This window comes from Hyperolius riggenbachi, chromosome 8 (assembly GCF_040937935.1).
Source record: "Hyperolius riggenbachi isolate aHypRig1 chromosome 8, aHypRig1.pri, whole genome shotgun sequence".
Taxonomy (NCBI): domain Eukaryota; kingdom Metazoa; phylum Chordata; class Amphibia; order Anura; family Hyperoliidae; genus Hyperolius; species Hyperolius riggenbachi.
The window spans coordinates 57,193,484-57,337,662 of NC_090653.1; the positions used below are offsets into that span (position 1 = coordinate 57,193,484).

At 45.5% G+C, this 144,179-nt stretch overlaps 2 protein-coding genes across 2 annotated transcripts; both read left to right on the forward strand.

The window, feature by feature from the left end:
- The first annotated feature begins 21,550 nt into the window (after positions 1-21,550).
- LOC137527313 (uncharacterized) lies at positions 21,551-72,688 on the forward strand. Its single transcript, XM_068247821.1, has 5 exons — positions 21,551-21,641; positions 29,182-31,941; positions 32,025-32,099; positions 33,464-33,542; positions 72,544-72,688. Exons 1-5 carry the CDS (start codon positions 21,551-21,553, stop codon positions 72,686-72,688), a joined length of 3,150 nt encoding a protein of 1,049 aa, XP_068103922.1.
- A 10,451-nt stretch (positions 72,689-83,139) lies between these two features.
- Positions 83,140-87,510, forward strand: LOC137527314 (uncharacterized transmembrane protein DDB_G0289901-like). The gene has a single exon (XM_068247822.1). The coding sequence runs from the start codon at positions 83,140-83,142 to the stop codon at positions 87,508-87,510; it is 4,371 nt and encodes a 1,456-aa protein (XP_068103923.1).
- Positions 87,511-144,179: the final 56,669 nt, after the last annotated feature.

A 144,179-nucleotide genomic window follows, 5' to 3' on the forward strand; every position in this document is an offset into this window, starting at 1 on the left:
GGAGTTTGGGGGGTCATCATCCCAGCAGGACATGTTTCAGGAGGGGCATGATGATGATGACCCGGTGACAGACAGAGACTGGGTGCCACCACCTCCAGGGGATGTCGTCCTCAGCAGCTCTGAGGAGGAGGAGGAGGATGCGCTTGTGGGCCTTGCAAGGAGGCGCATCATTGCAAGCATTGGCAGCGTCCCACAGCCTGCTGGTGTCTCAGGCTCAGCAGCAGCAGCAGCATCAGCCAGTACCACCACCAGCCGCACCCAAGCCCCCCCCCCAACCACCACAGGGAGACAGGCAGCAGCGCTTCCATGCCGTAGGGGGAAGTTTCTGTCACCAATCTGGCGGTTTTTCACCATGCCCACTGTGTACAGCAAGTACGCCACTTGCAACCACTGTCAGCGGAAGTTGAGCAGAGGTGCAGACCCCTTAAAGTTCAGCACCAGCTCGCTCATCAACCACCTTGCGGCTAAACATTTCCACCAGCATGAGGAGTTCCAGAGGCTGAAGGCATCTGCTGCTGGCAGTGGCACCACACCCATCACTGCACAGCCTTCAGCAGCAGCAGCAGCAACAGCAGCCACCCGCCCTCCTGCTCCTCCAGCAGCACCAGCAGGAGTGCGGAAACGCACTGCTCCTCCCCCCTCTGCAACTCCTGCCGCCGACACTGAGGCCTGTTCTGGCAGCCAGTCCTCAGTGGCCTCCTCTGCTGTGTCTGCTGATTCCCGTGTCAGCAAAAGGCCACGCCAGAGCCTTTTGAGCGAGTCCTTCCAGGGGGTGGTTAGGGCTCTGCCTCCCAGCAGCCGTCGCGTGCGGCAGCTGAACGGCTTGCTGGCACGGGCCATGTGCTCCCAACTCCTGCCGTACACGCTCGTGCAGGAGGGGAGCGACATTCGTGCGCTGCTTGCTTGCGCAGCCCCAGACTGGCAGCTCCCCAGCAGACACTTCTTTGCCCGCAAGGCCATTCCTGCACTGCACCGCTTTGTGATGGCCAATGTGGAGCGAGGGCTGGAGCACGCGGTTGGTGAAAGCGTCCACGTCACCATGGACTCCTGGAGCAGCCGCTTCGGGACAGGCCACTACCTGTCCTTCACTGTCCACTGGGTCAGCTTGGTGGAAGGGGGTGAGGATGGGAGAGCAGCAGCGGGCACAGCAGCAGCAGCAACACAGTGGGTGGTGCCACCCCGCAGGGTCAGGGGAACTGCAGCAGGTTCCTCCGATCCTCTGCCATCCTCCGGCACACCTGGCCAAACCCCCCGCCTCAGCAGCAGCGTGAAGGCCCGCCACTGCCAAGCGCTGCTGCACTTGGTCATCCTTGGGAAGACCAAGCTGACGGCAACCCATGTGTTGGCCAAACTCCAGGAGCAGGAGAGGATTTGGCTGACCCCCAGAGGCCTCAGAGTCGGAGAGGTGGTGGCCGACAATGGGGCCAATCTGGTTGCCGCAATAGACAGGGGAAACCTGACCCACATCCCCTGTCTTGCCCACGTGCTGAACCTGGTGGTGCAGAAGTTCCTGCGCACCTACCAGGGGATGGGCGAACTGCTGGAAACGGCAAGGAATGTTGTGCGTCACTTCCGGCGCTCGGCTGCAGCCTGTGCGAGCCTGGAAGACGTGCAAAAGGAGCTGGATCTGCCACGCCATCGGCTGATCCTTGACGTTCCGACTCGCTGGAACTCCACCCTGGCGATGTTGGAGCGTCTGGTTGAACAGAGGCACGCTGTCAAACAGTACCTTGCCCTGGCCACTGTTTCCGCAGCTCAGAGAAGGGACAAGACCAGCAACATCCCGTCCATCGTCCCCGATGATGACTGGAGGCACATGCAGCAGGTGTGCTTAGTGCTGGCTCCCTTCCTGCAGGCCACAAACATGGTGAGCAGGGACCATGCTATGGTCTGCGAGTGGGTGCCCCTGGTTTCTCTGCTGAACAGGGCCCTCGATGCTTTGCTGGAACAGGGAGCGGCAGCCTTGGACCAGCAGGAGCGGCAACCAGCTGCGCAGTCCACCTCTGAGGGGGAGGAGGAGGAGGACTTGGTGGAGGTCCCTGACCTGGCTGCTGATGAGGGGGATCAGCACAGCGCAGCTGAGTTGGTGCGGGGGTGGAGAGAGGATGAGGCGGCAGAGGAGGAGGATGAGGACAGCACTGACGTCGATGTGCCAGCAGACGTGGCCCGCCTCTTCCCAATGGCAGCGCACATGCTGACGTGCCTGCGCAGGGACCCCAGGGTGATCCAGATGAAGCAGAGGGAGGACATCTGGATCAGCATGATGTTGGACCCACGCCTCAAGGGGAAGTTGAGCCAGTTCCTGCCGCCTGCAGGAGGAGACCCAGCGCAACAAATAAGGAGCTTGCAGCAGGCCCTTGTTGAGCGCTTGGAGGAAGCCTTCCCCCAGCCTTCCACCCCCACTGTCCAGCAGCCAGCACAGAGGCAGCAGCAGGTGCCTGCATCCAGCAGCAGCAAGCGCCCCACAGACCTGCTGTCTCTCAGCCACGAGCTCTACAGGACTGTAGAGGCTCCGGCAGCAGTGACTAGAGAGGAGATGCATGCAGCAGCATCCTCCTCCGGTCACAGCCAGCGCCTGACCCGCATGGTGGCTGACTACATGGGGTCGTACAGCGGGCTTGACAGCGATGCCCCTGTTGATCCCATGGAGTATTGGGTCAAGCGCATGGAGATCTGGAGCGAGCTGGCGCAGTACGCCCTGGAAGTGCTGTCCTGCCCCCCTTCCAGCGTGCTGTCCGAGCGCTGCTTCAGTGCAGCTGGTGGCGTGGTCACCGAGAAACGCTCACGTCTGTCTCACAAGTCTGTGGACAGACTGACGTTTCTCAAGATGAACCAGGCGTGGGTGGAAGGCGAGTTCCTGGCCCCTGTTGTCGGCGAGAGGGGGACATGAACTGGCTGCCGGAACCATCGTTAATGTGCCTTACCACCCTTTACCACCTCCTGGCTCCTGCTCACTAAGCCAGCCTGGTTCACTTTGACTATTACGTCGCCTGCAGCCACACATTTTACACCTACAGTGGGCTGCTGTGTACTGCCCTTCTGCTGTCTGTCTGTGTTTCCCACTGCCAGGGTACACAGAATTACCTTCTTCTGCTGCCACTCTGCCACCAGCTATTACGTCAAACAATAGCTATATTGGTTGCAAAACCAAAACCAAACAAACCATTAAAAAAAAAAAAGGTTTAATTTTTCTGAGGTGCCCGGGTTGAAAACTGTGTTGTTCCAGTTGTGTATTGGACACAATGTGGGCTGCACGACCGCTGTCTGGGACCTCCTGTTGTGTTTATTTACAGCCCTGGTATCACCGCTAGGTACCAGGGCTATTATGTCACGCTGCCTACCTGCTGCCACACTCACACTGCTCCTCCATACCTCCTCCTGCTGCTGCTGCTGCTGTCTGTCTGTGTTTCCCACTGCCAGGGTACACAGATGATTTACCTTCTGCTGCCACTCTGCCACCAGCTATTACGTCAAACAATAGCTGCTCGCCTACTCCTCCATTCCTCCTCCTGCTGCTGCTGTCTGTCTGTGTTTCCCACTGCCAGGGTACACAGATGATTTACCTTCTGCTGCCACTCTGCCACCAGCTATTACGTCAAACAATAGCTGCTCGCCTACTCCTCCATTCCTCCTCCTGCTGCTGCTGTCTGTCTGTGTTTCCCACTGCCAGGGTACACAGAATTACCTTCTTCTGCTGCCACTCTGCCACCAGCTATTACGTCAAACAATAGCTATATTGGTTGTAAAACCAAAAACCAAAAAACCATAAAAAAAAAAAAAAGGTTTAATTTTTCTGAGGTGCCCGGGTTGAAAACTGTGTTGTCCCAGTTGTGTATTGGACACAATGTGGGCTGCACGACCGCTGTCTGGGACCTCCTGTTGTGTTTATTTACAGCCCTGGTATCACCGCTAGGTACCAGGGCTATTATGTCACGCTGCCTACCTGCTGCCACACTCACACTGCTCCTCCATACCTCCTCCTGCTGCTGCTGCTGCTGTCTGTCTGTGTTTCCCACTGCCAGGGTACACAGATGATTTACCTTCTGCTGCCACTCTGCCACCAGCTATTACGTCAAACAATAGCTGCTCGCCTACTCCTCCATTCCTCCTCCTGCTGCTGCTGTCTGTCTGTGTTTCCCACTGCCAGGGTACACAGAATTACCTTCTTCTGCTGCCACTCTGCCACCAGCTATTACGTCAAACAATAGCTATATTGGTTGTAAAACCAAAAACCAAAAAACCATAAAAAAAAAAAGGTTTAATTTTTCTGAGGTGCCCAGGTTGAAAACTGTGTTGTCCCAGTTGTGTATTGGACACAATGTGGGCTGCACGACTGCTGTCTGGGACCTCCTGTTGTGTTTATTTACAGCCCTGTTATCACCGCTAGGTACCAGGGCTATTATGTCACGGCGAGCTGCCTGCCTCATTGACTGCCTGCTGCCACACACTCATCCTCCTCCTCCTGCTGCTGAATTTACCTCCTGCTGTCTTTGTGTTTCCACTGCCAGGGAGCACATACAATGGCGCTTCCAACATGCGTGCGCCCACCAGCTATTTGTTACGCTCAAAAATAGCTGCATTTCTTTAAAAAAAAAATTGAAAAGAGAAATACGTGAAGAAGAAGAAGACGATATTGAAAAAGAAGGAGAAGGAGAAGATGAAGATGAAGAAGATGATGAAGAAGAAGATGAAAAAGAAGAAGAAGATGAAGAAGATAAAGAAGATGAAGAAGAAGAAGATGAAGAAGAAGAAGATGAAGAAGAAGAAGAAGAAGAAGATGAAGAAGATGAAGATGAAGAAGAAGATGAAGATGAAGAAGAAGAAGAAGATGAAGAAGATGAAGAAGAAGAAGAAGAAGAAGATGATGATGAAGAAGAAGAAGAAGAAGATGATGAAGAAGAAGAAGAAGAAGAAGAAGAAGAAGAAGAAGAAGAAGACAATATAGAAGAAGAAGAAGAAGATATAGAAGAAGAAGATCTAGAAGAAGAAGAAGAAAGATAAAGAAGAAGAAGAACAAGTATATACAGTAACACTACTGAACAAAATTAAGGACACAACTTCTCTTTCCACATTTTTTTTTAAAGGAACATCCCCACATAATCACTTGCTGTTGTTACTTGGAAAAAAAGATGTTTCTTGCATCATTCACCCTCAAAACAAGTGTTGGAAGCTATTTAAGGCCAATTCGAATAGTCAGCTCGAATAGTGAGCTCGAATACCGACTCGAATAGTGAGCTCGAAGTCCGAGGTCGAATCGAATAGTAAAAATTATTCGACTCGAATATTCGACTGACCTCGAATAATTTACTATTCGAATTCGACCAAACTCGAATTTTAAAAAGGGGTATTTGAGCATCACTAGTGCTAAGTAGGTTAGCACCGGATTTTTCAATCAGATCGCGCACAAAGTATTGCGCGCAAAGGTTTACGTAAAGTTTTACGCACATAAAGTTTTGCGCGCGAAAAGCTGGTTTAGACGTGCTAATGGCGTTTTCACAGGCGTGCTAACAGTTAGCACCGCTTTGTGAATCAAGCCCTTAGTCTGTTAAACCCTTTCAAACACCAATAAAAGGTCACGGACAATTTTATCTAAACCTTGGTGTGTTTATGTATTAGATAAGGAATAGATAAGATATGTATATGTGTGTATGTATATATGTGTATATAGATAGATAGATAGATAGATATATATATATATATATATATATAGAGAGAGAGAGAGAGAGAGAGAGAGAGAGAGAGAGAGAGAGAGAGAGAGAGAGAGAGAGAGAGAGAGAGAGAGAGAGAGAGAGAGAGAATGGTGATGGCCTTTACAAAGTATGAAGCAACTTGTAATCAAAATTTAAATTGCGCTGCCCGCCGAGGGGGTTTAATTTACGTATGCCGCCTATAGCCGATGCCGACTCACAGTCCACGTAACACCACTACTTCCTCCTTCCGGGTTTTAAAAAGAGTCCGAAGCCTGCAAAAAATACCCGTTTTTACTTCACAGTCCTCTTCAGTATTAATGCTAGTACTGAAACGCTGCATCACTGAGGCTGAAAGCTCAATTAATACCCCCGAAATCCCCGGGGCAAATTTTGGGGCTTCTTCTGTGTAGAGGCAGAGCTTTGTGCAGTAGCTCTGCCTCTACTCGTGTTAATCTGCGCGGATCTTCGCCTCCTCACACCCCTCTCTTCTTCTTTCACTGAGAGGGCCAGGGAGAGGAGGCGATCAGTGCAGATTGACTGTATTGGAGGCAGAGTTACAGCGCTAAGTTTTGCCTCCCCCGGGCAGCAAAATCCACGACATGGAAAGTCGAGAATTTTTGCCCCAGGATTTTGGGGGTATTAATTGAGCTTTCAGCCGCAGGGATGCGGCGTTTCATCTATGGCAATAATGCTAAAGAAGACTGTAAAGTAAAAACAGGTTTTTTGGAGGCATCAGACTCTCTTTAAAGGAATACTTAAGGCAAAAAATAAATGACATTTACTCACCCGGGGCATCCCTCAGCCCCCTGAAGCTGGATGGTGCCCTCGCAGCCCCGCTCTGATCGTCCTGTCCCTGCTGGCAGCTACTTCCGGGTTCGGCGACAGCCGCCGACAGGCTGGGAACGCGGCTGATTTTCCGCGTTCCCACTCGCTATATGCTGCTATAGCGTATATAGCTACGCTATAGCAGCATATAGCGAGTGGGAACGCGGAAAATCAGCCGCGTTCCCGGCCTGTTGGCGGCTGTCGCCGAACCCGGAAGTAGCCGCCGGCGGGGACAGGACGATCGGAGCGGGGCTGCGAGGGCACCATCCAGCTTCAGGGGGCTGAGGGATGCCCCGGGTGAGTAAATGTCATTTTTTTTTTTTCGCTTAAGTATTCCTTTAAGGAGGATTCGGAATTAGTGGTGTTATGTGGACCGCAAGAGGAAAGCATCAGCTATAGACAGAGGCATAGATAAGTTACCCCCCCCCCCCCCATCACCACGGGTAGTGTTATCTAATTTAAATTTTGATTATGAGTAGCTACGTACAAGTTGCTCCTCAAAGCGACCATCAGAGAGAGAGAGGTTTAAAGTGGATCCGAGGTGAACTTTTACTCATTGCATAATTGTGTTCCTTTCCTATTGTTTATAGGGCATTCCTCAAGCAAAATACTTTTTTTGTTTTTGTTTTAATACTCTAATTCCCTATAAACTAAATAAACCACGCCCACAGGATTTCAGAGATCCTTGGCAGTAGCAAGGGCTCATGGGAGCTCAGTCTGGGCAGGAGGAGGTGTTACTAGCCATTGATTTCAGAGGCAGAGGGGAGGAGGGAGGAGGGGGATAAGGTTTTTTTCACAGGCTGAGTGCTCAAGATACAGATAAGCCTGTCTCTGTGTAATGTTTACAAACAACATGGCTGCTGTAATTGTATCACAGGAATAAATAATCATTTTCTATTCAGGCTGTTTTCAGCTAGATTTGCTGTGTAAACTATCTAAACTTTAGATAAGATATATAGACAAGTTACTTGTTATAGTTAGTTTTTCATCTCGGATCCGCTTATTACTTATATACTAGTTTGTAGCCCGCCCGTTAGATAACAGGTGTTAGGCTCTTTTCCATAAGCCATGCGCACACACAGCCACGCTCCCCGCTGTGCCCACGACCGCGCTCCCTGACATGCGTGCCCATGAACGCGCTCCCCACTGCATGCGTGCTCACGCACATGGCTGCGCTCCCCGCCGCACGCACCAAAGGCCGCCCGCCCCCTGTCCTCATCCTCCTCCTGTCGGCTACACATGCGCAGTAGCTGCCGGAAAACACGGACACACGGACAGGAGGAGGATGACGCAGGGACCAGGGATGGTCGTAGTCAGCCAACTTCGCTACGCTGGAACTACGCGTAGTTTTACGCAATTCCGCTTCACTAAAGTACGGCTTCCAAATCAAATATTCACTTCGTATGCATTTCGTAGAATACGCGTTAAAATACGCAATTACGCGTATGCAGATGCTTTTGGCTGTATGCAGAAAATTTTACGCATTAATTCCTCTGTAAATGCTTATACCAAGAACTCTTCTATGCGTACATTCCCCTTTCCAATGCGTAAATTTGTAAGCATACAATCGTACGCGGAAAATTAGACGCGAGTAACGCATTCACTACGCACTACACATGTTAACTACGCATAGTGGGCGTAAGCTAGGCGTATGGGTACTTCGCTACCCGTAAATTCGTAAGCGTAGTTTTGAAACTTCACCTACAAACTACGATGCGTAGATGCGAACTTCGATGCGTAAATTCGCACTGGCGTAGTTTCTGCTCATCCCTGGCAGGGACAGAGGGGTTTTATATATATAGGATAAGCTATTTTCATGCTTCCCCAATCCCCATGCTTTTTATCGTTAGCACTAACAACAGTATAAAACAAATGATGCAATCTCATACAATAAGCTTTACGGCATATTTGTGAGATGTGTACCCCAACGGGAAACGTTGATGAGTTTAGAGACTACTTCTACTTGTGATAATTAAGTAATTATACAGTGGCCTAGCTAAGGCGATGTGGGCCCCAGTTCAAGTTTTACATGGGGCCCCCCAAGCATTCTATACATAACAATTGGTACGGTATACCAAACCAATCAGGGACAACCACAGTGTCAAAGGTGCAAGAAGGGGATGGGGAATAGTGTGTTAATGATGATTAACCTCCTTGCCGGTTATCCCGAGCTCAGCTCGGGGTAACATGCGTAGTAGGGCGGAAGTAATTTTTTTTTTCTCACTCGCCGCCGCTCGCCGCCAATTCGCCGCGCCGCCCCCCCCTCCAGACCCGTTGCGCAGCCTGTCCAATCAGTGCCAGGCAGTGCTGAGGGGTGGATCGGGATTCCCTCTGACGTCCCGACGTCGGTGACGTCATCCCGCCCCGTCGCCATGGCGACCGGGGAAGCCCAGCAGGAAATCCCGTTCTGAACGGGATTTCCTGCTTACTCTGATCGCCGGAGGCGCCGGAGTGGGTGGGGGGATGCCACTGCTCAGCGGCTATCATGTAGCAAGCCCTGGGCTCGCTTCATGATTTAAAAATTATTTTTTTTTAAAAGTGCTGTGCTGCCCCCTTGCTGCGGGAATTTGACCGGCAAGGGGGTTAATACTATTAAAAGCATCTATAGAAGTGAATATTATCAGCACAGGATCAATAAAGAGAGAATACTGTGGTTGAGGCAGGGCCCCTCTGGCCCCGATGCGGTTGCTACCTCTGCAATCCATATTGCTACCCCACTGTAATTATAGTGAGCTTTGAGTTTAGAAAGTGACAGATCATATATAAACAAAATCAAATCAATATGATTAGCTCATTCAAAAATTAGGTTGTTTTTAGGTGTACATTCGCTTTGGGCACAGGGCTTTTTGGCGCAGGTTAAACAGAATGGCGGCTCACCCTGCTGCCGCACAAATTCGTGGTGGAGTTAAGTACTATTCCCCCTCACCCCCTCTTTTATAAAGAGGATACACACTGATAATTTGGATGACTAAGAATAAGCAAGCTTTCGGCTTTGCAGCCTACGATGGGCTTAAATCCTGTTGCCCGACGAAGGCTGCAAAGCCGAAAGCTTGCTTATTCTTATTATTTTTTGTTAGCCAATAAATAGTATCATCCTGATTTAAAACGTCTTGCTTTTACTGATGGCTAACACGGTACAATACGCTACTGATAATTTGGAGAAACACAATAAACATACAGTATAGCCACTGGCTTTCGTTTCTTCATGGTAGCTTGGAACCTTTACTCAAGTGCCCCTCCCTGAAGTCCTAGCTGCATATTTCACCTATAGGAAGGACACCATCCACACACAGAAACCATCAGGTATGATGTAACCGGTGTCACATGTCCCTTACACTCCTTGCTTACCATACCATATATATTTGCACAAAAGCAAAAACCACATTCTTACTACTGCAGAGGCTGTGAGATAAGCACTTGGACCTCTGATACACTGCGCTGTATAGAATGAATCTCCTGGGGATTACCAGAATGTGGATCTTGGGATCCTTACTGCTCCTGACTGCAGGTAAGTGGACACTCAGCAAGATGCTGTGCAGTCTCATAAGCTGGGATGAGGATTGTGTACTGTGTAGGGATGGATGTGCTGAGCCACATTGTACACATCTCAAAGCCAAGGAAGCGAGAAGTCCACAATGTTTTGAGAAAAGAGAAAAAGAAAGAAAGAGAGAAAGAAAGAGAGAAAGAAAGAGAGAAAGAAAGAAAGAGAGAAAGAAAGAAAGAAAGAAAGAGAGAAAGAAAGAAAGAAAGAAAGAAAGAAAGAAAGAAAGAAAGAAAGAAAGAAAGAAAAAAAGAAAGAAAGAAAGAAAGAAAGAAAGAAAGAAAGCTGAATGCACTGGATGTGATAGAGAAAGAGAAAGACCGGGCAAAGAGGAGGATGAATAGATAGGTAGATAATAACAGTATGTATAAGAATAAGAATAACAGCAAATTATACAGCACAATAACATTTCTGAAAGAACTTTGCAAAGTACATGATTATATGTATTTATTTAACACTGTGTTCAATTTAATCACTTGCGATATTAGTGTGCAACATGATATGCATAGAGTGACTGCACCCTAACTGTCCTGCAGTAGGACTTACAGTGTGATGTCGCTAATGCAGTTATACTCTCATGCGATGACTAGCTGATGGATGGATGGATGGATGGATGGATGGATAGATAGAGAGATAGATAGATAGATAGATAGATGGGGAGTGAAAGAGAGAGCGAGAGAGATAGGTGACATACATGAAAAAAAAGTGCTTGGAAAAAAAGGGCACAGGGGAATGCCGCTAGCAGCATATCGCTACAATTAGCAATATTCTACTGCTGGGTTCCGATAGTAAAATATTGATAATGTTTACCGATATTGCACTATGGCTATACACAAACCTACTCTCACACAACCCTCCCTCAGCTGATGCCTAACCCTAACCGCACTGGTGGTGCCTAGCCTTAAGACCCTCCCTGGTGGTGCCTAACCCCAAGACCCCTCTTTCCCATGGTGGTGACTAACCCTAAGGCCACCCCCTCCCATCGATGCTTAACCCTAAGACCCCCCCCCCCCCCCCCCCCCAGTGCCCAAACCTAAGACTCATCTAATGGCACCTAACCTTACTCACCTACCTTCCTAAACCTTATCCCCCTCCCCCCTCGCAATATGCAGCAAGAAAGGTAAATTTCAGCTCCCGGAGGTGCCTGATTAGCGACAGACATAGTACATTTCGGCACCTGATAGCATCGCTGGCGGCTTGTGGGCTTCTTTGCCACTTATCATGGCTTTGTGGTATGGGGGGGGGGGGGGGTTAAGGTTTAGGAGGGGGGTGGGTAGGGTTAGGTGCCACCAGGGTGGGGGGTCTTAGGGTTAGACACCGGGACCGTCTTAGGGTTAGGCACCACCAAGGGGGTCTTGGGTGCCATACTGTGGCTATTATAAAAGCCATGATTTGCAGCAAAGAAGGGCCTATGGCGGTGTTCTTTTTTTCTGTAAGGGCTCCTGCGCTCTTTTTTCCTGTTTCCACATATGAAAGCTATTAGTATTACAGCATGTTGTAACAGTGATTTATGTCAGAATTAATGGATTTATGCAACTCTGGACATAAATGCCACTGCAAAAAAATATCAGTTTCTCAGATTTTATTTTTTATAGGTGCAAGTATTGCACTGAGCGGTTTTACCTATGTTTCGGATCATAATTTTAAAGAGAATTACAATATATCAAAATAAGAGAAATTCTCTATTGTTTGCAGAACTTGAGTGACTTTAAGAGAACAATTCTCCTGTTCAAAAAATTGGCAATAATGTTTTGACTAAAGAACGTTCAGGAACCAGTGTTTGGTGGAATAGACCTGATTTTCAATCACCGCTTTCCTGAATTTTGGCATGATCTCCACCAGTTTTTCACATTCCTGTTGTGTACTTCATACCACTTTTTCTTTCTGCAAAAAAATAAAAACCAAACAGATCAGCATTGTTTAATAGTTTGTGACCATCTATCTTCCACTTGATATCATTTCTGAGGATTTTATTGGGGGACAAAACTGGAGATAGTGCTGTCCAAAGAGCCACTTGATTTGATGATCCTCTACCCATCTCTTTAATATCCTGGCCGTGTGGCATGGAGCATTGACCTGCTGCAAATTCTAATCTTCAGAGTTGGAGAACATAGTCTAATCACAAAGAGCAAATGTTTTGCTAGGATAACCTTGTGACTGGGAACACACTAGGCGGTGCGTGAAAAGTTGCGTTTTGCGTTTGTACATATTTTGTCATAATGAAGTGAATTTTGAGTGCATTTGTGTTTCACGTATGCATTTTGCTTGCATTTTACTTGCTTGACTTTAGAATAGGTAAAAATGCCCGCAGCATACTATGGGCGTGATTCACAAAGCGGTGCTAACAGTTAGCACGCTAGTGAAAAGCCCTTTATCATGCCCAAACTCTGTTTAGGCATGATAAGTTTAGGTGTGATAAGTTTAGGTGTGATAAGTTTAGGCATGATAAGTTTAGGCATGATAAGTTTAGGTGTGATAGGTTTAGGCGTGATAAGTTTAAGCACCAACTGGGTTAGCACCGCAGTGCACAGCTGATCAAAAGTTTTGCGCTAGCAAAGTCTAGTGCACTTTGCATAGAGTTTAATGGCGCTGCTTTGCGTGCGGGACTGTGCGTGCGATATAAACTTATCTAAACTTATCATGCCTAAACTTATCATGCCTAAACTTATCATGCCTAAACTGAGTTTAGGCATGATAAAAATGGTTATCACGCCTAAAGTCTTTAACTGGGTTATCACCGCTTTGTGAATCGAGCCCTATGTGAAGATAAAAATCTAGATTCCTTGAACAGCCTCGCAGCTATGCCATCTAGGTTGAATAAACTCATCATATACTTTAAGTGGTCTACTCTAGCGATACTAGCTCTGTATTCTCCGTTATTGACATACTCATGTTTAATTTTACCTTCAGTTGATCAGTTTAATAGCAGGACTAAGTTCTGACCTGCTATGTGTTATTATATATACGCTTCATGTAACTGCTTATATTACTATAAGAAATCGTTTGTTTTTTAAAGGGACTCAGAGCAGTGCCTGTGGGTATGCCTTTAAGCATACCCACAACTAATTAATTATATCCTCACACCTACCAGGCATGATTTTTGTAATAATATCCCCCTGGGTTCCTTGTATTTCATTGCATTGCTCTGAATGGAGCTGCCGACACTGGGGAAAGTGTGGTCCTGCATAATACAATGCTGAATAAGGAATCCAAGATGGCGGCCGCGATTTCGATCGCAAAAATAACGAAAACTGAAAGGCATAGGGTGGCAGTTTATAAATCATTGGAAAGAGGAGAAAGAGAGCTTCAAAATGGTATGCATCTTTACATAGTTGCTGCACTGCTCGGAGTCCCTTTAAAGGACAAACGAGGTGAGCAGGGACATGTATCTTTACTTACCCGGGGCTTTTCCCAGCACTTAGGAATCCTCTGGGTCCCTCACCGCAGCTCCGGTGTTCCCTGCTGGCCCACTGGCCGCCAGTGGTGGGCCCAAATTATGCATCGAAATTCATAATTACGCATCATAATTGTAATGTGAAATTTTAGGAAAAAACGTAATTCATTTTGTATGTAATAGTTATATTTCATAATTTTGCATATTTGTTCGCATAATTTTTATTGAAATTTCACACCATTTTGTGACAAATTTAGTGGTTAATAGCAAAGCCCCCATAAATGCGATTGCTACCAGGATATGTTAAAGGAAACCTAAACTGAGAGGCATATGGATGCTTCCTTCTAAACAATACCAGTTGCCTGGCAGTCCTGCTGATCTCTTTGGCTATAGTAATGGCTGAATCACACACCTGAAACAAGCATGCAGCTAATCCAGTCTGACTTCAGTCAGAGCTAGGGATGATCGGAATGAGCAAATTCCGTTCCGCCGGAAATCACGAATTCTGTCAGTGTTAAATTCCGTCGCTATGAAAATTACGCCGGATTTGGACGAAATTCCGCGGAATTCCGAATTCTGTCGAAAAAATAACCTTATTTATCCTATATGGGGGCCCATAGTCCCTATTAACTTAGTCCTTCCTCCCATCCTCCCTTCCTCCTCCCCTCTCCCCCCCCCCTCCTCCCTCTCTCCCTTCCTTCCTCTCTCCCTTTCTCCCTATTCCCTCCTCCCGTAGGGAGTAGGGTCTCGTCTTCCAGGGAATTGTAGTAATTCAAAAGCCAGAGGAGGGAGGAACTAGGAATAGAGGAGGGAGGAGGAAGGGAGGGAGGAAGGAAGGAAAATAGATAGGTGAGGAAATAAATTTGAATTCCGTAAAATTCCGCGGAATTAAAAAAAAAATTCCACGAAATTCCGTTTTAGAGCTATAGCAATTCCGTTCCGACCGGCGGAATCGGAATTGGCCCAATTCCAGCCGGAATCGCAGAATGTAGAATTCCGCGGAATCCAGCGAGCATCCCTAGTCAGAGCACCTGATCTGCATGCTTGTTCGGGGGCTGTGGCTGAAAGTATTAGAGGCCCAGGATCAGCAGGAGAGTCGGGCAACCGGTATTTTGATAAAAGGAAAAATCCATATCCTTCTCAGTTTAGGCACCAAAATTGCTACTTAGGTTAAGGAGAATAGTGGGTACAAGTCAAAAAAAATAATTTTTCAAAAAGATCTTGTGGTTTTTGAAAAAATCTATTTTATACATGCAAAGAAAAATGGTTTTTAAACTGTAATTTTTCTCAGTTTGTAAACCATTTTTTCTTTGCATTTTTAAAATAGCATGTATGGGGGACCCACTATTTTACTTAACATATGTAGAAATTTTGGTGTCAATAGCATGTATCGTGGCTTTGCTATTCACTGCCAAAGTCGGCACAAAATTACGTGAAAATTAAGCAAAATGTTACATTAAATTATGAATGACTATACAAAATCAATGAAATGCACAAATCATAATTACGTTACGTATAGGTGTAATTGCGAAAATTTGCGTAACCGTAATTAACTGATTATGATCATCACTACTGGCCGCCCGTAATGCCCAGTGGCCAGCGGGTTGGTGGTTCCGCACAAGTGCAAGGGCGTGCGAGTGCCCACGTCATCGACTGCGTACTGCGCCTGCACATACTACTGCAAGCACTCGTGCTCCCCCGACAGATAGCGGGACAGCGAAAAGCACCAGAGCTGCGGTGAGGGACCCAGAAGACTCCTGTAGTAGTCTGCCCCTTTCCTTTAACCAGTTCACCCCCAAGGGTTTTTACCCTAACGGACCAGAGCAATTTTCACCTGTCAGAGCTCCTCCCCTTTATTCCCTAATAACGTTATTACTACTTATCACAAGAAAATGATCTATACCTCATTTTTTTCGCCACCAATTAGGCTTTCTGTGGGTAGTACATTTTGCTAAGAATTTTTTTATTCTAAATGCGTTTTAATGGGAAAAATACAAAAATAATGGAAAAAAATCATTTCTTCTCAGTTTTCAGCCATTATAGTTTGAAATTAAACATTCTCCTTTGGATAAAACCAACACATTTTATTTACCCAGTTGTCCCGATTATTAAATAGTTTAAATTATGTCCCTATCACAATGTACGGCGACAATATATTATTTTGAAGTATAGGTGTTATTTTTCTGTTTTTTTTTTTGTTTTGTTCTGGCCATAATTACAAGCCCCTATGTAATAAATTAAAATGAATTTTCCCTAATAAAATATAGATTAAAAAAGCTGAGTCCCTAAGGCAACTATTTATTGGTTTATTTTAAGCTTATTTTTTTGTGTTTTTTTTTTTGGGGGGGGGGGAGGGTTGGAAGTGTAATTTTATTAATTTTATTAATACTGTGTATGTACCTGTATGTGTTTGTGTGTGTAATATACTTTTTGGCCACAAGATGGCGCTAGTGAACACTCCGGTTATAGGAGTGTTTTTTTTACACTTTATTTAACTGTAACAAGTTTCCTGTTTTGTGAATGGAGGTGGCTGCTGTTCGCGGTCACGTCCATTCACTCCAGGCATTGCGATTGGGTAGAGGACCGCTCGGTCCTCTTCCCCAATCACTAAACATGGGATCCCGACGGAAACGGCGGCGATAGCGGCGCACACATGTGTGGAGCAGCGGCGGGATCGCGCGACGTATTAAAACGTCATGTTGCCGTTAATAGGCTAAAGCATGACGTTTTAATACGTATGCTTGGCCGTAAATGGTTGACCATTCATAAGCTTTCTTGTTTAAAAAAACACTGTAGCCCACAGGGCGTAGCTCCTACGTCCAAATATGCATGCTGGACGTAGGAGCTACGTCCATGAAAAAACAGAGCCGCCGGGGTTCGCAGGGCCGCAACCGCCGGGGTGAGTACGCCGTCCATCAGCCCGGAGATCAATGAATGGGAAAGCAGTTCCCATTCATTGATCTAAGTCCCATAGAACGATCGCTGGCTTCTATGGAGAAGCCGCGATTGTTCTGTTAAACATCCCCTCTTCATTTCCTGTAAGTATACTTACGAGAAGCAAAAAAAAAAAAAAAAAATGTTGGACTGTGGTCATCTTGTGGCCAAATACTGTAACTACACCTACATAGATTTGTTTTAAAACGAAGACATTTTTACATTTAAAATTAACTGTTTACCTCCCACACACCCAAAAATACTCAAGTAAAATTTTTAATTAGAAAAAAATTACAATAAAAAAAAAAAACTTAAATAGTTACCTAAGGGACTGAACTTTTTTAATATGCATGTCAAGAAGTTAGAATACTAATATTTCTTTAAGCTTGTAAATAGTGATGGACGCAAAACTGAAAAATTGCCCCTTTATTTCCAAATAAAATATTGGCGCCATACAATGTGATAGGGACATAATTTAAATTGTGTAATAACCGGGACAAATGGGCAAATAAAATACGTGGGTTTTAATTATGGTAACATGTATTATTTTAAAGCTATAATGGCTGGAAACTGACAAATGAATTTTTTTTTCATTTTTCTCTTAATATTCCCGTTAAAATGAATTTAGAATAAAATATTTCTTATCAAAATGTACCACCCAAAGAAAGCCTGATTGGTGGAGGAAAAAAGAAGATATAGATTATTTCATTGTGATAATTAGTTATAAAGTTATTGGTGAATGAATGGGAGGTGAAAATTGGTGGGATGCATAAGGTGAAAAAACACTAAACGCTTCAATTGGACAGACCCCTAAGAAGACACACTAAAACATAACTTTTATTGAGTTATCTAACACCTGGGGCAGGGACAAACATGCAAGCAAATAAACAAGTGCTGTTATAGATCGTGGGATCACCAAAAACTTAAGGGTGTCACACTGGAATAAAAAAAACAACAAATAGTGCTTTAAATGTTTTATTTACCACTCAAGGAGTAATCTCCAGGAATTACATATTAGGATATACTGTATATATATATATATATATATATATTTGGTAAGCATGGTGGCATAGTTGTTTGTCCTTTGCCTTGCAGCACTGTGTCCCCAGTTCAAATCCCAGCCAGGGCAATATGGAGTTTGTATGTCCTCCCCGAGTCTGCATCGGTTTCCTCCGGGCACTCCGGTTTCCTCCCACATCTCTAAAACACCGAAATGTTAATTGGCTTTCCCCTAAATTTTCCCTAGACTTCAATACATACATTACACGACAGATACATAGACATAAGAATGTGGTAGGTGAGCCCCTCTGAGGGACAGTGACATGACTATGTACTCTGTACAGTGCTGTGGAAGATGTTGGTGTTATATAAATACTAACTAATAATTATCTAGTGGCGATAGTTGGGTATGTACAGGGGCGGTGCCAGGGGGGTGCAATTGGGTGCTCAAGCACCCCCTAGAATTGTCCAAGCACCCCCAAAGCACCCCCTGGTGTGAACTGACTTCAGGCGTCTAAGAGACGCCGAGACTGCAGTGCAGGGCTTCGGGCGGCCATTTTCCCGTAGCCCTGCTCTCAGCGCGGGGTAATGCAGGCAGGAAGTCATGCGACATCGGGAAGGAAGAGGATCGTGGGAGCTGCGCTCCACAAGGAGGTCGGGACAGGAGGAGGTCGGGACGGGAGGAGGTCGGGACAGGAGGTCTTCTGACTGTAGGTGAGTAAATGGGTTTTTCTTTTTCAACAGGTGGTGCTGATTGTGATCAGAACTGCTGAGGACTGTGCATATTGTGGTCAGAACTGCTGAAGATTGTGCATATTGTGGTCAGATCTGCTGAGGATTGTGCATATTGTGGTCAGATCTGCTGAGGATTGTGCATATTGTGGTCAGAACTGCTGAAGATTGTGCATATTGTGGTCAGATCTGCTGAGGATTGTGCATATTGTGGTCAGATCTGCTGAGGCTTGTGCATATTGTGGTCATATCTGCTAACGATTGTGCATATTGGGGTCATATCTGCTAACAATTGTGCATATTGGGGTCATATCTGCTAACGATTTTGCATATTGAGGTTATATCTGCTAACGATTGTACATATTGGGGTCATATCTGCTAACGATTGTGCATATTGGGGTCATATCTGCTAACGATTGTGCATATTGGGGTCATATCTGCTAACAATTGTGCATATTGGGGTCATATCTGCTAACGATTTTGCATATTGAGGTCATATCTGCTAACGATTGTGCATATTGGGTTCATATCTGCTAACGATTGTGCATATTGGGGTCAGATCTGCCAACGATTGTCCATATTGGGATCAGATCTGCCAAATTATTGAACGTGTTTTTTGTTCAAATCTGCTCACATTATGTGTATTTTCTTGAGAAAACCTGCACAATTATGTGAATTTTCTCGGGAAAGGGTGTGTGTGTGTGTGTGTGTGTGCGTGCGTGCGTGCGTGCGTGTGTGTGTGTGTGTGTGTGTGTGTGTGTGTTTTGCCCCAGGTTTTAGATAATTCAATAAGAGTCATGTTTTAATGCATCTTAGGGGCCTGTCAAAATATATTTTTTTATATTGTATCCCCCGAGTGCTTTTTTGAGTATTTGTAACTGATAATTCATTAAACCAAATCTCCCTAGCTCTGCATTACTCAATATTAGTGCCATGTCATGAGCACGATGAAGCCCCCATCCCACCACCACCTATCTTCCATCTCTCCTCGAATGATCACCCTTTCAATTTTTGTCTGTCCAAAGTCAATTGGAAGTTTATTGATTGGATATAAAAATGTAAAAGAGAGCAGTGGGCGCACTGGTGAAAAAAAAGCAGCCTAGGTCAGAAATCTCAGGGTCAGTCTTCAAACCCCAACAGTTCAGAGACAATATAAACACTTGGAGGACCTGGCGCTCGATGGCTGGAGGATGCAATGTCCCTGAAAACCAGCCACTGTATTCAATATGTGAAAGCAGTACCTGCAAGTATAGTAGCTATAAGGGAAATACCTTCTGCTGTTACATGAAGTCCTCCGTGGGCATAAGTTCCGTGCAATGTGCACTAGAGATGCTCAAATCCGAATCCGCATTAAACCCGGATAGTTGCTAACTGGATTTCTCCCAGTAAACTTGTGCAGGGTGGGCGGGGGGTCAAGCTTACCTATCTGACGTCTTCTTCGTCCCACCCTCGGCGCCTCCCACGATGCGTTCCATGCGGCGGTCACAAGACTACAAACACTTCCTCCTTCCGGGTTGAAGGAGGAAGTGTTTGTAGTCATGTGATGTGTGTGAACCGCATTGTGGGAGGCGCCGAGGGTCGGACGAAGAAGACGTCAGACAGGTAAGCTTGACCCCCCCAGCCCACCCCGCGTGGGTGTACTGGATCTGACTGAGGACGCGGAGTCTCTCCACCTGAAGTGATGTCGGACACTCTGCTCTCTGGGTTCCAAAGGATATGCAGGATGCTTTCGGCTCAATTCCTGTATATGGAAGCACAGAGGGGACACACCATAGTGCAGACTGCGCCTAGTGTTGGAAAGACCCCACAACGATTGTACTTACTGACAAATGCTTTTTTATTAACATATCAAAGATCAAAATCTTTGATATTGCATCCTCCAGGCATCGAGCGCCAGGTCCTCCTAGTGTTTATATTATTGATTGGATATGTTAAAGATAGTCTGATTTTGACTGGCCACGATGCTTGGGGGAAGAACATAATCATCATCATTTTGTCTTGACGGAGTGCCAGAGTGGATGTTTTTTTCACCCTTGCATACAGCCACATTATCTCAGTACTGAAATCCTAAAATCCAACCTGCCAACTAGGGATGCTCATTCAGATTCCACAGAATTACAATTTCTGTGTTTCCGAACGCAAATTGGCATTTCCCATTGGAAATTGGAAAAGAGAATTCTGCGGAAATCCAATTTACCGCAACTCTATCATTTAAGCCAAATCACAGAACTCGGAAGCATTGGGCCAATCAGAGAATGCAGAATTTTTCAGCAAAAATTGGATCCCTGCAATAATTTTAGACCAATCGCAAGACTTTCTGATTTCTGGTTTTACGATTTCCATGTTTTGTATTCTCTGATGCAAAAAATGATTATTAAATACTCCTCAAAAATTGGAAGTCGGAAAATCGAAAAACGGCATTTGCGAAAATAGAAATTTCCACGATATCCAAAATGGATACCAACCCTACTGCCAACTGTATTTTATGTTGATAAAATTGTTTGCCGAGGAATATTGTATGATTTACACTATCTACATGATACCGGGCATGGCTTAACCACTTGCCGACCGCGCACTCATAACGCGCGTCGGCAAAGTGGTAGCTGCAGGACCAGCGACGCACATCTGCGTCGCCGGCTGCAGGCTAATTAATCAAGAAACAGCCGCTCACTCGAGCGGCTGCTTCCTGTCAATTCACGGCGGAGGGTCCGTGAATAGCCTGCGGGCTGCCGATCGCAGCTCGCAGGCTAAATGTAAACACAAGCGGAAATAATCCGCTTTGTTTACATTTTTACAACGCTGCTAACAGTAGCAGCGTTGTACTAGATCAGCGATCCCCGGCCAATCAGCGGCCGGGGATCGTTGTCACGTGACAGGCAGGAGCCTGTTAGAGGCTGCACAGGACAGATCCGTTCCTGTGCAGCCTCCGATCTCCGGGGCAGGGAGGGAGGAGAGGGAGAGGGGGAATCCTGCGGTGGAGGGGGCTTTGAGGTTCCCCCCCCCTGCCAGCCACACGCAGGCAGGAGCGATCAGACCCCCCCCCCAGCACATCATCCCCCTAGTGGGGAAAAAAGGGGGGCGATCTGGTCGCACTGCCTGGTATTTGATCTGTGCTGGGGGCTGTAGAGCCCACCCAGCACAGATCTTAGACATCAGTGCTGGTCCTTAAGGGGGGGGGGGGGGGGGGGGTAAAGGCTGAGTCTTGAAGTGGTTAAAGCTCCTTTCTAAATGATTACTTAACTACTATGATCTAACAAACCACACACAGACTGTTTATTGTTGGAAAATTTTGGCCAAATCCGCCATTTTAATAATAGAACCATAAATAACAAAAAAAAAAACAATTGACAAGTGTAAACATGACTTGTAAACGTTTAAAAGACTGAACACAAGGAGTAAGGGATCCGGAGGACTTAATTTTTTAAGATTCAACCGATGGCAAAAAAACCCTTGAAACCAGCCCCCAGACGTGGACACCGTCTCGGGGACAACTACTTGCCCTCCAAAACCACTCTGGAAGATGACGGTATCCCTGTAGGTGTCCGCCCCGCAGCGGAGACCTTCGTATTAACCAAACACTTACCTCCAGGGCCTTACCCCTCCGGCTGCAATGACAACCTCCATTAGTGGAAACAATTAGACCTTTTTAAAATAGACAAAGGAAAAAAAAAAGATTTCTTAGGGTGGGAGGGTGGTTCTTCAAAACTTTTCATGGAGCCCTGTGCCTGAAAACTCCTCCCCTGCCCTTATATCCTGCCTAACCTCTCCCAGCCAATCAGAGTTAGACCCGGAAAATTAATCCCTTAACCACTCCCAGTCTCGCAGCCAGCCCTATCATGAAGGGCCTTCCCTATCCCGTGCTACTCCCTAGTACAGGCCTTACTCAGCAAAAAAGAACAATAAACAATCTCTAGTCTGATTTATGTATCATTACAGTCTTCAGCCGCATTTAGCAGTTCAGTAGAAAGTTCAAAGCGATAATCCAAAACAACCAATTAGATGTCAGAGTCGTAATAGTCGTCATAAAACTGCCATGTTCTGCCCATTGTTGCCTCTGACCAGAATACACCGGCCCTATTCAATAACAGGACAATTACTTCCTCATCATATTTCCAGTAAGTAGACATTTGTTCAACCATAGATTACTCTACATCACGTTAACCTTGATTTTTCTCTCAAGAACAACGCTATTTGTGGAAAACGAAAGATAAGAATTGTCAATATCATCAAGTAAAGCTTTCAGTGTATGTATAAGGACACATAGGGCATAAGAGGCACCAAGGGGTATATAAAACTGAGTTAAAAACAAATAAAAAAAGAAAAAGGGGAGATGGCTTACATTAATGATGACAAATATATATATATATATATATATATATATATATATATATATATATATATATATATATATATATATATATATATATATATATATATATATATATGTTTATATATGTGTATATATATGTATATATATATGTGTGTGTATATACTGTATATATATGTGTATATATATATATATGTGTGTGTATATATATATGTATATATATATGTGTGTGTGTGTATGTATGTATGTATGTATGTATGTATGTATGTATGTATGTATGTATGTATGTATGTATATATATATATATATATATATATATATATATATATATATATATATATATATATATATATATATATATATATATATATGTATGTATGTATATAACCCTAACACACAATTACTCAATGACCACACATGAAACAAATCTGATTGGCTGTTTGTGGCTCCACCCCATTTCTGAATTTGAACCCCAGTGACCCAATAACGAACTGTACCAGGTTTGAGGCTCGTGCCCTTAACAGTGTAAGAATGGTAGCAATTAAATATTCCCTTTGAAAAGCAATAGGTTTGATTCACGTTTGTAGGCTCCACCCACTTTTCTGAATATTAATCCCAGTCACCCAGTGACACACTGTTAATGGCAGGGTTTTAAACTTTGCACAGTTGAAGAATGGCTGCAGTTTACATTTTCCCAGTGAAATTTGTATTTGTCTCCACCCACTGATGACCCGGCGTTGTCCGAATATGTATTTGACTGGTGTTGACTCCGCCCACTTTCTAACCCTAACGCACACTCAATGACCAAGTCTGTGTGCTTTGGGGTCCTTGGCATCAATAATTTGTATTTTCCCATGAAATGAAATAAATCTGATTCACTGTTTGTGGCTCTGTCCCCTTTTCTGAATTTGAACCCCAGTGACCCAATGACCAACTGTACCAGGTTTGAGGCTTGTGCCATTAACCAGGGCCATTGCTAGCCCCAAAGATCAGTGGCACATGCCACTGATTTATTCTGGGGTGCCCCGGATGTCCCACAAGCAGAGTCAAAACTTTGGATACTCTATGGGGGCATGGTGGGAGCTGTGGTGCCTCAATGGCAAAGCATGCCAGGAGCTGTGGTGCATCAATGGGGGGTATGCTGGGTGCTGTGGTGCCATGCTAGGTGCCGTGGTGCCTTTACAATGGCATGCAGGGAGCTGTGGCTCTTCTATGGGGGTATGCTGGGAGTTAGACCACTGTTAAGTTCATGTAAATTTGACTCCACCCATGACCACACCCACATCCTGGTGCTTGGCCCCACCCATTTTTTTAGCTTGTGTGCCCAAAAGTGCCCCGGATATTTTAGGATCCTACAAACGCCCTTGCCATTAACAGTGCAAGAATGGCAGCAATTTTAATATTCTCCTTGAAAAGTGACATGTGATTTTTGATTGGCATTTTTAGGCTCCACCCACTTTTCTGAATATTAATCCCAGTCACCTAGTAACCAGCTATGCTAAGTTTGAGAACCCTGCCATTAACAGTGAAGAAGGGCTGCAGTTTACAATTTCCCAGAAAAATCTGTTTTTAACTCCACCCACTTTTTGTAACCTGGACACACAGTCACTACACAATGACCAAGTTTGTGAGCTTTTGGGTTCCTGGCATCAAAATTGTGCTAATGGAAGCAATTTATACAGCAAAAAAATCTGCCTGTTTTTGGCTCCGCCCCTTTACTGAATTTGAACCCCAGACACTTAACGACCCACTGTAGCAGGTTTGAGGCCTCTGCTATTAACAGTGTGAGAATGGCTGCAGTTTCAATATTCCCCTTGAAAATCAATAGGTGAATTTTGATCGGTTGTTGTCTACTCCACCTACTTTTCCGAATACTAATCCTAGTCACCCAGTGACCAGCTGTGTGAGGTTTGAAAACCCTGCCATTAGCATTGTAAGAAAAGCTGCAGTTTACATTTTCCCATGTAAAAAGTTAGTTGTTTTTGGCTCCGCCCACTATTTCTAATCTTGACATAGTCATTTAATGACCAACTTTATGAGCTTTGGGGTCCGTGGCATAAATAAGTTGCATTTTACCATTGACATTAAACAAATCTGATTGGCTGTTTTTGGCCCGCTCCCTTCAGAATTTAAACCCCAGTCTCCCAGTGACTTACTGTAGCAGATTTTAGGCCTCTGCCATTAAGAGTGCATGAATGGCAGCAATGTAAATATTCCCCTTGAAAATCAAAAGGTGAATTTTGATTGGCTGCATTAGGCTTCACCCACTTTTCTGACTATTAGTCCCAGTCACCCAGTGGCCAACTGTGTCACGTTTGAGAACCCTGCCAATAACAGAATGGCTGAAATCAATCTAACAAATCTGATTGGCTGTTTGTGGCTCCACCCCTTTAGTGAAGTTTGGTTTAGTTTGGACCCCTGTCACCCAATGACTAACTGTGTCAGGTTTGAGGCCTCTGCCACTAACAGTGTAAGAATGGTAGCAATGTGAATATTCCCCTTGAAAATCAATAGGTGAATTTTGATTGGCTGTTATAGGCTCCACCCACATTTCTGAATATTCATCCCAGTCACCCAGTGGCTAATTGTGTAAAGTTTGGGAACCCTGCCATGTTAAAAATTTAGTTGTTGGCACCGCCCACTTTTTCAAACCTTGACATACAGTCACTCAATTATCAAGTTTATCAGCTTTGGGGTCCTTGGTATCAATACTTTGTATATTCCCATTGAAAAATAAACAAATCTAGCTGTTTGTGTCTCCACCCTCTTTCTGAATTTGGACCCTAGTCACCCAGTGACCAACTGTACCAGGTTTGAGGCATCTGCTTTTAACAGTATAAGAGAATAGTAGCGGATAAAATATTCCCTTTGAAAATCAAAAGGTGAATTTTTATTGGCTGTTGTAGGCTCCACCCACCTTCCAAAATCTTAATCTCAGTCACCCAATGACCAACTGTGCAAAGTTTGAGAACCCTGCCATTAATGGTGTAAGAATGGCTGCAGTTTATATTTTCCCAGTAAAAGTTGTTTTGGCTCCGCCCACTTTTTGTAAGCTTGACACACAGTCACTCAATGACCAAGTTTGTGAGCTTTCAGGTTCCTGGCATCAAAAATGTGTGAATGGAAGCAGTTCATCCACCAAGGAAATCTGATTGGCTGTATGTGGCCCCGCCCCTTTAGTGAATTTGGACCCCAGTCACCCAATGACCGACTGTAGCAAGTTTGAAGCGTCTGCCATTAAAAGTGTAGGAATAGCAGCAGTTTAAATATTCCCCTTGAAAATCAATAGGTGAATTTTGATTGGCTGTTGTAGGCTCCACCCATAATCTTAATCGCATTCACCCAGTGACCAAGTGTGGCAAGTTTGAGAACCCTGCGATTACCAGTCTAAGAATGGCTGCAGTTTACATTTTCCCATTTAAAATGAACGGCTGAAATTTGATTGGCTATTTTATGCTCCGCCCACTTTTCCTGGATTTGTAACCTCGGTCACCAAGTGACCAACTGTGCGAAGTGTGGGGACTGTGGCTTGATTACTGTGAGGATGGCAGCCTTTTACATTTTTTCCATTGACTTGAATGGGTGGAATCTGATTTGCTGTTTGTAGCTCCGCCCAGGTGTGCAGGGGGGGCGCGAGACCCCCAGAACATATCATTCCAGGTAGTAAGGGATCTGTATACCAAGTTTCGTTCAAATCGGTCAAGCCGTTTTTGCGTGATCGCGGCACATGCACATACATACAAACACACACACACACACAATTTTATATATAGATATATATATCTATATCTATACATATATATACACATACATATACTAGCTGATGACCCGACGTTGCCCGGGTATGTATTGGTGTTGGCTCCACCCACTTTTTCTAACCCTGACGCACAAACACTCAATGACCAAGTTTGTGAGCTTTGGCATCAATAATTTGTATATTCCCATAGAAATGAAATAAATCAGATTAACGGTTTGTGACTCCGCCCCACTCCAGCATTTGGACCCAGTTTCACAATGACCAACTATAGCATGTTTGAGGCATCTGCTATTAACAGTGTAAAAATGGCAGCAATTTAAATATTCCCCTTGAAAATCAACAGGTGAATTCTGATTGGCTTAAACAGGCTCCACCCATTTGCTTGAATATTAATCTCAGTCACCCAGTGACCATCTGGGCAAAGTTTTAGTACCCTGCCATTAAAGGTAAGGTTCAGGGACTAACTAAAAAAAATAAAAATCCATTTCCACTTACCTGGGGCTTCCTCCAGCCCGTCGCAGGCAGGAGGTGCCCTCGGCGCCGCTCCGCAGGCTCCCGGTGGTCTCCGGTGGCCGACCCGACCTGGCCAGGCCGGCTGCCAGGTCGGGCTTCTTCTGCGCTCCATGGTGCGTTTCACGCCGGCGCGATGACGTCATCGGACGTCCTCCGGGCTGTACTGCGCAGGCTCAGAACTACTGAGCCTGCGCAGTACAGCCCGGAGGACGTCCGATGACGTCAGCGCGCCGGCGTGAAATGCACCATGGAGTGAGAAGAAGCCCGACCTGGCCGCCGGCCTGGCCAGGTCGGGTCGGCCACCAGAGACCACCGGGAGCCTGCGGAGCGGCGCCGAGGGCACCTCCTGCCTGCCACGGGCTGGAGGAAGCCCCAGGTAAGTGGAAATGGATTTTTATTTTTTTTAGTTAGTCCCTGAACCTTCCCTTTAACAGTGTAAGAAGGCCTGCAGTTTATATTTTCCCAGTGAAATTTGTTTTGGCTCTCCTCACTTTTTGTATCATGGACACACAGTCACTCAATGACCAAGTTTGTGAGCTTTTTTGCTGTAAATTACCGCATTTTCTGATTGGTCCAATACTATCGAGTATTTCCGATTTGAAAAATTTTCACAGTAAAACGGTAATCGAAATCCTTCACTTTTGCTGTAAATTACTCTCTGATTAGTCCATTACTACTGAGTAGTTCTGATTTTCAGAATTTTTGCGGTAAAACTGAAAATCAGAAATACTCGCTCTTCACTGTTAATCAACTGCATTCTCTGAATGGTCTAATACTAAAGTATTTCTGATTTTCCATTTTACCTTGAGAATTCGGAAAATCGAAAATCATTTTACCTTTGGTATACCACGGTAATGGAAATCAACATCTTCAACCATCCCTATAGGAATAATTCTATATGTGTGTCATATATGCTATAATATAACTTCCCTTGGCCAGGGTCTCAAAACAATGATACCATTCCTCCAAATTCATCTCAGCACCAAGATCAGTTCCTCTTTTAAAGCGGTATCGTCACCATAAAAATCAAATTTCAACAGCAACTGGTCTGAGTGTATTAAGTGATAAAGATGCTAATCCTGCATTCAAAACTTTCAAAACTTTTTCTGCTGTTATGATTTGGAGTTATCAAATACTTAAAGAGACACTGAAGCGAAAAAAAAAAATATCATAAAGTGAATTGGTTGTGTACTATGAATAATTACTAGAAGATTAGCAGTAAAGAAAATATTCTCATACTTTTATTTTCAGGTATATAGTGTTTTTTCCAACATTGCATCATTCTATAATATGTGCAGATTACACAACACTCAGCATTCAAAATGAGTCTTTCAGAGCAGTCTGTAAAGTAATGACCTCTCCTCTAGCAGAGGAAAAGTAAATAGTCCAGGAACAGTTGAGATAATAAAAGTCAGATAACAGCTCTCTCCACGACTAAAGGCCCATACACACGTCGGATTTCCGCGAACGACGGGTCGTTTGAACGTCCCGTCGTTTCGTCGTTCGCCCGCTAAATCGGGCGTGTGTACAGGCTGTCGTTTGCTTGATAAGGGCGAGTTTGAGCGATCCGGAACGACGGGACGTTCAAATGACCCGTCGTTCGCGGAAATCCGACGTGTGTATGGGCCTCAACTTAGTTGGAGAGCTTAATGGCTTGTTTGCATAGAGATAACAACTGGAGTTTCTCAACTCTTCCTGTACTGGAAACAATTACACTGATGTATCTGATCTTAATGTTTTATTTCTTAGCTGTGCTACACATACAAATCATAATATCATCATTTTTTTTTTTTCGCTTCAGAGTCTCTTTAAGGAAACACTGGCCCTTTAGTAGACGTGCCAAAGAATTGCATGCTGGGGGTTCTTTTTATCTATAATCTATTCCTCCTCTTCCCCTTATTTCCCTGCCAGCTCCTTATCTGAAACCTAATCCCCTACTCACATGTGTTTACAAGCAAGGCTGAGGTGACTCAGCGATTGGAGGAGACAAGAAAAAAAGTAAAGGGCAGAAATGACATCACGAGTTAGCCTTAACTGTGGGCAAAAGACATGGCCCCCCACCACTAACAGAATTCTCGTCATTTACTATATAACATTCACTGAAATCAAACCGTGGACAGTACAATACAAGTGTTATGTAAGCAGATCAAGTATTTATCTACTTATATATGTGTTTTTTTCCCCCTGGCATAGTATCGCTGATCCTACTGCTTTAAAGGATGAACAGTATTCTAAAATTTGTGGACATGGAGTTTTCATTGTTGGTAATCTCTGATGTTTAGTTTAATGTCATAAATTGCATTTGTATTGCTCAGATTTATATCAGGGTCACTTTTTCAGATACAATGTGTTTTTAGCAATGCATTCAACTGCCAGCCTCCCGTTCCATATGCACATTGGTATTTTTTTTTCTTATTTGTTAATTGATCATATAATCAGTACTAATCAAATTTGTTTTTACTTCTACAGTTAATACAGTTGAAGGTCAAAGTGCTTCATCTCTCAGTACTTTATTTCAAAATTTGCTCAATGAGATCACAGCATGGATAAAACAGGTGGTCCAGAATTTAGCTCCAACTACAGCAGCCCCGACAGTTACTACGCCAACGACTACTTCAACATCTACACATAGTATGACAAGTACCAGTACCACACGTTCTACCAGTACATCAACAGTTACAACCACAACTGTTTCAGTGACTCAGACTCAGACCACCAGCTCTACAAACAGCAAAACTTCCACTGTTGTACCAGGTTCCAGCTCCCAACCTCAATCAACCTTATCAACAACAGCAACAACTGAAACCCAAGGAAGATCAACAGTCTCAAGCAGTACTATGAGTACATCCTTTACTGGGTCTCCTACTTATTCCACATCCACAAATTCCATGGCTCCTTCCACTATTAAAACAAGTGAGAAGCCTGTACCATTCAGTGGCATGCCAAATATAACTGAAACCACAAATCACATTTTGTTATCTAGCACCAGGACAACTTTAAACTCTGAACCTACTCAAGTTGTTTCCACAGGTTTTTCAATTGAACCAAATGCCAGCAATGTGCCAACTGTGAAACCATTCATATCAACATTATCAACATCTGGTTTTCCTAGTACAGATCACCACACCCAGTCAACATTCACCGTCGTGCCCTCTCCCAGTGATCATGCTACCAGCCAGCAACCCTCTCTGAGTGATCATGCTACTAGCCATCAACCCTCTCCCATTGATAATGCTACCAGCCAACAACCCTCTCCCATTGATCATGCTACCAGCCAACAACCCTCTCCCATTGATCATGCTACCAGCCAACAACCCTCTCCCATTGATCATGCTACCAGCCAACAACCCTCTCCCATTGATCATGCTACTAGCCATCAACCCTCTCCCATTGATAATGCTACCAGCCAACAACCATCTCCCATTGATAATGCTACCAGCCATCAACCCTCTCCCATTGATAATGCTACCAGCCAACAACCCTCTCCCATTGATCATGCTACCAGCCAACAACCCTCTCCCATTGATCATGCTACCAGCCAACAACCCTCTCCCTTTGATCATGCTACTAGCCATCAACCCTCTCCCATTGATAATGCTACCAGCCAACAACCCTCTCCCATTGATCATGCTACCAGCCAACAACCCTCTCCCATTGATCATGCTACCAGCCAAGAACCCTCTCCCATTGATCATGCTACCAGTCAACAACCCTCTCCCATTGACCATGCTACCAGCCAACAACCCTCTTCCATTGATCATGCTACCAGCCAACAACCCTCTCCCATTGACCATGCTACCAGCCAACAACCCTCTCCCATTGACCATGCTACCAGCCAACAACCCTCTCCCATTGACCATGCTACCAGCCCTCAACCCTCTCCCATTGAACATGCTACCAGCCAACAACCCTCTCCCATTGATCATGTTACCAGCCAACAACCCTCTCCCACTGATCATGCTACCAGCCATCAACCCTCTCCCATTGACCATGCTACCAGCCAACTACCCTCTCCCATTGATCATGCTACCAGCCAACAACCCTCTCCCATTGACCATGCTACCAGCCAACAACCCTCTCCCATTGATCATGCTACCAGCCATCAACCCTCTCCCATTGATCATGCTACCAGCCAACAATCCTCTCCCATTGATCATGCTACCAGCCAACAATCCTCTCCCATTTATCATGCTACCAGCCAACAACCCTCTCCCATTGATCATGCTACCAGCCAACAACCCTCTCCCATTGACCATGCTACCAGCCAACTACCCTCTCCCATTGATAATGCTACCAGCCAACAACCCTCTCCCATTGACCATGCTACCAGCCAACTACCCTCTCCCATTGATCATGCTACCAGCCATCAACCCTCTCCCATTGATCATGCTACCAGCCAACAATCCTCTCCCATTGATCATGCTACCAGCCAACAATCCTCTCCCATTTATCATGCTACCAGCCAACAACCCTCTCCCATTGATCATGCTACCAGCCAACAACCCTCTCCCATTGACCATGCTACCAGCCATCAACCGTCCCCCACTGACCATGCGACCGGCCAACAACCCTCTCCCACTGACCATGCTACCAGCCATCAACCCTCCCCCATTGACCATGCGACCAGCCAACAGCCCTCTCCCACTGACTATGTTACCAGCCAACAACCCTCTCCCATTGATCATGCTACCAGCCATCAACCCTCTCCCATTGATCATGCTACCAGCCAACAACCTTCTCCGACTGATCATGCTACAAGCCAAAAACGTTCAACCATGGTTGACTTTACCAGTACAGGCCTCCACAACCAGTCAACATTCACCATAATGCCCTCTTCTTTTCCTCAGGGTAGCAGTGAAAACCCAACAACCTCACCCAATAACCGTTCAGTAACAAGCCTGTTGACAACTATCATTGTGAGCAGTCAAAAACCAGCAACCACTGGTGGTGTGCACCCCAGTGACCAGTCAGTAACCACCATGCCAACATCTTCAGTTGCTGGCTTTAGTAGTCAAAGGTTGACAACCACAAGCTCAACGACAGCATCCTCTGTTGTGGTAACAAACAGCCAATCTCAAATCACAAATAGCACCTCATCAAATTCACCAACTGGCCTCACTAATCAACAGTCATCAGCTAGCACAACAGCATCATCCACTTCTGTGATCAGCAGCCAGACTTTAAAAAGCTCAACGACAGCATCAACTGTCATAAAAACATCAACACATTGTAAGTAGAACAGTACATCATAACACATAAAAGCTCATAAGAGATACCTTATGTCTACTAAACTTTCTCTGATTTCTTCACAGCATCATCGTCAAAAATCGGCTTCTTTTCTTCAGTGAATATGGTCATCTCTCTTGTACTTGGATTTTCAGTTCATGGTGAGACTTTAAGGTTTCTGTGTGTTCACAGTCCAATGGATATAAGGCTGCATAACTGCTGCTGTCAGGATGTTCTGTCCCCAACTTTCCTACTGAGTGCTCTGATTCCTATTACATTTTCAGATAAATGGAAGTTTGGCAAAAACTATAAAACCCTATACAAAACTATGGACCAGATCCAATTCATCTTTTCTCCTAAATTTTCTCCTGGGAGATAATTTTTCATTTTCAGTTTAAAATACCTTTCCAGCACTCTGCAATTGAAAAAGTACCAAAAAGTAAATGAAAAGGTACTTCCAAAATTTGTCTGATAATGTTCTTGCTTGCCGGTGGCTTATAAAACATTGACAGTGTGTGAAAAGTGAATTAGATCGAGCCCTATTTCATCTATTATTGCCCTATAAAAGTCGCTCTACCCTTGTTATAACCTCCTTAATAGTGTTCTCTGTTGACCTCCATTGTAATTGTAGTGCCCTTTGTTGCCCTGTAGGGTACTACCCTACTGCTTTATGTAGTGCCAATATTTGTGGCCCCCAACTTGCTGTTGTGTCCTCCACTGATTCCCCCTGTTTCCTTTTGTGTCCTCCTCTGTTGTCCACTACTTCCTGTTGTGTCCTCCTTTGTTGCCAAGGAGAAAAAAAAGGTAGAGTAGCTACCAGGGAGTCAACCAGTCCACACCCGTATCCACCAAAGGAGTGGGGACAGCTAAACAAACAAGAAAGATGACTGGGTCTGGACCTGGATTTGTACAATTATAGCGGTAAATTATTGTACAATAGCAAAACAAAACACTGTGGTCTAGGTGTTGTTTTGCAATGGTACAATCAATTACCGCTATAATTGCACAAGTCCAGGTCGAGACCCAGTCCTCCTCTGTTGTCCCCTGCTTCGTGTTGTGTCCTCCACTGTTGCCCATTACTTCCTGCAGTGGCCTCCTCCCATGCTCACTACTTCTTGTATTGACCTCATGTTGCCTCTGCCCTCTATGTAACCCTCCTGTTTCCCTCTACTTCTTGTAAAGCCCTCGTGTTACCATCTGTTGCCTGTAGTGCCATCCTCAGTTGCTCCCCCACCTTTTGCCAGTTAGAACAGTCACCAGTGTAAAATCCTCCCATCAAGCACGGCTGGTTCAAGTAACAATGGTGCCCCTGGAAAAAATTTACCCGGGGGCCCCCTAACAGACCCCGCCCATCCCCCGACAAAAATTTGGGGGCCCTTTGTTTCAGTCAAATTTCCCCTACGGCCCCTGAGCTGGCTGCTATCAGTCCATGGCTCCATGCACTCACCATCCTCGTCCTCGCAGGAGTGCTTGTCCTCTGTGACCCGGTGCATGTTATTACGTAATACAATGCCATGGGTCTCAGAGAAGATGCAGCCAGCTAAGGATGAAGAGAGGAGAGAACAGAGCCAAAGACTGACAGAGGAGTGCTCCCGCCAGGAAAGGTGAGATGCTACACTGCCAAAGACTCTGCAGAGGCCCTGGGGAGCAACAGTTAAGTGGGGGGGAGACACCTTGGGGGCCCCTACAGGCTTGGGGGACCTGGGGCAATTGGCCTCTTTGCCTCTGTGGTAGCACTGGCCCTGCCATCAAGGCAAAGTGAGCTAAAATTAATTGATTTGTCCTGCAGGCAGCGCATTCCAACTTGTCTGCTGTGCACCTAACTGTGCTGTGTCATTGTTCCAGCTGAGACTAATATATTGCATATTGCGACCTCAAGTGACAGGCAGTCTATTGGGCCAATCAGAGTGCCAGAATCACTTCATTTAACGTTACTGGACCTGAAGGGGTCCAGGGCGGAATATTCGGAGAGCTCGTTAATGGGTAAATGCCAGCGTAAACTACAAGCGCTCACTATGCTGGGCATAGCAAACATTACTCTGACCACAGGTAATAACGCACGCCATGCTCCCAATAGCACGCATAGCATGCATTAAGGCGTGCAGGGTTAAATAGCACGAGAAACAGCAGGTTACTCGCACTATTTGTGTTAGTACATCAAGCACTCCATCTTTTAAAGGATACCAGATGTGAAAATAGTAAGAAAGAAATGGGCAGAGCAGGCATACACTATCACCTGTCCTGATGCCTGTCGCTCCCTGTTCTCATTTCTGCCCACTGCGTTATGCCTAAAAGCCCGCCGGGACCATCTTGCGGGTCATTAGAGCCAGGCTATACTGCGCTGGCCAGGCTGCGCATGTCCTTCAGCACGCACCGGTTACTTATAAATGATTTATTCAATGGTTGCCCATTGTAAAATATTTTCTCTCCCTGATTTACATTCTGACATTTATCACATGGTGACTTTTTTACTGCTGGCGGGTGATGTCTCTGAAAAGAGATGATGCATTTTTGGCAATTTGACTCAGCTGTTATTTCCTACAGTGCAACAAGGCTCCCACAGTGTGATGTCAGGACCTAGGTGCTGACATCACACTGTGAGAGGGGTTTCACCACAATATCAGCCATACAGACTCCCCTGATGATCCGTTTGAGAAAAGAAAAGATTTCTCATGGGAAAGGGCCCAGGGGGTATCAGCTACTGATTGTGATGAAGTTTAATCCTTGGTTACAGTTCCTCTTTAAGGGTGCCATACATTGCTTGATTTTGAGGTCAGATCCACCTTCCCATCTGATAAGTTTATGGAATTGGGGGAGAATCAGTGCTGTAACAAGGCTGCCCAATCAATCTTTTGATCAATTTCTGGCCAAAATTGATTGAGAGAATCAATTGAGAATGCTGTAAGATCTCTATGACAAGGGCTCCATGTGTTGTAGGGTAGTAACACCAATCAACATTGCAATGACCGACTATAATTTGTATGGGTGTCGAACTAATATCTCTAGGTAGTAGTGTTCCTCTGCACGAAGCAGGTCATTTGGGCATCAGCGTCACTATGGTAAAATATGCCACATAGACAGGAGGTAAAAACATTGGGATTGCCGGAAACGCAAATAACTGCAGAGAGGGCGTATTTATCATCAAAGAAGACGTGGATACCAGCAGGTATTGGTTGGGCAGTTGGTTAGGGTTAGCCATCGATAGAATGAGGGCTTGTGTGAGAATAGAGCTAGGTTTACTGTTTAATAACAATAGATAATGGCGGATTTTGTGGTGGGTGGTTGGTTAGGACTAGGCATCGGTTGGGGAGGTTAGGTTAGGGTTAGGCAACAGTAGAAGAAGGGCTTGGCTGAGAATAGGGTTAGGTTTAGTCTTTGATAGTGGTGCATTTTGTGGTGGGTGGTTGGTTAGGGCTAGGCACTGGTTGGGGGGTGGTAGCTTAGGGGTAGCCATTGACAGAGTGAGGACTCGTTTGAGAATAGAGCTAGGTTTAGTGTTTGATAATGATGGATTTTGTGGTGGGTGATTGATTAGGGTTAGGCATCGGTTTGGGGTGGGGGAGTAGGTTAGGATTAGGCAAGAGTAAGGCTCGGCCCACACTTGTGCAGATGTAGAACGGAAAAGGAATGCGCATCCGCAAGGGGTATGTGTTCCGTCCATTCTGCATCTGCTATGTGCAAATACACCCGACCGGTCTACGTCCAAAGCTTCGCTACGTCGGCCCGTACACATCGGCACTCACCTGTCTTGCCGCCACCAGTCGTCCCGCTTCTTGTCTCATTGCTCGGTTCCTTCCACAGCCCGGAGGCCAGCAGAAGCATGGCTCTCCATAGGCTGCAACAGGCCAATTCTGCTTAGCAACAGGGAGAATTTTCATTGGCTCAACATGAACCAATGAGAATTCTCTCTGTTGCTGAGGATCCCCATTGGTCTATTGCAGTCCAATGGAGAATCCTCATGCTTCTATCAGACTCCGGGCTTTTCAGAAGGGACCAAGCAGTGATGATGGACGGCAGGACACAGGAGTGTGACGTCACAACGATGACGGGATGTGGCCGAAACAGGCAACGCAGAGATTAGCCTAGTGAGAGCGGACAGTGTCCATTTCCATAGGCTTGCATTGGACACGTTTTCCTGTCCAGTCTGGGAAAATGTGCCAAATCCGGACTCTCTGTGAATGTTTTCGTTCCGTGTGATCTGTGTTTCTGCACGAGTGGAAGCAAGTCCTATTTTTAACATAGGATCTGCTTTCAGCGTTTCTGCAGAACTTTAAAAACGTAACCCGTAGATACCACGGGATACATGAATCAGCCCTAATTGAGGGGCTCGGGTGAGAATAGGGTACGGTTTAGTGATAGTAAAATATTGGTAAATTTTACCAATATTTTTCTGTTGGAATTACCACTGCCCAATAATAGAATATGAGTAATTTTACTGATATTCTACTAGCAGTTAGCAGCCCTTTTTACATGTATGCCCTCTGCAGGCTGCAGTCCATTGGTGGAAATGTTTAAAAGATGGCTCTAGGATTAGGAAGTGTTAATGAACTGTGGAGTGTGGACATTCAATAGGAACATCTGTCAGTTAGGGCTTGTTCACATTAGGGGTGATTTCGCTTTTTTTTAGCGCTGAAAAAGCGCTTGTGCAATGTTAGCTTATGTAAGTGTTCTCACATGAGCGATGAGATTTCTTTCCAATCACATACGTGGCTCCTGCACCATTTTCAATTAAATAGAAAGGATAGGGAAATCACTAAGCGCTTTAAAAAGAACTTTGAAAAGCGATTTCCTGAGCGCTTTTAATGAAAAATACATTGTATTTATTAATTCCCGGGGGAAAGAGTTCACTTTCTAATTGACATCAGGAAATGAAAAAAAAGGTACACAAAAGCGCTTAGACAATCGCTTTTCTACGTGCAAATCGCTCTGAAAGCGCTTAGAAAAGTGCTTAGAATAGCGCTAACAAAATTGCTCAAATCACTCAGCGCTTGCGATAGCGCTGGCATTTTATGATGTGAACAAAGACCTACATAGTTAAAAAGAAGTCCTACAAAAGTGAACAGATGCACAAAAAAATTAAATAAACTATTTCACCAGTTGAGTACAAGTAGAGAAATGAATTTGAATTACAGCTTGAAATACAACTTTGTTATTTTAAAACACAACAGGATGCTTGATTGAAACTACTTATAATGGATGATAACACGGCAGGATCAGAAAGCTTCAGAAGATCCATTTAAAGTGGACCTGAACTCTTGTACAGGACAGAAGGAAAGCATAGAGAAATGCACCCTGTATGTATTTAGAGTGTTTAGCCTGTCTAATTACACCTCACCTGTAACTGAGCACAACTTGTAATTTGATCTCTCCCATGTGTCAGTTGACTGCCATGGCAGAGCAGCTAATTTATACATAACACAGGATGTTAACCCTTTGTCTGCTTCCATGAATGAGGAAGTAGAAACACTGACGATTTATTGCAGGATTTGTATCGGCTGTAACAAAGGAATATTTTTCTTTCAAGGTTAATATGCTATTGCTTAGCAGCAGAGAGGAAGTTCTGAGTTTAGGTCTGCTTTAAAGGAGAATTGTAGTGAGAGGTATATGGAGGCTGCCATATTTATTTCCTTTTAAGCAATACCAGTTGCCTGGCTGTTCTGCTGATTCTCTGTCTCTTATAGTATTAGCCACAACCCCTGAACAAGCATGCAGCAGATCAGGTGTTTCTGACATGTTTGTCAGATCTGAGAAGATTAGCTGCATGCTTGTTTCTGCTGTGATTCACACTACTGCAGGCATATAGCTCAGCAGGATAGCCAGGCAGCTGGTATTGTTTAAAAAGAAATCAATATGGCAGCCTCCATATACCTCTCACTACAGTTCACCTTTAATCACACTCCATGAAACGGGGTGTTTTCATTTGCAGACATGTTGTTTTCAGAAATGCCTGATAGCATGCAAAGAAGAAAGATGGTGGTTTCTGGCACACCACACACACCCTTCAGGGAAAGTACAGCATTGTGCATCTGACTGGAGCAGACAGCCCGAGTCTCCCTGAGAAAGCCCAGAGGCATGAACAGCTATCAGAGCTATTTCTGTCACTCTGCTGTGGTACGCATTGTGTGGCTGTTTTATTGCAGGAGCATTTCTAAGACTGGGGACCGCATTTTTTAATTTCTATCTTCCTCATATTTCAAAACATATTTTAAGCAGGGGAAAAACAGTGTTCAGAGATTGTCAGCAAAAACAAACGAAAAACAAACAAAAAAACAACCCAAGGGAGATCAGTGTTCTGTAGAGTGGTGGTAATGTACAGAGTGTCCACCGGGGGAGTAAATACATAATCATGGGCTTCCAGTAAAACTTGGCTCCTCCCCTACCGTTACACCCCCTTTCCCCATGGTGACCCCAGGGGACCATTTCTCACTGAGAACTCCTGTCACCCACTCAAGTTTCTGATTTTTCAAAATGCATGCAAATTCAAATAAGGTGAATGGCCGCAAGCAAAGCTTCCTTCCCTTGTGCAGCTGATTTCTGCTCTGTGTCATAGCAAAGCAACAGTACTCCAAACAGAATACAAAAAGTGTTGTTTCCAAATTTATAATGAAAGTGAAATCCCCAGTTTAGGGGGGGGGGGGGGGAGGTATACTAGATGGTCAGTGAGACATAATTCCAGCTTGTATGCAGGGCCGGCCTTACCATGAAGCCACCTGAATCGAATGATTCAGCTGGCGAGACTCTAGAGCGCAGTGCAAGTGACTCAATATTTAGAGTGGCCACAGAAATACACAATTACCTGCTCCTGCACCAAGAACTCTCCTCTTCTGCATTGCAGCCTATCATCGTACAGCATCTTCTCCTCCATAGCCTCCTGATGTCACATGACATGCATTCGGTAGTTGTGCAGCTGATCTGCATATTTGGATGGGGGGGGGGCTTAGGGAGGTAGGAACAAATGTCCTAGAGGTTGGAATAGATACTGGCCACATTTTTTATCTGGGGCAACCAGATACTGGCTAGACTTCTAAATGGTGGCAGGCACAATGTTTGCTTCATGCAGAATTTAGGCTAAAACCTGCTCTGCTTGTAGGCAGATTTGATCCGTGCAAATTGTATGCAGCTTGTAACTGAGCCAATCAAATGCCCTTCCAGCTGATTTTGATTAGCCCAGTTCCATAGTGCATACAATCTGCATTTAATTTGCACACGAATTGGAATCATTTGCACCACCATAGCCATCTTTGTCATATTGTAATGGTATATGTGGACATATTTTGTACTAAACACAGAGTAACACTTTAGGCACTTCCCGGGCCGGTTCTAGCTACAATTGGGCCCTGGGACAAAGGTAATTTGGGGCAAGGGCTGTGGAGTCAGTACAAAAATCCTCCGACTCCAACTCTGACTCCTCAGTTTATGAAACCACAGACTCCGACTCCAACTCCAGGTATCCAAAATAGTGCTGACTCCTCGACACTGACTCCTTAGTCTAATATTTACCAGGGCTGTCGATTTGGTACAAAAATCATCCGACTCTGACTCCTCAGTTTATGAAACCACCAACTCCAACTCCGACTCCGACTTCAGGTACCAAAAATTGCTCCGACTCCTCACTTCCGACTCCAACTCCACAGCCCTGCTTTGCAGCCCCCCCCAACCAAATCACACCCAGGCCTCTTAATCAACTTCCAGGCCTGATCCACCCCCCCCGCCCCACCCCCCAATTTGGAATGATCGCACAGCACTGAGAGACATGACAAGCTGCAGCTCAATACAATAACACACTGGCTGGTTGGCTGCAAGTCTGTGCCAAACAAACATCCTCATCCTCAGCCAGTCGGCAGGCCTCCATTCCTCCTCAGTCAGGACAGCAGTTCCACCTCCTTTCTTCTGCTGTGCAAGTCAAATGAAACACTTCTGCTCTCCTGCCTCCCCCCTTCTCAGTCACTGTCCGACTCCTCATACGGCACAGCGAGCTGCTTTTCCCCAATCTGACTGCATGCTGTTAGAGTAAACACAAAGTACAAACATGCTGCCCCTGTAATCTCTGCGCCTGATGCAAATGTTTCATCTTGCCTTATAAAAGAACTGGCCCTGCACATAAGTTGATAATTAGATACTCAAAAAACAAAATAAATCAAATATTCAGCTGCAATGTGTTTGCTTTTCTTTAATGTATCTGATTCATGTTGTATTGAAACAGTTTATTAAAGCAAACCTGTGAGGTTTGAGATGCACAAATTTAGATACTCACCTCGGGAGGAGGGAACCGCTGGTCCCTCCAGAGGTTTTCCACGTCCTCCTCTGCCAGGCCAGCGCTGAGAGCCCCAAAGGCGTGGCCACACTGTGCCTGCACGGTAGCACGGACCCACTTGGGCTTCAGCAGAAACAACAGCAGGTCTGTGCTACTGCGCATGCGTAAGCCCTTGTCAACGGCTCCTGTGCAGACAGTGCTGGGAGGAGCAGTGAGGCCTGGAACCCACTGAAAACAGCAAACGCAAAACGCTACCGCTAGAGTTTTCTGAGCGGTTTGCAAGCGGATTCATGCGCGTTTGCGATCGCGTTTTGCAACATTGTATTTTTTTGCTCAGCGGTTGCGTTTTTATCCTGATTGGTCCTGTGAATTATTTTTAATTTTGTTACCGTGTGCTGAACCGCAAAACGCTAGCAAAACCGCTCAGTTTAAGTTTTGCTGAGCGTTTCTGCTAGCGTTTCAATACTTTACATTGAAGCGCTAACGCTCCCAAAATGCTGCATGTCCTGCGTTTGCATTTCTGGGAAACGCAAACGCTCCTGTGGAAGTTGCCCCATCCATTAACATCAGCTGAGCGTTTTGGCAAAACGCTAGCGTATCGCAGCGAGGCCAAAATGCTCAAAAAAACGCTCTTGTGGGTTCCAGCCCTGAAGGAGGATGGGGAAAACTCTTGAGAATCCAGAGGCTTCCCTCTCCTGAGGTTTGCACCCAAATTGGGCACTTTCAGGTTTCCTTTAAGAGGCCCTTAATTAAGCATTAATTTAAAAGTAAAACTTTCTAATCACCTAAAAATAGTAATGTGGCTGTTTTTTTTTTCTCATTTTGTTATTCAGGATTCACACAGCTTAGAATGTGAGCAATGTAACTGCAAGAGGAAGAAGACACAGAAAATCTGTGAAAGCAAAAGGACAGTACCCAGAATCCTTTGCGCTCAAACGTGCCAATGTCTGGACATTTCAATCTTAGGGATAAAAGTGCTTAAAAGTTACTTGAATATAAAGCCACAGCCACTGTTCAGGTACTAACTAATATGCATTTATTAGAACATTATTTTACATTGATTATGCATAAAAAAATACAAAAAAAGTTGTTTATTCAAAGCAGAGAAAAAACAAAAAACACTCCCACTTTAGTGACATGCTTATGAATGCAGGCAATGGAGTGATTACTCTTTCACTGGGAGCCACACCTTTCCCCACGGGAGGAGGAGACTGCAGCTACTGGCACAGAATGCTGACGCATGGCTGTTAACAGCAAGCCAAACCACCATTGCCACATGACCCCGATCCTTTGCTTACTCCACTAGCTACCCTTCAAAATTAGCATGCTAACATTTACATCTCTTCACAATATTGCCCCGGATATCTGAAGAATTTGTTGTAACTGCCTCACACCTCCCACAACCTCTGAGCAACAGGTTCTAATAATGTGACTACCCTCAGAATCTAAATAAAAACATTTGGAACCAGAGCCTTCCGTCATGCTGTCCCTACCCTTTGGAACGTCTTGCCACACCCAATCCAGGCAGCTCCAACCCTGGAGGCATTTTAATCAATACTGAAAAGCCTTCTGTATCGTATGATATTTATGATCACATCACTTTTACCGCCGTAACACATCACAAACTGCAACTATGTACTGATCTGAAACAACCTTATGCACTCTTCGCCCTAGGGCAGGGGTAGGGAACCTATGGCTCGGGAGCCAGATGTGGCTCTTTTGATGGCTGCATCTGGCTCACATACAAATCCGTAGAGGTTGATTTACTAAACTACACTGCTCAAGCAGCACAAGTAAATTGTTCAAAGTAGGCACGCTACTGCTGTAGCATGCACTACTAACTTACTCATGCTCCCCCCAAAAAGAACAGCTGCTCCAATTGTACCACTCTGGATTCTCTCTGGCACAGTGACTTTGTAGGATGAGATCCCCACACTTTGATTGGCCCAATAGGCTGAATGTCACTTGACAGGCAGCATATTGGGCTAAAGTGCGGGGATCTCGTCCTACAAAGTGAATCAACCCCTAAGTCAGCTAGCTAATTGTACAAGCTGTTAGTTGGTATTTCTCCTGTCTGGCTCTCTGTGAAATTGCTGATGTTGCTGAAACCCAAGAGAAGCTGAAGACGTGTCTCACACTTCTGCTGCCCGTCGGATCAACTGTATACTCATCACCATAGCAACAGGGACGTGAGCCCTCTGCTGTGCATGCGCACTGTCCCAGTTTGAAACATATTGTATGGCTCTCAGGGAAATACATTTTAAAATATGTGGCGTTTATGGCTCTTTCAGCCAAAAAGGTTCCTGACCTCTGCCCTAGGGGAAAGAAAGAGCTGCTTTACAAATGTTTTATTGTAGTTGGAAAGGGCAAGCAGCCTGAGATTTCTGAAGAGAAATATATACGAGCTATGAATTGGTGCACCACATATCTTATTGTCTGCTGCAAAAAAAGCAGTTTTATTTTTTTCTGCAAAATTTCTTTATGCATAATTCTTATGACTCAATGTTCTATTAGATTCATATAAAAAAAAAACTGCCTGAACTTGGTCTTAAACATATAATTCAGGATAACCAATGATAGTTGTAAAGTGATTGTATCAAGTTATATACATATACATGAGGTTATCCTTGCTGGAGCTACTTACTGAGTGAATGCACACAAAAACAGCTGTATACATATGCATTTGAGAAAGTTTGTCTCTGTTGGGCATTGACAACCAGAAATACCACCAAAAGACCTATAATGAAGGTCATTCTTCTCGTCATGACAATCCCACCCCCATACTTAATAAACTGGGTCTTGTAGTTCTTACTTAGCCTACAAAAATGCCGGTGGCTTGGGGTAAGGTTTTAGGAGGCGTATATTCAGAACAACCAAACAGCAGCTCTGTACAAACTGTCATCATCATCTTTGTGGTGTTCATACATTTCGTCCATAGATGGCACACTTGTTTAATGCATAAGATTATCTATACTGTTGAGGGCCATTGGTTCCTGTTCTGCCTGTATAGGAACATGGGGAGAATGCACTGTTTATGTAGAGAGCTGGCGATTCCTGTAAATAAACCTAGTTTCAGTTATCCTGCCTTCGTGACTAATGAACACAACAAACTGTCAGGCAGACCAGGAACCAATGACCTACAACTGTATAGATAATTTTATGCATTACAGAAATATGACAGTGCTATCTACAGGCCAGATGTATGAACACCAAAGTGTTTACTACTAGACTACATGTCATCATTAGGCCTCTTTCATACAGAAGGCTGAACTGCTCCCACCTGTTGTGCCTTCCAGATTTTTTACATTAAGTGCATCAGCATCATAGCTCTTTCATTCGCTAGTACTGCGCAGTACTCAACCCAGAACTGTGTGATTTCCAATTGCTGCAGGCAACAGTAATTGTGTGTGACCTTTACATCCGTGAAGATAGAAGTTGTCTGGTAGACAGAGACAGTAACCCTTCAGTAAACTGAAACAAAACCAAGAGCAGACTACTTAGTAGCTACTAACAACAAATGCTTAAACTTTAATATTAAAGTACGCTTGAACTGGAGGAAAATATATTAAATGAACCCCATTGTGAGCTAGATTATCTTTTTTATCAGTGTCTTGGGCACTGCACATTTTCCACGGGGTGCCGCCTTGTCAGAGCCAGATCATCGACAAGGTGAACCTATGCAGTCCTCCTGAAAACAGGGGGCTCCATACTGCGCATGCGCAAGTTGGTGAGATAAAGGGCGTGCGCAGTATGGAGTGTCCCGTCTTATGGCACACTCTGGCTCCCAAACACTTCCGAAGCCTCCCTTTGGCAGTAGAGACAGCAGTATTTGACCAAATTGGTTGAATACTGCAACGGGGGAGCCAGCGCTGAAGGGGGATCGGGAGAGGAGCGGGAAGGCTCTATAGGATCCAGAGGCTTCCCTCTCCTTGGGTAAGTATCTGGCTTTTTTTTATATGACTCCCAATGGCTTTCAAAGTTAATCTCGCCCACCATGGGCATCAGTATTTTTTTTTTTTACCTGCTTTAGGGGTACTTTAATTGACCAATTTTACCACCTCTACTAGTATGAAAGCCAGCAGATTTTGTACAGATTGTGTAGTTCAGTTCTAATATGACATTGAGCTGGCAAAATTGGCCAATCAAGGTTAAAGAGGAACTCCAGTAAAAATTATGTAATCAAAAAAAGTGCTTCATTTTTACAATAATTATGTATAAATGATTTAGTCAGAGTTTGCCCATTGTAAAAGCTCTCCTCTCCCTGATTTACATTCTGACATTTATCACATGGTGACATTTTTACTGCTGGCAGGTGATGTCAGTGAAAGTAGCTGCGCCTTGCTTTTTTGGCAGTTGGAAACAGCTGTAAACAGCTATTTCCCACAATACAATGAGGTTCACAGACAGGAAACTGCCAGAACCATGGTCCTCACAATTTCCTGTGGGAGGGGTTTCACCACAATATCAGCTATACAGCGCCCCCTGATGATCCGTTTGTGAAAAGGAATAGATTTCTCATGGGAAAGGGGGTATCAGCTACTGATTGGGAATTTGGGATGAAGTTCAATTCTTGGTTACCATTTCTCTTTAAATGTGTGTACACACCCTTACCTTGTCATCGTTTGTCTCAGACTCATTTGTTAAGTAAAGGTTCATCATCAAGACTTTAAAAAACAAAGACATGTATTTATTGTATGAATATTATAACTATGTATCTCTCTAAGAGTATTGTGCAATATGTGTTTAATACTGCGCCATGGAAGATGCTGGCGCTGTATAAATCTAAAATAATAATAAGTATGCCTACAATCAGTGGCAAAGCATTCCTGGAAAATATGCTGTGCAATCCACCTAGGCCCCTTTCACACTATGGCATTGCACCGCTCCCCTGCCGCAGTGGACATTAGTCTCTATGAGACTGGCCACACTACCCGTGGTGTGATGCAGTGTGGCAAAGGTCCTTCTGACGACACAGAGGTGATGCAGACTTTGCAACGCATTATGGGGTGGTACCGCATGGCACGCAATTGCATTGGAGTCTACGGCAAGCATGGCGCTTGCGCCTATCGGACAAAAAACAGTGACATTCTTCCCTGTCCAGCAGGGAACATGTGACTGCTTGGGGGCGGGACTATGCATATTACCCTGTTGGCGCACTCTGCAGCAGGGTAATATGCACGGGGGAATGGCGCGGTTTGATTGCCCCGCCCCGAGCTCTAACGCCACAGGACAATCACTCCACACCAGGTGTAAAATTAGCCTCAGTGAACCTTGCATAGGGCTAGGCAGTCCCCATAAGATTGTGGTTCAAAGAACTGGATGCCTTATACACGGATGCCACAGTGACCACTGCTGGTCAGTGTATAAATGACTGAGTAAACTGTATTAATTACTAATTGATGCCTGTACATTTCATGAATTGTTACTTTTAATGTTTATATGTTTATGTTTATGTTTATATGTAATTTCCATAATCCCTAAAATAAATATAATGATTTGTAATGAATTAAATATATGTTAATGATTTATGTCATATCTCATTTTTTTTGTTTATTACTAACACACACACACACACACCACACCACACTTACACCCCCCCCACACACACACACACACACACCACACTACACCACACTACACGTGTTACGACCCGTTTCTTCAGGTACAGAAGGTCAGAGGGTCACTTTCATTAAGACTTTATTGTCTGGAGATTTCCAGTCCTGGGCGTATAGTCTCCCTACGGGGAATGAGGCCTTGACCTCAGTGGAGGAGTTCTTTAAGGCCATGGCCATAATTTACGACGATCCTGATTTAGCAGTAACCTCTGAACGGAAGTTAAAGACCCTCAGACAGGGTCACAGTCCCGTTGAGGTTTATGCTGCTGAGTTCAGGAGATGGGCAGTGTCAGCCAGGTGGGGGCAGTACGCACTCTTGGACTGTTTTTTGTCAGGACTGTCTGACGCCGTGTCTGATCTCATGTTGGGTCATCCACAGGGGTCGAGTCCTGCGTGAACGTGGGTGAACGGCGTCCACCCACTTATTCTTCAGGGTGAACGCCGTTCACCCTGGCTTGTGTGGAGGGAGCAGAGGTGTAAAATTAGCCTCAGTGAACCTTGCATAGGGCTAGGCAGTCCCCATAAGATTGTGGTTCAAAGAACTGGATGCCTTATACACGGATGCCACAGTGACCCCTGCTGGTCAGTGTATAAATGACTGAGTAAACTGTATTAATTACTAATTGATGCCTGTACATTTCATGAATTGTTACTTTTAATGTTTATATGTTTATGTTTATGTTTATATGTAATTTCCATAATCCCTAAAATAAATATAATGATTTGTAATGAATTAAATATATGTTAATGATTTATGTCATATCTCATTTTTTTTGTTTATTACTAACACACACACACACACACCACACCACACTTACACCCCCCCCCCCACACACACACACACACACACACACACACCACACTACACCACACTACACCACACTTACACACCACACACACACACACACACACACAACCCACACTACACCACACTTACACACCACACACACACACCACACACACACACACACACACACACACAACACCACACCACACTTACACCCCCCCCCACACACACACACACACACACACCACACTACACCACACTACACCACACTTACACACCACACACACACACACACACAACCCACACTACACCACACTTACACACCACACACACACACCACACACACACACACACACACACACACAACACCACACCACACTTACACCCCCCCCCCCCACACACACACACACACACACACCACACTACACCACACTTACACACCACACACACACACACACACACACAACCCACACTACACCACACTTACACCACACACACACACACACACACACACACACACCACTTACACACCACACCACACTTACACACCACACACACACACACACAACACCACACTTACACCCCCCCCACACACACACACACACACCACACTTACACACCACACCACACTTACACACACACACACCACACTTACACACCACACTTACACACCACACCACACTTACACACCACACACACACACACACACCACACTTACACACCACACACACACACCACACTTACACACCACACCACACTTACACACTTACACACCACACACACACACCACACTTACACACCACACCACTCTTACACACCACACACACACACACACACACACACACCACACCACACCACACTTACACACCACACACACACACACACACACACACACACACACACACCACACCACACCACACACACACACACCACACCACACCACACCCCACACACACACACACACACACACCACACCACACACACACACACACACACACACCACACCACACCACACCACACCACACACATCACACACACACACACACACACACACACACACCACACCACACCACATACACCACACCACACACACACACACACACACACCACACCACACCACACCACACACACACACACACACCACACCACACCACACCACACACACACACACACCACACCACACCACACACACACACACACCACACCACACACACACCACACACCACACCACACCACACCACACACACACACACACACACCACACCACACACACACACACACACACACACACACACACACACACACACACACACACACACACATACGTTGTTGATCAGCAGTTGGTCATGACATCACACTGTGGGAGAGGTTTCACCACAATATTAGCCATACAGACGACAGACGTCCCTGATGATCTATCCGAGAAAAGTAAAAAGATTTTTTCTGGGAAAGGGATATAAACTACTGATTGGGATGAAGTTCAATCCTGGCTTAACCATTTACCGACATTCTAACGTATTAAAACGTCATGCTTACCGCTATTAACAGCAACATGACGTTTTAATACGTCCCGCGTTCCCGCCGCTGCTACCGCCGTGTGTGCGCCGCTACCGCCGCCATTACCGTCGGGCTTCCGTGCTGGGTGATTGGGGAAGAGGACCGAACGGTCCTCTACCCAATCGCAGTGCCTGGAGTGAATGGACGTGACTGCGAACAGCGGCTACGTCCATTCACAATAACAGGAAATGTAACAATTAAATAAAGTGAAGAAAAAAAAAAAAAGTGAACATTTCCTATGAGTGTTCACTACCGCCATCTTGTGGCCAAAAAGTATATTACACCTACAAAATACATTCATTTTCAAGTACATACAGATCTTAATAAAATTACACTTCCAACCCCCCCCCCCCCCCCCAAAAAAAAAACAGTTGTAAAAAAAAAAATCAGCTAAAAAAAATAAATAAATAGTTGCCTTAGGGACTCAGCTTTGTTAATTTATATTTTATGGGGGGAAATTAATTTTAATTTATTGTTACGCCACTGTTGGGAAGGGATCGCCTGTGACCTGCACAAATACACTGATCTGCTGTATGCTTGTTCAGGGTCTAATGCTAAAAGTATTAGAGGCTGAGGAACACTAGGATAGCCAGGGAACTGGTATTGCTTAAACTGGGATTCTGCTCAATAAAGTTTTTATTTTGAGTAGGTCTAGCCTATAACCTTTGAGAAAGGCATTCATAGTGGTGTTGCTGTGTGTTTTGTCTCTCCTAACATCTGCTTGCTGAGAAAAGAAAGAACTGTAACAGATGAGGCAGCTGCGGCGAACAGCACCACCGCCGCAGCTGCCTCCATGTTGCCATCCGTCCTCCCGGCGTCTAGGACGCCGAGGACGGAACATTTAGTTACATCAGAGGACCGCCGTCTCGCGTGGGCGCGCGCACAGACGGGACCTTTATGCGGGGAGGAAGCCCGTCAGCTGACCTGCTGGTCAGCTGACGTCAGAGGAGTCCCACTGCGCCCATTCTGAGGGGTGTGCCTGTGGAGTCTCCTCTGCCTCTTAAGCCTCCGGGCTTCATTCTCTAGTTGTCTGTTGTCGTGAATACATAGCGTGTTAGCGCTCAGACCTTAAACTAGATCCCAGGTGTTGATGCTAAGGACTTCACACCTAGACTAGGATATTGCTTGTATTTTATGATTACCTGTGTATGACTCTTGGCTAAACTCTGACTCTGATCTCGCTTTCTGATTCTGTACCTCTGCTTATCTGCCTTATTAGTTGCTGAACCTCTGCCTGATTACCGATTACTCTCTTGCTTCCCGATTTTGTACCGATATTTACCTCTCTGTTGCTGAATCTCTGCCAGATTACCGATTACTCTCTTGCCTCCCGATTTTGTACCGATACTTACCTCTCTGTTGCCGAACCTTGCCTGTCAGACCATTCTACTCACCAGTGGGCCCTTGCTCCGCTGGTGAAGTTATTCTTTAGTGCAGTACTGTTTGTGTTTTCTATGCCTAGGCTGCAGTACAGTCTGAATCACCTGCTTCCCAGGCGACCATTAGTGCAGTACTGTGTGTCTCTTGCTCCTAGGCTGCAGTACAGTCTGAGTCACCCGCTCATTAGGTGATCACTCGGCTGCAGTACACTCTGAATCACCCGCTCCTCGGGAGATTCGGTCTCTTCAGTATTGTAGCTCCAGCTTGCTGGAGCTTGAACTCTATTACACGGTCAGTGTACCGATAGTACCTCACCAGCCCCTCTGGTAAGGTCTCGCCAAACTATTAAAGTTACGGTTGCACCAAGCACTACACATATAGCATCCGATCAGCTATACCAGTATTATTGGTGATTCTGCAGGTCACCACATAATCAGACATCTGAGTTGCTACACCCAACCGTTACAGAGCAACAGACCAGTAAAAGTATGGAGGCACTCTGCCACCGGGTCGATGTGTTAACCACCACAGTTACTGAACTCATTAAAACGGTTAACGCGCAACAGACTCAGGTGGAGCAACTGACTAAGTCAGTTAACCGTTTACTAGACCCTAATGCACGAGTGTCACCCCCTTCTGTGATCTTGCTGAGGGTGTCCCCACCTGAGAAATTCTCGGGGCATTGCTCAGATTTTCATAATTTTAAGCATAGATGCTTATCATATTTTGAGTTACGACCCGTTTCTTCAGGTACAGAAGGTCAGAGGGTCACTTTCATTAAGACTTTATTGTCTGGAGATTTCCAGTCCTGGGCGTATAGTCTCCCTACGGGGAATGAGGCCTTGACCTCAGTGGAGGAGTTCTTTAAGGCCATGGCCATAATTTACGACGATCCTGATTTAGCAGTAACCTCTGAACGGAAGTTAAAGACCCTCAGACAGGGTCACAGTCCCGTTGAGGTTTATGCTGCTGAGTTCAGGAGATGGGCAGTGTCAGCCAGGTGGGGGCAGTACGCACTCTTGGACTGTTTTTTGTCAGGACTGTCTGACGCCGTGTCTGATCTCATGTTGGGTCATCCACAGGGGTCGAGTCCTGCGTGAACGTGGGTGAACGGCGTCCACCCACTTATTCTTCAGGGTGAACGCCGTTCACCCTGGCTTGTGTGGAGGGAGCAGAGCAGAGAAGGCGAGCTATGGGGACAGCGGAGATGGGCGGAAATCCCCCCCCCCCCCCCATCCCTCACCTTTGTGCTCACCTTCCTGCCTCTCCCCTCCAGCGTTGTGAAGTGTCGGGCCCGGCGGCGAAAGTGGGCGGAGACTTTTCGCCTTCTTCTAGCCGCAAGGGACGCTCCGCTCTGTGTGCGGCTAGAAGACCAGACTAGCCGCACACAGAGCGGAGCGTCCCATGCAACTGGAACGCGGAAAGTCTCCGCCCACTTTCGCCGCCGGGCCCGACACTTCACAACGCTGGAGGGGAGAGGCAGGAAGGTGAGCACAAAGGTGAGGGATGGGGGGGGAGATTTCCGCCCATCCCCGCTGTCCCCATAGCTAGCCTTCTCTGCTCTGCTCCCTCCGGGTGGGGGCACACCTGGCTACCTGGGCACATATACCCTGCCTACATATACTGGGGACATATACCCCTGGCTACATATACTGGGCATATATACCCCTGGCTGCATATACTGGCTGGGCATATATACCCCTGGCTGCATATACTGGGCATATATATCCCTGGCTGCATATACTGGGCATATATACCCCTGGCTGCATATACTGGGCATATATACCCCTGGCTGCATATACTGGGCATATATACCCCTGGCTGCATATACTGGGCATATATACCCCTGGCTGCATATACTGGGCATATATACCCCCTGCCTACATATACTGGGCATATATACCCCTGGCTGCATATACTGGGCATATATACCCCCTGCCTACATATACTGGGCATATATACCCCTGGCTAAATATACTGGGCATGTATACCCCTGGCTAAATATACTGGGCATATATACCCCCTGCCTACATATACTGGGCATATATACCCCTGGCTAAATATACTGGGGACATATACCCCTGGCTACATATACTGGGCATATATACCCCTGGCTACATATACTGGGGACATATACCCCTGGCTGCATATACTGAGCATATATACCCCTGGCTGCATATACTGGGCATATATACCCCTGGCTGCATATACTGAGCATATATACCCCCTGCCTACATATACTGGGCATATATATCCCTGGCTACATATACTAGGCAACTATACCTCTGGCTACATATACTGGGGACCACTATACTCATGGCTACTTATACTGGGGACACCTATAGACCTGGCTACCTGGGGGTACCTATTTTGGGGGAACTGCTGTCAGATTATTTGCATTTTTGTGGAACCGCTGTTATGTATTTTGGGGAACAGCTGCCAGATTATGTGTATGTTAGCGGAACGGCTGCTGCCAGATTACGTGTATTTTGGGGAACTGCTGCCAGATTGTGTATGTTTGGGGGACCACTGCTGCCAGATTATATGTCCTTTGGGTGTTACGTGTATTTTGGGTGATCCGCTGCCAGGTTTCGTGTATTTTGGGGAACTGCTTCCAAATGATGTGTATGTTGGTGGAACTGCTGCTGCCACATTGTCTATTTTGGGGGAACCACTTCCATATTATCTGTATTTTGGTGGAACTTCTACCAGATTATGTGTGTTTTTGGTGAAATGCTGTCAGATTACATCTATTTTTGGGGGATACACTACGGCAGAGCTCAAACTTCCTCGGCAGACCTTTTACATCACTGCTAAGGTCATGTATATTTGGCCCCACCCATGACCACGCCCACGGTGTGCTTGAACACGCCCATTTTTTGGCGCGCAGGGGTTCTCCTAGAGAGTCCACTCACTTCTTTACCCAGGACTAGACCCCTGGTCATCCAGAACCCAAAACTTTGGATGAGGCCATATCTTTGGCCATCAAGATTGATAGGCGAGTTCGCTATCAAAAACAAACTCGGGCTAAGCCCTCAAGAAGCTTTTCTTCTTGTACTTTCTCAGCTCCCATGTCTTCCTCTCCACCCGCTGAAGAGCCAATGTAAACTGGACAGGCCAAGCTCTCAGAAGTGGAGAAAAACAGAAGGCGAGCAGAAAAGCTATGTTTGTATTGCGCCGACAAAGGGCATATGGTTTCTGCTTGTCCTAAGAAGGCGGAAAATTCTATCGCATAGGAGTAGCTGGAGGTACTACCCTAGGTGATCCAGATTTACCTCTAAATAATAAACGTGTATTCACACTACCCAGGCTTTTATAGATTCAGGTTCAGCTGTCAATGTCATGTCCAAAAAATTTGCAGATCAATTTGGGTTTCCTTTGATTCCTGTGGGGGAACAGATTAAAATTACAGCTGTGGATGATTCTCTACTGCCACTCACCATCACTCAGACTCCTGTGTTATCTTGCCAGATTGGGGCCCTGCACAGGGAGCAAATACAGTTTTTGGTGTTAGAGATGTCCACATCCACGGTCATCATGGGGATGCCGTGGTTAAAATAGCACTCCCCAGACATTGACTGGAGTACCAGGCAGTTAATAAGCTGTTCACCCTACTGCCATGTCCATTGTCTTGGGCAGGTTCGCTTCGCAACCACTGAAACACAAGTAGTGGAAACCGTGGAGCAGGATTTGGAACCCTCCGGGGAAGAGTTTGAGTTGTATTGGGCATCTGAGATGGCCTCTTTTCAACAAGAAATCCCTGAGGGCAAACCAGAGGGGGTTCTCTTTGTTCCCCTCCAGTACAGATTCAAGGTCTTGCAGACATTTCATGCTCACAAGAGTGCTGGTCACCCTGGGGTTTCTCGTACCCAGGAATTATTGAGTAGGAGTGTGTGGTGGCCCTCCATCAGTTCCGATTGTAAAGAGTTTGTTGGAAGCTGTGCCGTTTGTGCCAGAAGCAAGACTTCTAGGCGAGCTCCTGCAGGCACCTTACAGGTAGTGTTGGGCGAACACCTGGATGTTCGGGTTCGGGTCCGTTCGGCCGAACATGGGCCAGATGTTCGGCATGTTCGGGCCGAACCCCGAACTCCCCCGAACATGCCGCTTTTGGGGGCCCTATGGGGTCGCAGGCATAAGGGGGGAGCATGCCCCGATCGCGGGGGGGTCGGAAATTCCCCCCACCCCCTCCGCTAGCGCTCCCCCCTCTGCCCGCTTCCCAATAAAAAAAGTTTGATGAAAGTTAAATAGTACCGGTGGCTGGCAGTGGAGTGAGTGAGGAGGAGGAGTCCGACTAGGAGAGTGACGCGTTGAGGCTGGGCAGCGGGCGGTTCAGCGGTAGTACCCTTGTGGTACTTCCGCCCTTTCTCTACGTGATGACGCATACGAGGGTACGCGTGACGCGTACCCTCGTATGCAGAGGACGTGAGGTCAGAGAAAGGGCGGAAGTACCACAAGGGTACTACCGCTGAACCGCCCGCTGCCCGGCCTCAACGCGTCACTCTCCTAGTCGGACTCCTCCTCCTCACTCACTCCACTGCCAGCCACCGGTACTATTTAACTTTCATCAAACTTTTTTTATGTGGAAGCGGGCAGAGGGGGGAGCGCTAGCGGAGGGGGTGTTGGGAATTTCCGACCCCCCCCCCCGCGATCGGGGCATGCTCCGCCCTTATGCCTGCGACCCCATAGGGGGGCAGTATTCGGCCGAACAGGGGCCCTGTTCGGCCGGGCATTGAGTAGTTCGGGCAAACCCGAACGGTTTGGCCGAACACCATCAGGTGTTCGGCCGAACTCGAACATCACCCGAACAGGGTGATGTTCTGCAGAACCCGAACAGTGGCGAACACTGTTCGCCCAACACTACTTACAGGCTCTTCCAATGCCCGAGGAACCTTGGACCCATGTGTCCATGGATTTCGTGGGCGAACTGCCTCCCTCTGAGGGTAAAACGGTCATATGGGTGGTGGTCGACAGGTTTAGTAAGATGGCACACTTCATCCCCTTGAACGGACTCCCCTCTGCACAGGAATTGGCGGAGCTGTTCGTACTCCACATCTTTAGACTGCATGGGATTCCCCAGGATGTGGTGTCAGATAGGGGAGTCCAGTTCACTTCTCGCTTTTGGAAAGCCTTTTGTCATCAAATGGGGATGAAGTTGTCGTTTTCCTCCGGCTACCACCCACAGACCAATGGTCAGACCGAGAGGGTAAATCAGGCCCTTGAGCAGTTCCTCAGGTGTTACGTGGCTGATACCCAGACCGATTGGGTTAAGTTCTTACCCTACGTCGAATTTGCCCACAACAACCTGAGGTCTGCATCATCAGGGTTCTCTCCGTTCCAGATTGTTACGGGGAGATAACCCAAATTTTCACCACTGCCAGTGGTGACGTCACCATTTCCAGCTCTGGAGCATTGGTCTGGCTCCATGAGAAATACCTGGAAAAAGGTGAAAGAAAATTTGAGAAAGGCTTTTTCCATTCAGAAAAAGCAAGCTGATAAGAGACGTTCTGTTGAATGGAATTTTGCACCAGGAGATTTGGTGTGGGTTTCCACTCGGCATCTGTTGTTGAAACAGCCCTCTGTTAAATTGGGTCCCAAATTTATAGGGCCTTATCCTATTCTCAAGAAGGTGAATAAAGTCACCTACATGGTGTCACTCCCACCTAGTTTCAGGGCTGGTAGGACGTATCACGTATCACTTTTGAAACCTGCCGTGTGTATGGATTCCACTCCTCCCCCCCTGTGGTGGTTAATGGAGAGCCTGAGTATGAGATAGAAAAAATCTTGGATTCCCGGCGAGTACGTAACTCTTTGCAGTATCTGGTCCACTGGCGAGGGTATGGCCCAGAGGAGAGATCCTGGGTACCGCTCTCTCGCATGCATGCAGAGGAACTCAGGATGGAATTCACAGGTTGCATCCAGATAGGCCAGGTGGTGCATGTCCGGAGTCCACGCCTAGGGGGGGGGGGGTACTGTAACAGATGAGGCAGCTGCGGCGAACAGCACCGCCGCCGCCTCCATGCCGCCATCCGTCCTCCCGGCGTCTAGGACGCCGAGGACGGAACATTTAGTTACATCAGAGGTCGCCGTCTCGCGCGGGTGCGCGCACAGACGGGACCTTTATGCGGGGAGGAAGCCCGTCAGCTGACCTGCTGGTCAGCTGACGTCAGAGGAGTCCCACGGCGCCCAGGATTGGCTGTATCTGAGGGGCGTGCCTGTGGGGTCTCCTCTGCCTCTTAAGCCTCCGGCCTTCATTTTCTAGTTGTCTGTTGTCGTGAATACATAGTGTGTTAGCGCTCAGACCTTAGACTAGATCCCAGGTGTTGATGCTAAGGACTTCACACCTAGACTAGGATATTGCTTGTATTTTATGATTACCTGTGTATGACTCTTGGCTAAACTCTGACTCTGATATCGCTTTCTGATTCTGTACCTCTGCTTATCTGCCTTATTAGTTGCTGAACCTCTGCCTGATTACCGATTACTCTCTTGCTTCCCGATTTTGTACCGATATTTACCTCTCTGTTGCTGAATCTCTGCCTGATTACCGATTACTCTCTTGCCTCCCGATTTTGTACCGATACTTACCTCTCTGTTGCCAAACCTTGCCTGTCAGACCATTCTACTCACCAGTGGGCCCTCGCCACTGGTGAGGTGCTAGCTTCACCAGCTCCGCTGGTGAAGTTATTCTTTAGTGCGGTACTGTTTGTGTTTTCTACGCCTAGGCTGCAGTACAGTCTGAATCACCTGCTTCCCAGGCGACCATTAGTGCAGTACTGTTTGTGTCTCTTGCTCCTAGGCTGCAGTACAGTCTGAGTCACCCGCTCATCGGGTGATCACTCGGCTGCAGTACACTCTGAATCACCCGCTCCTCGGGAGATTCGGTCTCTTCAGTATTGTAGCTCCAGCTTGCTGGAGCTTGAACTCTATTACACGGTCAGTGTACCGATAGTACCTCACCAGCCCCTCTGGTGAGGTCTCGCCAAACTATTAAAGTTACGGTTGCACCAAGCACTACACATATAGCATCCGATCAGCTATACCAGTAATTATTGGTGATTCTGCAGGTCATCACATAATCAGGTATAGAGTCTGCATTATTGGTGATTCTGCAGATCACCATATAATCAGACATCTGAGTTGCTACACCCAACCGTTACAGGAACAGGATATGATTCCCATCAGATACCAAAAGTACCGTAAATGGGGTTTACGGGTGGTTAAAAGGGAAACAGAAAATCTCACCTATCCACTTTAAAGAGAACATGACAAATAAAATGATGGGAAACAACTGAACCTACTGATCTTGGATTTTACTGGAGTAAAGAATATATACAAAAAAAAGTTACATAAAAAAAAAAAAAAACACAGAAATGACAACAAGACTTTTTGCTTATACAATACTGTAAAAGGAAGTAAAACAGAAATACAACTTCAACCACAAGGAAATGTCTAATATCTGGTGAGTGGTGATATCACAGTGTTTGTTATTAACAAACAAACACAATGATATTGAAGGGAGGACTGCAGTTATCCATTGCCTTCTCTGACGGAAATGTTTGGGATTTTCTTAACCTTTATCCATTTTTTTGTGTGCTCAGCTTCAGCTGGTACCTTGCTCACTTGTATCTGATTATCATGTGACTATATTTACAATATTGGGATGTAGGAATGGTATTAAAATGTGACTTCATATTTGCATTTGCACTTGTATCTTATCAGATGGATTGAAAAACAGACCCATATTACACAGGGATTAAAGGGAACCGAGGTGAGAGGGATATAGTGGCTGCCATATTTATTTCCTTTAACCACTTTTGCCTCCTGGACGTAGTAGCTACGTAGTAGCTACGTCCAGGAAGCCATGTGGGCGTCCACGCGCTCACGGCCCGCGGTTCGTTAGCCCAGGAATCAATGAATTGGGCTATGGTGCCCGATCACTGATTCCTCTCCCCCGCAGAAAAAGCGACAGCTTCTCTCGGACGCTTCGCTTTTTCTGGCTCTTGCATCCCCATGCGTCCCTCTAAGCGTATGTGTTACGCTTAGAGTGACGTCATGTAAACAAACTCAGTAAAACTCAGTAAAAGTAAAACTACAACTAAATGCAAAAAAAAATTAAAACCAACACATATTTACAGAAAAAATTACTGTTTACATCCCACCCTCCCAAAAATACCCAAACAAAATGTTTAATATTTAAAAAAAAAAAAACATTTTAAAACTATAATGGCTGAAAACTGAGAAATAATGAATGTTTTCCGTTTTTTTCTTATTCTTCCTGTTAAAATGCATTTACAGCAAAGTGGCTCTTAGCAAAATGTACCACCCAAAGAAAGCCTAATTAGTGGTGTAAAAAACAAGATAGAGATCAGTTCATTGTAATAAGTAGTGATAAAGTTATAGGCTAATGAATGGGAGGTGAACATTGCTCGGATGCATAAAGTGAAAACGACTGAAGGCTGAAGTGGTTAAACAATACCAGTTGCCTGGCATTCCTCCTGATCCTGTGTCTCTAATGCTTTTAGCCATAGACCCTGAACAAGCATATGCAGATCAGGTACTTGGGACTCAGCTGACTCAGGTTTTACTGGATTAGCCATATGCTTCTTCCAGGGTTTTGATTCAGATACTACGTATGCCAGAAGATCAACAGGACTGCCAGGCAACTGGCATTGTTTACAATGAAATAAATATGGTAGCCTCCATGTCACTCTCACCTTGGGTTCCCTTTAAGAGGAACTGTTACACAAAGCAACACTTATTGCTATTTTTATATATATACAGTAGCACGGACCTCTTTTGCAACACTTTAAAGAGTACATAGTTATGTCACTGATTGTCCTCAGAGGAGCTCACAATTTAATCCATGTGATATGAATGGTAAGTAGGACTGTCGGACAATATTTTTTATTAAAGGAGAAGACTTCACTCAAAGTTTTGCTGGAAAGGTCCACTGTCTTTGAAACACACCCTTGCTAAGTTCATGCACATTTGGCTCTACCCATGACACATCATGACTACGCCCACTTCCAGGTGTGTGGTCGTGCCTGTTTTTCAGCCCGCACGGCGCATGCATAGCACGCCGCAGGTAGCCGGACACCCCACCAGTGGATGTAGCATTGGAAAAGCAAAGCATGCACTATGGAAAATATTTAATATGAACCCCTACACAGAAGAAACCCCCATAAGACTGCATCTCAACCAGAGCAGGATCATCTACAAGGCAACCTAGACAACTGCCTGGGGCAAATGAGACATAAAAGGATTCCAACTGCCACTTTCTGTCCCACTTTCTCTATCACCTAAACAACTTTTTTTGTTATGTATTCGGATGCTCTCCATGCCTTACACCAGTCCACATGTAACTGGCTTTACCCAGAAGTGTATAACACAAGTTGCATGGATGGAGAACTGAAAGGTGGCAGCTGCAGTAGAAGGTGGTGGACCCTGAGACGTTGGCCGCATTGTAAATGGTGTCGTGGGCTGGGTTTAGTGCAATGCCAACTAGAAGTGCATAGTACATGTTGCGTGAATGGAGTACTAACAGGTAGTAGTAGGAGGAGGAGGCGTTGAGCCAAGAGGCGGAGCATGGACTGCATTGGTAACTGCCATGGGAAGCTGATAGTAGTGCATCGTCAATGCAATCAATCAGTGTAAATACAAATATAAATATAACAGTAAAAGTAGGAGTGCCGTACCAAGATGGTGTGTGTGCCAGCAATGCTGCTGTCGTCTGTGCTCCAGGAAGAAAGGTACAATAGAACTCTCCCACAATGCTCCTGAGAGGAAGGACTTCACTTCTAGAGATGAGCGTAATGACTTAATTACGATTTCACTAAATTTCGCGTAATTAGTGTAATTACGATTATGGCCGTAAGTACATAATCGTAATGAAGAAGGATTTCGTGAAAATTCCGCGTAAGCGTAATTTTCGCGTAATTTTCGCATTACAGTGGATATCGTGAAATTACGTTTGCCTTGCATGCAACCGGTTGTAAGCATAGTTACATAACGTAATTTCACGATAGTTCATATTACTGTAAGTGTTAATTTTCGCGTCGTTTTCGCGTTACGGTGGGTATCGCGAAATTACGTTTGCCTTGCATGCAAACGTTTGTAAGCGTAGTTTACACCCTTGAACTGCGCATGCTTAGTTTTTACATTATTTAACGCGAAAAAGCGTTTATATGCGAAAATTTGTTAGCGTTCGTCTGACTACCGCTGATTCACTTCTGATTGGCTAATGCGAACAAGTAATTTTTTTATAGCTAACAAGTAATTACGAAATTCACGAAATTACGAAGAAATGCGAAATTATGGCATGGTTTAACGCGAAATTACGTTATGGTTTAACGTGAAATTACGTTATGAACGAAACGCGAAATTACGCATTGAAAATTACGCTTACGGTATTTTCAATTACGATTTTAATGGCAATTACGCTACCATAATTTCGCATCGTAATAGCAAATTTCGCATGCGTAATTATAGTAACGCGAAATTTTGAAAATTTCGGCTCAACCTTATTCACTTCAAACTTTCTGCCTAGGCAGAGTCCCGTGATAAAAGCATGAGGGCCACCTGTTACTAATAAACCTTTCATATTACTTGAGAAAAGATTATTAGGGATGGTCAATGAGATGCCATAAAAAATCAAGTTGATGCAGGATTATGCAATTGCATGCAGCTTGAAAATCAAATGAAGCTAAGTGTTTGGATTCTTTTATTAGTCATTACTGCAACTCAATGAATTTAGCCCAAGCACAGAACTCGGTAGCATTGGACTAATCAGAGAATTTAGAATTTTTCCATGAAAAACAAATTACCAAGGTAATTTTAGACAAAACGCCAGACTTGGATACCACAGAGTATTCCCGATTCTTGGCGTAAAATTTCTGTGGTATTCTGAATACTGCTGTAAAATTTTGCATTCTCTGATTGGTCAAATTCTCCCAAGTCAACTCGAAAGTATTTGGCTAATCATAGAATGCATTGGCAGAAATCTGAATTTTCACAGAATCGGAATTGGCATTTCAACCATCCCGACTCACAGGCCCGGATTTACATCACTGGCGCCTATAGGCGCAGATGTAGTAGACTTCACCTTCCATAAGCTTACATATAGAGATGGCCCGAACCTCCGATTTTCGGTTCCTGAACCGGGTTCGCGAACTTCCGCAAAAGTTCGGTTCGCGCGAACTTCCGCGAACCGCAATAGACTTCAATAGGGAGGCGAACTTTGAAAACTAGAAACATTTATGCTGGCCACAAAAGTGATGGAAAAGATATTTCAAGGGGTCTAACACCTGGAGGGGGGCATGGATGAGTTGGATAGACACCAAAAGTCCCGGGGAAAAAATCTGGATTTGACGCAAAGCAGCGTTTTAAGGGCAGAAATCACATTGAATGCTAAATTGCAGGTCTAAAGTGCTTTCAAACATCTTGCATGTGTATACATCAATCAGGGAGTGTAATTAGAGTACTGCTTCACACTGACACACCAAACTCACTGTGTAACGCACCGCAAACAGCTGTTTGTGTAGCGACGGCCGTGCTGGACTGGTGCGCACCATGGCCAGAGTGCAGGCCATGGCAGTTTTCAAGCCCAGTGCTTTAAAACATCTTGCATGTGTATACATCAATCAGGTAGTGTAATTAGAGTACTGCTTCACACTGACACACAAAACTCACTGTGTAACGCACCGCAAACAGTTGTTTATGTTGTGACAGCCCTGCTGGGCTGGTGCGCACCAGAGTGCAGGCCGTGGCGGTTTTCAAGCCCATATGGTCGCCAGGCTGTGGTAGCTCAGTGATAGAACAACAGTGACTGTCAGGTAGGTATATGCAGTGCTGGGTATTACAATGTGCACCTGTCACACACAGACAGGTAGCGGACAGGCACAGTGACACTGCGTGCAATCACGTAGGTGGGTGGGTGCACAGTGAACAACAGGTATGTATATGCAGTGGGTATTACAATGTGCACCTGTCACACACACAGGTAGTAGTCACTGAATGTGCTGGGCCTGGCAGTGGCACACACAGTAGGAATTAGCAAGGCTGTTTATGCAACACAAGTGTCAGTGGGACACACAGAAAAAAAAATAGATCACAAGAACAAGATTAGCTCTCAAAAGAGCTGTTGTGGGGTGCTTTTTTTTAGCAATAAGAATCAGCAAGGAGCAAGCTAACAAACCTACAAGAGCCTAACTAAGCTTTCCCTATGAGAGTCTGCAGCAGCTATCCCTTCACTAATTACTGCAGGCACACGAGTGAGTGAAAAGCCTGACGTTGCCTGCCTTTTATAAGGGGGGAGGGGGGGTGGGGCTCCAGGAGGGAGTGTAGCCTAATTGGCTACAATGTGCCTGCTGACTCTGATGTAGAGGGTCAAAGCTGACCCTCATGATGCACTATGGGGGCGAACCGAACTTCTCGCGATTCTCCACGATTTTGAATTATGGAAGTTCGCCGGCGAACCGTTCGGGCCATCTCTACTTACAAACCCCTGCCAAACCTCACCGCAAGTGTGCTGACTGACCCACTGTCACTTCTCCTTTACTTCCTTTACCTGTTATAGGAAGCTACATGTGCCTCTTAGTATTATGTGGCCAGAGGTACCCTCAATATTAAGTAGCTAGAGGTTCTCCTGAATGAAGGGAGATCTTGTCAAGTTTTCAGTTGAATGAAGAAAGCTGGGTGAGTAACCTTTCATTTACACTCTCATCAGGACTCTACATAGGGAAGGAGGGAGATAGGCACTCAGGGAGGGGAGTGAGCCGCCTTTCTATCATCTGGCGCCTGTAGGCACGTGCCTACAGTGCCGGCCCTGCCGACTCATTGACCAACCCTAAAGATTATGCCTACTGTATATTAAGATATGAAAATATTCTAAATGCTTTGAATACATCACTGTTAGCGCTAAAGTTTTGCGTACCAGGCAGACAGATTCTTGTATTGAACAACATACACTTATTCAGTCCTGTCCAATTCTTAGGGCTCGTTTCAACTTAGTGCGCTTCTGTCCACTTCTCTCCGCTGCATATCAGCACATCAATATTACAGATTGATACATGTTGCTGAAAAGTGGACAGAAGCGCACATTAGACATAATTCCAAATTTCAATATTCCAGCACACTAGATGACGTATGTCACCACAGTGTACTAAACTGATAGGGTGCACCCAACACTGCAGATATAAAAGAGGCTTACCGGCCACTGACAATCCTAATTATAAGGTTGTCTGAGTGCATGAGGAGTCAGGTATTCTTGTCCAACATTAAAAAAATCAGCCCGCCGGATCAATACTTTAACCACTTGACGACCGCAGTGTTAACCCCCCCCCCTAACAACCAGGCAATTTTTTGCTGTACTGGGCTGTGCAGGCTTTTCAGCCTCCTGCATAGCCCAGCTATGGAGCCCAGCTATCGGACTCACCTCCTTTTTTTGTCCCTAAGGGGACATGCTGCCTGAGGTGTCCGATCACTGTGGCAGTGTTTTTTTTTTCCTAGCCTCTATGAGGCTCTCTTTCCCTCCCTCCCTCCCTTTCCCTCCTTCCCTCTGTCTTCTGAATTGGATCAGGACGGCGATCCGTCCTGTTCCGCCTCTCATAGGCGTCAGCCTATGAGAGGACGGCGTTCCCTGGCCAATAAGAGGCCGGGGATCACCAATCTTGTACAGCGCTGCCAGGGACCGCAGCGCTGTACAGATGTAAACAAAGGGGATTTCTTTCCCCTTTCATGTGCAAACAGCCTGCTAGCCGCGACGGCTAGCAGACTAATCACGGAACTGGCAGGGATCGATCGCGCATGCGTGTGGCCGTTCCCTGGGAAACTGCAGCCCCAGGACTTGACGCCAATCGGTGTTAGGCAGTCCTGGGGCTGCCGCCGCGGCCACGCTCATTGGCGTCAGGCAGTCCCCAAGAAGTTAAGGCTCTCTGGCAATCACCAACTTCCCTTCAGACCCTAAACCCTAATTTCCTCTGCTCTTCCATCTTGGTCTGGTATGCTGGCGCTACTGCCAGCAATAGACAAACTACAGAAAGTCATCAGGATGGCAGGGAGGATCCTTAGGAGACCCTTTCCCTCACGTGTCCTCCTATACAACACAAGACTGCACTGTAGAGCCCTGAAGATTGCAAGTAGAGATGGGCCGAACCTCCGATTTTAGGTTCGCGAACTGGGGCCGCGGAAGGTTCGGTTCGCGAAAAAGTTTGCGAACTGCCATAGACTTCCATGGGGAGGCGAACTTTGAAAAATAGAAAAAATTATGCTGGCCACAAAAGTGATGAAAAAGATGTTTCAAGGGGTCTAACACCTGGAGGGGGGCATGGCGGAGAGGGATACACACCATAAATCCCAGGGAATAATCTAGATTTCACATAAACCCCTATTCTAAGGTCAATTACAGGCCTACACTGCTCTCCCTCCACCCTTCTGCCTATTCTTTCCTCCCGCTTTTCTCCTGGCGGACTCAAAGTGCCAGAGTTGCAGCCACTAGGGCACACTCTATAGGCAGTAGCAGTGTTAGGAAGACTTGCCTAAGGTCTCCTACTGAATAGGTGCTGGTTTATTGAACAGACAGAGCCGAGATTCGAACTCTGGTCTCCTGTGTCAGAAGCAGAGCCCTTAACCATTACACTATCCAGCCACTACTTAAGGATTTGTAGCCAGGCATGGCCTTGCCTTTTGTGTTCAACAGTTGTCAAGAGAAAAATTAGACAAGACAAAAAACATTTATATCACGCTTTTCTCCTGGCGGACTCAAAGCGCCAGAGCTGCAGCCACTAGGGCACACTTTATAGGCAGTATCAGTGTTAGGAAGACTCGCCTAAGGTCTCCTACTGAATAGGTGCTGGCTTACTGAACAGACAGAGCCAAGATTCGAACTCTGGTCTCCTGTGTCAGAGGCAGAGCCCTTAACCATTACACCACCCAGCCACTGCTTAAGGATTTGTAGCCAGGCATGGCCTTGCCTTTTGTGTTCAACAGTTGTCAAGAGAAAAATTAGACAAGACAAATAACATTTATATCACACTTTTCTCCAGTGGCTGGATGGTGTAATGGTTAAGGCCTCTGACACAGGAGACCAAAGTTTGAATCTCGGCTCTGTCTGTTCAGTAAGCCAGCACCTATTCAGTAGGAGACCTTAGGCAAGTCTTCCTAACACTGCTACTGCCTATAGAGTGTGCCCTAGTGGCTGCAGCTCTGGTGCTTTGAGTCTGCCAGGAGAAAAGCGTGATATAAATGTTATTTGTCTTGTCTAATTTTTCTCTTGGATTAAGCATAAATGGTACATGCTAGGCTTGCTTCAGTTAGTAGTGTTGGTGGTGTAATGGTTATGTTACTTAGCTACCACACACTGAGACCTGGGTTCAAATCCCAGCCATGGTATGTAAGATGGATTTTGAAATACTATAATTCCCTGGCAGATGAGACCATCCTCCCTGAGCGAGGAGGTGGATAAGGAACAAGCCTACAAGAGCCTAACTAAACTCTCCCTAGCAGAGTCTGTCAGCAGCTGTCCCTTAACTAATCAGTGTAGGCAGACGAGTGAGTAAAATGGCTCAAGGACCTTGCCTTTTATAAGGGGGGGGGGGGGCTCCAAGACTGAGTGCAGTCTGATTGGCAATAATGTGCCTGCTGACTGTGATGTAGAGGGTCAAAGTTCTGCTCAATAGAGCATTATGGGGCGAATCGAACTTCCGGGAAAGTTCGCCTTCGCAGGCGAACAAGAACAACTCGAAGTTCGCCTGGAACCGTTCGCTGGCAAACCGTTCGGCCCATCTCTAATTGCAAGTGACCCCTCTGTTTCTTCAGCCAACTTCCATCAGGCAGGAGGCTTCGGGCCATCTTCATCATGACCACTAGACATAGGAACTCTGTCTTCTCCTCGGCCGTCAACCTCCTGAACTTCCTCCACATTCTTCCACCCCCCAAGCAGTACCCCACTGTCTGTTAAGCTAAGACCAGTGCAGTGTTTTTCGGTCAACCAGTCAACCGACTCAGATTAACTAATTTGATTAGACTTTTCTCGTGCCACCTTTTGGTAGTAATTCTTTTTTATGATGTATACTGTCGTTTGATGTATATTGTGTACAATGTATGTTGTCTTTGCTTAAGCTGCTTGCTTTTTGTCCTAGTAAACTCCATGTTTGTGTGCCTACCCATCTATCTACCTCTACCCTCTATTTGAGCTATGTACAGGATCTTCTCAAAAATTAGCATATTGTGATAAAGTTCATTATTTTCTGCAATGTACTGATAAACATTAGACTTTCATATATTTTAGATTCAAATACACACAACTGAAGTAGTTCTTCAAGCCTTTTATTGTTTTAATATTCATGATTTTGGCATACAGATCATGAAAACCCAAATTTCCTATCTCAAAAAATTAGCATATTTCATCCGACCAATAAAAGAAAAGTGTTTTTAAAACAAAAAAAAGTCAACCATCAAATAATTATGTTCAGTTATGCACTCAATACTTGGTCGGAAATCCTTTTGCAGAAATGACTGCTTCAATGCGGCGTGGCATGGAGGCAATCAGCCTGTGGCACTGCTCAGGTGTTATGGAGGCCCAGGATGCTTCGATAGCGGCCTTAAAGAGACACTGAAGCGAGACTAAATCTCGCTTCAGCTCTCATATATAGCAGGGGCACGTGTGCCCCTGCTAAAACGCCGCTATCCTGCGGCTAAACGGGGGTCCCTGACCCCCCAACCCACCCCCCCGCAAAATCTACGACCAACTTGGTCGTAGATTTTGTTCCTCCCAGAGGAAGGGCTAACGGCCGCAGCCCTGCCTCTCGGCGCGTCTATCAGACGCGCATCGCCGCCTCTCCCCCGCCCCTCTCAGTGAAGGAAGACTGAGAGGGGCGGGGGAGAGGCGGAGGTTTGCGTCTGAGAGACGCGCATGGGGCAGGGCTGCGGCGGTTAGCCCTGCCCCAATGCGGAAGCGCTCCCCCGCATTACGGAGGGGATCTGAGGGTGAAGGTGATAGCGGCGTTTTAGCAGGGGCACGCATGCCCCTGCTATATATGAGAGCTGAAGCGAGATTTATTCTCGCTTCAGACTCTCTTTAAGCTCATCCAGAGTGTTGGGTCTTGTGTCTCTCAACTTTCTCTTCACAATATCCCACAGATTCTCTATGGGGTTCAGGTCAGGAGAGTTGGCAGGCCAACTGAGCACAGTAATACCATGGTCAGTAAACCATTTACCAGTGGTTTTGGCACTGTGAGCAGGTGCCAGGTCGTGCTGAAAAATGAAATCTTCATCTCCATAAAGCTTTTCAGCAGATGCAAGCATGAAGTGCTCCAAAATCTCCTGATAGCTAGCTGCATTGACCCTGCACTTGATAAAACACAGTGGACCATCACCAGCAGCTGACATGGCACCCCAGACCATCACTGACTGTGGGTACTTGACACTGGACTTCAGGTATTTTGGCATTTCCCTCTCCCCAGTCTTCCTCTAGACTCTGGCACCTTGATTTCCGAATGACATGCAAAAGTTGCTTTCATCTGAAAAAAGTACTTTGGACCACTGAGCAACAGTCCAGTGCTGCTTCTCTGTAGCCCAGGTCAGGCGCTTCTGCGGCGGTTTCTGGTTCAAAAATGGGTTCATGCTTCCATCTGCTGAAAAGCTTTATGGAGATGAAGATTTCATTTTTCAGCACGACCTGGCACCTGCTCACAGTGCCAAAACCACTGGTAAATGGTTTACTGACCATGGTATTACTGTGCTCAGTTGGCCTGCCAACTCTCCTGACCTGAACCCCATAGAGAATCTGTGGGATATTGTGAAGAGAAAGTTGAGAGACGCAAGACCCAACACTCTGGATGAGCTTAAGGCCGCTATCGAAGCATCCTGGGCCTCCATAACACCTGAGCAGTGCCACAGGCTGATTGTCTCCATGCCACGCCGCATTGAAGCAGTCATTTCTGCAAAAGGATTCCCGACCAAGTATTGAGTGCATAACTGAACATAATTATTTGAAGGTTGACATTTTTGTTTTAAAAACACTTTTATTTTATTGGTTGGATGAAATATGCTAATTTTTTGAGATAGGAAATTTGGGTTTTCATGAGCTGTATGCCAAAATCATCAATATTAAAACAATAAAAGGCTTGAACTACTTCAGTTGTGTGTATTTGAATCTAAAATATATGAAAGTCTAATTTTTATCAGTACATTACAGAAAATAATGAACTTTATCACAATATGCTAATTTTTTGAGAAGATCCTGTATTGTGCTAAACCCAATTCTGGGCAGGACCCAGTCATGCCTGGCGAAATAAACAATTCTGATTCTGATTTCCACCTTGCTCTTCACCTATAGCCAAGTCCTTGCTTGAACAGGAGAAAATGCAAGACTATGCAAAATTATCCCTGTAGTCAAGAGCGGGAGAAGAAGCCGGCTTCTCCTGGAGTTGCCACGGGAACGCTGTTGACTCGTTGAGGTAAGTTTGGAGACGGTTACTCTTAAAATGGCAGGAAATTCTCCCCCTTATATTTCCCATTGCAGATTTTCAGCTAGGAATGAAGAGAATACTTTTTGGCAGATTTATTCTTATGACAAACTTCCTCCTCTATTATCCAGTATCTGACATAAAACAAATATAGGCCGGCAGAGTGCTCCTGTTAATTCAGCACACCTTTCCCCAACACATTACTCACATCCCTATATTTAGCTGTGCTGGGCTGACAGCAACCTGGACCTGGCACAGAACTCTAGGAACAGGCACCGTTAGAGATATCACATGATGATTATGATGGCCGGTATCCTACATCCCACTCCCAGCAGAGGACCTATATAAATGTTCATAAGGAAGTCTCTCTCAAACCTGACTGGCCTGCGTCCTCTGTGCCACTGGACAACTCTGTTTAACAGAGATAACGGAACCCTTTCGGAATAAACAAAATGGGATTTTGGGGCGTGATCATCATCATTGCTGGTAAGAAAATAATTAGACCGATACATTTATTTATCTTTGGCTTCTTACAGCAAAAGTAACTGCAACTTTTAAAATTGTTGTAAAAAGATTGCTATTTTTTTTTTTTTTACTTTTTGAATTCCCATTTCTATGAAAGTGGTGGAGGGCTGGATCGCCATCTTTTAAGACCAATCACTGCCCCTCTTTTCTGTTGATGGTTTCAGAAAAAATCCACTATCAAATTTCACCAGCAGGGCCAGGCAGAGGCGAGGGAGGCCCCGGCCTCAGGGCGCAGTGTAGGAGGGGGCGCGCAACTCACTCAGCTATCATTCCCCTGTTGTGTTTGAAGTTGAGAGAAATAAGAAAAGGAAATACATGGCAGTGACTGCAAGCCAGATAACTAGAGATTAAGGTGTTGGGGGCCCTGGGGCCCTACCAGCAATCAGTATGTGACAGCTGGGGTGAGAGGGATGGAGGGGTGCACTTTCGTGTGTCAGCTTTGGGTGCTGGGAACCTTGTCCCGGCTCTGTTCACCAGTTTCCAGCAGATAACTACTTTAACCGTTTAGCGGTTTCAAACAAAATATTTTTCATTGAAACTGCTATGCACTTTAAACCTCCGCTGGCAAATCTCGTTTGGCTGCCTAGAGCAGGGCAGCAAGGAGCAGTTAGGCCTTATCATAAATTGCAAATGCTGACACCAGCGTTTTGCGTTTTTGTGGGCAATTTTTTTAGCGCCTCCCGGTGCTTATCTGTGCGTTAGCGCTTTTATGCTTGCATTTACCTAAGCGTTTTTTGCAGAGCAAATCTGTTTTTTCACTTCCTGATGTCAGTCAGGAAGTGAACTCTTTCACCAATAAATGAATAAATACAATGTATTTATTCATGAAAGCGCTGGGGAAATTGCTAAACAAAGCGTTTTTCAAGTGCTTTTTGCGAGTTCCCTATACCTTCCATTGAGGCAAATCACCCAGAAAATGGTACAGGCAGCGCTTTGGTGAGCAGATCGTAATTGAACCGCTCAGATGTGAACACTCTCACAGGGAATCATTCCACAAGCACTTTTAAGGCAATTTTAAAAATCACCGGCGCTTAAAAAAAAACCAAAACGCTCATAGTGTGAACAAGCCCTAATAGTTACCTGTTCCTGATGCCTTATTCTTTTCCTTCACCTGCGGCTCTGAACTTCTGATATGTCTTCTGGGTCCCAATCACATCCGTTCACATGATATGACGTAATCGGGATCCAGAAGCCTGTGATGCTGACACTGTCTCCTGGATCCCGATCACATGTCATATCCTCTGATCAGAACCAAGAAGACATGTCGGGGTTACACAGCTGCTGTGGTGAAGGAAGAAGAAGCCGATCCAGTTGTCTGTACAGGTAACTATAAAAGCACACTGCTGCACGCTCTGCATACCCTGCCGAGTCTGCCAGGCTGGGGAAGGCACACTTTTGCAGCAGCAGGAAAAATTTGGCCCAGCAGCCAAACAAAGTTTTACTTTATGTTGCTGCTGAAAGGTTAAAATGTAGTGTAAGTCAGTGGACAACTAGAAGTAACAGTTGAGTCTGATGAGCCATTGCTCTGTGCAGTTGAATTAAGTTTTGGATGGCTGATTATAAGGTGTCCATTGGCCATACATCTATCGACTTTGCAGTTGATCACCCCTCTGATTCAACAATTATTATCTAATTGGATGGTCAATTGACCCAAATGTTTTATGTTTTCCTGCTTCCAGACACTGCTTCACAGCAGAACACTCTCTGCTGCCATTAGCCGGCTAATCATGTGACCTGCATGCATAGCTCCCAACTGTCCCTCTTTTGGAGGGACAGTTCCTCTTAGGGAGCCCTGTCCCTCTTATTTGTCCCTCTTTGGGAGCCCAGTCCCTCTGTCCCTCTTTCCTCCTCATTTGTCCCTCTTTCAGGACTTTGTCCCTCTTTCTATGTGCATATTTCTCTACTATGTGTTTGACTGACTCTAAACTTTATTCCCATCTTTTAAATTGACACTAATTTTAAAATGTTAATATGAAGGAAATGAATGAACCAGGATAGAAAGGACCAGTGTGGTTTGAATTATTAACCTCCTTGCCGGTTATCCCGAGCTCAGCTCGGGGTAACCTGCGTAGGAGGATTTCTCAGGCCCCGCTGGGCCAATTTGCATAATTTTTTTTGTTACATGCAGCTAGCACTTAGCTAGCTGCTTGTAACATTCGATCGTCGCCGCTCGTCGCCGATCCGCCGCTACTAGCCGCGCCCCCCCCTCCAGACCCCTTTCTCAGCCTGGCCAATCAGTGCCAGGCTGCGCTGAGGGGTGGATCGGGATTCCCTCTGATGTCCCGACGTCCATGACATCGGTGACATCATCCCGCTTCGTCGCCATGACGACAGGGGAAGCCCAGCAGGAAATCCCGTTCTCAACGGGATTTCCCGCTTACTCTGATCGCCGGAGGCGATCGGAGTGGGTGGGGGGATGCCGCTGCTCAGCGGCTATCATGTAGCGAGCCCAGGGCTCGCTACAGGATATAAAAAAAAAAAAAAAAAAAAAAAGTGCTGCGCTGCCCCCTTCCTGGAGGAATTGGACCAGCAAGGGCTGGTCCATGTTTTTCTTATGAAATCTTTATGGCATGCGTGACTAGGGATGTGGCTTAAGTGTCCCTCTTTCTCATCTCTGAAAGTTGGAAGGTATGTGCATGGGGTTTAGCGACCAAGGGGGCCCTACTAAGTCTAATTTTGCCCCTGCACTTAAAACCTTTGGAGGGACACGGCTGTGGGTGGTGAGGCGGAGTCACAAGGCCGATTCCTGAAAGATTTCATGCTTTAAATTGATCGGGGTCGGCCTGTGGTGTATGAGCAGCCTACAGATCTCTCTCTGATCAGATTTGATTTGAGAGTTGTCTCTTGGTGGAATTTGCCCATCATCGTTAGATGTATGGCTACCTTTAGGCTAATTAAGGTAAGGATCACTGAACACCACAATACTGAATCAGATTGCCCTCTCAGAAAACCAGATTTTAAAAAGTTGTTAAGAAAAATGGGCAATTATTTTTATTTTCCTGTAGGCCCTTACACCACAAAAGGACATTTGACCTCACTGGAATCTCTTTGGAACTTTTCAGATATTTTTTAAAAGTATACTAAGTGGCTGGCAGATTTTTTTTTTTTTACTTCAGTAGGTAGGTCTTTTTCACCCTCTATACATAGTGGTGTGCATTTCAGCAATACATATAGTGTGTGATATGAAAGAACTTCAGGAGTTCATAGACAGCGCTGTCTGACATTCTCACTTATGTGCTCTGGGGCAGTGTGTTGCAACAATGCACAGCTGCATAATATTTTTTTAAACCAAAACGCAGCATTGTCCCATTTTTTGGACAGCATGGAGTTGTAGTGAATAGAAGTTTTACCTTGCAGCGCTAGGTCCCCAGTTCGAATGCCAGCCATGGCACTATCTGCACAGAGTTTGTATGTTCTCCCCGTGTCTGTGTGGGTTTCCTCTGGGCACTCAGGTTTCCTCCCACATCCCCAAAACATACAGATAAGTTAATTGGCTTCCCCCTAAATTGGTCCTAGATATTGGCCACAATCTGATCCCTATGGTAGGGATTAGTTTCTGAGTCCCTCCAAGGGACAGATAAGGGACAAGAGTACATAGCTCCCAACTTTCCCTTTTTGGGAGAACCATTCCTCTTTGGGAACCAAATCTCTCTGTCCCTCTTTCTTCCTCATGTGTCCCTCTTTTAGGACTGATGTACAGATGTGTGTAGGTATATGTATCTTTCTACTGAAAAATTGACTCTAAACTTTATTCCCATCCTTTAAATTCATATAATTTCTTATTTTCAAATGTTAAAATGAAGAACTATTGATGATAGAAAAAACAGTGTGGTTTGAATGATAAAACTACTGTATATACTCGAGTATAAGCCGAGTTTCTGAGACCAAAAAAGTGGTCCCAAAGTGGGGGTCTCGGCTTATATTCGAGTCGCTATTTTTGCAGCGCCCCCCTCCCATGCTGGCAGTGGCGGCTGCTTGTCCCCCGGCATGAGCAGACTGCTCTTTGTTGTCTGCTGCCATTAGATGGCCGTACACTGCTTCCCTCACCAGATCGGAGTACTATGCAGTAGTTCTACAGACCTTCTCAAAAGTAGAGTGCTTTTACCAGTCTGCACCGCTGTCCACCTGCAGTCGTCCATCCGTGCAGAGGAATGTCTTCACAGGTTAATCCGTGCTCCCCCCCGGCGAGTGCCCGCCGGCAACAGCAGAACGCTACATGGTACTTCATGTACCAGTCTGCACCGCAATGATTGCACGTGATCACAGGCGTCATAACAACGGTTGCTATGATGCCCTCTAATGGCCAGTGAACAAGTGCAATCATCGCAGCTCTCTGCTGTTGCCGGAGGGAATCCATCAGGGGGGGGGGGGGGGGGACACGGATGAACCTGTGAAGACGTGCATCTGCACGGACAGATGACAGGCAAGTGTCTTGCGGACACCTGCGTGCCCTGTGAGAGGATTACCATGTGCGGATTTCAGCACATGTCCCCTGAATGCACTCGGGACCACAAGCCATTTGGTATTCGCATGTGATCTACCTGTAGTGGGCTGCACAGCCTTGCTGTACAGTCTACCACCTTCCCAGTACACCTTAAAAAGCAGCCCCATCTGCGAGGGGCTCAGAGGCTTGCTGCCTGAGCACCTCCAGGCTTGGATCACGTTGTAGCGCCGCTGTGAATACAGCGCTGTCAGTTCCAGCCAACTGGCTCATGTCACATGAAGTCAGCAGCGGAAAATTCTCACTTCTGGGGTCAGTACTGAACGAGGAGTTCAGTGCTGAGCCCACAATACTGGCAGCACCCTGGGTGACTGCTAGTACAGGCACATTTTTGTTACAGACAGTTTGTACATCAAACTCAGGCACCTTTGAAGCAGGCGCTATTGAACCCGGTACCTTTGAACTGGGCACATTCAACCCACCTCAAAAAATACAAGTCAATGTCAGTGTCTTTTTCAATATTAGCAAATTTAAATTTTGCACTTACGGGTGATGTGGCTCCTTCAGCAGGGAGGCTGGGCGGGGAACTCCGGCTGGCCTGTTGAACTTTTGCCTTGTTCAGTTCATGCTGTCATTGGAGCTCCCGTTCCATAGCTTGGTGCGCCTCACGCACTTCTGCAGCCTGGCGCTCCCGCTCCTCATGCGCTTCTGCAGTCTGGCGCTCCTCTTGCGCTTGCATGTACTGCAGGTACTTTTCCAGGTCAGTGTCCATCAGCCTTTGTAATGCCAGCTGCATTGCTGGGTCAGCACAAATGGACATTCCAGTACTGGCCGGTTCCGGGCGAGTACTCGGAGAAATTCTGAGATCAGGGTCCACACTGACAGTCTCCTGCGTAGCCGTTAATGCAGGGCCCTCAGCATGCACAACCTCTGTACGTCAGGATCTTCAGTCTCTGGTTCCCCTCGATTTGAGTCAGATGGGCTGGTATCCACTTCAGCGGACACACCCCGCCCCCGCAGTTGCTGGGTATCCCATTGAAACAAGTCCTTCACCAGGTCCTGTTGTTTCTTGCGGCAAATGTCGATGCCTCTCGCTTGGCAAAGATTTTGCAGGTCTGCCAGGCACATGACCTTGTAGTTCCCGGACATTTCCATGCCAATTAAAATAAAACTTTCGGGAAGGGGTACTGGCTACACAGTCTCTCTGTATATATAAAAATATATTGCATTCAGCTACAACCAATGAATTAGTTTGTCTCTCAACAGGGCTAATCTGATAGCGCTATCTGAGATACTTTCAGCTCAACACAGATCCCAAACGCTGCCAAACACTGTCACAGGGACCCTAGTGGCCGGAACGCAAATTGCCTTCCAATCGGTTTCAGCACACTGACTTGAAAGCTGTGGTCGCAGGCGGTGTGCAGAAACCGCTGGAATTTGGGCAGCAGGCCGACTAGAAGGGAGCCTGTGAGTTACGGTAATTACAAATTACACACTATTTCAGGGTATAACTGCCACCACCTCTGTTATCATGGGACAGAGGCATCCACTGACTGACTGAGCCTAGACCTGTAAATAAAAATGGTTAAACACACTCTATTCTGTCTAGCTAGAGACAATAGTAGCGTCTCTCTAGAGACCCGGGTTCAGTTTCTGTGTATGGCTGAATAATAGGGTAGCGGAATAAGCAAACTGACGTTAGCGTCGGTTTATTAAAAATGCAATATAAATAATTAATATATACAGAAAATTATTAAAATCAACAATGATGGAAACATTAATAGCCAGTATGAAAAAATAAAAAGGGAGAAAATACTTAGTTTGTGGAAATATGTCCTGTCTGGGAAACTTGTAAAGTTCCTGGTTTCAGTTCAAGAGCAAAGTTCCTTTGTTCAGTTCAGACAAGAAGGCCACCAGCCACATGGTCCTCAGGCTGGCTTGATCAGGTGATGGTACACCGGGGAGGACTAATTTGCCCGGGCAGCTCATTTACTTTTAATGGAGCTGCGTTCAGAGGCGGGCTTCGGGAGTCGGCCCCCGGGCCAGACTATGGTAATCACATCTGGGCAGGGCCTTTCACAAGCCCCATAACCCTGACATTTTCTCTAGGCCGACCTATGCGGCTAGCACACAAATAATAATTACATATTATCGATCCCCAGAACCTACCAATTAATATGATACCTTGGATGCGGGTGTTAGGGCGTATGGTAACCGAGGGGTCCATAACTCCTTAAACGAACAAGGTATGATTATGATTTGTATACCGAGACGTTGGTCCAATTTTAACGAATCCAAATACACTACTCCCACCTCTGGGTGATACTCGGTTTTCCTTTAATAAGCAGAAATCATAAATCACATGCATCCTAACTTTAAACCATGGGGACACTATGGCTGGGTAGTCTGATCTCCTGCTGTGATCTCATCCTGTCTTTTGCTGGCTCACCAAATGGAGGAGCAGTTGACACCTATCTGAAGTTCTGCCAGAGTGCAGCATCCTGTGTCCCCAGGTAATTAAAAGTAAACAGTAGCCTCTTGGACACAAGCATTGTTCCTGTTCATTAGCTAATCAAAAGAGCTATCCTGCAGTTAGGCTAAAGGCCCATACACACATCGGATTTTTGCGAACGACCCGTTGTTTGAACGTTCCGTCGTTCAGTCGTTCGCACGTCAAATCCGACGTGTGTACAGACTATCGTTCGGGTGATAAGACTGGTTTCCAGCGATCCGCCGGGCGGATCACTGGAAACCAGTCTTATCACGCGAACGATAGTCCGTACACACGTCTGATTCCGCGTGCGAACGACTGAACGACGGGACGTTCAAACGACCCGTCGTTCAGCAAAATCCGACGTGTGTATGGGCCTTAATGCTATCTCTCTGCTGTGAAAAGAGAGAGCCCAGATTGACTGCAGATGCTCCTACACAACCAATCCAGATTCTATCGAACTTAATTGCAATCGATGCAGAGAATCGATTGCGATCGCATGTTCTTCACGGGCGGTTCAAGGACGCGTCTGCAGCCACGCAACCATCCGTCACACCATCTCTTCAGAGGATTTTTGCCATTTACTAAGTGTGCTTCCTGACCTTGTGTACCTCCAGGAATTATTGTGCTAAAATCTGCACAATATTGGCAAACAACCATCAAAATCTGCACAAGACTGGAGCCCCACAATGCCATGCACATGGGGGGGGGCTGTATACCCTCCATTTCTATTCGAGTCAATCATTTTTTCAATATTTTGTAGGGAAAAGTTGGGGGGTCGGCTTATACTCGAGTATATACGGGTATATCTTTTGCTTCTGAATTCTGTGATATGCATACGAAGGGCGTGGTGGGTGTGTTCAGAGTTGTGATGAGGCGTGTCTCAAAGTGTCCCTCTTTCTTATCTAAAAATGTTGGGATGTATAAGACTATATACTCTGTACATCGTGCTGAAAATGCCGGTGGTATGTATGCCCAAGGCATACATACTGCCGGGCTGACCACCTACCTAAATTACCGTTATCGGAAATAATATCCCCTTTGAAGGTCCCATTGACCCTATTTTTCTTTATTGTATTGTATAGGGACATGGGGAAGTCTGCACTAGACATACATTTTTGTAAAATATCAACTCTATTCCTAATATGATGATTGGTAAATACAGGGGGTTCCTTTTTACATGTTTGAAATAGGATATTTACATTGTTACCAATTCTAAAATGCACTTATTTTGAACTATATTTATTTTTTTATAGGTCTCTGTAGCTCATCCATGACTTCAGCCTATGGTAAGAAAAACATAACATAGCTCAGCAAAAAACTGAAACCATGCTTCTTTAAAGGGAATATGAAGTGAAAATAAACGTATGATATAATGATTTGTATGTGTAGTACAGCTAAGAAATATAACATTAGTAGCTCAGATATTGTTTTCCAGTACAGGAAGAGTTAAGAAACTTCAGTTGTTATCTGTGCAAAAGAGCTTATCTGAGCTCCATGACCAAAACAAGTTGTGGACAGCACTCTTTTGAAGCTCTTATCTCAAATGCCTCTCATTGTTTCTTGTTTGTTTATGGTTTTCCTGCAGAGGAAAATTGAAAAAGTCAGCTCTGTTCCGTGAAATCATTTAAAATGCTGAGTGTAATGTGTAAAATGCATATATTAGAGATTGATGTAATGTTATTTAAAAAAAAAGCTACATAACTGAAAATAAAAATATTTTGCTACATACACATACATTACACATACAGGATCTTCTCAAAAAAATAGCATATTGTGATAAAGTTCATTATTTTCTGTAATGTACTGATAAACATTAGACTTTCATATATTTTAGATTCAAATACACACAACTGAAGTAGTTCAAGCCTTTTATTGTTTTAATATTGATGATTTTGGCATACAGCTCATGAAAACTCAAATTTCCTATCTCAAAAAAATTAGCATATTTCATCCGACCAATAAAAGAAAAGTGTTTTTAAAACAAAAAGTGTCAACCTTCAAATAATTATGTTCAGTTATGCACTCAATACTTGGTCAGGAATCCTTTGGTAGAAATAACTGCTTCAATGCGGCGTGGCATGGAGGCAATCAGCCTGTGGCACTGCTCAGGGGTTATGGAGGCCCAGGATGCTTCAATAGCGGCCTGAAGCTCATCCAGAGTGTTGGGTCTTGCGTCTCTCAACTTTCTCTTCACAATATCCCACAGATTCTCTATGGCGTTCAGGTCAGGAGAGTTGGCAGGCCAATTGAGCACAGTAATACCATGGTCAGTAAACCATTTACCAGTGGTTTTGGCACTGTGAGCAGGTGCCAAGTCGTGCTGAAAAATGAAATCTTCATCTCCATAAAGCTTTTCAGCAGATTGAAGCATGAACCCACTTTTGAACCAGAAACTGCGGCAGAAGCGCCTGACCTGGGCTACAAAGAAGCAGTACTGGACTGTTGCTCAGTGGTCTAAAGTACTTTTTTCGGATGAAAGCAACTTTCATCATTCATTCACTCATTCGGAAATCAAGGTGCCAGAGTCTGGAGGAAGACTGGGTAGAGGGAAATGCCAAAATGCCTGGAGTCCAGTGTCAAGTACCCACAGTCAGTGATGGTCTGGGGTGCCATGTCAGCTGCTGTTGTTGGTCCACTGTGTTTTATCAAGGGCAGGGTCAATGCAGCTAGCTATCAGGAGATTTTGGAGCACGTCATGCTTCCATCTGCTGAAAAGCTTTATGGAGATGAAGATTTAATTTTTCAGCACGACCTGGCACCTGCTCACAGTGCCAAAACCACTGGTAAATGGTTTACTGACCATGGTATTACTGTGCTCAATTGGCCTGCCAACTCTCCTGACCTGAACCCCATAGAGAATCTGTGGGATATTGTGAAGAGAAAGTTAAGAGACGCAAGACCCAACACTCTGGATGAGCTTAAGGCCGCTATTGAAGCATCCTGGGCCTCCATAACACCTGAGCAGTGCCACAGGCTGATTGCCTCCATGCCACGCCGCATTGAAGCAGTCATTTCTGCAAAAGGATTCCCGACCAAGTATTGAGTGCATAACTGAACATAATTATTTGAAGGTTGACTTTTTTTTTGTTTTAAAAACACTTTTCTTTTATTGGTCAGATGAAATATGCCAATTTTTTGAGATAGGAAATTGGGGTTTTCATGAGCTGTATGCCAAAATCATCAATATAAAAACAATAAAAGGCTTGAACTACTTCAGTTGTGTGTAATGAATCTAAAATATATGAAAGTCTAATGTTTATCAGTACATTACAGAAAATAATGAACTTTATCACAATATGCTAATTTTTTTAGAAGATCCTGTACATTTAATTATATCATTTTTTTTTCGCTTCAGTGTCATTTTAAACTTGCCATATACTGGCAGATGGCCACCCGACATGCCCAAACAATAACTCCCTGTCTGATTGCAATTAGTAGACCCTTAACAAGCATGCAGCAGATCAGGTACTTCTGACATTAGTGTCAGATCTGACAAAATTAGCTGCATGCTTGTTTCTGGGGTTATTCATACACTACTGCAGCCACATATACCAGTAGGGCTGCCAGGCAACTGGTATTGTTTAACAGGAAATAAATATGGCAGCCGCCATATTCTTCTCACCTGTGTTGTCCTTTAAAGAGACTCCGTAACAAAAATTGCATCCTGTTTTTTATCATCCTACAAGTTCCAAAAGCTATTCTAATGTGTTCTGGCTTACTGCAGCACTTTCTGCTATCACAGTCTCTGTAATAAATCAATGTATCTTTCCCTTGTCAGACTTGTCAGCCTGTGTCTGGAAGGCTGCCAAGTTCTTCAGTGTTGTGGTTCTGCTATGAATTCCCCATTCCAGGCCCATCTATGCACACTGCCAGGGCCGGGCCATAGGCTGGAGAGGCTCCAGCCTCAGGGCGCAGTGTAGGAGGGGCGCACAATTCATTTAGCTGTCATTCCTAATTGTGTTTGAAGCAGAAAGAAATAAGAAAAGGGGATACATGGCAGTGACTGCAAGCCATATAACTAGATATTAAGGTGTTGGGGAGGTTGTGGGCCCTGTGGCACCTCTTAGTCTAATAGCAATCAGTGTGTGATGTATGGGGTGGGAGGGATGGAGGGGCGCACTTTGGTGTCTCAGCCTTGGGTGCTGGAGGACCTTGTCCCGGCTCTGCACACTGCCTGTGTATTATTTAGATTAGAGCAGCTTCTCTCTTATCTTTTACAAGCTGGATAAATCGTCCTCTGAGCTGGCTGGGCTTTCACATACTGAAGAATTACAGACAAGGGCAAAGCTGTTTGCAGGAGAAAAAAGAGCAGCCTGAAACTTCAGTGCATGAGAACTACAGGGAGAAAGAAACACACAAATGATCTCTTGAGATTCAAAAGGAAGGCTGTATACAGCCTGCTTGTGTATGGTTGTATTTTCTATGTGTGGACATACAGTACATCAACCTACTTCCTGTTTTGGTGGCCATTTTGTTTGTTTATAAACAAACTTTTTAAAACTGTTTTTAACCACTTTTAATGCGGCGAGGAGCGGCGAAATTGTGACAGAGGGTAATAGGAGATGTCCCCTAACGCACTGGTATGTTTACTTTTGTGCGATTTTAACAATACACATTCTCTTTAAAGTTGAAAGTCTGCACTTCAACTACATCTGAGTTGTTTCATTTAAAATTAATTGTGGTAAACTAATGTACAGAACCAAAATTAGAAAAAAGTTGTCTGTATCCAAATATTTATGGGCCTTTATGGAACTGTATGCCCTGGCAGGGATAAAGGCTGCCAAACAGGGCGTAGATTTCAATCACCTGGGCCCAGATAACCACTTTATTCTATCTGGATGACTATAGCTGTCCAGATAGAAAACACTCAAGTCTAACTGGACATGTATACGTGTGTAGTGTTGCAACGGCAGGTGCGTGCATGAGCTGCTTGTTCCTGGTGGCGATTGGTGAAGGGGAACTAGTATTCCCCGAGCCAATTGCAGTGCCTGGAATGAATAGACATGAACAGATGTGAATATTTTCACGCATTGAACGCATAATTGCCTAAATAAATGTGGAATTAAGATTCATGAACATACTATGCTGTACGTAACGTAATCGCAATTATGCAATGCGTAATTGCAAAAATGAATGCAAAATTTTGCGTAATCATAATTGACTCATTACCAGCACCACTACCAGCCGGGGGTTTGCTATCACTGGGCAACGGCATTGGAAGGGTGGCCACACTGGAGTTACAGCTAAGCATGGCAATGCTCAGCTTCAGATGTGATATGTCCCCTTTTTTTGCTAACAAGTGACACCACCACGTGTCAAACCACGACATATTGTGGTGTTACAAAACATAGTCATTCAGCTGCATGTAAAAAGGCTTTTGTGGCTGGCAGATAGGAGGCTGGACCGCTTGACAAAGATGCTGTTCAGGCGTTTGTAGACAGCAGCCATTACTTAGTGATCCCTTGTTGTATCTGCTCTTGAAAATTACCTCTTGATAAAACAGAAATGTTTCTTCTTAAAATAGAAGGTATTTGCGATTTACAGGTTGGAGTGAGCTCTGAGGTATCCCACATTGCATTAATGCCGATTATGCAAGCCATCTCTTTGCATTAAAGCAGTTCTGTGTAACGATTGGGGAATGATCTCCACGGTCAGCGCACAGCGTGTACACTGACTCTGAGGAGATCTCCCACAAGCATTCAGACAGAGGAGCCCAGTAATGGTGGAACACACCTGTGGAGGAACAAAACCAGCCAGCAGGTGGAGCTGTGGAGCACAGAGAGACAAATCCTCTGAACAGTCCACAGACGAAAGACAGAAATTGCACAAAGCGAATGCAGCGATGAGCAATATATTAACAGGACAGAAACAGGAACAGATCTGCAATAGATCAGATGAATGTCTGTCAAACTGATAGCAGACTTTGAGGAAAGAGGCATTCATTCACAGAGCATCCACAGATGCCAGACAGAAATTGCACAATGCGGAAACAGCAATGAGCAATACAAAAACAGGACAGGAACAGATCTGCAACAGATCAGATGAATGTCTGTTAAACTGATAGTAGGCTTTGAGGAAACAGACATTCATTCACAGAGCATCCATACATGCCAGACAGAAATTGCACAATGCGGAGCAGCAATGAGCAATACAAAAAGTATAGAACATAACAAATCAGTATACTTTATTATTGTGAGGAGTACACGTGTTTGGTGCACAGTAAAGTGGCGAACGCCACCAAGGCGGTAAGCCCCAGTGGGAGGAACCCACTGGTGGCAGAGTAGTCAAACAATCAGGAGTCGGCAACAGATCAGGAGATACAGTACAGAATAGTAAGGCAGAAATCAGGGTCGGTAATCAGGCAGAGAATCGGCAACAGATCAGACAAGAACAGTACAGAATCAGGAGGCAGAGAGCGGAGTCAGAGGTTCAAGCAAAAGGTCATACACAGAATATCAATAACAATTACAATAATGAACCTAAGCTATGTGTGAATCCCCGGGGTCCTGCCGGATCAAACACACCAGGATCTGACTAAGGTCTGACACAGAATATCAATACAGTAATAGTAACAATCCTACGCTATGTGTGAATCCCCGGGGCCCTGCCGGATCAAACACACCAGGATCTAACTAAGGTTTGAGAGTATAACAGAGAAGTATTTGCATGAACATAGACCCAGGACTGCAGTCCTATAGACTAGCAATATGTTGGGCGGGGAGGCAGACTCAGGAAGTGACTTTTATGGATGAACACACCAATCAGAGACAGACCTGCAAAAGGACAAGACAGCAATCTGCATTCACTTAGCCTGCATTCACTTAGCCTGCATCTCATAAGTTCATGCATATCCATGCAAACAGCATAGCACTTGGATTCAGAATAGCAAGCCATACCATAATGGAATGTGAATGGAATGCAAATGGACAGATCATTCATTGTGAATGTCAGAAAAACTCTGCAAACAGCAGCCAGCATAGTCTGGCTGCAGTAGTGTCTGAAGACAAAACAGACCCCACAGAGGAGATCTTTACATTCTGGAGGTGTGTTTAGATATCAGGGACAACAGAGAGATGATCTGCATATTCAGCAGTGATGCATTGTGGGACACCTCGGAGCTCACTCCAACCTAAATAATAGCAAATACCTTCTGTTTTAAGATGGAAAACTTCCGTTTTGTTTTGCATAGCATTTTAATAAGGAGGCTTTTTGGTCTCTTTCAGCCCCTTACCCATTCGGATCACCATGAGCTTTCTGGGCAATCTGTAACTCTTGATAAAACAAAGCAGTCTTTTTTTTTTCAAATGTTTTGGCAATGCTGGCCTTACCTTTCCTTCATGTGATCATACTCTGGTCTCAGCATTGGTGCCTCACATCAGAAAGAGGTGCAAATCCTCCTCCATCCACTAGAAGTGTTGGTAGTAATGAGGCCAGCCAATTAAACATCAGACATGTTTCTAGTGGTTGCTTAGCTGATCATGTGATCAGTTCTCCACAGAATATAGCAGTCAGCAGGTTTCTCCTTTAGAACAATATACTTTTGTGTTTCCTTATTTGTAGCGCCTGATAGATATTGAGCTTGTGGATGATACAATGTTTCCGAAACAGCTGATATTTATTTACATATTTATTTTTGTTCCTCTTTTGATTTTCTTGCTCAGTGACCCCTAGTGTGTGGAGTACTATGCCGTGCAAAAGAACTACCCACACGACACCAGTGACAACATCAGAGCATCACAGTCCGACCACTTCTGCAACTTCATCTACAAGTCCACATCCTCATGTCTCCTCTCCCGGCACTGTCAGACCCACAATCACCACTCATATTACTGAAGATAATACTACTTCCATCACCAATACTGTTACTGTGCACCCCGCCAGTACACCTTCTACTGGCATTACAATAGGGCACACTAACTCCATAATAAGCAATACTCCCATGGTTACTACCATGAGCTTTCCAACCACTGGCAACATTACACATAAAACCATTTCTACGGAGATTGAACCTACTGCTAGTGCTGTAACAGATGCCAGCACACCACAGGACACCTCTTCCACCATCAGCACCATGGTCCATTCAGAAGCAGCACGTACCACTTCTCCCATAAGGAACACTGAATATCAGACCAAGGAAAATGAGAAGACAGCAGTGACCACAGTGAGTGCTACAAGCACTGCCGAGGAGACAACACCGGCCTTCTCTAGTACAATTCATACTACAGAGGAGTCAGTAATAGCCACATCTGATTCAAGCGGCACTACTGAGATTAGCATAGTGACCACAAATAATGCACATGACATTAGTATACACACAGGAATGACCTTCCCCGTTGCAAATAGCACTGAGGACACAGGGAAAACTTCACTTAGTGCAAGTGACACAGGAATAACCTCAGCTAGTGTGAGTGACACTACCAATATCACAGGAATTACCACATCTAATGCAACTGACACTACAGATAATACAGGAATAACCTCACTTAGTGCAAGTGACCCAACCAAGAATACAGAAATGACCCCAGCTAGTGCAAGTGGCACTACTAATGACACAAGAATGACCTCATCTAGTGCAAATGACAATATTGATGACACAGCAATGACCTCACTTAGTGCAAGTGACACAACCGAGAATATAGGAATGACCACATCTAGTGCAAGTGACTCTAATGATAACACAGGAATGACCACATCTAGTGCAAGTGACACTACTGATAAACCAATAAAGACATCATCTAGTGCAAGTGACATTACTAATGACTCAAGAATGACCACATCTAGTGCAAGTGACACTAATGATTACACAGGAATGACCACATCTAGTGCAAGTGACACTAATGATGACACAAGAATGACCACATCTAGTGCAAGCGGCACTAATGGTAATACAGGAATGACCACATCTAGTGCAAGTGACACTAATGATAACACAGGAATGGCCACATCTAGTGCAAGTGGCACTAATGGTAATACAGGAATGACCACATCTAGTGCAAGTGACACTAATGATAACACAGGAATGGCCACATCAAGTGCAAGTGACACTAATGGTAATACAGGAATGACCACATCTAGTGCAAGTGGCACTAATGGTAATACAGGAATGACCACATCTAGTACAAGTGGCACTAATGGTAATGCAGGAATGACCACATCTAGTACAAGTGACACTAATGATAACACAGGAATGGCCACATCTGGTACAAGTGGCACTAATGGTAATACAGGAATGACCACATCTAGTACAAGTGGCACTAATGGTAATACAGGAATGACCACATCTAGTGCAAGTGGCACTAATGGTAATACAGGAATGACCACATCTAGTACAAGTGGCACTAATGGTAATACAGGAATGACCACATCTAGTGCAAGTGGCACTAATGGTAATACAGGAATGACCACATCTAGTACAAGTGGCACTAATGGTAATACAGGAATGACCACATCTAGTGCAAGTGGCACTAATGGTAATACAGGAATGACCATATCTAGTACAAGTGGCACTAATGGTAATACAGGAATGACCACATCTAGTGCAAGTGGCACTAATGGTAATACAGGAATGACCACATCTAGTGCAAGTGACACTAATGATAACACAGGAATGACCACATCTAGTGCAAGTGGCACTAATGGTAATACAGGAATGACCACATCTAGTGCAAGTGGCACTAATGATAACACAGGAATGACCACATCTAGTGCAAGTGGCACTAATGGTAATACAGGAATGACCACATCTAGTACAAGTGGCTTTAATGATAACACAGGAATGACCACATCTAGTGCAAGTGGCTCTAATGAAAACACAGGAATGACCACATCTAGTGCAAGTGGCACTAATGGTAATACAGGAATGACCACATCTAGTACAAGTGGCACTAATGGTAATACAGGAATGGCCACATCTAGTGCAAGTGACACTAATGGTAATACAGGAATGACCACATCTAGTACAAGTGACACTAATGATAACACAGGAATGACCACATCTAGTGCAAGTGGCACTAATGGTAATACAGGAATGACCACATCTAGTGCAAGTGGCACTAATGGTAATACAGGAATGACCACATCTAGTGCAAGTGGCACTAATGATAACACAGGAATGACCACATCTAGTACAAGTGGCACTAATGGTAATACAGGAATGACCACATCTAGTGCAAGTGGCACTAATGGTAATACAGGAATGACCACATCTAGTGCAAGTGGCACTAATGATAACACAGGAATGACCACATCTAGTACAAGTGGCACTAATGGTAATACAGGAATGACCACATCTAGTGCAAGTGGCACTAATGGTAATACAGGAATGACCACATCTAGTGCAAGTGGCACTAATGGTAATACAGGAATGACCACATCTAGTGCAAGTGGCACTAATGGTAATACAGGAATGACCACATCTAGTACAAGTGGCACTAATGGTAATACAGGAATGACCACATCTAGTACAAGTGACACTAATGATAACACAGGAATGACCACATCTAATGCAAGTGGCACTAATGGTAATACAGGAATGACCACATCTAGTGCAAGTGACACTAATAGTAATACAGGAATGACCACATCTAGTACAAGTGGCACTAATGGTAATACAGGAATGACCACATCTAGTGCAAGTGGCACTAATGGTAATACAGGAATGACCACATCTAGTGCAAGTGACACTAATGGTAATACAGGAATGACCATATCTAGTGCAAGTGGCACTAATGGTAATACAGGAATGACCACATCTAGTACAAGTGGCACTAATGGTAATACAGGAATGACCACATCTAGTGCAAGTGGCACTAATGGTAATACAGGAATGACCACATCTAGTGCAAGTGGCACTAATGGTAATACAGGAATGACCACATCTAGTACAAGTGGCACTAATGGTAATACAGGAATGACCACATCTAGTGCAAGTGGCACTAATGGTAATACAGGAATGACCACATCTAGTGCAAGTGACACTAATGGTAATACAGGAATGGCCACATCTAGTGCAAGTGACACTAATGATAACACAGGAATGACCACATCTAGTGCAAGTGGCACTAATGGTAATACAGGAATGACCACATCTAGAGCAAGTGGCACTAATGATAACACAGGAATGACCACATCTAGTGCAAGTGGCACTAATGGTAATACAGGAATGACCACATCTAGTGCAAGTGGCTCTAATGAAAACACAGGAATGACCACATCTAGTACAAGTGGCACTAATGGTAATACAGGAATGACCACATCTAGTGCAAGTGGCACTAATGGTAATACAGGAATGACCACATCTAGTGCAAGTGGCACTAATGGTAATACAGGAATGACCACATCTAGTACAGGTGACACTAATGATAACACAGGAATGACCACATCTAGTGCAAGTGACACTACTGATGATGGAAGAATGACCACATCTAGTACAAGTGGCACTAATGGTAATACAGGAATGGCCACATCTAGTGCAAGTGACACTAATGATAACACAGGAATGACCACATCTAGTGCAAGTGACACTAATGATAACACAGGAATGACCACATCTAGTGCAAGTGGCTTTAATGATAACACAGGAATGACCACATCTAGTGCAAGTGACACTACTGATGATGGAAGAATGACCACATCTAGTGCAAGTGGCACTAATGATAACACAGGAATGACCACATCTAGTGCAAGTAAGACTAATGATAACACAGGAATGACCACATCTAGTGCAAGTGACACTACTGATGATGGAAGAATGACCACATCTAGTGCAAGTGACACTACTAATGACACAAGAATGACCACATCTATCACAAGTAATACAAATTATACAGGAATGACTGCATCTAGAGCGGATGACACTACCAAAACTACAGCTACAGAGACCACAATCAGCACCAATGCTGAGACAACAACTAAACCTGCATCTGCCAGTACAAGTACATCATCTACACTAACAACAACTGAGTCCACCACCACTACTGAAACAAGCAAACCAACACCAACTGAGACTACTGGTTCAAGGTTGAGTGAGTATTCAATCTGTAGGTGCATTCAGTAACTAAGATGTACTGTAAATTGCGAGTTTGCAACACTAAATCAGATGCCTTGGACATGCAAACTGTTGCTGAAAATAGAGTCAATTGAGAGTAGTGAAGCACCCGCTATTAATAACCACAGATCTCATAGTGGGTGGCCCTGGCACTGCTATGTAGTGGGTGCAAAATTAATTCGCTAAGGGGGGTGGGAGTTTAAGGTTAGATGGCTATGGAGTTAAGGTTAGTTACCCACCGGGGGGGGAGGGGGCGGGGGTGTTAATGTTAGGGGGAGTTAGGTTGGGCACCACCGGAGATGGGTTAAGGTTAGGCACCACCAGTGGGGGTTAAGGTAAGGCACCATGGGTAGGGGAAGGTTAGGTATAAGCACCACCTGGGGGGTTCTATGTGAGAGTAGGCAGAGGTTAGGTCACAGTGAGACGTCAGCGAGTATTAACCACTTCACCACTGAGGGGTTTTACCCCCTGAGCACCAGAGCAATTTTCACCTTTCAGCGCTCCTTCCATTCATTCATCTATAACTTTATCATTACTTATCGCAATGAAATGAACTATATCTTGTTTTTTCCGCCACCAATTAGGCTTTCTTTAGGTGGGACATTATGCCAAGAATTATTTTTTTCTAAATGTGTTTTAATGGGAAAATAGGAAAAATGTGGGGAAAAAAATAATTATTTTTCAGTTTTCGGCCATTATAGTTTTTAAATAATGCATGCTACTGTAATTAAAACCCATGAAATGTATTTGCCTTTTTGTCCCGGTTATAAAACCATTTAAATTATGTCCCTATCACAATGTTTGGCGCCAATATTTTATTTGGAAATAAAGGTGCATTTTTTTCATGTGAAAAATGTGTAGGGTGTAGTTTACTATTTGGCCACAAGATGGCCACAGTAACTTTTTGTTTTAATGCGACCTCCAAGCGTCCTTCCGGAAGCTTGGAGGAAGTATAAGGAGGCTGGACACGTGAGTTTTTTCTCACAATGATCGCGCTGCCCATAGGAGAGCAGCTGATCATTGTGGGGCTTAGATCAACGAACGGGAATGGATTTTCCCGTTCATTGATCTCCGGGCGAGCGGGCGGCGGCGTGTTTACTAGCGGCGGGTGGCGTGTTTACGAGCGGGAGCGCGGACAGCGTCGGGAACGCGGAAAGTACGGATTTCTCCGTCCCTGGGGGTTAAAGGATGGAAAAGGGACGGAGAAATTCGTACGGGCGGGGGTAAAGTGGTTAATGATACTTTACTATGTGAATTAAGTAGTAGATTATCACTCAGTTTACCGATATTCTGTTACCGCTATCTCTTGTAACCTTTAAATTCCACGCCCAAGTTAGCTTGTGGCGCTTTTGAATGTGCACCACTGCAGTAGTGCTAGCTTCCACAGGGCAATGATATTGGAAGTTGCCAGCAGAGATATGCTGCTTGTGCAAAGACAACACTAAGCTCCCTCTGGGCATAGCAGAAGACAAATCACCACCTAAAGAAGCAATGGGGATCAGGGAATAATGCAGGGCAGTGCTGAAAGTGAATACACTTTGAATGGCTACTAAAGATATCATGTCTAAAATACTAATCCACGGCTAAAGGACCACTCCAGCAAAATTCTGAATTCTGTGATATGCAAGATAAGAAGCGTGGCGGGGGCGTGTTCAGCGGTGTGACAGGGCGTGTCTCAAAAAGTTATGAGACTACTGTATTTTTCGCCTTATAAGACGCACCAAAAAACATCCTTTTTCTATGCATTTTTGCATTACAATCGTGTAAACGTGGATGCAAATTCTTTTGTAATCGATCAAAAAAAAAAAAATAACAGGGACTTTTTCCCCTCACTTTTGGTGGCAAAAAAGTGTGTCTTATAAGGCGAAAAATACGGTACATACTCTGTACAATGCTGCAGTATTTGTATGACCTGGGCATACATACTGCCGGGCTGACCCCCTACCTAAATTACTGTTATCAGAAATAATAATACAATATACAATGTACAATAATACAATGGTTAATTTGCATATATTCAGCAGTGGTGCCTGGGAGACATCTCGAGCTCACTCCAACCTGAATTATCGCAAATTCTTTCTGTTTTAGGAAAGCAAACTTTTGTTTTTCAGAAATAATATCTCCTTTAAAGGTCCTGTTGGTCCTACTTTTCTTTATTGCATTGTATAGGGACATGGGGAAGTCTGCACTAGACATACATTTTTGTAAAATATCAAATCTATCCCTAATATGATGATTGGTAAATACAGGGGGTTCCTTTTTAGACATTTGAAATAGAACATTTACATTAATACCAATTCTGAAATGCACTGAATTTGAACTATAGTACACAAAAGATGCTTATTGCCCGGCACTCAGTGTTGGGGGGAGAAAACAATAGGTCCGCTGCACCGTATATCAGTATACTATCCCGTCCTGTTCCTTGCTGCAGTCTGGTTCTTGTTACATGGAAGCGTGCAAACAGGCTAAAAAGATCAACATTTCACCAACAGTACACACAAGACAGTCCGTGCACTGCTTCCTTAAGACAAGTTTATTGTCCCATTAATTTTCATCAGCAGGTAAACTGACACATTGCAGTAACAGCTTGAAATCATATGGACATATTTAGGAACATTCTGACCTGTGCCAAGGACGGGTGCGGGAGGGTGACCAGGGGGTGATAGGACTGCTCTATCTTGAACTATATCTATTTTTTTTTTATAGGTCTCAGTAGTTCATCCATGACTTCAGCCTATGGTAAGAAAAGCTTAAAAGAGCTCAGCTAATAAGTGAATACATGCTTCTTTATGCAAGGTGCCACTAATACTCTGCAGGGGACCTGGGGAAGGAGTATTAGCTGGGGGAGACCTTGGATGGGGGGGAGCATCACCGGTCCAGGCTCCTGACATACATTGACCAAAATGTACTGCCCTGTCTGATCTATAAGTGGTGGCGGCTCTAGCCGCACGGCCGTGCAGCTTAGCGTGCCTTCCTTAGTTACACGCGTTGCTTACATAGCAACATGTGCTCCTTTAAATGCCGGCCACTGCTGTGAAGAATCGCTGCTCTGAAGCAACGTGTGTAACAGGAAGGCACGCTACGCTTCGTGACCGCACATAGCGGGCAGCCCTGGATTTAGCTCTCCCTGGTGTCATGTAGCTCGCATTGATATAGCCTCTAAGCTTCATGAATCAGCCCTTTTAAGATTAATGTTCTTATACAGAGCTAAAATGAATGGACTGCCCTGCCCTTTTCTAAATAATATGGGCTTTTGCATAAGGACAGAGGTTTGTAAATAAAAAAAATAAAAAAATTATGTAATGGCAAGACAGCAATCCTCACAGCGTACAGTGAAAAATGGCACCAGTTAAATAATGTCGCACGCTTCTGCCCGATATTTGTTTAACCACTTCAGCCTTCAGTCGTTTTCACTTTATGCATCCGAACAATTTTCACCTCCCATTCATTAGCCTATAACTTTATCACTACTTATCACAATTAACTGATCTATATCTTGTTTTTTCCGCCACCAATTAGGCTTTCTTTGGGTGGTACATTTTGCTAAGAGCCACTTTACTGTTAATGCATTTTAACAGGAAGAATAAGAAAAAAAACGGAAAAAATTCATTATTTCTCAATTTTCAGCCATTATAGTTTTAAAATAATACATGCCTCCATAATTAAAACTCACGTATTGTATTTTCCCATATGTCGCGGTTATTACACCGTTACAATTATGTCCCTATCACAATGTATGGCGACAATATTTTATATGGAAATAAAGGTGCATTTTTTCAGTTTTGCATCTATCACTATTTACAAGTTTAGAATAAAAAAAATATAGAAATATTTCATCTTTACATTTATATTTAAAAAGTTTAGACCCTTAGGTAAATATTTATATGTTTTTTTTATTGTAATGTTTTTTGTTTTTTTTTATATTAAACATTTTATTTGGGCATTTTTTGGGAGGGTGGGATGTAAACAGTAGTCTTAGAGTGTAAATGTGTGTTGAGTTTTATTTTTTTTTTACTTTTAGTTGTAGTTTTACTTTTTGGCCACAAGATGGCGGCCATGAGTTTGTTTACATGACGTCACTCTAAGCGTAACATACGCTTAGAGAGACGCATGGGGGATGCAACAACCAGAAAAAGCGAAGCTTCTGAGAGATGCCCCAGATGCCCACCCCCCTCCCAGGAGAAATGAGTATAGGGGTACAAAGTACCCCTTACCACAAAGTGTTAAATGAAATAAAAACACAACCACAAAAGAAGTCCTTTATTAGTCTTGGCATTTGGCACTTTGCACTTGGCATGTGCCTTGGCACGTGGCACATGCCAAGTGCAAAGTGCCAAATGCCATGTGCAAAGTGCCATGTGCAAAGTGCCAAATGCAAAGTGCAAAGTGCCAAATGCAAAGTGTAAAGTACCAAATGCAAAGTGCCAAGTGCAAAGTGCCAAATGCAAAGTGCCAAGTGCCAAGTGACAGTCAGACAGCAGAGGAGAACACACTAGTGCACACTAACTGTCACACTGGCACTGCTCAGCAGCACAGCAGTTCTGTAGTAAGCTAACACAGTAGTACTACTACTCTTACAACTAACTAGCACTGACTGCAGTACTACAGTACTAACTACACAATAACACAGTAATCCTATGCCCTAATCCCTAACCTAACCTATACTGTAGCTAGCTAAGGCTAATAGTAGGCTAGCAGGCAGCAGCTGGCCTGGTCTGTGCATAGCACACACACAGACACATAGCAGCTGCCTGCAGCAGCCCTGCAGCACACACTCTGACTGTCACACAATGAAATCAAGCTAATTAACAATACAACAATAGTGTAGTGATAGTGAAGGGGTCTAAAAGCTTGTGTGGAGAAGCCTGTGTGACCTATCAGCACCTATCAGCAGCACTTGCAGGAGAACAGGGGCTGTTTCTATTGGCTGCCTGCTCCTGTTAATCATGAAAACATTCACACAGAAGGCTTTCGAAGCTTGTTACGACAGGGGAGAGCTGGAGATAATCACCGAATGTGTTAGCGAATGTGGTAACCTTGATGAATTAACATTTACTGACATTTGCTGACATGTGTTGAGCACATGTCGGTAATTTATCTCATTGCTCTGTCATTTCAGCTTCTCATTCGGTAACAGCTTTGATGAATTAACATTTTCTAAAGTGCTCCGTTAAGTCAGCTGTTTTCAGCATTACCGAATGCGGTAATGCTTGATGAATTGAACTATACTAGCCCCTGAAGAAGCGTTGTTTACGCAAAAGAGCTGTCTGGCTGTCATCCCCACTGCATGTACTTGTCTGTGATAACCATTGATTAAAGGTAACCGGAGCAATGGTAGTGCCTTCTCTGATCTTCTGCACATTGTGACATTAGTTCTATTTTTCAAGTGCACGCTCTTGTTGTTACATAGACAGTCTGCCATCCACCAGCTGCATCTAGTGCCGGTGCTTTAGGATCTTTTTTCTAGTTATTACATGTCATCATTCAATTGCCCAACAGAAAGTGAGCATCACTTCCTGCTTGGCTGGACATCAGATGGGGATTTCCACGTACTAAGGTTATCCCCACGGCCTGTTTTTGATGGTGCGTTGCAGCTGCTGCACCGCCAATCTGCAGTGTGAAGCCAACCTGAGGGTTAAGCCTGCTACATTTTAAGTGTGACCAAAATAGCTGATATTTGTTTATAGATATATAAATATTTTTGTTCTTCTTTTGATTTTCTTGATCAGTGACCCCTAGTGTGTGGAGTACTATGCCATGCAAAAGAACCACCCACACAACACCAGTGACAACATCAGAGCATCACAGTCCGACCACTTCTGCAACTTCATCTCCAAGTCCACATCCTCATGCCTCGTCTCCCGGCACTGTCAGAGCCACTATTACCGCTCATATTACTGAAGCTAATACTACTTCCATCACCAATACTGTTACTGTGCATCCTGCTACTACACCCTCTACTGGCATTCCAATGGAGCACACTAACTCCATATTAAGCAATACTCCCACAGTTTCTACTATAAGCTTTCCAACTACTAGCAGCCTAACACATAAAACTGTTTCTATGGAGATTGCATCTACTGCTAGTGCGGTGACAGATGCCAGGAGACCACTGGACACTTCTTCTGCTACATCTAGAGAGACCACAACTGCTAAGACTACAAATGAAGCCAGGAGCACCAGAACAAGTACAACATCTGTGCTAACAACAGCAGAGTCCATTGTCAACACTGAAATAAGCAAACCACCACCAACTGAGACAACTGGTTCAATGTTGAGTAAGTATTCAATCTGTAGGTGCACTAAGTAACTATCACGTCTCGTGAGAGTTTGCCTAACTAAACCAGAAGCCTCAGACATGCAAACTCTGTTATTGAATATAGACCAAGTGCCCGCCCACTGCAGCATTGTTTCGCAGCTTGGCAGTCCTGTGACTTATAATAGCAATAAAGTATATTGGGCACCCCTCAATCAGACAATATATAAGAGAAAACAAAATATGAAGCTTTTAGGGTTCAGCAATGACAATCAAATATACAATGTAGCATTTACTTACAACACTCATTAGTAGTCAAGTAAAACAAACTGTATAAAAATCCATGAGTCCATGAGCAATCAGGGCCAGATTGTCCATTAAGGTGGCCATACACTGGCCCGATTCGCGGCCGTTTCGACAGCAGATTCGATCCTGGGATCGAATCTGCTGCCAATCGTTCGCGCTAAACGCACCCGCCGATCCGATTTCCTCCCGAAATCGGATCGGTCCGTCGATCGCGCCGTGTGGGAAATTACCCTCGATCGCCCGCGGGTAGGGAGCGCGTCGCTAGCGGCGGCCGATCTGATCAGGTATACATTACCTGACGCTGGCTCCCGGGCGTCTTCTCCGCATCTTCTCCGCGCTGCACCCGCTCCATCCCGGCGCTTCCTGTCACTGCAGTGACCAGGAAGTTCAAATAGAGGGCGCTCTATTTGAACTTCCCGGTCACGGAGTGACACAGGAAGCGCCGGGATGGAGCGGGTGCAGCGTGGAGAAGATGCAGAGAAGATGCCCGGGAGCCAGCGTCAGGTAATGTATGCGCGGGGGGGGGGGGACAGGCGGCAGCGGCGGCTCCACAGATTGTGATCGGTTTCAGCCTGAAATCGATTCACAATCTGTTTGCAGTAAAGGCAGCCATACGATCCCTCTCTGATCAGATTCCTTGTGTCTTGTGTCTTGTCACTAAGCATGATATGAGACAGTGATTAGAAGGTAAGATTCTAAGTACAGTTAGTGACATAAGGCAGGGATTAGGACAGTGAGTGACATAAGGCAGGGATTAAAGTTCAGAATATTTTTACTTGGGGGTGTGACCTGTGTTCAGGGGCAGAGTTTAGGGCACCAGAACTCTTATGCCTACAGGCGTCTGAGATGTAAATCCGGCCGTGCACACAATACTGACATAGATGGCCTAACACACGTTTTGCAGCTCTTAACGCTTCTTCAGAGGCACGTTTTGCGGCTTAGCCGCTTCTTCAGAGGCATGTTGCTGTAGTTTCAAAATTTGTGACTAAGGGTGATTGAAAGTGTAAAATCTGAAATCCGATATGCAGCCACATCAAGTATGTTCCCAGTGCTTTTTTTTTCATCCGGTCACGGTCAGCCCACTGTTAAGCAAATAGCAGTACCATACAATAGTAACTGTAACAAATGTCATATGCTATGCGAATGGGATAGGCGCTGATCAGCTGTTGCTAAACAGTTCTCCTGATCACAATGGCTATAGCGTGGTGTCTGGGGGTCCAGTGGTGTGGCTGGAATCATCTCCCTCTGACCTCCCTAAATGGGCCACATGTAGTGACATCATCATGGATGGTGTAATAACGCTTTGTTTGCATTATGCAATGTGCATTTTTCAAACGCAGAACTTGCTGCATATCTTTCCAAAACGCATCTAAAACGAACATAATGTATGTCAATGGTGATGCAGTGGAATAGTGTTTTATTGCGTTTTTATTGTGTTTTGTATGCGTTTTTGCATAAAAAACAAGTTTGATGATGTATTTCCGCTTCCTGTTATCTTCCTAGTGATGAGCCAGAGAGGACATCAAAAATGTGTTTTTATACTGGCCACATTACCAAAAATTTGCATAAAACGTATATCAGAAACGCACAAAACCGCACTTGCAATTCATAAGTGCAAAACGCAAACACCGTGAAATGCAAGCAAAACACATGTGTGAAACACAAACGCACTCAAAACGCACTTCATTATGACAAAAAACGCTCAAATGCATATGCAGCAAAACGCAATCTTCCATACACTGCCTAGTGTGTTCCTAGCCAGAGAGACACAATGAAGGAGGGAAGGGGAGGTCAGGGGGTGCAGAGAAAAGATGCATTTATGGAGTAAAACATTTACTGGGAGTGCAGAATTATTAGGCAAGTTGTATTTTTGAGGAATAATTTTATTATTGAACAACAACCATGTTCTCAATGAACCCAAAAAACTCATTAATATCAAAGCTGAATATTTTTGAAAGTAGTTTTTAGTTTGTTTTTAGTTTTAGCTATTTTAGGGGGATATCTGTGTGTGCAGGTGACTATTACTGTGCATAATTATTAGGCAACTTAACAAAAAACATATATATACCCATTTCAATTATTTATTTTTACCAGTGAAACCAATATAACATCTCAACATTCACAAATATACATTTCTGACATTCAAAAACAAAACAAAAACAAATCAGTGACCAATATAGCCACCTTTCTTTGCAAGGACACTCAAAAGCCTGCCATCCATGGATTCTGTCAGTGTTTTGATCTGTTCACCATCAACATTGCGTGCAGCAGCAACCACAGCCTTCCAGACACTGTTCAGAGAAGTGTACTGTTTTCCCTCCTTGTAAATCTCACATTTTATGATGGACCACAGGTTCTCAATGGGGTTCAGATCAGGTGAACAAGGAGGCCATGTCATTAGTTTTTCTTCTTTTATACCCTTTCTTGCCAGCCACGCTGTGAAGTACTTGGACGCGTGTGATAGAGCATTGTCCTGCATGAAAATCATGTTTTTCTTGAAGGATGCAGACTTCTTCCTGTACCACTGCTTGAAGAAGGTGTCTTCCAGAAACTGGCAGTAGGACTGGGAGTAGAGTTGGGCCAAACCTCCGATTTTAGGTTCGCGAACCTGGTTCGCGAACTTCCGCGGAAGGTTTGGTTCGCGTTAAAGTTCGCGAACCGCAATAGACTTCAATGGGGATGCGAACTTTGAAAAAAAAAAATAATTATGCTGGCCACAAAAGTGATGGAAAAGATGTTTCAAGGGGTCTAACACCTGGAGGGGGGCATGGCGGAGTGGGATACATGCCAAAAGTCCCGGGGAAAAATCTGGATTTGACGCAAAGCAGCGTTTTAAGGGCAGAAATCACATTGAATGCTAAATGACAGGCCTAAAGTGCTTTCAAACATCTTGCATGTGTATACATCAATCAGGTAGTGTAATTAAGGTACTGCTTCACACTGACACACCAAACTCACCGTGTAACGCACCGCAAACAACTGTTTGTGTAGTGATGGCCGTGCTGAACTGGTGCGCACCATGGCGAGAGTGCAGGTTTTGGTGGCTTTACAGCCCATATGGTCGCCTGGCTGATGTAGCTGAATGACAGAACAGTGACTGTCCAGCTGATCAAATTTGGTCTGACCACAATGAGGCAACGACCTTATTATCGTGGGTGTGCCCCCCGAGACACTCATCTAGGCGCCGGTCATTGCTTCATTGTGATACGCAAGCCCCTTCACCACGGCAAGGTAATGATCACGAAGGGAAATGGGCGCATGTACATGCCTTTTCTTTTGTTGTTGCAGCTGCCCGCAGTGCAGCCAGAAAAATTAGGCAGTCATGTACACGCACCAGAAAAATTATTACAGCGGCCGCTGCTAGCAGCGGCCTAAAAAATTCAGCAATCCGCCTGGAGTCCCGGACCCTGTTGGTGGTGGCGGAGAAGGTAGTCAAGCGGCCTGCAGGCAGACATGCTGTGTGGAGGGACTGGGAGCGACTTAGTCTTCTTGGGGCAGGCCAGGCAGCCAGTCACACGGCGTGCAGGCAGAGATGCTGTGTGTGCGGGGACTGACTTAGTCTTGGGGCGGGCAGCAGCCCTCCGGGATCCATGCCTCATTCATTTTGATAAAGGTGAGGTACTTAACACTTTTGTGACTTAGGCGACTTCTCTTCTCTGTGACAATGCCTCCAGCTGCGCTGAAGGTCCTTTCTGACAGGACGCTTGCGGCAGGGCAGGAGAGAAGTTGGATGGCAAATTGGGACAGCTCTGGCCACAGGTCAAGCCTGCGCACCCAGTAGTTCAAGGGTTCCTCATCGCTGTTCACAGCAGTGTCTACATCCACACTTAAGGCCAGGTAGTCGGCTACCTGCCGTTCCAGGCGTTGGTGGAGGGTGGATCCGGAAGGGCTACGGCGAGGCGTTGGACTAAAGAACGTCCGCATGTCCGACATCACCATGAGATCGCTGGAGCGTCCTGTCTTTGACTGCGTGGACACGGGAGGAGGATTAGTGGCAGTGGTACCTTGCTGGCGTTGTGCCGTCACATGACCCTTAAAGGCATTGTAAAGCATAGTTAACAGCTGGTTCTGCATGTGCTGCATCCTTTCCACCTTCCGGTGAGTTGGTAACAGGTCCGCCACTTTGTGCCTGTACCGAGGGTCTAGTAGTGTGGCCACCCAGTACAGCTCATTCCCCTTGAGGTTTTTTATACGGGGGTCCCTCAACAGGCAGGACAGCATAAAAGACGACATCTGCACAAAGTCGGATCCAGTACCCTCCATCTCCTCTTGCTCTTCCTCAGTGACGTCAGGTAAGTCAACCTCCTCCCCCCAGCCGCGAACAATACCACGGGAAGGTTGAGCAGCACAAGCCCCTTGCGATGCCTGCTGAGGTTGTTCTCCTGCCGCTGTCCCCTCCTCCTCCTCCTCCTCCCCCAAAGAAACACCTTGCTCATCATCCTCTGAGTCTGACTCGTCTTCTGCACACGACTTCTCTTCTTCCTCCTCCTCCCCCCTCTGTGCTGCCGCAGGTGTTGAGGAAACAGCTGGGTCTGATGAAAATTGGTCCCATGCCTGTTCCTGCCGTAACGGTTCCTGGTCACGCTCATTCACAGCTTCATCCGCCACTCTACGCACAGCACGCTCCAAGAAGTAAGCGTAGGGAATTAAGTTGCTGATGGTGCCCTCACTGCGGCTCACCAGGTTGGTCACCTCCTCAAACGGCCGCATGAGCCTGCATGCATTTTCCATCAGTGTCCAGTTGTCGGGCCAGAACATCCCCATCTTCCCAGACTGTTTCATTCTACTGTAGTTGTAGAGGTAGTGGGTCACGGCTTTCTTCTGTTCTAGCAGGCGGGAGAACATGAGCAGGGTCGAGTTCCAGCGAGTCGGGCTATCGCAAATGAGGCGTCTCACCGGCATGTTGTTTTTGCGCTGAATTTCCGCAAAGCGTGCCATGGCTGTGTAAGACCGCCTCAAATGCCCACAAAACTTCCTGGCCTGCTTCAGGACATTCGCTAAGCCAGGGTACTTTGCCACAAATCTTTGAACCACTAGATTCATGACATGTGCCATGCAGGGTATGTGTGTCAGCTTCCCCATATGCAAAGCGGCAAGCAGATTGCTGCTGTTGTCGCACACCACGTTGCCTATCTCCAGGTGGTGCGGGGTCAGCCACTCATCCACCTGTTTCTTAAGAGCAGCCAGGAGAGCTGCTCCAGTGTGACTCTCCGCTTTGAGACAAGACATGTCTAAGATGGCGTGACACCGTCTTACCTGGCATGCAGCATAGGCCCTGTGGAGCTGGGGCTGTGTAGCTGGAGAGGAGAACTGCCACTCAGCCAAGGAGGAGGAGGACAGCGAAGAGCATGTAGCAGGAGGAGAGGAGGTGGCAGGAGGCCTGCCTGCAAGCCGTGGAGGTGTCACAATTTGGTCCGCTGCGCCCTGCTTGCCATCGTTCACCACCAGGTTCACCCAATGGGCTGTGTAGGTAATGTAGCGGCCCTGCCCGTGCTTGGCAGACCAGGCATCCGTGGTCAGGTGTACCCTTGACCCAACGCTCTTCGCAAGAGATGACACCACTTGCCTCTCAACTTCACGGTGCAGTTGGGGTATGGCCTTTCTCGAAAAATAAGTGCGGCCTGGCATCTTCCACTGCGGTGTTCCGATGGCCACAAATTTACGGAAGGCCTCAGAGTCCACCAGCCGGTATGGTAACAGCTGCCGAGCTAACAGTTCCGCCACGCCAGCTGTCAGACGCCGGGCAAGGGGGTGACTGGCCGAAATTGGCTTCTTCCGCTCAAACATTTCCTTCACGGACACCTGACTGCTGCTGTGGGCAGAGGAGCAGGAACCGCTCAAGGGCAGAGGCGGAGTGGAGGAGGGTGCCTGTGAAGGTGGAAGGGAGAAAGCGGCAGAAGCAGATAATGCACCTGATGGAGGAGGAAGAGGAGAAGGAGGGTGGCTTTGCTTTTGTGTGCTGCTGCTGCTTTTGCTCAGGTGGCCATCCCATTGCTGTTTGTGCCTTTTCTCCAGGTGCCTTCGTAAGGCACTTGTCCCTACGTGAGTGTTGGCCTTTCCACGACTCAATTTTTGTTGGCAGAGCGAACAGATGGCTTTGGTCCGATCTGAGGCACACACATTAAAAAATTTCCACACCGCTGAGCCACCCTGGGATGTGGGCACTATGGGGACCTCAGCAGCTGATGCTGAAGGGCAAGTTGGCTGGCTGTACATAGGTGGCGATACATGGTGCCGGACTCTGCCACCAGCTGTTTCTGACGAAGAGCTGCCCCAGCTTCTTTCAGCAACTTCTCTCCTCCTACTACTCTCTGACTCCCCCTCTGAACTGTCCCCCTCTTCATCTCCTCTATTGGGAACATACAGAGGATCCCTATCATCGTCATCATCGTAATCATCCTGCCCAGCTTCGCTTGCCTCAGACAAATCCAAACATGCACCATCAGTAGGTCCATCATCCTCCTTACACGTTACATCCATAGTGTTGCCGGGTAACTCAAATATATGAGCTGGTGAAAATTCATCTGGCTGTAACAACAATGGCTGTGCATCAGTGATTTCAACACTAAATAATTCTTGCGAAGTGTCAAATGCAGCGGAAGTGGTGCTAGTAGTAGCGCTGGTGGCTGAGCAAGATGAGGTGTTCTGTGTCGCTAAATACTCAACCACGTCCTGACAATCTTGGGAGGTGATGGGACGTGCCTTCTTCCGAGCACTGTACTGTGGGCCAGGTCCACACGAAATTACATTTACACGACCTCGCGCAGATCTGCCGGGTGGCCTTCCTCTGGCTCTGGCACTACCTCTTCCTCTACCTGTTTTGTCCATATCGGGTATGCACGGAGTGGTATATCACACTGCGTGCACTCACGTAGGTAGGTGGGTTCACTTAACTGCACAGGTATGCGCACTGATGCGGTGGGTTCACTGAACAGAACAGGTATACAGTGGCGGGTTCACAGAACAGGTATGCAGTGGCAGGTTCACTGAACACAACAGGTATGCAGTGGCAGGTTCACTGAACACAACAGGTATGCAGTGGCGGGTTCACTGAACAGGTATACAGTGGCGGGTTCACTGAACAGAACAGGTATGCAGTGGCGGGTTCACTAAACAGAACAGGTATACAGTGGCGGGTTCACTAAACAGAACAGGTATACAGTGGCGGGTTCACAGAACAGGTATGCAGTGGCAGGTTCACTGAACACAACAGGTATGCAGTGGCGGGTTCACTGAACAGGTATACAGTGGCTGGTCCACTGAACAGAACAGGTATGCAGTGGCGGGTTCACTAAACAGAACAGGTATACAGTGGCGGGTTCACTAAACAGAACAGGTATACAGTGGCGGGTTCACAGAACAGGTATGCAGTGGCAGGTTCACTGAACACAACAGGTATGCAGTGGCAGGTTCACTGAACACAACAGGTATGCAGTGGCGGGTTCACTGAACAGGTATACAGTGGCGGGTTCACTAAACAGAACAGGTATACAGTGGCGGGTTCACAGAACAGGTATGCAGTGGCAGGTTCACTGAACACAACAGGTATGCAGTGGCGGGTTCACTGAACAGGTATACAGTGGCGGGTCCACTGAACAGAACAGGTATGCAGTGGCGGGTTCACTGAACAGGTATACAGTGGCGGGTCCACTGAGCAGAACAGGTATGCAGTGGCGGGTTCACGAAACAGAACAGGTATACAGTGGCGGGTTCACTAAACAGAACAGGTATACAGTGGCGGGTTCACAGAACAGGTATGCAGTGGCGGGTTCACTAAACAGAACAGGTATACAGTGGCGGGTTCACTAAACAGAACAGGTATACAGTGGCGGGTTCACAGAACAGGTATGCAGTGGCAGGTTCACTGAACACAACAGGTATGCAGTGGCGGGTTCACTGAACAGGTATACAGTGGCGGGTCCACTGAACAGAACAGGTATGCAGTGGCGGGTTCACTGAACAGGTATACAGTGGCGGGTCCACTGAACAGAACAGGTATGCAGTGGCGGGTTCACTGAACAGGTATACAGTGGTGGGTCCACTGAACAGAACAGGTATGCAGTGGCGGGTTCACTAAACAGAACAGGTATACAGTGGCGGGTTCACTAAACAGAACAGGTATACAGTGGCGGGTTCACAGAACAGGTATGCAGTGGCAGGTTCACTGAACACAACAGGTATACAGTGGCGGGTTCACTAAACAGAACAGGTATACAGTGGCGGGTTCACAGAACAGGTATGCAGTGGCAGGTTCACTGAACACAACAGGTATGCAGTGGCAGGTTCACTGAACACAACAGGTATGCAGTGGCGGGTTCACTGAACAGGTATACAGTGGCGGGTTCACTAAACAGAACAGGTATACAGTGGCGGGTTCACAGAACAGGTATGCAGTGGCAGGTTCACTGAACACAACAGGTATGCAGTGGCGGGTTCACTGAACAGGTATACAGTGGCGGGTCCACTGAGCAGAACAGGTATGCAGTGGCGGGTTCACGAAACAGAACAGGTATACAGTGGCGGGTTCACTAAACAGAACAGGTATACAGTGGCGGGTTCACAGAACAGGTATGCAGTGGCGGGTTCACTAAACAGAACAGGTATACAGTGGCGGGTTCACTAAACAGAACAGGTATACAGTGGCGGGTTCACAGAACAGGTATGCAGTGGCAGGTTCACTGAACACAACAGGTATGCAGTGGCGGGTTCACTGAACAGGTATACAGTGGCGGGTCCACTGAACAGAACAGGTATGCAGTGGCGGGTTCACTGAACAGGTATACAGTGGCGGGTCCACTGAACAGAACAGGTATGCAGTGGCGGGTTCACTGAACAGGTATACAGTGGTGGGTCCACTGAACAGAACAGGTATGCAGTGGCGGGTTCACTAAACAGAACAGGTATACAGTGGCGGGTTCACTAAACAGAACAGGTATACAGTGGCGGGTTCACAGAACAGGTATGCAGTGGCAGGTTCACTGAACACAACAGGTATGCAGTGGCGGGTTCACTGAACAGTTATACAGTGGCGCGTCCACTGAACAGAACAGGTATGCAGTGGCAGGTTCACTGAACAGGTATACAGTGGCGGGTCCACTGAACAGAACAGTTATGCAGTGGCGGGTTCACTAAACAGAACAGGTATACAGTGGCGGGTTCACTAAACAGAACAGGTATACAGTGGCGGGTTCACTAAACAGAACAGGTATACAGTGGCGGGTTCACAGAACAGGTATGCAGTGGTGGGTTCACAGCACAGGTATGCAGTGGTGGGTTCAATGAACAGGTATACAGTGGCGGGTCCACTGAACAGAACAGGTATGCAGTGGCGGGTTCACTGAACAGGTATACAGTGGCGGGTCCACTGAACAGAACAGGTATGCAGTGGCGGGTTCACTGAACAGGTATGCAGTGGTGGGTTCACAGAACAGGTATGCAGTGGTGGGTTCACAGCACAGGTATGCAGTGGTGGGTTCAATGAACAGGTATACAGTGGCGGGTCCACTGAACAGAACAGGTATGCAGTGGCAGGTTCACTGAACAGGTATGCAGTGGTGGGTTCACAGCACAGGTATGCAGTGGTGGGTTCACAGAACAGGTATGCAGTGGTGGGTTCACAGCACAGGTATGCAGTGGTGGGTTCAATGAACAGGTATACAGTGGCGGGTCCACTGAACAGAACAGGTATGCAGTGGCAGGTTCACTGAACAGGTATGCAGTGGTGGGTTCACAGCACAGGTATGCAGTGGTGGGTTCACAGAACAGGTATGCAGTGGTGGGTTCACAGCACAGGTATGCAGTGGTGGGTTCAATGAACAGGTACACAGTGGCGGGTCCACTGAACAGAACAGGTATGCAGTGGCAGGTTTACTGAACAGGTATGCAGTGGTGGGTTCACAGCACAGGTATGCAGTGGTGGGTTCACTGAACAGGTATGCAGTGGTGGGTTCACAGCACAGGTATGCAGTGGTGGGTTCACAGCACAGGTATGCAGTGGTGGGTTCACAGCACAGGTATGCAGTGGTGGGTTCACAGAACAGGTATGCAGCCAGACAGGAACAAGTTAAGCCTAACTAATCTTTCCCTGAGAGACAGTCTGCAGCAGCTCGCCCTACTCTCACTAACGCAGGCAGCACACGAGTGACCGTAATGGCCGCCGCTGCCTGCCTTATATAAGGGGGGGTGGGGCTCCAGGGGCTAGTGTAGCCTAATTGGCTACACTGGGCCTGCTGACTGTGATGTAGAGGGTCAAAGTTGACCCTCCATGTGCATTATGGGGCGAACCGAACTTCCGCAAAGGTTCGCCTGCGGGACGCGAACGCGAACCACTGAAGTTCGCATGGAACCGTTCGCAGGCGAACCGTTCGGCCCAACTCTAACTGGGAGTTGAGCTTGACCCCATCCTCAACCCAAAAAGGCCCCACAAGCTCATCTTTGATGATACCAGCCCAAACCAGTACTCCAGCAAGGCTTGGTGTACAGAGGCGCCAGAGTAGAATAAAACGTTTAAAAACTGTCTAAAAGAGGGGGATGTTCAGGTGGACTTACCTCCCTCAAAAATATAAAACTCAATTGAGTCGCAATATATCAATAGAAAAATATTTTATTGAACTCCACTTAGTGCAACACTTTTCGCAGGTGTGCTCCTGCTTCATCAGGCAAACAGGAGTATAACTCAATGCGTCTAGATGCAGAAGTGAGCGCCTCTGTCTAGACTTGCTGAAATCTTGAGTCCACCCTCGGTGGAGGGGTGCTACCCCGTTTCCTATCTACAGAGAGCGACATCTTAAAAACCTGAGTGGGGTCAGGTTCTAATACTCCCCACCTGCACTTGAAGTGGTTGCCTATGTTTGTGAGTATATCTAAATATTTTGCTTTTAACCACAACCAACTTAACAATACTACACCATATTGGGCTCTCGATTTCTCTTTGTTCTTCCAAACAAACCAGTACTCCACCTCCACCTTGCTGGCGTCTGAGTCAGACTGGAGCTCTGCCCTTTACCAATCCAGCCACGGGCCCATCCATCTGGCCCATCAAGACTCACTCTCATTTCATCAGTCCATAAAACCTTAGAAAAATCAGTCTTGAGATATTTCTTGGCCCAGTCTTGACGTTTCAGCTTGTGTGTCTTGTTCAGTGGTGGTCGTCTTTCAGCCTTTCTTACCTTGGCCACGTCTCTGAGTATTGCACACCTTGTGCTTTTGGGCACACCAGTGATGTTGCAGCTCTGAAATATGGCCAAACTGGTGGCAAGTGGCATCTTGGCAGCTGCACGCTTGACTTTTCTCAGTTCATGGGCAGTTATTTTGCGCCTTGGCTTTTCCACACGCTTCTTGCGACCCTGTTGACTATTTTGAATGAAACGCTTGATTGTTCGATGATCATGCTTCAGAAGCTTAGCGATTTTAAGAGTGCTGCATCCCTTTGCAAGATATCTCACTATTTCTGACTTTTCTGAGCCTGTCAAGTCCTTCTTTTGACCCATTTTGCCAAAGGAAAGGAAGTTGCCTAATAATTATGCACACCTGATATAGGGTGTTGTTGTCATTAGACCACACCCCTTCTCATTACAGAGATGCACATCACCTAATATGCTTAATTGGTAGAAGGCTTTCGAGCCTATACAGCTTGGAGGAAGACAACATGCATAAAGAGGATGATGTGGTCAAAATACTCATTTGCCTAATAAGTCTGCACTCCCTGTGTATGTTTAAATTAAAACATACACAGCAAGGCTATCATCAGCCTAGTACTGCTATTAAATGCTGTCTGCTTTCTGCTACTATTTTCCATAGGAAGTGGGGTGTGCACCCTCCTCCCTTTATCCATATGCTAAGAGAACGTAGTCACTGCAATGGTGCTAGCTTCCACAGGCTAATGCTGTTGGAAGTGGACAGCAGAGGTATGCTGCTTGCCTAAAGCAGGGCTGGTTCTAAGGGCCCTTTCACACCAGAGGGCTTTTTCGGCGTTTTAACGCCACAGCCGAAGTTGGCGTTTACCTAGGTAAAATGAAAGTCCATAGACTTTCATTTTACCTTCCACACTTAACGCTGCATTTTGGAGCGTTGCGTTTTGAAGCTCCCAGGAGCTTTTTTAGGGCTGACCGCGGCGTTTCTCATTACAATTGATACTAATGTATTGGCGTTAAAACGCCTTAAAAACGCCTTGAAAAGGCCTTAAAAGCGCCAACAGCCAGCGTTTTAGCCTTTTACCGCTGCCTGTAGTGTGAAAGAGCCCTAACAAAATTGTCCTAGCCCCCCCCCCCTGCTCCACCCCATAGCCAGGGCTGGAGCTTCCATAGAGGCAAAGGGGGTGAATTGCCCCAGGACACCAGAGTCTGTGGGGGCCCCTCCAAAATGCCCCTCCTCCCCTCCAGCTATGGACACCTACAGTATGAGAGTGGGGATGCTGTGTGTTTACTATGTACAGGAAAAGGGGGAGGTTATTAATGGGAACCTCAAAAATGCTTTTTAGGGGGCATATGATGGACACCTAATGATAGTAGGTAACGGGGTTAGGGTGTGGGGGTTGGATAAGGCCTTTGTAGCCGGCTCAGGGGCCCTGGGGATGATTTGGTTCTAAGGAAGGCTTCAGGGAGGCTCCCAAGTTAACTTTTTCCCAGGGCCCAATTGTAGCTTGAACCGGCCCTGCTCACAGCATATCCACCCCCCAGTGCCCCATGTGGGCTGCCTGCCACCCCACCCAGCTTTCTCCCCTCAACTTTACTGTGCTCCCCAGGGCCCCTGCACTGTTTTTGTCAGCATAGTAACTCACCTGTCCTGGTGTGCTGCTCCAGTCTGTGCGCTTTCATCTTCATCCTCGCGTTTCCTCAGTGACTTGCCTCATGTTATAGCATAATGAAATATGACTGGTCATGGAGAAGAGGCCTTCAGCGGATGAAGAGCTGACAGAGCAGCGCAATGGGGCAGGTGAGTTGCTATGATGACAAAGAGAGAGCACAAGTCAGGGGGAGACATGGAGGGACCCGGCAGCAGGGCCAGATTTCTGGCAAGGCCACATAGGCCATGGCCTAGGGCACCAGAGATTTAGAGGCGGCTCAGTGAGGGACAGTAAAGCTGTTCCATGCAGCCATCCCTATATACAAGGACAGCTTTAACCTTTGAACTCTCTGTCCTGTGTACTTGTGTCGTCCCTGCAAGACCTGTAAGCTCTATCCTGCAGGTAAACTTCAGCCTAACTCACATGGTGGCACAATGGGTCCATCATTAATGAAATGGCAAACATAACGTAAAAGTTCTTAAGGAAAATATAACTTATAATTTGTACGCGCATTACTGAAATAGTTATTGTCTGTGACATCCAATGATGTAAGTAGAGTTCTCATTGGGGCACACGGAGATAACCACCATGCAGACGGTATAATTGGCCTTGGGCGGTAAAAAGTACAAATCCGGCCCTGCCTGGCAGCACTCGGGCCATAGGGCAATTGCCCTCTTTGCCTCTATGGTAGCACCAGCCCTGGCCTTAAGACACCACTAAGCTCCTACTGGGAATAGTGGAAGACAAATCACGCCACCACCTACTGAAAAAAGCTGTGGGGATCAATGAATAACGCAGGGCAATGCTGAACTAGCTGTTGTGTGCTTTTTTTTATATATATATTTAGACTTTAGGCTTTAGGAACGGTAAACTCACTTTAACTATGACTTATGAACAAGAGGTGAACCCAACAGCAATAAACAGTCCAACTGGGGTAATTCAAGCCAGCTAGCAAAAATTTGAAAAAGTGCACTCCTAAATAAGCTAAATAAAAAAGAAAACAAACAAACAAACAAACTGTTTTAAACTCTTAAAACTTTTAGATTATGTCTGACTGCTTCCAGGGGCATAACTATCTCAGGGTCATAAAACAAGTTTGGACATCATTATTCTCACTCCCAAAGCAAGTGTAGCCTGATCTGAAGGATGGGGTCCAATCAGAAAGGTGAAGTGGTAGTTGGGCCCCCCAACAGCTCTGAGCCCCCCTGTGGTCGCAGAAGCTGCTACCTTGTAGCTCCGCCCCTGACTGCTTCTCTTTGGTATGTTTCCAGTAAGTGTAATCGCTTAATAATGTTTTGCAGGTAGCACAGCCTCTGGCCACAGCACCGTTCTTCCATTCTTGGATATTATTCTTATTTGTCTGCTGGCTATCCTGGTATTGGCGTGTCTGACTTGTTGCATCTATGTGGTGAGTACATACGTTATCCATGTGACTTTTTCTTAAGATCCCTGCAGGGTTCAGATGAATGTGCAGCAATTTGTCTCAGCACCAGAGGTTTAAGCACTGGCGCTTTTTCAGTACTGTAACTGGAAGTATTCATACTGATAGAGCCGAGACAAACTTTTTCTGCCTTCATTGTTTCTGCCCCTTACATAGTTTATTGGGCTTTCTTCCCTGAAATGCTTTTTTTAAATGTCATTTATTACCTAATTGCATGTAAATGAATGTATCCATGCCCCCAGCTCCTCCAGCACTTAGGAATTCTGAGTCCCATGCTGCAAGTGCTCATGGGAGCTCAGCATGGGGAGGAAGAGGCTTTTGCTGAAGCATGCATAAGATTTCAGAGGCAAGGGGGCTAGAGGGGAGGAGAGAGGAGGAGAGGGGAGTTGAGTGTTCACAGGCTGAGGGGTGGAGATGCAGAGCAGCATGGCTGTGTAATGATGACAAGCAGAATATGGCTGCTATCATTTGATCACAGGAAGAAATAATCATATACTGTTGAAGCTGTTTGCAGCTAGATTTACTGTGTCAATCATCTAAACTTTAGTTAAGATATGCAGACAAGTTTCTTGCTATAGTTAGTTTTTCATCTCGGATACGCTTTAAGAATTAGGGATTAGTAATGAGCGAGCACAGTTTTGTGAGAAGCAAAACTGTACTCATATGGGTGAGGAGGGGCCACAGCAGAAAGTTTTAAAAGACACTCGAAGTGAGAGAGATATGGAGGCTGTTATACAGTATTTATTTCATTTTAAGCAATACAAATTGACTGACTGTTCTGCTGGCGCACTTGTAAACAATGCGCCCAGTAAAAAGGATACTGAGAGTAGGAGAGCAGAAGATTCTGGGCACCAACCACAACGATGTAATCGAAATTTCGTAATTATGATCGTTTTTGTAACAGAAATGAATCAGAAAGCCGTGTTTAACGTGGAAATTCAGCCAATCTTGAAATTGTGTTCCAGTCCAGAGCCTCCTGACATATTTAGAGTGCAGGGGCCATTGCAAGACCCAAAACCAAGTGTCTCAGCATGCATGACCGCCAAGTGCACCTTGGCAAAGAGCACCTGTCTTAGAAGTGGCTGCAGGTAGAGCCTCCTGATACATTTAAAGTGACAGCACATGCAGGGACCTTTGCATAATCAGTAACTGCAATCAGTAATTGCAATCAATTAGTGGCTTTCTTCACTTTAGTAATTATTTACATTTGCATAATTACTATTAAAAACTAAATTACATCCATTTATGTAATTAAAATGACTGTTTCTATAGAAAACACAAAATTACACGGTAAACATGAATTTGTGCAGAAACACAAAAATTACGTGACAGAAATTTCACTTACGGAATTCTGAATTACTGGTTGTTTGGCAATCACGATATCACAAACTTGCGATGTAGCTGCAAAATTTGTGTCTGTAATTACGGAAACACACAATTACGTAAATTTTGGCTCAGTCCAGTGTAGGAGGGGGCACACAACTCACCCAAATATCATTCCCCTATTGTGTTTTAAGCAGAGAGAAATGAAAAAAGGGAATACTTGGCAGTGACTGCAAGCCAGATAACTAGAGATTAAGGTGTTGGGGGTCCTGGGGGGCCTCTTAGTTTAATGGCAGTCAGTGTGTGACGGCTGGGGTGGGAGGGATGGAGGGGCGCACTTTGGTGTTTCAGCCTTTGGTGCTGGAGGACCTTGTCCCAGCGTCACCTTTATTTTATTCCTAACAAGTATCCACTTTTTGCCTCTGATGAAGCGGGTTTTCACCTGCGAAACGGCTGTCGGGCCATATACACTGCAATTTATGTTGGATTGTTGGGAATGGAATAAAGGTGGCGTTGAACTTATCCTTGTGGTTGGTGCCCAGAATCTTTTTCTCTCCTACTCTCAGTACCAATTTATATGACTTCTGGAGGCACAATCCTGTGCCTGCTTCTCCCAACACTGCTTTGTGATCTAGTGCTGATCACCTTTCTTAACATGATTCCAGTAAACAGGATACTGGATACCGATTTTCTACTACTTTACTCCAATATCTTCTTTGACCTAACTTAACCCTACTCTTATATAGAGCCCTCAGTCTACTGATGCCTAACCCTAAAAACTCCCTGGTGGGGTTTAACCTTAACATCCCTCCCTGATGGTGCTTTAACCAATCTTCAAACCCCTCAGTGGTGCCTAACCTTAACCCTTCCCACCTGATGCCTAACCTGAACCCCTAAGAACCCCCCCCAACACCCCCCACACTAAAGACCTTCACCACCTAACCCTAACTCTCGATATTTTCATCACAGTAGGCGGCAATGTTAAAAGCCTCAATTTCCTGCTATATATGGTAAATACCAGCTATAAAAGGCTGAATAGCGGTTATAAGTGCCAATACATGGTAAATAGTGGCTATAGGCGGCCAAGACACACTATTTTAACAGGTGCATCAGGGTGCCCAAATGGCACTAATCACACCTTTTAATATTTCCACCTGTGGCGGTGACAGGGCCGACTCTAGACTTCTTGCTGCCTGCTGCAAACTCACTTCATTCACTGTTCTCATATGATATGCAGCAGCTCAAAATTAAAGCACACTGGATGGCTCTGAGTCTGTGACAAACAAACTGCTCACCCTCAGCCACTCCAATCCTCCTCAGTCAGGACAGCAGTGCCACCACCTCCCTTCTGCTGTGCAAGTTAAATCAGCCACTTAAGTACCAGCGGTCTCTGCCCCCTTAAGGACCAGAGACCACTGGTACAATAACGACGGAATGTAGACGAATCACCGCACATATCCGCCGCAATTACCGTCACTGACGCACGCCGGGATCCTCCTGACATCCACTCTGCCATCTCTATGAAGGCAGAGTCATGTGAGCCGGTCAGGAGCCACTTTCATTGGCTCCTGACCGTGTCTATCAAGGTAAGCCAATGGGAGCATCTTACATTGATAGACACGGCCAGGAGCCAATGAAATCGGCTCCTGACCGACTCACATGGCTCTGCCGTCATAGAGACAGGCAGAGCCAGTGAGCTGCAGTGAGAGACGGCGGATACGCGCTGCGGCGATGATTGAAATTTATGCCCTGCCAGCCAGGAGCCCACCAAAACAGGTCGTAGATTTCAATCACCATGGTCCTTAAGTAGTTAAACACTGCTGCTCTCCTGCCTCCCCCTCCTCACTCACCGTCAGACTCCTCACACAGCACAACAAGCTGCTTTTTGCCAAACGATGACCTCTTCACCTCACTCTCCTATCGCTTCTCCTCCTACTCTGACTGCATGCTGTTAGTGTAAACACAGCACAAACATGCTGCCCCTGTAATCTCTGCACCTGATGCAAATGTTTTACCTTGCTTCATCAGAAAACTGGCACTGGGCGGTGCCATTTTTAACAGGGTGCCCCCGATGCCCTTTTTTACCCATTTCAGTCCTGTTGATCCTCTGCCTCTCATACTTTTAGCTGTAGACCCAAGCATGCAGAGCAGATGTTTCCAACAATTAGTTATCTCATAAGTTTATTTTCATTTCTAGTTCGCTTTAAGTTTGACAGAGCAAGATTGATGGTACCAAGCCATTTACTTGTCTGATCGTACGCGGTCGCCATGGCCACAGGGTTCCAGGCTTTTTTCTATTTTTTTTTTCGTAATCTGCTTTCTTAACTCACCTCCGAGCCTATCTACCTACGGGGTAAGTTGTGGAGGTCACAGGCATGCTGGTCTCGTATGACACCAGCCATAAGGTCGCGGTCTGCCGGCTGAGCAAAAGTTCAGGTCATCAGCTGTTCGGGCCCACGTGCTCAGACTGGGGATCCAGTTCACACCACTGCTGCTCCAGCCATGTCAGACGGGACAGTTACCACAGAGGGCCGCACTGACCCCAGATCCTCTACCACCAAGGGGCAATGAGCACAAAAAAGACTTTTGCCACCCGCGTGGGGTAAGTCGCACCGGCTTCCCTGCCCTGACTGGCCCACCACACGGTCTGCTCCTCCTGGGCCGCATCGACCCCAGCCACCTCGACGTCTGATCCATCTGACCTGAGCCACTTCCTCGCCTGATCCATCTGATGTCTGCCCTGCATAAGGGGACTCACTCTTCACTCTCCTTCTCACTTTCTCTCTCACTTTCTCTCTATTTTCCTTCCTTTTTCTCTCCTATCCCTTTCTCTTCCCCGGGGTTAGACGGGGGGGGGGGGGGGGGGGGGGGGGGCATCTGATTCAATGTATCGCTGAAGAAGCATTTTGAGTGCCATATACGGCAGCGGATTAACCCCTCCAGTCCTTCTCCTGGGTCCATCTGTAAGTTTTCTTCCACCTATGCTATATTCTATGCCTTGTATATTCTGTATCTACTGTATGTACCACTGTAAGTAGCTGTATGCATTGTACGTTATATTTACTGCATGCTAAATGCATTGTATGTGCCAACTTTATATTTACTGTATGCTAAATGCTACCATTTTGCTACTGTTCCACCACCGACCCTTTTGTGCCAAAATCAATTCCGGGTACAACTCTTGTTGTACTTGGCGAAATAAATATAATTCTGGTTGTGATTCTGAACCATGATTAACTACTTAAGCCCAACTGAATGAACATTCTCGTCCAGTTGGCCTGCGCGCACTCCCGCGGGCCACGCACGTTCCCGTGCGCACTACCCCCGCCGGCTGATAGCCCAGCGATCAATGAAAGGGATTATAGATCCCTTTCATTGATCAAAGCCTCCTGCAGAAAAGCCGACAGCGTCTCAGACGCTGCGAGTTCAAAAAGTTTCCCGTCTTCATTCTTCTTCCTGGGAGCGAGATCGATCGCTCCCAGGACTTTTTGACTGTATAGTCAAATAGTAAAACTACACCCACATCCACTTTTTATAAAATAAATACATTTTTAACATTTAAAATTAGCTGTTTACCTCCCAAATTAAAAAATACCCAAATAAAATTTTTAATAAAAAAAAAAAATTACAATAATAAAAAACAACAACCCATAAATAGTTACTTAAGGGTCTGAACTTTTTAAATATGTATGTCAAAGGAGTATATTAATATAGTTTTTAAAATTATGGGCTTGTAAATAGTGATGGACGCAAATTGAAAAAATGCACCTTTATTTCCAAATAAAATATTGGCGCCATACATTGTGATAGGGACATAATTTAAATAGTGTAATAAGTGGGACAAATGGGCAAATAAAATACATGGGTTTTAATTATGGTAGTATGTATTGATTTCAAACTATAATGGCCAAAAGCTGAGAAATAATGATTTTTTTCCATTTCTTTCTTAATATTCCTGTTAAAATGCATTCAGAATAAATTAATTCTCAGCAAAGAAAGCCTGGTTGGTTGCGGAAAAAACAAGCTATAGACCAATTCATTGTGATGAGTAGTGATAAAGTTATTGGCAAATTAATGGGAGGTGAAAGTTGCTCAGATGCAAAAAAATAAACAACCCTATGGGCTACAGTGGTTAATACCTCATAGATAATAATCCATTTCATCCTGTTTATGTCCAGATTACACACAGAGGCGGAAGAAGGAATCAAGTAGTCTATGTGAACAATTACTTTTCACCAAAGGACAACACACCAGTACAAGAATCTTCAGCGGACGTCCTTTCAATGACCTGATTGCTTTGGCTGCATGTTGAATGGGTCGTACAGCTGATGCAGATTCTATATTTATTTAAAAACTGTAAATACTTAGTCAGACGTTATTATCGCTGACACTTGTAAGTAACCTATAATAAAGAAAGTTGTATTTTTTTTACAAAATTATTTGTACAAAATTGTCAGATTGCTAAATTAATATATTTATGCTGAAAACCCATGCATGCGTGTATTCTTTATTTCCTATTAGGTATGTGGTTATATTTAAATGTAAATACTGTATTTAATGACAGTATCTGTGTATCTATTTTCATTCAGAAACCCACAAATCTCTGTAGATTCTTATGGAAGAGATTCAATATGGAAAAGAGTCAAGTTTCAGAAACGACAGTAGTTAAAAATAACAACATCTTGGTACATACTGTTTCAGGACCGTTTCCACCAGCCGCAAGACGTGTCCTGCGAGAAGCACGATGGCACTTCCTTCCTGTGCGAGGACGCAGCCATTAATTCCGGAAACCGTGCCATGCAGGGCTATGGGATTCGCTGCGTCCCGCACAAAAAAATGCTGCAATGTCGGCCGGAATAAAATGGCGAGTAATTTGGACAGGGGCAGCGCTATCCCCTATGGCAGAGTTTCCCCGTGTGATTTGCTTGCAGGGAAACTCTGCAGATTCGGCCCGATTTCCGCAGCAGTGGAAACAGGCCTTCCATAGCTCTGAACACTAGCCTAATTCAATCACTCACCTCTGACCTATCCATAGCTCTGTACACTACAAGTTTACTTTCAGTTCAGTATGAAAATGGCCCAACATTAATTTTTGCCAAGGACCCCATTTTACATAAAACCATTCCTGCTTACTTCAGGGAGAGGGTGTTTTTTTTTTTTTTGGGGGGGGGGGGGGGGATGGGGATGCATCAACATTTGTATGGGTAGCCTCATGATTTACACATGCTGGTTTTACTTTATCCCAGCACCCCCCACAAAGCATCTGTATTCAGAAGGGTTCACTACACATTCAATACTGACTGTCCAGGAATAGATCAATCGTTAATAATTAGTTTATCTCTTCATATGAAACTATCGGTAGCCCACCACCACACCCAATGTATGTGGACTCACAAGATCCTATGACCTACATGTACGTCAGCATGCTTTCTGGAACACTAGGCTGTTCAACACCTCTCTCTGGCAAATCTGCAGCATCAATGTCAGCAATGGATCTCAATAGTGTCTCAACTTCAGCACTGGGTTTCAGGCTAAGCACAAGAATCTTCTTCAATCTTTGTATCATAACCTATTGCAGTATTATCCTCAAATCTAAAGAGCCTCACATAGTGTAAAACCAATCGACATTTATTCACTATAAAAAAATACTGCATTTACAAATTTCCTAAAAAGACATCCACTTAGAGTTTCTAGATGGGCTCAGGTAATGTTTTCTTCAATTGTCTGTGCACCACAACCCCACGGATTCAGCTGCATCCACCGCATGTTTCTGCTTACAAGCTGTCACTTCCGCATCCTGACCCTCTCAACATGTTTCGTCATAAGAGGACTCAACAGGAGCTTCTTCCTAAGCCTCCCGCATGGGGGGAGCCAGCACTGGAATGAGAGGCCCGTAAGAGGAACGGTAAAGCTTATTGGGACCCAGAACCTTTCCTCTCCTTAGGCAAAAGCAAGAAGCAAGTATCTGTTTTTTTTTGTTTTTTTTTGGGGGGGGGGGGGGGGGGTTCCGATTCACTTCAGACTTGCTTTAAACACTGATATTCTACTATATTCTACTATAGCCAAACCAAACAATATTCTTACAAAGAACCCTCCCCTCCCCCTTGACGCCTTTCCTGATGCCTAACTCTAAGCGCCTAAGCCCCGCCCCCCCCCCCCAACACCCTGCCTGATCCTGATGCCTAACCTGACAAGCTCTTGCTTATTTACCTCTTTAACCATCAGTGATAAAATTGTCTATATTAAAGTTATTAAAGCAACTGTTGGTTTTTTATGGTAATGCATTTTGCTCATACAGTCTTTGGGCCTGATTCAGTAAATGGTGCTAACCCAGTTAGCACGCCTAAAGACTTTGGGCGTGATAGCTAGGGTGCTAACTGGGTTAGCACCGTTTACTAAATTCACATCGCGCGCAATGTCCCACGTGCAAAGTTTTGCACTCGCACAGTGCGGTGCTCGTGAAACAGCGCATTGCGGTGCGACGAAAACGGTCTTTTCACAGGCGTGCTAACACTTCGCACGGTTTACTGAATCAAGCCCTTTGTTTTTATCTCAGAATGAATAGTATCGATACACTCATTAAAGTGTACCTGAGCCACAAAATTAGATACTTACCTAAAGAGAGGGAAGCCTCAGGATCTTATTGAGGTTTCCCTTGCTGGTCTGATGTCTGTCGTTGCCCTCTGAAGAGAAGCAACAAGGCATTGTTGCTAATCATATTGAGGCCACGCAGCTCGTCTTCCTGTATAATGGCCACACAGTAGCAATGCGAGCCCACCCATGTATGCACAGTAACATGGAGCCATGGGCTCTGTGCTATTGCGCATGCGTGGGCGGGCTTGCGTGGCTACGGCATGGCCACAATATAAGAAGACAAGCTGTGTGGCAATGTGGAGGGAGGCTGCGCTCAGCAAGGGCAGAGGGTTTTAGACCACTGAAGAAAAGGAAAGGAAGCCACAATAGGAACCTGAGGCTTCTCTCTCTTCAGGGTAAGGTCTGAATTTTAACCCAAGCTTTGGCCCGGGTTAACTTTAATGCCCTCTGGGTACAGGGTATAATATCAGATAATGCTCCCTGCTCTGATAATGCTACCTCTATTGCAATTAAGTGAAATAAGTTGAATCAATGTCCCCTTGCCTGCTCACTTCGCTTGCTGGGCCATGGGAAGGGGTGGTATAGTGGACACTGCACAACAGGACCCTCACCCGCTCTCTTCCCTTACTTGGGTTTGGGCTAGAAAGCCAGTTTGCACATGCGTGGTAGCACTCTCTGAGAGGGAGCACTGTATGATGCTACACAATGTGCATAATATATAAATACAGAAGCTTTCACAATTGCATAACCTCACAAATCTATCTGAACACTCCTGAGTAATCTGTTCAATTGGGAGTACTCATATCATCATGAAAGCATCACTTTGATGGTGAGGTCAAAACAGGGCCAGATGGACACTTTTTGCTGCCTGAGGCAAACTTGTGAGGATGCACCACCCTTCTCCCCCCAAATTAAAATGATTGCACAGCACCCGACAATTTGCACCGCACGTTATAGCTGCGGTGAACCCCCCAAAACACCCTCAGTACAGGTAGGTAGCCAGGTATAGGTGCCCCTGGTATTGGAAGCTAGGTACAGTTGCCCCCAGTAAAGGGTGGCCAGACACTCTCTTCACTTTCTGTTTCTGCCCAGAGCCTCCCCCAGACTTCTGCTGCCTGAGGAAGTCGCCTCACTTGGCATCATGGGCGGACCGGGCCTGGGTCAAAAGTGTCTTAAGACCTTGGGCTCGATTCACAAAGCGGTGATAACTCAGTTATCACGCCTAAAAGACTTTAGGCGTGATAAGCCGTGCAATGCTGAGTTAGCACCGCTTTTGCTCTTTATCGCGCGCAAAGTCCCGTGCGCAAAGTTTTGCGTGCGCAATCGCGCAATTCCGCACGCAGCGCCCATAGGCTTTAATGGGCACATCGCGCGAACTGCACCGTGCGCCGGGCGATTGCGCGCGCAAAACTTTGCGCGCGGAACTTCGCGCGAGTTTCATTTTATCACGCCTAAACTGAGTTTAGGCGTGATACAGGGGTTTTCACAGGCGTGCAAACACTTTGCACCGCTTTGTGAATCAGGCCCCATGTGTGCACCTGGACTACTAAGTAATGATGTTGTTCTAATTATTATTTAACCTTTTTTTCAGGGGTTGGGCGGTACTGCCACCATATTGAGTGCCACACAGGCACTGTAGAAAATACACAACAAACTCACTAGAGCATGTTACAGCCAGTTGTATGTGGTCCCATATTAGTCATGGAGAGAATCCATCGATATAACAAACTTTGTTTAGGTGATACCTGACTAGTTTGTACAAGATTTCTTTGCAAGCTTTCGAAACTCTAAGTTTATTCTTCAGGCATGATACAAAATAGAGGTACGGCTCTGACCCAGTTCTGTATCGTGCCTGAAGAAGAAACTAAGTTTTGAAAGCTTGCAAAGAAACCTTGTACTGTTATATATTAACCTGTTCAAAACCGAAGCAGTAAAAATCTACATCCTGCAGGTGGAGCTGCGGCTCTGAAAGGGCGTATATTTCACTGCTCTGGATACGAATGGCCGCAAGTGATCAGTCAGTGCCCTGCAGCTTAATCTCCTGGCATTGATCTGGAGCTGCACTGATTGATTCCTGATCACGTGATCTCTACAATCACTGCAGTGATTGTAGTGATTGTGGAGGTAACCAAGGGCCTCACCTGTCCATGTTCCTCAGGCGACGGCTACACATGTCCATCCTCATTGGCAGCTAGCCTGTACTGAAGCATGTACTACCAGCCTGTCTTGATGAAGTCATCAAGCTAGGACCCCGTTACATGCTTCAGTATGGGGCTGGCTGCTGTGTGATGCCTGTTACTCACTGGAGAGGGAGAGAGGTGAGGAATACTCACCCAGCATGGCTTCATGTTTCAAAAACGGGATGGGGAGTTGGGGACTCTAGATCACCAAGGATTATCTAAATGAGGAGGGGGCCACTAGATCACCAGGGAAATGGATCCTCTGGTCCTTAAAGGAATCGTCAATCAAAATGTGCTGCCCCATGATATATCATTACCGGGGCTTCCTCCATCCACTTGCAGCCGACATGTCCCATGCAGCATCTACGCTTGCAGCCGCCAGCTCGGCATCCCTGCCGGTGCAGAGACCAACCTTGAGGTGGTCCTCTACTGCGCCTGTCCAAGCGCCATTGTCAATCAAGTCCACGTTGTCCACAGCGTACTGCGCAGGCACAGTACTACTGCGGGCAAAGTGTACTTGATTGACAGTGGCGCTCGTGCAGGCAGAGTAGAGGAGGTCGGCCTCTGCACCAGTGGGGACCCTGGGCCGGCAGCTGCGGGCAGAGATGCTGCTAGGGACATGTTGGCTGGAAAGGGGCTGGAGGAAGCCCTGGGCAAGTATATCACGGGGCAGCACATTTAGATTGATGATTCCTTTGAAGGTGGGAAAAATGTCTGTCCTGAAAGGGTTAAAAGTATTACCCAAACTATTTTTGTTGTTATGTTTTGGGATAGAGCATGTTACATGAGATGTCAGTGGTTGGATTGAAACTCTCAACTTTCTTGCCATCTACATAGACAGGCTGGTGCTGCGCTTTATCTTCACTTATGAATGAGACACTGGGCACATCATGCACATGTATACACAGAATGGACTGCCGATGAGCACTGCCCAAAACCAAAATGGTTAAACTTGACAAAAGGTTAAGCACCAACAAGTCTCAATTGACTTGCTGGAACCATCCCTTTGAGCTGAAGGGAAAACAGGTTTCGATCCCTACAAAAGGCTCTACACCGTCTTAAAATTCACAAACTTTTATTTGTATCTTCATAAAATGGTTTAAAAACGTAAAGAAAATATGCGCTGGGTCCATATCGCACTGCGCCCGGCCTTTCAAATCAACAGATTCTTCCTTAGGCTGTCTGACACATTGCACACATAATGACATACAACAGAACTAACTAAAAGGAGTGGACCTGATGGGTAACTGAAACCCAGGAAAAGAAATGCCAGGTACTTTCCAATAAATGCCACCCGAGGGAGATAGTGTGATATGAGAAGATGCATTTGGTAAATACAAATGAAGATACAAATAAAAGTTTGAGAATTTTTAGATGGCGAGAAGCCTTTTGTGAGCATCAAAACCAAACTGGTCTCCCCTGATATAGCCTGGCAGCATGCAGGTGCACCTAGAGAAGATCACCTTGCCCATAGAAATAAAGACATACTACATATACTCGCAAGCAAGCCGACCCGCATGTAAGCTGACCCCCCAACTTTTACCTGGAAAACCAGGGAAAAATGATTGACCCCCATATAAGCCTGGGGTAGGAAATGCTGGCCGCGTGATCCTTCCCAGTGTGTCCCAGTATAGCTAGTATAGTGCCCAGTATAGCTAGTATAGTGCCCAGTATAGCTAGTAAAGTGCCCAGTATGGGTAGGTAGTCCCCCAGTATAGCTAGTAAAGTGCCCAGTATTGCTAGTATAGTTACATAGTTACATAGTTATTTTGGTTGAAAAAAAGACATACGTCCATCGAGTTCAACCAGTTTAAAGTACAACACCAGCCTGCTCCCTCACATATCCCAGTTGATCCCTAGTGTCCCAGTATAGCTAGTATAGTGCCCAGTATGGCTAGTATAGTGCCCAGTATGGCTAGTATAGTGCCCAGTATGGCTAGCATAGTGCCCCAGTATAGCTAGTATAGTGCCACAGTATGGGTAGAATAGTGCCCAGTATAGCTAGCATAGTTCCCCAGTATAGCTAGCATTGTGCCCAGTATGGCTAGTATAGTCCCAGTATGGGTAGGTGGGTGGGTAGGTAGGTAGTGCCCCTCCCCGCTCCCCCCGCGGCCGTCGTTGCTATTACCTAAGGCGGCGCCGCTTCCTCTATCCCCGTCCTGCTCCGGTAACTAATTCACAGCAGCGCGCCCCTCGGCGGCTGCTGTGATGATGGAGGAAACCATAGAGAGCGGCTTCCTGTAGCGGCGATGTGTATCGCCATTACTATGGGAACCACTCTCTATGGCTTCCTCCGTCATCACAGCAGCCGCCGAGGGGCGCGCTGCTGTGAATTAGTTAGTTATCGGAGCAGGACGGGGATAGAGGAAGCGGCGCCGCCTAAGGTAATAGCAGAGGCGGCCACGGGGGGAGCGGGGAGGGGCACTGCCTACCTACCCACCCACCTACCCATACTGGAACATGACTCGCAAGCATGCCGACCCCCCAACTTTTGGGCCACTTTTGGGGGGTGAAAAATTTGGCTTGCTTGCGAGTATATACGGTACACATGCATCACCCTAGACGCTGGAGGAGAGACCCGGAGGAGCCGAAAGAAGAACAGACGTCATCCACAGTTGGTAATAGAATAGTTTGATAGGGAAAGAGGAGAGAAAGATAAATAGAAAGAAACCAGTAGAACTAGGGAAGGTTGGAAATTCTTATTTCCGCCAATGCCGATTTCCATTTTTCCGATTTTGGATTTTCCGTTTTTCCATTTTTCCGATTTCCTAGGAGTATATTAGTCATTTTTGGAATCAGAGAATGCAAAAAAATAAAAAAATAAAAATTGGAAAAACAGAAATCACAAACACAGTAAAAAAAACAGAAATCAGAAAACACAAAAATGGAAATCGGGAAAACGGAAAAACAGTCTTGTGATTGGTCTAAAATTACTGCGGTGGGCCCATTTTTGCAGAAAATTTCTGTCTTCTCTGATTGGTCCAATGCTTACAAGTTTGGTAATTGGGCTAAAATGACCAAGTTGCAGTAAATCGTATTTTTGATTTCCGATCGGAAATGCAGAAATTTCAATTCCGCGGAATCTGAATGAACATCCGTAAGAAGAACTTCTTGCTAGAAAGAAAACATTTAGCAGTCTTAGGATATAGAAACTTGGACCACACAGAAAGAGTTTCTCTGATAGGAGCTGTATTTAACCGGTGATATTGTATTTGGGAGATCAAAAAAGTCAACTCAACAATAATACCTGTTGGTGAACCACAATCACCACTATGACCACTATTATATAATCAGGATATATCAAGGAAAAATCAGGAAATAAAAAATTGCAAAATGTACTTTTTCTTTTAATATTCCAAAAAAAAAGTGCAGAAAATTGTATACAAAATCTTTAATCCAAACAAATGTCCATCAAGAGAACACATCAACTGGTAAAATGCACATCATTAATAATAGTAGAGAAGGCAACAACATGGATTTGTTTTGGGTCGAAGACCCTTCTTCAGGCCTTTATTTACACAATTAATATCTGCACACGATATCTATCTATATAATAGAGCAGTGATGGCTAACCTTGGCACTCCAGCTGTGACAAAACTACAAATCCCATCATGCAACTGCCTCCCCGAGCTATGCTTAGAGCTGTCAGAGTATTGCATTGCCTCATGGGACTTGTAGTTCTACCACAGCTGGAGTGCCAAGGTTAGCCATCACTGTAATAGAGTAAGTGCCTCAACCTTCAAGCAAGAAGAAGAAGTAGCGCCCTTCCCCCAGGGCCGGTCCAAGCAAGAAGAAGGGGCTGGTCAAAGCAAGAAGAAGAGGTAGTGTCATATCAAACCAAGGGAAAAGAGGGATAATTTGCATATTCAGTAGCAGTGCATTGTGGGTAACCACAAATGTTCACTTATAGCTGAATTATTGCAGATTTTTTTTCTGTTTTAAGAAGGCAAATTACACCAAGCTTTGATTTTTTTAGTAGGAGGTCTTTTGGGCCCATTTTATCCACCTATACATTCCGAGTGGTTTGGGTCACCCTGAGCTGCTTGGTTACTCTGTTGTACTGGTCCAAGCCCTATCTCATACAGCCATATCAATCCTTGCCATGTACAGATGAGGACCAAAAGTCTGAAACAGGCTGTCACATGTGGGTTTGATATGGCTGTATAAAATTTAAAGCTATAGGCTTGCTATACACCAGCAGCTCTGGATGCTTGCTTGGCTTAACAAGGGGGAAAAGTGGTAATTTACATATTTAGTAGCAGTGCATTGTGGGCAACCACAAATGTTCACTTATAGCGAAATTATTGCATATTTCCTTCTGTTTTAAAAGGCAAATTACACCAATACAGTGTGCGGCATTGCAGAAAGTGACGACAGTGGAACGCACGATGGAACACGGAAGAGGTGAGTCATCCCCGCCCGCTGCCTCTTACTAATAGTGGCGGCTGCTACTGTGCTTAAGCAGGAGGGGGAGCGCACATGGGGGACCCAGGTGAGGGGGGGGGGTTCCTGCTGAGCTCAAGCTGGAGGTAGAGAACACATGGGGGACCCAGTTGAGGGGGGTCCAACCCCCCCTCCCCGCCGCTATGCCCAATACCCCCTTCCTGCCCTCTACCCTTTTATGCGGCGTATGCTACGCCGCGGGTCGGCTAGTGTAAGTCAATATTCCTCATCTGGACATACTGTATATTAAGCCAGGAAAAACCACCATTAAAAGATTAGATGCAGGGCCACATGGAAGCAGAATGCCAGGCTCAGGTGGGAGGTTCTGCACCGCCTTCTGCGCAAGCCCTCTGCAAGCACTGCAGAGCTTGCAGAGGGCTTACGCCAATTTTGCTACTTTCGTTGGTTAAAAAAACCAATGATGACATGGTCACACATCAAGATAAGTAAACAGTTTGACAACAGACATAAGTTTATCAGACTATACAGTATACAAAAAAGATATACAAAAAAGATAGTAATAAACACTGTATGTTTTGTTGAGTAGTATAACATCAGAACGGTAAAGAGGAAAAAACCCACAGAAGGAAAAAGGGGGGGGGGGAAGGGAGAGGAGGGGGGGGGGAGGGAAACAGACAGAAGTAATCCCGGAGGAATTATGTTCTTATATCATAGGTTAAACTGATATCCATTTTTGTGTTTAAACCTGCAGGCATACGTGTGCCTAATCTCCATATCCATAAAGCCTCCCGTTTTAATAAACATCTATGTAGGTCACCTCCTCTGGGTGAGCGTGTTACCCTCTCTATTAGAGTTGGGCCGAACCTCCGATTTTAGGTTCGCGAACCGGGTTCGCGAACTTTCGCGTAACGTTCGGTCCGCGTTAAAGTTCGCGAACCGCAATAGACTTCAATGGGGATGCGAACTTTGAAAAAAAAAAAAATTATGCTGGCCACAAAAGTGATGGAAAAGATGTTTCAAGGGGTCTAACACCTGGAGGGGGGCATGTCAGAGTGGGATACACGCCAAAAGTCCCCGGGAAAAATCTGGATTTGACGCAAAGCAGCGTTTTAAGGGCAGAAATCACATTGAATGCTAAATGACAGGCCTAACGTGCTTTAAAACATCTTGCATGTGTATACATCAATCAGGTAGTGTAATTAAGGTACTGCTTCACACTGACACACCAAACTCACCGTGTAACGCACCGCAAACAGCTGTTTGTGTAGTGACGGCCGTGCTGGACTGGTGTGCACCATGGCGAGAGTGCAGGTTTTGGTGGCTTTACAGCCCATATGGTCGGCCTGGCTGATGTAGCTGAATGACAGAACAGTGACTGTCCAGCTGATCAAATTTGGTCTGACCACAATGAAGCAACGACCTTATTATCTTTTGTGTGCCCCCCGAGACACTCATCTAGGCGCCGGTCATTGCTTCATTGTGATACGCAAGCCCCTTCACCACGGCAAGGTAATGATCACGAAGGGGAATGGGCGCATGTACATGCCTTTTCTTTTGTTGTTGCAGCTGCCCGCAGTGCAGCCAGAAAAATTAGGCAGTCATGTACACGCACCAGAAAAATTATTACAGCGGCCGCTGCTAGCAGCGGCCTAAAAAATTCAGCAATCCGCCTGGAGCCCCGGACCCTGTTGGTGGTGGCGGAGAAGGTAGTCAAGCGGCCTGCAGGCAGACATGCTGTGTCGAGGGACTGGGAGCGACTCTTCTTGGGGCAGGCCAGGCAGCCAGTCACACGGCGTGCAGGCAGAGATGCTGTGTGTGCGGGGACTGACTTAGTCTAGGGGCGGGCAGCAGCCCTCCGGGATCCATGCCTCATTCATTTTGATAAAGGTGAGGTACTTAACACTTTTGTGACTTAGGCGACTTCTCTTCTCAGTGACAATGCCTCCAGCTGCGCTGAAGGTCCTTTCTGACAGGACGCTTGCGGCAGGGCAGGAGAGAAGTTGGATGGCAAATTGGGACAGCTCTGGCCACAGGTCAAGCCTGCGCACCCAGTAGTTCAAGGGTTCCTCATCGCTGTTCACAGCAGTGTCTACATCCACACTTAAGGCCAGGTAGTCGGCTACCTGCCGTTCCAGGCGTTGGTGGAGGGTGGATCCGAAAGGGCTACGGCGAGGCGTTGGACTAAAGAACGTCCACATGTCCGACATCACCATGAGATCGCTGGAGCATCCTGTCTTTGACTGCGTGGACACGGGAGGAGGATTAGTGGCAGTGGTACCTTGCTGGCGTTGTGCTGTCACATCACCCTTAAAGGCATTGTAAAGCATAGTTGACAGCTGGTTCTGCATGTGCTGCATCCTTTCCACCTTCAGGTGAGTTGGTAACAGGTCCGCCACTTTGTGCCTGTACCGAGGGTCTAGTAGTGTGGCCACCCAGTACAGCTCATTCCCCTTGAGGTTTTTTATACGGGGGTCCCTCAACAGGCAGGACAGCATAAAAGACGACATCTGCACAAAGTCGGATCCAGTACCCTCCATCTCCTCTTGCTCTTCCTCAGTGATGTCACGTAAGTCAACCTCCTCCCCCCAGCCGCGAACAATACCACAGGAAGGTTGAGCAGCACAAGCCCCCTGCGACGCCTGCTGCGGGTGTTCTCCTGCCGCCATCCCCTCCTCCTCCTCCTCCCCCAAAGAAACACCTTGCTCATCATCCTCTGAGTCTGACTCGTCTTCTGCACACGACTTCTCTTCTTCCTCCTCCTCCCCCCTCTGTGCTGCCGCAGGTGTTGAGGAAACAGCTGGGTCTGATGAAAATTGGTCCCATGCCTGTTCCTGCCGTAACGGTTCCTGGGCACGCTCATTCGCAGCTTCATCCGCCACTCTACGCACAGCACGCTCCAAGAAGTAAGCGTAGGGAATTAAGTCGCTAATGGTGCCCTCACTGCGGCTCACCAGGTTGGTCACCTCCTCAAACGGCCGCATGAGCCTGCATGCATTTTTCATCAGTGTCCAGTTGTCGGGCCAGAACATCCCCATCTTCCCAGACTGTTTCATTCTACTGTAGTTGTAGAGGTAGAGGTACTGGGTGACGGCTTTCTTCTGTTCTAGCAGGCGGGAGAACATGAGCAGGGTCGAATTCCAGCGAGTCGGGCAATCGCAAATGAGGCGTCTCACCGGTTGTTTTTCCGCTGAATTTCCGCAAAGCGTGCCGTGGCTGTGTAAGACCGCCTCAAATGCCCACAGAACTTCCTGGCCTGCTTCAGGACATCCGCTAAGCCAGGGTACTTTGCCACAAATCTTTGAACAACTAGATTCATGACATGTGCCATGCAGGGTATGTGTGTCAGCTTCCCCATATGCAAAGCGGCAAGCAGATTGCTGCCGTTGTCGCACACCACGTTGCCTATCTCCAGGTGGTGCGGGGTCAGCCACTCATCCACCTGTTTCTTAAGAGCAGCCAGGAGAGCTGCTCCAGTGTGACTCTCCGCTTTGAGACAAGACATGTCTAAGATGGCGTGACCCCGTCATACCTGGCATGCAGCATAGGCCCTGCGGAGCTGGGGCTGTGTAGCTGGAGAGGAGAACTGCCACTCAGCCAAGGAGGAGGAGGACAGCGAAGAGCATGTAGCTGGAGGAGAGGAGGTGGCAGGAGGCCTGCCTGCAAGCCGTGGAGGTGTCACAATTTGGTCCGCTGCGCCCTGCTTGCCATCGTTCACTACCAGGTTGACCCAATGGGCTGTGTACGTAATGTAGCCGCCCTGCCCGTGCTTGGCAGACCAGGCATCCGTGGTCAGGTGTACCCTTGACCCAACGCTCTTCGCAAGAGACGACACCACTTGCCTCTCAACTTCACGGTGCAGTTGGGGTATGGCCTTTCTCGAAAAATAAGTGCGGCCTGGCATCTTCCACTGCGGTGTTCCGATGGCCACAAATTTACGGAAGGCCTCAGAGTCCACCAGCCGGTATGGTAACAGCTGGCGAGCTAACAGTTCCGCCACGCCAGCTGTCAGATGCCGGGCAAGGGGGTGACTGGCCGAAATTGGCTTCTTCCGCTCAAACATTTCCTTCACGGACACCTGACTGCTGCTGTGGGCAGAGGAGCAGGAAGCGCTCAAGGGCAGAGGCGGAGTGGAGGAGGGTGCATGTGAAGGTGGAAGGGAGAAAGCGGCAGAAGCAGATGATGCACCTGAAGGAGGAAGAGGAGAAGGAGGGTGACTTTTTCTTTTGTGTGCTGCTGCTGCTTTTGCTCAGGTGGCCATCCCATTGCTGTTTGTGCCTTTTCTCCAGGTGCCTTCGTAAGGCACTTGTCCCTACGTGAGTGTTGGCCTTTCCACGGCTCAATTTTTGTTGGCAGAGCGAACAGATGGCTTTGGTCCGATCTGAGGCACACACATTAAAAAATTTCCACACCGCTGAGCCACCCTGGGATGTGGGCACTATGGGGACCTCAGCAGCTGATGCTGAAGGACAAGTTGGCTGGCTGTACATAGGTGGCGATACATGGTGCCAGACACTGCCACCAGCTGTTTCTGACGAAGAGCTGCCCCAGCTTCTTTCAGCAACTTCTCTCCTCCTACTACTCTCTGACTCCCCCTCTGAACTGTCCCCCTCTTCATCTCCTCTATTGGGAACATACAGAGGATCCCTATCATTGTCATCATCGTAATCATCCTGCCCAGCTTCGCTTGCCTCAGACAAATCCAAACCTGCACCATCAGTAGGTCCTTCATCCTCCTTACACAATACATCCATAGTGTTGCCGCGTAACTCAGACATATGAGCTGGTGAAAATTCATCTGGCTGTAACAACAATGGCTGTGCATCAGTGAATTCAACACTGAATAATTCTTGCGAAGTGTCAAATGCAGCGGAAGTGGTGCTAGTAGTAGCGTTGGTGGCTGAGCAAGATGAGGTGTTCTGTGTTGCTAAATACTCAACCACGTCCTGACAATCTTGGGAGGTGATGGGACGTGCCTTCTTCCGAGCACTGTACTGTGGGCCAGGTCCACACGAAATTACATTTACACGACCTCGCGCAGACCTGCCGGGTGGCCTTCCTCTGGCTCTGGCACTACCTCTTCCTCTACCTGTTTTGTCCATATCGGGTATGCACGGAGTGGTATATCACACTGCGTGCACTCACGTAGGTAGGTGGGTTCACTTAACTGCACAGGTATGCGCACTGATGCGGTGGGTTCACTGAACAGAACAGGTATACAGTGGCGGGTTCACAGAACAGGTATGCAGTGGCAGGTTCACTGACCAGAACAGGTATGCAGTGGCGGGTTCACTGAACACAACAGGTATGCAGTGGCGGGTTCACTGAACAGAACAGGTATACAGTAGCGGGTCCACTGAACAGAACAGGTATACAGTGGCGGGTTCACTGAACAGAACAGGTATACAGTGGCGGGTTCACTGAACAGAACAGGTATACAGTAGCGGTTCCACTGAACAGAACAGGTATACAGTGGCGGGTTCACAGAACAGGTATGCAGTGGCAGGTTCACTGAACAGAACAGGTATGCAGTGGCGGGTTCACTGAACAGTACAGGTATACAGTGGCGGGTTCACTGAACACAACAGGTATGCAGTGGCGGGATCACTGAACAGAACAGGTATACAGTAGCGGGTCCACTGAACAGAACAGGTATACAGTGGCGGGTCCACTGAACAGAACAGGTATACAGTGGCGGGTTCACTGAACAGAACAGGTATACAGTAGCGGCTCCACTGAACAGAACAGGTATGCAGTGGCGGGTTCACTGAACAGAACAGGTATACAGTAGCTGGTCCACTGAACAGAACAGGTATACAGTGGCGGGTTCACTGAACAGAACAGGTATACAGTGGCGGGTTCACTGAACACAACAGGTATGCAGTGGCGGGTTCACTGAACAGAACAGGTATACAGTAGCGGGTCCACTGAACAGAACAGGTATACAGTGGCGGGTTCACTGAACAGAACAGGTATACAGTGGCGGGTTCACTGAACAGAACAGGTATACAGTAGCGGGTCCACTGAACAGAACAGGTATACAGTGGCGGGTTCACAGAACAGGTATGCAGTGGCAGGTTCACTGAACAGAACAGGTATGCAGTGGCGGGTTCACTGAACAGTACAGGTATACAGTGGCGGGTTCACTGAACACAACAGGTATGCAGTGGCGGGATCACTGAACAGAACAGGTATACAGTAGCGGGTCCACTGAACAGAACAGGTATACAGTGGCGGGTTCACTGAACAGAACAGGTATACAGTGGCGGGTTCACTGAACAGAACAGGTATACAGTAGCGGGTCCACTGAACAGAACAGGTATGCAGTGGCGGGTTCACTGAACAGAACAGGTATACAGTGGCGGGTTCACTGAACAGAACAGGTATCCAGTAGCGGGTCCACTGAACAGAACAGGTATACAGTGGCGGGTTCACAGAACAGGTATGCAGTGGCAGGTTCACTGAACAGAACAGGTATGCAGTGGCGGGTTCACTGAACAGAACAGGTATACAGTGGCGGGTTCACTGAACACAACAGGTATACAGTGGCAGGTTCACTGAACAGGTATACAATGGCGGGTTCACTAAACAGAACAGGTATACAGTGGCAGGTTCACGAGTGACCATAATGGCCGCCGCTGCCTGCCTTATATAAGGGGGGTGGGGCTCCAGGGGCTAGTGTAGCCTAATTGGCTACACTGGGCCTACTGACTGTGATGTAGAGGGTCAAAGTTGACCCTCCATGTGCATTATGGGGCGAACCTAACTTCCGCAAAGGTTCGCCTGCGGGACGCGAACGCGAACCACGGAAGTTCGCATGGAACCGTTCGCAGGCGAACCGTTCGGCACAACTCTACTCTCTAAACCCTGAAATGTAAAACCTGCCATATCCCCCCGATGTTCTCTCAAAAAGTGCTTGGATACACTGGAAACTTGAGTGACATATGCCTCATTCCTGATGCATCTGCCTGGTCCATTATAATGATTATAATGATCATTGTGTATCTCTGAGATCCGTTGCCTCAGGGGGCGGGTAGTGCACCCTCCATACTGCAGTCCACAGGTAACACAGGCGATGAGATAAACAACATTACTGGAATTACAGTTAATATATTGTTTCATTTCAAATCTCTCACCTTTGGAGGTCGAAAAAATCTCTCGCGTCTGGTTGTGGACACAGCAGTACCTGCATGTATTATACCCGCACCTAAATTAACTTTTGTAGGTCAACCAGGTAGGAGCTGGCCTGGGAGAACTGGAAAAAAGACTCGGAGAGAGACGAGTCCCCAACGTGGGGGCACGACGCGCAGAAAAAGCAAATCCTTCACCCAGGATCCTGCGGAGCTTAGGGTCTGAGTGCAGGACCGGCAAATATTTCTTTACAATATTGATAATCTTATTGTATTCCAAACTATAAGAAGTTAAAAAAGTAAGATTTCTTTTTTTGCTCAGTCCTGCTTCTGGTTCCCATACTCAACAGATCCTGGTGCTTATTGCGCAATATCTGCTGTCTCGCTTTCTTAATCAATTGATCGCTATATCCCCGCTCCCGGAGCTTCTCCCCCACCACATCCAGCTCCTACCCCAAGGCACTAGGGTCAGAAAAATTGCGGGCTACTCTCACCATCTCCCCATAGGGAATTGCCCTCAACGTATGGCTCCGATGGCAACTTGATGCCAGCAAAAGTGAGTTGCCAGCACAAGCTTTTCTATAGGTTTTCGTGACAATCTTGCCCGATGTCTGAGAGCCACATAGAGTTAGATCAAGATAATTTTTCTGAGTGGAGTCATGACACATAGTGAAAGATAAATTAAAGTTGTTATTGTTACAATATGTCAGAAAATTGGGCAGAAAGTCTGAGGGACCCCCCATATCAGCAGCAGATCATCTATGTATCTTCCATACCAAAAAATATACTCTGAAAAGGGGTTCTCCGCTCCAAAGATTAGGAGCTCCTCCCACCATCCCATAAACAGATTTGCCAGGGATGGGGAGAATTTTTGTATATCTTTTTTGTATACTGTATAGTCTGATAAACTTATGTCTGTTGTCAAACTGTTTACTTATCTTGATGTGTGACCATGTCATCATTGGTTTTTTAACTTTTTGACTTTTGTACATTGGCTTTGCCAGTCAGTTAAATAGTCTAGGTGTGGCCAATGACTTATGATTGGCTCCTGCTCTGTGCATATAAATGCATTGCTCCTTTAGCAAGTTGAAAGTTCCAGCACAGTCTAAAAGCAACTGTACTCATAATAGTCTGTGTTTGAGACAAGAAGAGACAGAGCGCACTCAGGGGAACAGTACAGCTGTGGATTGGGTGAATTCAGAATAATCTCACTTCTAGAAGTTGCTGGCGAACCTGTACAGGAGTAGCCAGCGTGTAGGCTTTTATCCCTCCAGGGATCAGGCACAAAGGCAGCTGGATTCCTCCTTCACTCAGGGGATGGTCATTGGCAGGCAGCGAGCGGCTCTGAGGTTTTACACCTCGCGTGTGTGCAAGTAGCTCTATATGCAGCTGCACAAAGCGTCAGCTCCAGGAGTGAGGAATCAAAAAGCAAAGCTCCGCGCTACTCCACGAGTCTTGCACAAGCAGCTCATGGGCAGTTGGCGTGGTGGTCTAATTGTAATGCAGTGATGCATGTAGGAAAGAAGAAATTGCGGCTGCCATATATTGTTGATTGAAGTTTATTTAACCACTTCAGCCTACAGCTTCGAAAATCTTATGCATCCAAGCAATGTTCACCTCCCATTCATTCGCTAATAACTTTATCGCTACTTATCAAAATTAATTGATCTATATCTCGTTTTTTCCGCCACTAATTAGGCTTTCTTTAGGTAGTACATTTTGCTAAGAGCCACTTTACTGTAAATACATTTTAACAGGAAGATTAAGATAGAAATGGAAAAAAAACATTATTTCTCAGTTTTTAGCCATTATAGTTTAAAATTAATACATGCTACAGTAATTAAAACCCATGTATTTTATGTGCCCATTTGTCCCGCTTATTACACCATTTAAATTACGTCCCTATCACAATTTATGGCGCCGATATTTTATTTAGAAATAAAGGTGCATTTTTTCAATTTGCATCGATCACTATTTACAAGCCTATAATTTTAAAAAATGTAATAAGATACTCTCTTGACATGTATATTTAAAAAGTTCAGACCCTTAGGTAACTATTTATGTAGTTTTTTTTTTTTTTAATTGTAATTTTTTTTATTATTTTTTTGATACAAAAATGTATTTGGGTAATTTTAGTTTGGGAGGTAAATAGCCAATTTTAGATGTAAAATAATGTATTTTTTATTTAATACAGGTATGTGGGTGCAGTTTACTATTTGGCCACAAGATGGCCACATTCAAAAAGTTCCTAGATGCGAACGATGTCGCATCTAGGAACTAAAATGAAGAGAAGTTGTTTCCTGGGGGCAGAAATACCACGCTCTCTGATGAGAAAGCGTCGGTATTTCTGCCGGGGACTTGGATCGGTGAATGGGAATTATATTCCCATTCACTGATCGGGGGGGCAGCGGGAGGCAGCGGGGGCGCGCGCGGGCGCGCGCCCGATCGCGCGCACCACACGGCTGCAGCACCACTGCCTATCTGGACGGATATATGCGTCCAGATATGGCGAAGTGGTTAAGCACGTATATTGCAATGTGTTTCAGGAGACCAAGTCCTCTTTTCATCAGGCAAAGACTTTAGTTAGGAGACCAAGTCCTCCTTTCCTCAGGCAAAGACTTTAGTCAGGAGACAAAGTTCTCCTTTCCTCAGGCAAAGACTTTAGTCAGGGGACCAAGTCCTCCTTTCATCAGGCAAAGCCTTTAGTCAGGAGACCAAGTCCTCCTTTCATCAGGCAAAGCCTTTAGTCAGGAGACCAAGTCCTCCTTTCATCAGGCAAAGCCTTTAGTCAGGAGACCAAGTCCTCCTTTCCTCAGGCAAAGACTAAAGCCTAATGAAAGGAAGATTTGGTCTCTCGAAACGGGTAGCAATATACTTAAATAAACTTCAATCAACATTCCTTTCCATCAGTGGCGTAGCTAAGGAGCTGTGGGCCCCGATGCAAGTTTTACAATGGGGCCCCCCAAGCACTCCATACATAACAATTGATACGGTGCACCAAAACCTGCCAATGGCAACTACAGTGTCAGAGGTGCAAGAAGGGGTTGGGGAAGAGTTTGTTAATGATTATTATCATTCACAGCATCTATAGAAGTGTTTGTTATGAGCACAGGACCAATAGAGAGCTAATACTGCAATTGAGGGCGGGCCCTTCGGGGGCTCATCTGGCCCAAGGGCCCCTATGCGGTCGCAATCTCTGCAACCCCTATTGCTACGCCCCTGCTTTCCATTGATTTGAGCCTTCTGTGAGTTTCAGAAATTCGCTTGTTGGAATGCAAAGATATTTTTGTAAAGATAACATTTAAAATTGACAATACACATATGTAATATCCAATCTAATGTTTTATTAATTATCTGCAGAACAATTTCCTGTGACTGTTGAGATGGCCTGTGTCCCCCAGGTGGTAGTAGAGAGCTGTGAAAGCTTGCCACTTAGAAGAGCGTAATACAGTATATAAACTTGGCAAACTAAAGCAGAAGCAAATTCAAGAAATATATTCCTTAAAGAGGAACTTTGCCAAAAAATAGTAGTAGGGGAAAAAAATAACTGAATACATTACAAAGTGAGAAGTAAAAAAATAGAAGAGAGATCAAAAAATGATTTCTATTCACTGTGTAATTTGTAAATAATGCTCGATCCACAGTCAGCCTGTAGGTCATCATCTTTGCTACTGGAATACCAAAAAAAACAAAACTAGACAGCACCAACTGCAATTATCTATACCACCCACTAACAATGTGATAGGCTAATAATATATATATATATATATATATATATATATATATATATATATATATATATATATATATATATATATATATATATATATATATACACAGTAGATATATTGTACATATGCACAGAGGGTGATAATGCTTGCTTGGCAGGCTGGGACGCCAGCAGATCAAGGGTCCGCTCACCGCCGCTCAGCTGGGACATTATACGTAACGGCAAGTGTGTTGAAGCTCGCAGCAGCGGGTAAGAGTGGGTGACCACAGCGGAGGAAAGTGGTGAGATGCCTTTGCTATACTACCCTAATGCTACATATGAAATTTGGACTGCATATGAGTACTAATAATAATGCCTACTAGCGTGCTAGCACGGGAAGATATGGACTGCTTGCTATCTATGCACTAACCAGACCTTAGCTTATACTAATAGCATTAAAAGTCTGACTAATCGATTGGATATCCACTGCTAATACCTAATGGACTATACCATTGAGGAAGATATATGCAGAGCAGAGCACTGTATTAAAGGGAAGGTTCAGAGAGTATGAAAAAAAATTAAAATTCCATATCCATTTACCTGGGGCTTCCTCCAGCCCGTGGCAGGCAGGAGGTGCCCTCGCCACCGCTCCGCAGGCTCCCGGTGGTCTCTGGTGGCCGACCAGACCTGGCCAGGCCGGCTGCCAGGTCGGGATCTTCTGCGCTCCAACGACCGGCTCTTCTGCGTCCCACGCTTGCGCGCTGACGTCATCGGACGTCCTCCGGGCTGTATTGCGCAGGCGCAGACCTGGCAGCCGGGCCTGGCCAGGTCGGGTCGACCACCGGAGACCACCGAGAGCCTCTGGATCGGCAGCGAGGGCACCTCCTGCCTGCCACAGGCTGGAGGAAGCCCCAGGTAAGTGGATATGGATTTTTTTTTTTTTTTTATACCCCCTGAACCTTCCCTTTAAGGACTTTTGTTCCAACTATATACCATCTCCCCCTGCTTTCTATTGCACAGAAAATAGTTTTGAGAGGCTAAAGTGGTACCATCTGTAGACCTACAGCTACATGTTAGCATTGAGCTTGTTTATGTGTGGTGCATATGACTGGTGTATGTCTATTGTAAGCTGGCCAGCAATGTGACATTGTAGCCCCGCTATATCCCTTATTGATTTTATTGATCAACCCTCTTTCCCTACCTTTATCCCCCATTTTAACTTGCTAATCACCATTGATTAAATACAATTTGTCATACTTTTCTATATACACTTGATACCTTTTTATTTGAGCTTAATGTGTTAAAGACTGGTTGTGTATTGAAGTGCAGTGCTAATTTGAATTGCTTATGCTACACTAGTAGGGACTTTTCTCACAGTAAAATAATGCTACAGCCTGCACAACTATACAGATCCAAGAGGTTTAGTCACCTCTATTGTTAGTACAGTTGGAAACAGTCGTTATTTCCCAACAGTGCAATGAGGTTCACAGAAAGGAAGCTGCATGACCATGACATCACACTGTGGGAGGGGTTTCACCACAATATCAACCATTCAGAGCCCCCGATGATCTATTTGAGAAAAAGAAAATAATTCTCATGGGAAAGGGGGTATCGGCTACAGATTGGAATGAAGTTTAATTATTGGTTAAAGTTCCTCTTTAAAGTGTAACTGTCGAGCATAAAATCAAAAATCCATTCTTTATTTTTATCTGGTAAACCAGTAATAAGTATGCTAACCAGGCAATCCAAAAGTTAAAATCTCTATTACTTTTCTTGTTTATAAATGATCATTCCCCAGTTTACCTGACTCTTATTTGGTACGTTGCTGCAAAAAGGAAGTTGCAGGGCATGCTGGGTTGTCATTTTTTGCTTCTTTATTTCCCCTCAGACTAAACTAATGTACAGAAGCAAAAAAGGACAACCCAGCATGCCCTGCAACTTCCTTTGTGCGGTAACGTACCAAATAAGAGTCAGGTAAACTGGTGAATGATCATTCATCAGCAAGAAAAGTAATAGAGATTTTAACTTTTGGATTGCCTGGTTAGCATCCTTATTACTTGTTTACCAGATAAAAATAAAGAATGGATTTTTGATTTTATGCCCGACAGTTACACTTTAAAGTGAACCTAAGGTGGCGCAGAAAAATAAGTGAGATCAAAATGATCAAGAAATCCAATAGTTTAGCCCAATATTCGCATCTGATTGATCATCTCTGATTACACATACATACAGTACAGATTTCTAAGCGTCAAACCTTGTTCTATAAGGTGTGTTATGTAAATTGCAGGCCAATCAAAAGAATGAATAAAAATATACCTCATTCTACTTTCAACCTTCTTAAATTGTGTAACTTTGTCTTTAATAAGAAAAACAACAATAATAATAATAATAATATAAATTTGTATTAGTATAATAATAATAATAATAATAATAACAATAACAACAACAACAACAACAACGATAATCATTATAATAATACAAATTAATATCATTATTATTATTATTCTTATTCTTGCATATTGAAGCTCCATCATCTTCCATAGCCCGGTACAGAATAAACAGAATACATGACTGCATTATGCAGTTGTAGTGTACAACATAAATGGCACAGTAATAAGTGAAGACAGTTGTATAACAAGATATATAGCGTTTACAGGACATGATCGGGAAGAGAGTCGCACCTTTATAAACTAATAAAACAAATGGAAAGTGAAGGAATCACAGAATGAAGTAAAAGGTAAGCTGTGTATTAGTTCAGCATTTTGCAGAGAGTAATTGTTAACCAGGGATGCCCTTGGTTAAAATACACCTTTGCCTACAACTTTACCCATATGAACAATTCTTCCAAAAAGCTAAAACTATAATTAAGCCATAACTAAAACTGTATTCTTTTTTGGATATGTCTCTCAAACCCGCTACTCCCAGTTTTTGCGGTAAATGGAAATCAGATTTTGACAATCATACGTTCAACTGGACAAAAAATATTCCAAAAAAATAAGACTTCCTCGTAACACTGCTTACTAAATTAACTAATTACAAACTAGTGTCTAGATCAGGGGTCCCCAAACATTTTGGGTCGAGGGCCAGGTCCAACATACTTCAGACTGCTGGGGGGCCGGAGTATACATAAAATGATGTAGAAGTCTTTGCGGGCCAGACAGTGAAGCATACCCAGGTGACAACCTGCAGTCCAATTGGACAGCAATGTCACCTGATGTGGAATTTGATTGGAAACCAGCAAATTACTGCTTTCTGGCTTCCATGTGGATGGGTGGTGCACTGCTATTCTATATGCGGACCACCAATATTTAAAGATGTAGCTGACTGCCTCTATAAGTAATACATTTTGTGTGTGGGGCCGGTAAAAAAGCCTCAGGGGGCCACATTCGGCCCGCGGGCCTTAGTTTGAGGACCACTGGTCTAGATGCTATTTTATTCCTCAGCGCTCGGCTACCATGGGTAGAAACCAGAACAATCTGTGTTGGAGAAGATGCCACGCGGGAATTGGCTCTTTACATCCTGCCCAATCATCCCGAAATTTTGGAAGGAAATATAGACTTTTTGTAAAACATACTTGAACCCTGATTGTCCATCCAAAAAGTATGGTGGTGGGAGGAGGGGGAATATGTGACCTGTCAGGGCCAGCAGCTAGTGGCCAAAAGTCGAATTGCCTAAAACTAGAAGAAGGCCCCAGATGGGCCATAATTAATGGACTGGATATCCTGTATGTTTCAATTTCTAGAACTTGAGGTTTGGGAGGTAGTAAAATCCTGTTCTGATCTCGCCCTACAAGGCTGGAAACATTGCTGGTATGGACAAGGAAATTAAGGAGGGTGGCAGGCTCAGAAAATAGAGGGAGGCAGAGATTGTTTAAATAAGTTGGTGACATAGGAAGTTAGAATACGTTTTAGGTAAGGTTGGCAGAAGGTTGGAGGGTTAAGGGTGAATGACAATTCTTGTTATAGCAATAGAGGGAAGGAAACAAATGAATGTACGTCTGTCGGACTGATTGGATGGATGGATACTAATACTCATTTTGAGGTATACAACTTTCTCCCCTTTATTAACCTAATGCGGACTGACGCAGTCCGAATCTACATCGATCGGGTGGCGCTGCGGTTCTGACTGGACATAAACTCTATGTCACATTTCCCCGCTGCCATTTGCTCGCCCTGCCGTCTCTATGATGGCAGAGCGCTCTGCGCCGGTCAGGAGTCGTTTTTATTGGCTCTTGGCCCTGTCATCACTGTAAGCCAATCCTATTGGCTTACATTGAGTGACAGGGTCAGGAGCCAATGAAAGCGGCTCCTGACCGGCGCACAGTGCTCTGCCGTCATAGAGACGTCAGAGAGTGGAGCCTGCGGCGAGGACAGAGCGGCGTGACCAGTGGGAGCAGTGGATTTTTGCGGCGATTCGTCTGGATGTGGCGTTTTACTGTACCAGCAGCCTCTGGTCCTTAAGGGTGCAGAGGATGCTGGTACCGAAGTGGTTAATGATTGACTATTTTTTCTTTTGCTCAATTAATTAAGAATAAACATTAAAGGTGAAACTCAAAAAAATAGAATATAGTGCAAAAGTCCATTTATATAAGTAATTTAACTTAAAAGGTGAAACTAATATGAAATAGACTCATTACACGCAAAGCAAGATATTTTGAGCCTTTATTTGTTATAATTTTGATGATGATGGCTTACAGCTTATGAAAACCCCCAAATCAAAATTTAAGATCGTTAGCATATTGCGAACATGTTCAATATTCTAAGCTCAACGTGTCAGACTCTACTCAGCTGTTTAATCCACAACACCTGCAAAGGGTTCATATTTCATATATTAGTTTCACGGTTTAAGTTGAATTATGAAAATAAATGGACTTTTGCAAGACGTTCTAATTTTTCGAGTGTCACCTGTATGTCAGGGCCTGTTAGGTGCACATGTTTGAACTATTATCACTCAGAAGACCAGTAACAGCTTCTGAAAACAGTTAGGATGAAATGTAATTCCACTGAAGAATTGCTACACAAACTGCCTGAGTACAGGAATATTGATCACAGGAAGTAAATAGGACGAGCGTTGAAAAGTCAGGATACATTTCAGTACCTTACTGTAAACAAGTGTGTGCCTGTCTTTGAACACTTCACAAATAAATGATGGCAAATAAGTTGAAGGTGGTATAGAAATGGATTAAGATGTAATGGGACCCTAGGCAAGGTAGTACATTTGGTGCCCTCTTGTGGTCCTTTTGGTAAGCTGAAGGGGGAGAGGTCAGAAAAGGTGGAAGGTGGGCCTCTTGTCACCCACTAGGCCCCAGGCACCTGGCTAGGTTGGATGATTCTGCTCTGAGGTGGTGGTGGTGGCCGAAAACAAATCCCTAAAATTAATCAACTGTGAGAAAACAGAACCCAAAAAGAAATTCTGTAAGCCTATTCAGCATATAAGTGGGTACAAGAAAAATGCCAGTGAGTATCAGTATAGTATTCATGAGTATCATTTACATAGCAACAGACCCATCAGGAAGATTACTGCATCCATATTGTATGGATGTTCAAGGGTTATCTTCTACTTCAGAGCAGATGCATGCGTCGATCTGACAAATACAGATGGCAGGGTGAACAGGTTTGCATACCCGAATACACATTCGGATTTACAGGTTTTCAAACCCCCAGATGCTTGATATGGGATTTGCCATCCCCATACTAAACCACACTGAACAACATTTACGCCTTTCAAGGTCGCAATTGTCTACCACAATCCAAAGACATCACCTTTTCCTCACCTTTGCTAGCTTACCATCCCGGTTCTCCTGAAGCTTCAGCCGTCCTGTCCCAACAGTTCTGATGAATAAAATCAGTCTCTCCCACCCCCTTCCCTCCAAAAAAATAATAACTTTTCTAGCTTCATTCAATCCATTTTTGTCTGTGACATGTTCTGTTGCAGAATTAGTAGTGGCTGGTGGTGGGATTGGTAGAGGACAAGTGTAACAGCGGGACTCAGTGGTGTAACTACAATTCATGGGGCCACCGAGCAAACCTTTGATGGGGCCTCCCACACTCCTCTTCCTTTGCCTCCCCTTGGTGCCCTTCACGACCTTGAGGCCCATCTCACAAGGGTCATAAAACAAGTGTGGCCATCATGATCTTCACATCCATAACAAGTGTAGCCACAGAACACCTGATCTGAAGTATAATCTCCTGTATCGGAGGAAGGGAAGGTTAGTAGTTAGGGACCCCACAGCTCTGGGCCCCCTGCAACCACAGGTGCAGCTCCCCTCCAGTTACGCCCCTGGCGAAACTGATTACAAACTAGCTCATTGATGGGAGCAGCTGCAGGGAGTGAGTGTGGGGGTTTTCTTGGAAGGAGTGTGGGTGAAGGTGGGGGGTGTAAAAGTCCCTTTTGTTTTTAATTGCATTAACCCTTTTGACTGTTCTCTTGGGTAAAAATAGGAGGCTTTGATAATAATCAAGCATACATAGTAATATAAAAGTGAAAAAAGCCATAGTTTCCTTACGTTTTCTATTCTATGCTCTGGGCTGGTTACATTTTCCAAGAATTCAGTCACTCCAAGAGAAGAATGACCGGAGGAATAATGTACGTGGGTGTTGTTGATAGCTGTTGAGGTCACTCCTTTGAACTCCACCAAAATACAGTTGTGTAACTGTTAGATAGGTAAGCATTCTGTTTGGTTATTTATTCATAAGTCAGATAAGGAGTCAACTCAGCCTCTGTGGTCCCAATCGGGTCAGTAAAAGTCCCAAGAATACCAGGTATAACTGATATTGATATTGTTAGGGTTCTTATCATAAAGTAATGACACATTAATCATCATGGGTCTGCCCACTTATGCAACTTACTGAACTGAGCCTTAAAGTAGCAGTCATACCAAACTAGTTATTTTCAGATTTGAACTGATGGCAACAAGTTATAACACCAAAGAAACTACTGCACGGGTGAGTGTATTAAAGAAGAACCTGTGTTACTTGACAAATGTTATGCAAAGTGAAATAACTCCTACTTCAACAGTTCGTCTGTCTATTTAGTGGAAATGTTAGGCATCGCCTTCAAGGATTGTGATGTGGAATCAGTATCTTCATGGGACCCTCCAGCCAAACTTTGATGGGGTCACACTAATGTTCACACCCCTTCCCTTGGTGCCCTCCATGGCCCTGGGCTCTATCTCACAAGGGTTATATGTGAGATGGACCCCACAGCCACAAAAATCCTGATCTGAAATATAGTCCCCTGTATAGGAGTAAGAAAAGGTTAGTAGTTGGGGTTTCAAAACAGTTCTGGTCCACCCTGCAATCACAGGGGATGTGCCCCTCTAGTTACACTTCTGCTTGAGATCTACAGTATATGGTCATTATTGTTTTATTATTGGAGCAAGCTTTATTTATTAAGTGGGTTCTATGAACCCTACTCAGAACAAGGAAACATCTAGGACATGGGCCAAATTTCACATGAAAATCCTGAATTTATTGGTGGATGAGTGTCATGACATAGAATCCCTATGATTATATCTGCCATATAAACTTTCATTCACACATGTTAAATTTTGCTCCATTGAACCCCTACCAAGCTATTTCTGTTGATACTGCCCTAAAACAGAGAACATAACTTTACGTGATTGAGAGGTCATTCCCTCTCCACCCTCTAACCAAATGTCAAGGGTTCATCTGGGTGGCTCTTGTGAAGCTTACAGATTGGTCCTAGTCTGTGGGTTGATGCTGTCTGGTTCCTGTTATATTCTTCATCTATGCTATCTTGTCCAGAAAAGAAGTAGGTAGTTAGTTTGTGCCATGATCGAATGGTGGGATTCAGCACTGCAACCTGTGTGCACATGTGCCCCACATGAGAATCCCTACTACACATCCCAGGTGGCTCTGATTACCTTTCCCATTTAGCCTCTCTCTGACAGTGCTTCAATATCTGTCATAGCTTTCAGTGACCTGTTCTGTTTAGGCTGTTCTCTATGCAATCCTCTTGTGTCTGATCCTACCTGCTGACCGATCTTCCCTGTATGGTCCATGGCTTGGTTCTGAGAATGTAATGATCGCTGCTGCAGCAGCTATTACTGGAAGTAGTAGTGCTGCAGCTCAGGCAGTTCTGATCTATTTCCATGCAAGCTGCATAGATTTGTCTGTCTTTCCCTGCTGTCAGCTTGTGACTGATTATCATTCACCTGTGTGGGAATCTGCATGTCTGCTCCCATTGGATGACCTCAGTATAAAGATCTGCTTCCTGCAGGGTTTCCTTGGGTTTTCATAGCTTCAGCTTAAGCCTGTCTTGCTGTCGCTTTAGCCCCCGATCGTGTTTCTTGTTATAAAGATACTTTGCTGGTCTTTGCATCATATATTGGTTCATTGCCAATATATATGCATACCAGCACGTTTATTATTTTCCTTGTATTTGTGTTACGTTAATACATCAGTGTCGCTGATGTATACGTACACGAACTGTTTATATCCTGTGTGCAGTTAGTCAGCTTTCCAGCACGTTTTGGTAGGTTGCGCGTACCGTGACCACCCGTGCTGAGGTAGTTACCCTGCTCCTGGTTCTGTTTGTGGATTGCGTTCATCTCTGCGAAGAGATAACGAATCCTTCTGAATCCTGTTCTGTTACTGTTTGTGGATTGCGTTCATCTCTGCGAAGAGATAACGAATCCTTCTGAATCCTGTTCTGTTACCGTTTGTGGATTGCGTTCATCTCTGCGAAGAGATAGCGAATCCTTCTGAGTCCTGTTCCCTGTATTACTCCAGTCCTAGTCAGCGTTCCTGCTTATGTCATATATCGGTTCATTGCCGATATATACATATGTTAGTCAGACGTTACAAATAGTTTCATTGATAGCTGTAATTGTAATACGCTAGGAAAACATACTTATTGTATTTTTATCTGTGTTACGTTCATCTATCTTAATCCTGCTATTTTCTGACTGTCCTGTCCTGTCTTTGTGAGGCACGCCATCGCCGCATCGCATTGGCTGCCTCATTCCAGTCTGTCTGGTTTTGGACGCTTGCTGTCGCTAAGTAGCCGCTAGCTAGCAAGCGTTCATTCTGTCTACCTGTCCTGATCTCCTCAGTTCCGGTTTATGCGCTCAGCGCTACTTTGCGCTGAGACGTTATATGAAAGCATTGTTTGTGGCTGTCAGATCTGCACCGGCTCTGTGCGCCACAATCTCCTATTGGAGTCAGTCCTCCCCTCCACTATACTAGGGATAGCCTGTTTCCTGGTGCTAGTGTGTGTACCTCCTCCACGTCAGCTCATGCGTTGCATGCTGACTGTGGAGAATACACCACCAAGCCTAACATTATGAAAACCCCATTACCAATCCCCATTGTGGGGGGGATTCCCAGAAAGTATGACACTGTTAATTATGGTTCCTGTTCCTTTAAGAAATTTGAAGAACTTAGCTCTGAAACAGAAAATGAGTTTTTCTCTGAATGTGCCAGGTTCCTGACCAATCCTGATCTCCAAGCGACTCCTGTTTCAACCTGGGCACTCCAACTAAGTTATATTTTGTTTAAAGGGGAATTATTCCAGTGGGCATTTGATGTTCTCAATCATTCCGATTTGAAAGATAGACCGCTGGAATTTCTAGCGTTTGTGATCCATAACTGGTTGCGCATAGATCCATTGCCTTTTCCTCTTAATGAACTCCTGGCAGCAGGCCAATCAGCTGCTCCTTCAATTGCTTGCAAGAATGAGCAGCAAGCAGAAAGTGTTACTGATAATTTTCCTGCAGCTTTGAATAAATCACCAAAAACCGCAAGGTCAAAGGCAAAACGCAAACGTTCTAAGAAACGTGTCCAATCTGCAGAATCGTTATCCTCAGCGACTGAGACCTATAATGAGATTCTGCCATTAACAGATAATGAAATGCAATTGTCTTTCAGGGGAGTTAAATGGACTTATGAAACTACTAATGAACTTTCCTCCCTGGCTAGGGAAAATAAAGATTTTTGTTTAAAAGAATTATCTGAGTATGATTATGATGAGATATTACAGAGTATTGAACAAATCAACTTATTTGTGAACCAAGGGAAGTTTGCATACACTACAGTTCAACACTTGCTACAGGTATTGGAGATTCTTAAGAATAAGGAATCTGCCAATCACCTGCTAATTAACCCTATACATGTGCCTGCCACAATCATATCTGCAGACTGTGATCAGCCTAAATGTTTCGCTGTTAAGTATGCATGGGATCCTCCATTCGAGAGGGGAGAGATGGAAGCCCTGGTCTGTGAATGGAAGAATGATTCAAGTTCATTTTGTCAATTTTACAGTGCAAAAAGTGAAATGGTATTGAACGCATGCATTAAGTCAGCCTATAACCTAATAGAGGCTGGTGTGTGTAGGTATGACTGTGTGGCTCCCTTGATTGATGTGTGGGAACTGATTTTGGATGATTTTTATGTGACTCCGAATTCGCAAATTTGGCGTTCTGACCCGCCTGCTTCAGCACCTTTGGCTGATTCAGCAGGTGATTCGGAGCTCTTTTTGTGTGAAATTGAAGTTCCTGCAATTCCACCCTGTACCATGGATAACTCAGTGTTA

Coding starts and splice junctions, on each gene's coding strand:
- LOC137527313 (XM_068247821.1), top strand. CDS start 21,551: ATGGCAAAAAAACCCTTGAAACCAGCCCCCAGACGTGGACACCGTCTC. Junction 21,642..29,181: donor AACCACTCTGGAAGATGACG/GTATCCCTGTAG, acceptor TTACTTCTACAG/TTAATACAGTTGAAGGTCAA. Junction 31,942..32,024: donor CATAAAAACATCAACACATT/GTAAGTAGAACA, acceptor ATTTCTTCACAG/CATCATCGTCAAAAATCGGC.
- LOC137527314 (XM_068247822.1), top strand. CDS start 83,140: ATGCCGTGCAAAAGAACTACCCACACGACACCAGTGACAACATCAGAG.